This window comes from Bubalus bubalis, chromosome 9, assembly GCF_019923935.1.
Source record: "Bubalus bubalis isolate 160015118507 breed Murrah chromosome 9, NDDB_SH_1, whole genome shotgun sequence".
Classification (NCBI taxonomy): domain Eukaryota; kingdom Metazoa; phylum Chordata; class Mammalia; order Artiodactyla; family Bovidae; genus Bubalus; species Bubalus bubalis.
The window spans coordinates 96,804,700-96,924,950 of NC_059165.1; the positions used below are offsets into that span (position 1 = coordinate 96,804,700).

The following is a 120,251-nucleotide window of genomic DNA, read 5'->3' on the forward strand; positions in this document are numbered from 1 at the left end:
TTTCTTTCTTTTTTTTCCCCCTTGCCAAGTGGCTTGTGGGATCTTAGTTCCCCCACCAGGGATTCAACCTGGGCCCTTGGCAGTAAAAGCCTGGAGTCCTAGCCACTGGATTGCCAGGGCATTCCCCTCCTTGTTTTCGCTTTATAAACTTGGACAATCGACTTGCAAAACTGTTCTGAAACTTGATTATCCACAATAGTCACGGGAGATTACTAAGCTTCCCCTGGGTGGCAAGGTCCACAGGCCTCTTTTCTAATTGTGAGAGAGACAGGGCCTCCCCGGCCTTTTAGGAAACCTGCCTGAAGGCAGGTGGGCGGGCTTGCCTTTGCTTCATTCAGGGTCGTGTGAAGCAGTGTCCAGGCTTGGGTGGAGTGGAATCTAGGCTTGGCCTGTTTCTCACAGCATCTCCCTTGTCCTCTAGCTGTGCCTGCTCAGGATCCCACCTGTCACCAGGAGGGGAACGTGGAGGAGGAAGCAATGGCTGCAGAGCTGCCAACAGCCTGGTCAGAGGTAACTGGAAATCCCCTTCCATCCAACATGGCATCTCCCTTCCTTGAGGGTGGGTGGCCTGGCGCCTCAAACCCCACCAGGACTTGTCCCTACTCTTCCTCTAAGGGTGGTGAAGGAGCTTCCCAGAGAATGCTGGCATTGCCTCAGTATTTATGAACTTTTCTCAGTATAGTCACTTCTGGGCTGTGACAGAAAACCAAGAAAATCTATGAGACCACTTTGTCTCAGGAACTCTTGGGAACATCACTCATCATTTATCTAAATTAAAAACAAATTAAAATTTGTCACCATTTGTTTATTTAAAAATAATTTATATTGGAGTATAGTTGCTTTAACGCATTCATTTACCAAGTATTCTTCCAGGACCTTGGGGAGCTCAGGGCTGGGTGTTACCTGACTGAGGGGACCCAGGCAGGATGGGTTCACAGACTAGCTGGAGAGGAGTTCAAGTGTGTGTTGAAGAATTAACATATCGATGGGGCTACATGGGGCTGCTGAGGTCAAGTTCACCTTTCTGTCTGAACTTCCCAAGCCTCAGTCATCTGGCTCCATCTTCCTGATGCCCTGGCCTCATGGGACACTGATGGAGATGAGCCTGTGATGTTTCAGGACCCAGTAACCTTCGAGGAAGTGTCAGTGGACTTCTCCCAGGAGGAGTGGGCCCAGCTGGCCCCCGCTCAAAAAATCCTGTACCAAGACGTGATGCTGGAGAACTACAGGAACCTGACTTCTGTGGGTGAGTGTGGTTGGCCACCTCTCTTCGTTAGTAGATTTTGTTTGTTTTTGTTTGTTAGAGCCATCAGTGGTAGCCCTCACGTCTGGGAGTTCACACGTCTGAAGCAAGGTCCTGGAGCAGCACCCCACCATATGTACACAATGGGCAGGATGTTATAGTTTTTTTTTTTTAAGCAGATTTATTATTTTTAAAAATTATTTATTTTATTTTTTTGGCTGCACTGGGTCTTTGTTGCCACGTGTGGGTTTTCTCTAGTTTCAGCGAGCGGGGGCTACTCTTCATTGCAGTTCACAGGCTTCTCATTGTGGTGGCGTCTCTTGTTGCAGAGCACAGGCTCCAGGGTGCAAGGACTCAGTAGTTGTAGCGCACAGGCTTAGTTGCCCCTCAGCATGTAGAATCTTCCTGGAGCAGGGATCAAACCCATGTCCCATGTGTTGGCAGGTGGCTTCTTATCCACTGTACCACCAGGGAAGTGCCATTCATAGGTTTTTGCTGCAAACCTTTCTCAAGCACCTGCTGTGTTGCAGGAACTATTCTTGCTCTTGGGAGGAGCATGTGGTCCATCCTTAAGAAGTGATATTGTAGGGACTTCACTGGCAGTCCAGTGATTAGGGCTCCACACTTCCCCTCTGGAAGGGGAAAAGGTTTGATCCTTGGTTGGGGAACTAAGCTCCTGCAAGCTTTGCAGCATAGCCAAAAAAAAAAAAAAAAAAAATTTTGATTGTGTAGAATGGGGGTGAGCACTCTTTTTGTTAAGCGGCCAGGGAGTAAATATTTTCAGCTCAGTGGACCCTGGGTCTCTGTTGCGACTGCTGAATGCTGTCACTATGGTGCCGACGCCACCGCAGATAGCATATAAACAAATAGTCAGGGCTGTGTTCCAATACAACTTGACTTACAGAAGCAGGTGGCTAGTGCCTGGGCTGCAGTCACTAGCCCCCAGTCTCCTGTCTTCCTTTTGAGAGTGAAGATTTATTCATTATATCAACCTGATTTTCTTCATGATCGGAAGCTTTCATGCCCCTTATGTGTGTCTCCGAGCCTGGGTCTGAGGATCCCTGATCCCTGGAGGGCATGATGTGAGACAGAGTTTTGGGTCTTGGGTTATTATGTTGGGCTTCCCAGGTGCCTCAGTGGTGAAGAATCTGCCTGCCAGTGCAGGAGATGCAGGTTTGATCCTGGTCTGGGAAGATCCCCGGAGAAGGAAATGGCAACCCACTCCACTATTCCTGCCTGGGAAATCCCATGGACAGAGAAGCCTGATGGGCAACAGTCCATGGGGTCACAAGGAGTGGGACATGATTGAGTGACTGAACAACAACCATCATTATGTTACTGCTCATGGGGCCACACATGCTGAAACTGTTGGGCCTACTCTGGGCGGAGTTTCCGTGCTGACCCTGCACACCCCCCACCTCATGTGTCTTTCCCCACGTGCCAGGGTATCATCTCCGCAAGCCCCGCCTGCTCACCCAGGAGGAGCTGAGAACACGGAAGAGGAGACTTCTCCAAGACAGCTGTGCAGGTGAGCCCTGGGGAAAAGGAGCCCCTTTACAGAGTTTCTCAAAGGTCATTTTTGTCTGAGAAATTGTGTCCAGCCACTTGGGGTGAATTTCCTCTAGAAACTTCTGCTTTCCTTCCTCTCCTTCCCTTCTCTCTCCCACTTTTTTTTTTAAATTGAAGTATAGCTGATTTACAATGTTGGATATATTTCAGATATACAGCAGAATGATTCGGTCATACATACATGTTGTTTTAGTTGCTAAATAATGGCCACCTCTTTGTGACCCATGGACTTAGCCTACCAGCCATATGTGTATTAATATATATGTATACAGGGTGTCCCTGGGGGCTCAGTGGTAGAGTTCTATCCCTGGGTTGGGAAGATCCCCTGGAGAAGGAAATGACAACCCACTCCAGTATTCTTGCCTGGGAAATCCCATGGACAGAGGAGCCTGCTGGGCTACATAGTCCATGGGGTTGCAAAGAGTTGGATATGACTTAGCGACTAAACAACAACAACATTTATGTATATATCTATATTCTTTTTTTTTGTTTGATTCTTTTCCATTGTAGGTTATTATAAGATTTGAACATAATCCTTGCTGTTTCTACCACTTTTGCTCTAAGAATAAGCTCTGTCCTGCTTTCTCTTTTTTTTTGTTTAAATTCATTTTTATTGGAGTATAGTTGATTTACAATGCTGTTAGTTTTAGGTATTCAGCAATACCTAACTAGTTATGCACTAGTTATGCATACACATATATCCATTCTTTCTTAAGTCCTTTTCCCATATAGGCCATTACAGAGTACTGAGTACTGCTTCCTCTTTCCAGAACATTCCCAGGTGTGCTATTTTCCCATTTTCCCACTGTCCTCAAAGTTTACTTGCCCTCTTTTAGACTATTAGCAGTTGTCTCATCCTTACCAGAACTGTTCCCTGGCCCGTCACTTGCCATTTTCACCCTGTTTGCATCCTTGTCAAATTCTATACCTGGCTGAAATCCTAAGTCTGTCTTTAACTGCTGGTGTATTCTTCCCTGTCACATTGACTGAGAAGAGTCAGTATATGAAAGAAAAGCTCCATGGGCCTCTGTTTGTTGTCTTATGTTATCTAACCATTTATTTCTCCATGAACTTAAACCTTTTTTATTCTGATCATTTCAGACCAGAATTCTCAGCTTAAAACCAAAGAGACCACGGCTGAGAGGAATAAAGTTTGGGAAAAACCATTTACTGGCAGGAAAGGGGTAAGGCTCATGAGGGCTCATTGCTGGTTCTCTGCAGGAGGAAATTGCCATGAGACAGACAAACAGCACAACCTGGGGAGACACGAGGGGCCAGTAGCCTTCACCTAAGATAAGTCATGTCTCAGGAGAGAGTCTTGGGGTGCCATGAATTTGGGTAATATCCTAAACTGATTTCAATAGTGATTCATAGAGAGATAGATCCCACAAGTAAGCAGGTCCGTATATATGACTTAGAATTGAATTTTTGTTTTACAAAACTATCAGAAAAAAAAAGTCTGTACATAAGAAGTCTTAGGAATGCAGCCATGATGGAACCTTATGGTAGAGCATTCCCTGTGTTTCCCTGGTGGCTCAGATGGTAAAGAATCTGCCTGCAATGCAGGTGACCCAGGTTCAATCCCTGGGTTGGGAACATCCCCTGGAGAAGGGAATGGCTCCCACTTCAGTATTCGTGCCTGGAGAATTCCATGGACAGAGGAGCCTGGCAGGGCTACAGTCCATGGGGTCACAAAGAGCTGGACCCGACCGTGCGACTAAACACTTTCACTTCATTATGTCTACTCAATTTGAACTCAGACAGGGCAGAAGCAGCGCACGTGCTCTGAAAATGGTAGCAATTTCTAAGGTAGGAATTTGCTTTCTTTACACCACACACTTCCTATGGGGGAGAATTCCCATGAGCGCAATGAAAGTGAGAAAGCCTTTAGTTACTGCTTATCTCTTCATTGACAGGTACCAACTCAACCTAGAAAGAAGTCCCATGAACATAGTCTGTGTGGAAAAGCCATCAGAAGGAATCCTGACCTGACTACTAAGAGGAATTACACAGGTGTGAAACGTGATGAACGTAAATAATGTGGGGAAGCGTTTAGTTATCCTTCCTTCCTTGGGGTCCATGTGCGATCACATGCTGGTGAGAAAACCTACAAATGTTCTCAGTATGGGAAGGCTTTCAGTTGGAACTCCTTTCTCGGGCCACACGCGTGAACTCATCCTGGAGAGGAACTGTGTCTAAGTGTGGCTAGTGTGGACAGATCTTCAGCTCTACCTCGAGCCTTGCTGTACCCAAGAGGATGCACGCTTGGGAGAAGCTGTGTGAATGCAGTGACTGTGGGAAGGCCTCCGTCAGGAGCAGTGACCCGACAGCGCGTAAGAGAGTACACACGGGAGAGGAACGCCGCCAGTGCAGCGGCTGCCGCAAAACCTCTAGCAGAAAGTTCTTTCTGACGGCGCACAGGAGAACCCGTGCTGGGGAGAAGCCCTACCCATTCAGTGACTGCAGAAAAGCCTTCCGTAAGAGCTCTAAGGCAACTGCCCACAAGAGGCTACATGCAAGAGGGAAGATGTAGCAGTGTCGGAAGCTTTCCAGTCATTCATCACGTAGGAAACACGTGAGGATGCACACTGAAGACAAGTCTGGGAGTGGAAGCAGAGAAAGGCTCATCGATCCCACAGGAGAGCAACTGTGAATAGCTTTGGTATGGGGGGAATCCTGCTGGGGCTTAAACTACTGCACAAGGAAATTCAGAGTGGCAGAGAAAACATAGAAACGTGAAGAATGTGGGCTTGCTTTTATTAGGTCCTATCTTGAAGCTGGAAATCTAGCTCATTAATTTTCAGTCTGTGTTTTTGAATTTAAGCAGTTAAGGCCATAGATATCCTGCTAAATACCCCATTTGGCTACATTACACGTGTGCGTGCTCAGTCCTGAAGCTGTGTCTGACTCTTTGCCACCCTAGGACTGTAGCCCTCCAGGCTCCTCTGTTCATGGGGTTTTCCAGGCAAAAACACTGGAGTGGGTTGCTATTTCCTCCTCCAGGGGATCTTCCTGACTCAGGGATCAAACCTGCGTCTCTTGCATTGGCAGGTGGAGTCTTCACCACTGAGCCACCAGTTGAACTTGCACATGGGTTTTGAGCTAAGGTTTTTAAAACTTTGGTTTAGTTCTAAGTGTCATCTGATATATGTTAGACCTGTTTTAACTCACAGTGTCACTTTACTTTTTAAGCCTATCAAAATACTACTTCACCTGAATTTCATCCAAACTCTTTCCTTCCCCCCAATCTTCTAATATCCCTGTGTCTTCCGTGGTTTGGTGGGACACCTGGTGGTTCCTCAGGTATATTGTTTCCTTTGTAACAAGTTGGTAAATCCAACTTTGTTAGACTATAGGTTTTGTCCCTGGTGGTCTTTGGCTGATTTGTGTTGGGACAATAATGTGTAGTCACGAATACACTCTACTAGTAATGAGAATATATTTAGATTCTCATCTTCTAAAATGTTCCTAAAATACCTTTCTAAAATGTCTTCTAAGATGTTTTGCTATCCATTGTTGATTTTTATTTATGGTGTCAGGTTTTGTTGTTCAGTCGCTAGATCAGATCAGATCAGATCAGATCAGTTGCTCAGTCGTGTCCGACTCTTTGCGACCCCATGAATCGCAGCACGCCAGGCCTCCCTGTCCATCACCAACTCCCGGAGTTCACTCAGACTCAACGTCCGTCGAGTCAGTGATGCCATCCAGCCATCTCATCCTCTGTTGTCCTCTTCTCCTCCTGCCCCCAATCCCTCCCAGCATCAGAGTCTTTTCCAATGAGTCAACTCTTCGCATGAGGTGGCCAAAGTACTGGAGTTTCAGCTTTAGCATCATTCAGTCGCTAAGTTGAACATAATTTCTGTTCAAACTTGGGAGATGAACTCCAGGAAATGGAATTTTGTGCTGATAGTTGAACGACAGTTTTTTAAACATCTCTGTTCCCCTATTTCCAAGACCAAGAAAAGAAATCTTTAAATGTATTTTTCATGCAGACAGCTGTTTCTTTGAATCTCTCTCTGGAGAATGATGTTTAATTTTATAATTCTGTCTGAAAACTTACCTTGCATGTAAAATGTACAGGTTGATGAAATTTGACCAGTGTGTAAACCCCTATAATCACCACCTGAATTAGGATATAAAACATTACCATCTTCCCAGAAAGAATAACATTGATTTTGCCCATCATTAACAAAGCTGTAAGCTGTGGAAATGAAAATGCTTTTGTGTTCCATAATAAAAGCAATTTGACAGGGAAAAAAAAATTCCCTGGTGGAAATTTCCAGTGGGTAGGACTCCATGCTTTACTGCAGGAGGTGCATGTTCTATCCCTATTTGGGGAACTTAAAATCCCGCAAGCTGCCTAGCGGCAAAAAACAACAAAAACCCTCAAAAAACAACATGACTTTAAGCCTGGCAGTGTAACCTGAGCAGACAGCCTAGAAGCATGTATGATGTGCCTCATCACACATGCCCGCATCACATGACATGATAGGCCAGTGTCCTTCTCAGTGCCCTAATCAAGAGCTTTGCACACGGCTCTAAACACCTTAAAGCAGTTGCGTTGGGGGTTAATTTGCAGGGCAGATTTACTGTTCTAGCTTAGGCCAGTCTGATGTATTTCTTTCTCAGCCCTTCAAAACAGTAGGGTTTTAAAAAATTGTATATTTAAATTTATTTATTTGGCTGTGCCAAGTCTTCGTTGTGATACGTGTGATCAAGTTCCCCAACCAGGGATCAAACCCAGGCTGCCTGCATAGGGAGCACAGAGTCTTAATCCCTGGACCATCAGGGTAAGTTCCCCTGCACACACACTAGTTTATCTCTTTGTATTTTGTGCATATTTCTAAACCTACACTGTAAGACAGAGGTCTGCAAACTTTTTTGGTAAATGGGGAGCTATTAAATATTTTTGATTTGGTGGGCCAGATGATCTCTGTTACAACTACTCAGCTCTACCATGTGGCACAAAAGTGGTCACAGAAAATACATAAATAAACAGGAGTGGCTGTGCACCATCAAAACTATACAAAAACAGAAGCCAGGCTGGCTTATCCTGATTTTAAGGCAGAGGTTGCATTAAGAAAGAGGAAAAGGAGACTCATGCTTTCAAAAAGCACTGCACCTTATTGACTTATTTATTATAAAAAAAAACACACACACATGCAGAACTTTGAAGTGTGGACACTGGATCCTCAATATGTAAGAAATTGGGAATTTCCTGACGGTCCAGTCGTTAGGAATTGGCGCTTTCACTGCAGTGATTCCGCGTTCAGTCCCTGGTTGGGGAACTAAGATCCCACAAGCTGAGAGGCCTGGCCAAAAGTTAAAAATATTAAAAAAAATTAACTTCGATGGGCAAATGTAATCTTGAGGGAAAAGGGGAACTAGGAAATGCTGCTTCCAAAGTTCAGAGAACACACATTGTTGGTGGGACCCTAAAGTGGTGTTGGTCATAACAGAAAACTACTTGACCCCCAAGAGAAATCAAAAGCTGTCCAAAGACTTGTGCACAAGTGTTCATAACATGTGTCATGATAGCCAGAAAGAGAAAACCCCAAATTACCCTTTGGGTAACTGGAGAATGGATAAATAAAATATAGTTAACTATACAATGAAATATTATTTGGCCATACAAATAAATGAAGTTTTTTTTTTCTTTCAATTTTTTAACTGTGCCATGCAGCACGTGGGATCTTAGTTCCCCAGCTGGGGATAGAACTTGTGCAGTGGAAGCTTGGTGTCTTAACCACTTGACCACCAGGGAAGTCACAGAAAGGAATGAACCTCGCAAAACATGCTCAGTGAATGAAACCAGTCACAAAGGACCACAGACTGTACTATCCTATTTATGTGACATATCCAGATTAGGCAGAGAAGCCATAGAAACATAGAGTAGGTCCATTTTTGCCTGGGCTGGTGGGGAGAACCCAATGAACTGTGCAGGCATGAGGGATCTTACTGGGGTAATGGAAATGTTCTAAAACTGGTTCATGCTGATAGCTGCACAATGTGATGAATGTGAATGTGAAGTCGCTCAGTCATGTCTGACTCTTTGCGACCCCATGGACTGTAGCCTACCAGGCTCCTCTGTCCATGGGATTTTCCAGGCAATTGTACTGGAGTGGATTGCCATTTCCTTCTCCAAGGGATCTTCCCAACCCAGGGATCGAACCCGGGTCTCTCGCATTGTAGACAGACCACTAAAAATCATTTGAGCTGTACATTTCAAATGTGTGAGTTTTATAGTATGTAGGTGATACCCCACTAAAGTTGTTTTAAAAGGTTCTTCCAATGTGCATTCATTTTGGTAAACATAGCTACCGTCTTCATCATGGCAGGATAGACCCATAATACTGTTTTGAAGTCATCTTGTAATTGCGGCATTCCTTGGAGAGGACAGTCACCGTCTGTTTTCTCAAATGCTGGCATTCAATTGTTAATGAATCTTTTTTAGACTGAATGAATGATCTAAAGAGTGCAACACTCTTTAACTCATTTATTGGGGTTCAGTTGGGGGTATTTATCTTGGCAGTGTCATCTTTTCTTTCAGGGTCTTCTTCCTTTTAACCCATAGTTTCCATGCTACACTTTTAATTTTATTCTTTTCCTTGTGTTATTTAGAAGTCTTTTTGGACTTTTTGTGAGAAATGGCATGGTTTTCTTTCCTAGAATACTTCACAGTGTATTTCTGGAGAAGACCTAGAGGTGTATGTATCTTGCTGGTCCTCAGAGTTCTCTTTTGTTGAGTCTATTCATAGCAAATTTGATATACTCCTTCCTGTCTAATAACTGATGGGTAGATCGTTGGGGGGATTTCTACAGATAATCATATCTATATATACAGACAGATTTCATTTGCTCCTTTTAAATTCTTACCCCTTTCTTATGCTCTTGCTGCTCTTATGCTCTCTGGCAGGGGCTTTTGAATCATATTGATTAGAAGGGGCCTTCTGCACCCTGGTCGTCTTCCTGATCTTAAAGGGCATTGTGTTCCTATTGTATCAAAGTGTTATCTGCTGTTACATTTTGGTGGATGACTTTTTCAGGATGAGAAAGTTGCCTTCTCTTCCTAGGGCATTAGTGTTCTTTCTTATGAACAGGCATTGCATTTTTTTTTTTTACAAAATCAAATGTCTGTTCTGCATCTCATGAGATGATAGTATTTGTTCATTGATGTATTTCAAAACCCCTGGAACAAGGGTAGAACTCATAGCAGGCACTCAATAAGTATTTGTTGAATGAATGAATGAATACAGGTAGCTTTTTCTTTTTTTTTTTTTTAACATGTCTGTGTGGTAAATGACTTGAATTGACTCTTCTACTGTGCTATTAACCTTGCATTCCTGGGTAACTCTGCCCTCTCATATCTACTACACAGCACTGTTCCTAGTTTGCTAGCTAGGATTTTTGTATCTTTGAGTGACACCAAATTGCATATTTTCCTTTGTCATGCTGTTCTTTTGTTGGGATATGCCAGCCTCATAAAGTTAGTTGGGGAAAGTCCCTCAAAGTCCATGCCTTCACTCACCAATTATCAACTTTTTTTTGGACAACTGTTTTGTTTTCCTTCCTTACGTATGTCTGACTTATTGTGACCCTATGGGTTGTATAGCCTGTCAGGCTCCTCTGTCTGTGGGATTTTCAGGCAAGAATACTGGAGTGGGTAGCCATTCCCTTCTCCAGGGGATCTTCCCCACCCAGGGATTGAACCCGGGTCTCGTGTGTTACAGGTAGATTCTTTACCATCTGAGCCACCAGGGAACCCCCCTTTGTTTTTTTAATGGGTGAGCCATTACAAACATAAGACTTCTTTAGCATTCATCCTAAGAACCAGGATATTGTCAAAAAATGAAAAGATCTTCCCTACTTCCAGGCTGATGGTTAGCCTGCCACAGTTTCATGGATGTTGGCCAGAGACACCAGATTTCTGGGTCAGAGACCAAGGGCTTCATTAACAGTGCAGGAGGCAACAGATGCTTCACGTTCCTGTTGATTCTCCTGGACTCCCAAGTTGCACAGGGATGATGTAAAATGGCCCACGTGGATGCTACTCATGGAGTCAGTTTGTGTCACAGCTCAGGAACCCCAGCTCATTTTCTAATGAGCTGTAAACAAATCTGCCCCGTCTTTGCCCGGGAGGGACTTTAACTTTATGACATTGGACTGCAAACATAACCTGCCCTCTGCTCCGAGGATGTCTGGTCTATAAACATCCTCAAGGACACAGTGCAGAACAGAGCAAGACATGTGGAAATGTGAGATAGCCCATGGAGAACTATCTCCCAATGGACATTTCCTCTATAATCAAAATATAATGAATGCACATGTGAAGTTTAACAGGGATAAAATGTTAGCGCACACAACCTCTAATCAAATTTCTCCCCACAAATATCCTTTTTTGAGGATTCAAAATATAATTTAATTTTTAAGTTATTTTTTAAAAAAAACCTTGGGAATTCGTTGGTGGTCCCCCATTTAGGGCTCTGCACTCTGCCAAGGGGCCTGCTGGGTTCAATCCCTGGTCTGGGAACTAAGATTCCACAAGCTGCAAGATGCTGCCGAAAAAAAGCAAAAAACTTACATAACAAGTCCTGGGAAAATAGACACTTAAATATAGCCTTCTGACAAAAGTGACTGTATTCAACCCAGAAGAGTCGGGTAGGACAGGAACTGGATGCCCTACAGAAAACTGTTATTTATTTTTTTTCCCCATAGAAGTTGTGAAAGCCCTCGTGAGCACCCTTCCTTCTATGTCACACGGAAGGACAAATAGAGAACGGTTGTGTTAGTATAACGACTATATATGGGCCTTCAGATGGGACCTTCACTGTTATTCACAAGAGAACTCATTTTGAGAGAGGGGCTCTGTCAATGTTATGAATGTGGGTTTGACTTTATGCTACATTCTTTTTTTAAAAAATTATTGAAGTAAAGATAATTTACAATGTTATGTTAGTTTCAGGTGTACAGCAAAGTGATTCAGTTATATGTGTCTGTATATATTGTTTCCAGATTCTTTTCCCTTCTAGACACAGTTCCCAATGCTGCATTTTTTACGTGGACCCCGAGTTCATTAGCTTCTTGGCTTTTCCTTGCATAATATAAATACGCAAGGCCACATATATCACTCTAAATGCCCTCCAAGTTATTCAACAAGTTGTGATAGGTGATCTTTTTACTTATTGTGTCTCAGTTCTAAATACTGTCTTATTTCCATTTTAACTGCCTCTGAGACACACGGATTATTCAGGAATATGTCTTCTAGATGCAGTGCTGGGGTTTCTTGGTCGCCTTGTTTTTCATTTCCATTCTAGTTGTTTGTGATTGGAGTCAGTGGCCTGTAGGATGTGGAACCTTTGGCATCTGTTGGGACTTTATGGGCCCAGTGTAGCACACATTGCTCTGTGTCCACTCTTGCCACTCCCTACTATCACAACCTGGATTTTGCTCAACTTGTTAAATGTTAGTAAAACAAAGAACAGAAAACCTAGCTTGCTCTCTCCGTCTTTCTTTCTTTTTTAAAATTATTTATCACTGGATATGCTAGGTCTTTGTTGCTGCATACAGGATTTCGGTAGCTGGGGTGAGCAGGGGCTGCTTTCTCTTATGATGCGCAGGCCTCTCATTGTGCTGGCTTCTCTTGTTGTGGAGCACAGGCTCTAGGTGCATGGGCTTCAGTTGTTGTGGTGCAGAGGCCCAGTTGCTCTGCAGCATATGGGATCTTCCTGGGCTAGGGATCGAACCCATGTCTCCTGCATTGGCAGGTAGATTCTTATCCGCTGAGCCACCAGGAAAGTCCCTCCCCATCTTTCTTGAAGGAATGCCTCACAGCCCTGGCACATGGCAGAGAGGCAGAGCCACTGGTGTGATTTCTAGGAAAGCCGTTGAAAAGGGGACAATCCCATGTTTGTTATCTTACTCTCTTTCTCCTTGGTCCTTCCTCCCTCTTTCTGCCTGGAAAGTAAATACAATGCCAGGGGTTGGAAGAAGGTAACCAGTAGGCAGAAGCCACAGGCAAAGATGGTGCTGCCAGAACACAAGGCTTCCTTGCTTCTCAGCAATTTCTCTGAGTAGCTGTACTTACACTGAACTGCTTATCTCTAGACTCATGGTACATGAGAAAAAGAAATATATATATTTTTAAAGTCTCCACTGTAGTTTCATGATGGGAGAGCTATCAAGAATTTTTTCTTTATTTCTCATAGGAGTTTAACTTTTTTTTTGGACTGCATTGGGTCTTAGTTGCAGCACACAGGATCTTTGTTTCGTCATGTGGGGTCTTTTGTTACGGCACACAGCCTTTTCTCTACTTGTGGCTCACAGGCTTAATTGCGTCACAGCATGTGGGATCTTAGTTCCCCAACCAGGGATTGAACCTGCATTCCCCTGTGGTGCAACATGGATTCTAACCACTGGATCACCAGGGAAGTCCTCCCTTTCAGAAATGTTTATTACTCCCAGCTGAGTATAGTGTCTGCTGGTATGGTAGCCATGAGAACCTGCATCTTGGGTATCCACCTAGTGGGCTTAGTTTACGAGTGGCCCTGGTTGCTGCCCTGCCCAGAACCTACCTCTGGGGTTGTGCTAAGACTGCTCCTGGCAGTGACTAAGCCTGGCAGGAGTAATAGTACCAGCCCATCCGTGTGGGTCATAGGGCTCTTCCACTGATGGCCACGGTTCAAGAACCCCCTACTGGTCTGGCCCAAACTTGGCTAGACTGTTCCTCTGTCTGGGACTGCCCTGACCCAGCCTTCCTCCACCCTCTCTGTTCTGACTGGACTTGACAATAGAGAACAGAATATAATTGGGAGTCGTTGATAAACTTGTCAAAGCTGATTCTGTGACCTGCTGTCACAAAAGCCTGATTGAAATGGGTACAGAAGAAACTAGGAGAAAAATTGGAGACAGCAAGGAGAAAGATTTTTTTAGGTCTATTTTGTTCAGTATTATTAATAAAGCCATGCCAGTTTTCTGTCAGATGGTTCTCCCTCCTTCTCATTTAAGCCTTCTGTGTACTTTAGATGTGTCTCTTGTAAAAAGGATGTAGCTGGATCCCAACTCCCACGTCAGTCCACTCTGAAAGTATCTTTCAATCTGTTCAGTTCAGTTCCGTCGCTCAGTCGTGTCCGACTCTTTGCGACCCCATGAATCGCAGCACACGAGGCCTTCCTGTCCATCACCAACTCCCAGAGTTCACTGAGACTCATGTCCATCGGGTCGGTGATGCCGTCCAGCCATCTCATCCTCTGTCATCCCCTTCTCCTCCTGGCCCCAATCCCTCCCAGCATCAGAGTCTTTTCCAATGAGTCAACTTTTCGCATGAGGTGGCCAAAGTACTGGAGTTTCAGCTTTAGCATCATTCCTTCCAAAGAACACCCAGAGCTGATCTCCTTTAGAATGGACTGGTTGGATCTCCTTGCAGTCCAAGGGACTCCCAAGAGTCTTCTCCAACACCACAGTTCAAAAGCGTCAAATCTTCGGCGCTCAGCTTTCTTCACAGTCTAACTCTCACATCCATACATGACCACTGGAAAAACCATAGCCTTGAGTAGACAGACCTTTGTTGGCAAAGTAATGTCTCTGCTTTTGAATATGCTATCTAGGTTGGTCATAACTTTCCTTCCAAGGAGTAAGCGTCTTTTAATTTCATTGCTGCAATCACCATCTGCAGTGATTTTGGAGCCCCCCAAAATAAAGTCTGACACCGTTTTCACTGTTTCCCCATCTATTTCCCATGAAGTGATGGGACCAGATGTCGTGATCTTAGTTTTCTGAATGTTGAGCTTTAAGCCAACTTTTTCACTCTCCTCTTTCACTTTCATCAAGAGGCTCTTTAGTTCCTCTTCACTTTCTGCCATAAGGGTGGTGTCATCTGCATATCTGAGGTTATTGATATTTCTCTCGGCAGTCTTGATCCCAGCTTGTGCTTCTTCCAGCCCAGCGTTTCTCATGATGTACTCTGTATAGAAGTTAAATAAGCAGGGTGACAATATACAGCCTTGACGTACTCCTTTTCCTGTTTGTAAACCCATCTAGTTTTTTATTGTGATTTCTAATATATTAGATTAACCTCTACCACCTCATAGTTATGATTTCTATCCAGATTTCTTTTAAAAAATGGCAATAGAGAAGATGTGATGAAAATGTATAGGTACAGTTAAAAAAAAAAACAATAAACTTGTGGTGGTTTAGTCACTAAGTCATGTCTGACTCTTGCGACCGCATGGACTTCCAGGCTCCTCTGTCCATAGGACTCTCCAGGCAAGAATGCTGGAGTGGGTTGCCATTTTCTTCCCCAGGGTAATATGTATCCCCCGCCAAAAGAAGGAAAAAGAATGCAAGTAAACAAAGGTGAAATACAGATGTCTGTACCTGAGTTAATCATATTGTGGCAATGTCAGTATTCTTATCTCAATAATGAATTACAGTTATGTAAGACATTGTCATTAGGAGATGCTGGACAAAGAGTCCATGGGACCTCAGTACTATTTTTGTAACTTCTTGTAATTCTTAAATTATTAAAAATAAAACATGACTAAAAATTGAGAAAGGAACAACACTACCTAAATGAATAGCATGTTAATACATTCTTACTTTTGCTCACTCGTTTTTGAGATTTAAGTCGCATGAAAGTATAATTTATTTAATTGCTGTATAGGGATCTTTTGTATGAATGTACACAACTTACTTATCCAGTCTGCAGTGGATGGGCCTCTCTGGGTAGTTTGTAGCTTTTATCCATTATTAATAAAGTTGCCATAAACATTCTTGTACATCTCCCATGAACTCACTGGGTGGAGAATATTTATGTTCAGATTTCTTTTGTATTTTATGTAAAATGTATCTCATTGCTGATTAGTAATGAGAATGGGCATCTTTTTATATTTATTGGCTCTTGTGAATTTCCCTTTGGAAATTACCTTTACATGTTTTTGCTAATTTCTCTCTGTATGTATCTTTGTCATTTCTCTATGATGTTTAGGAGTGTGATATTTCTGATACCAATTCTCTTTTCATTGTAAATGTCCCTCTTTATGGTGTCTTGAACAGTGATTCTGAACTTTAATGTGTTAGTTTTTGTGTCTCATTTAAGAAATCCTTTCCCAAACTCAATTCTAAATATGTTCAACTTCATTGTTTTCTTCAGCTATTCATGTGTGGTTTCACATTTAAATTCTCAATCAACCTGAAATTGACTTTTGTTTGTGACAGTGTATGACAAGTTTCTTGATAATGGTTTCAGATTCCACAGTGCAACTAATCTTTAATAAACAAATGACCATTTGTTAATACTGGTACTGTATCAAAGAAGACTTTTCAATTATCTTAAGAGGCTATAGAAATACTCCCTCTCTTTCCATCTGTATGTATCTGTATGTAGCTGAATTTCTTCACCTACTTCAATCAAAACAATGTATCACAGCAGAATGATTGTAAAAGCGAGTATGAGAATACAACTGTTCCTGTTAAGTGGACATTAAAGAGATAATGCAAAAATGTAAAATAATGCTACTCTTAATTTTTTGTTTTGAAAAATATACTTAAAAAATAAAGTACTATTTATGTTTACATGTAATGACTTATTTTTAACAGATGAGTAATAATATTTTTTGAGTAATATTTTTTAAAAACCCAGCTTTAACATCATTCTTGAAATTTGACATTGTTTAAGAAGATTTTAGCAGAGCCTTACAATCTTTTATAGAAATGAGAGAAACTTATTTCAAAAGAATAGGTAAAGAGATCAAAATAAGATTGTATGTCTAAGAATCAATTGATAAATATTACAATTCACAAATAAAATATGTAGAAGAATATTATATAAAAATGCAAAATGCTTTTTTATTACCTAACATTATCTCTTTCTTCTTTCTTCCTATCAATCTTTTAATCAGTCAATCATATTAGTTAAGGTAATGCTGGCTCAGTTGAAACAGATAAGTCCTGAAGTCCAATGTAGCATTAAAGATGTATTTTGTATATTCTTTATATGTGCTGAATGTAGAACTGACAAGATTTTGTGGTAGATTACATAAGTACTACTCTATACTAGTTCATGTTGACAGAAAACAAAATTCTCTAAAGCAATTATTCTTCAATTAAAAAATTAATTAAAAAAGAAAAAGAATAAAAGGTGACTTCAAGGATTTTGGCTTGAGCAACTGCTCAATAATGGAACTGTCATTTACTGAAATGGGGTAAGACTGAGCAGGAACAGATGTTGGGGAAAATCATGCATTAGTTTTGGGCATCTTAAAATTAACATGACCATCACACCCAGGAGTGGAGATGTCAAGCGGGCATCTCCTCAGGCACACTTCAAGAATTAAACAGTACCCCAAATTAATCAACATAGAATTTAGAAAAACCTTTTATTTTGAAATAATTTTAGACTCAGTGGTGTTAATGACATTTCATCCAGCTGCCGCTTGCCAGGGTCACTACAAAGATATGTTATGACATGCTAGTTTCTTTGGAAAAAATGTCACTTGATAATTTAGAATTTATCATAGCATGAAATGTCTTTTTGACCAAAAGTAGATTCCCCTTTTGCCCCCTCTATCAACTTTTTTTTTTTTCTTCTCTCCACTCTGTGTTGCTTGGGGGATCCTAGTTCCCCAGCCTAGTTCAATCATGAGATTGAACCCGTGCCCTCAGCAATAAAAGTGTAGAGTCCTAACCACCAGACCACCAAGGAATTCCCTTAACAACCTTTTTTTTCTTTAAACTTTTTATTTTGTATTGGGGTATAGCCAATTAGCAATGTTGTGATAGTTTCAGGTGATCAACTTCTTATTTTTAAATATTTCAAACTTGCCATGAAGTTGAAAGAATATACTGGTGAGCACATGGAGAAATTGAAACTCTTGTACACTGCTGGTGGGAATATGAAATGATGCAACTGCTGTGGAAATCAGTTTTGAAGTTCCTCAAATAATGAAACAATTATGTTTCACTTTGGGTATAAATCCAAAAGAACTGGGAAAGAAAAGTGAAAGTGAAGTCACTCAGTCATGTCCAACTATTTGCGACCCCGTGGACTGTAGCCTATTAGGCTCCTCCATCCATGGGATTTTTGGTTTTGGGTATTTTTCTGGGCTCCAAAATCACTGCAGATGGTGACTGCAGCCATGAAATTAAAAGATGCTTATTCCTTGGAAGGAAAGTTATGACCAAACTAGATAGCATATTCAAAAGCAGAGACATTACTTTGCCAACAAAGGTCGGTCTAGTCAAGGCTATGGTTTTTCCTGTGGTCATGTATGGATGTGAGAGTTGGACTGTGAAGAAAGCTGAGCACCAAAGAATTGATGCTTTTGAACTGTGGTGTTGGAGAAGACTCTTGAGAGTCCCTTGGACTGCAAGGAGATGCAACCAGTCCATTCTGAAGGAGATCAGCCCTGGGGTTTCTTTGGAAGGAATGATGCTAAAGCTGAAACTCCAGTACTTTGGTCACCTCATGCGAAGAGTTGACTCATTGGAAAAGACTCTGATGCTTGGAGGGATTGGGGGCAAGAGGAGAAGGGGACGACAGAGGATGAGATGGCTGGATGGCATCACTGACTCGATGGACGTGAGTCTCAGTGAACTCCGGGAGTTGGTGATGGACAGGGAGGCCTGGCGTGCTGCGATTCATGGGGTCGCAAAGAGTCGGACACGACTGAGCGACTGATCTGACCTGATAAATCCAAAAGAACTGGGAGCATGGACTCAAATATTTGCACAACAATATTCACAGCAGCATTATTCATAGTAGCCTACTGATGCCAAACTCAAGAATTTACAAATTCAGTTGTGTTTTTTTTTTTTTTGGAAGTTGTATTTTTTTTATCTTTCCTTACATAAGTTAAACAATTTTTTAAAAAATTAAAAACAATTTTTTTTTAAACCTTGCTGTGTGGCCTGCAGGATCTTAGTTCTCCAACCAGGGATCAACCTGTGATCCCTGAAATGGAAGAACAGAGTGTTAACCACTGGACCACCAGGGAAGTCCTAATTATTTTTTTTAATTTTTATTTTATATTGGAATATAGTTGATCAACAATATTGTGTTAGTTTCAGGTGTACAGAGAAGTGATTCAGTTATGCATACATAAATTCATTGCTTTAAACATAGCCCAAACAAAGAGATGGAGATTTTCAGTCATTTAGATCACAGCTGCTTAGCATACCCCAGAAATAAAATCTGCCCACCATGAGAAGATAAATCCTGGGGCTATAAAGAGCCCAAACTGCTGTTGCTCTTCAGAGCTTTCTGACCCAGAGACTCCCCACGAGGCTTCTGAACATCACCTAGATACATAAACCACCTCTGCAACTGCCTTTTCCTCCTGGAATAGAAGTTTGGCTACTCCCCCCTTCAGAGTAGTAACCCTGATGCTATAACTTTGGTATTTCCTGGTTCTTTTCTCATATGCAAACCTGTCAACTGTATGCTCAGTTGTGTGCGACTCTTTGTGATCCCATGGACTGTAGCCCACCAGGCTCCTCTGTTCATGGGGATTCTCCAGGCAGGAATACTGGAGTGGCTTGCCATGCCTCCTTCTAGGGTATCTTCCCAATCCAGGAATCGAACCCAGATTTCCCACATTGCAGGTGGATTCTTTACCATCTGAGCCAATCAATCCTTCCCCAGGGGAACTTTCTGATGCAGGAATTGAACCGGGGTCTCCTGCATTGCAGGTGGATTCTTTACCAGCTGAGCTACCAGGAAGACCAAGAAACGTGTCAAAGTTCTACCCAAATAAGGTGTCTGTACTGCCACCTCATGGTCATATCTTTTTCCTTAATTAGTCCAGAAATCACTTGAATACTTACGTGTATGGCTTCCCAGCTTCCCCAAAACACACATTTAGATAATTGATCCATTTGGAGTTTTATTTTTGTGAGTGGTGTGAGGTACATATGTAATTTTATCTTTTCTCAGATGGCTAACTAGTTAGTTGTCTTTGCACTTTTCATTAAAACTCCATGTTTGTCTCAGTGATCTGAAACACCACCTTGACAAACTAAAATTCCATATGTTCTTGGGCCTATTTTGAGATATTCCACTTTATTCCATTTGATTCCTATTTATGTGACAATACTATAGTTTTATAGTGGCTTTGTGCCATGTTTTAACATCAGGGCATCATCGCTTGTTTTTCAGTGCTTTCTTGGGTATCATCAGATGTTTGTTCGTCCATATAAACTTTAGCATCAGTTTGCCTAATAAAAAAAGATTGTTGGCATTCGTATTAGGATTATGTTATGAAAGTGAAAGTCGCTCACTTGAGTCCGACTCTTTGCGACCCCATGGACTGTAGCCCATGGAATTCTCCAGGCCAGAATACTGGAGTGGGTAGCCTTTCCCTTCTCTATGGGATCTTCCCAACGGAGGGATCAAACCCAGGTCTCCTGCATTGCAGGTGGATTCTTTACCAGCTGAGCCACAAGGGCAGCCCAGGATTATGTTATACTTCTGAATTAATCCTGGGAAATTTATATCTTTATTATGTTAAGCCATTTTATTGAAGAACAAAGGATGTTTTTCCTTTTGTTCAAATCTATTTTGTGTCTTACAGGAGTATTTTAAGGTTCTTCATTTGGGTTTTATCCATATCTTGTTAAGTTTGAGCCAAAGTTTCTTTTTTTTTGCTATTGTAATTGAGTTTTTCTTTACCATTGTATCACCTTATTAGTTACTGGCTTAGTAGATGGAGGCTTTTGACTTCTAAATGGCAATTCCATATCTTGCAAAGATACTGAATTCTTCAATTGCTTACTTTTTTTTTTTTTTTTTTTGCCGTGCAGCATGTGAGACCTTCCCTGGTGGCTCAGCTGGTAAAGAATCTATCTGCAATGCAGGAGACCTGGGTTCAGTCTCTGGGTTGGGAAGATCCCCTGGAGAAGGGAAAGGCTATCCACTCTAGTAGTCTGGCCTGGAGAATTCCCTGGACTGTATAGTCCATGGGGTTGCAAAGAGTTGGACATGACTGACTTTCAGATGAAACCTGGTTAGCTCCCCAACCAAGAGGTCAAACCTGTGCCCCTAGCAGTGGAAGCTCAGAGTCCTAACCACTGGACCACCAGAAACTTCCCTGCTTATATTAATTTTATAATTGATACTGTAGACCTTTCCATGTGTAATAACATATCATCTGCAAAAAGAGGTGGTCTTACTTCTCTTGCAATTATTTTCTCTTATCTAATTGCATTAGCTAATGTCACCAGTACACAGACACACAACATAGCTATAGATATAATCAACCAACAAAGTATTCGCCAATTTTTATTTTCTTGAGTGTTTATATAAATAATGGCTATTGAATTTTGTCAAAGGCTTCTTCAACATCAATGTAGATAATCATATAATTTATCTTCTTAGATGTCCTATAGGATGTGTTATTTAATGGATTTCCTAATAACTGAACAAACCTTCACTTCCTAGAGTAAATCCACTTGGTCAAGGCTTATTATTTTCTTAATGTGGCTTTATATTCTACTTGCTAATACTTACCATAGCTCATTTGAATTAATATTCAAAAGTGATATGGCTGTAATTTTCCTTTTGGTATTCTACTAGGTTTTACACTAATGTTATCTTGCTTCATAAAAGGTGATAGGAAAATTTTCTTTATTCTCATTGCTCTTCAACAACTTACGGACTATGAAAAGATCTGAACTTTGAAGATTTGGTGTAATTCCCCTACCAAAACATCTGAGCTCACACTTATGGTCTACTGATGCTTGACAAGGGGGGCCAAAAGCCAATTCAATAAGAAAACAAATAGTCTTTTCAACAAATGGTGCTGAGACAACTGGATATCTACATGCAAAAGAATGAAGTTTGATGCCTATTTCATACCATATACAAAAAATTAATTCAAAATGGATCAAAGAACTAAATGTAAGAGCTAAAAATATAGAACTCTTAGAAGAAAACACAGTGGTAAATCTTTAGTGATCTTGGATTTAACAAATTTTTCTTAAATTTGACACCAAAAGCATAAGCAACCAAAAAAAAAAAGACAAGTTAAACTTCATCAAAATTGAAATTTGTTATACTTTGGAAGATACCATAAAGAATTGGATAAAACAACCTACAGAATGGGAGAAAATGTTTGGAAACTATATACCTAATAAGGGACTGGCATCTAGAATACATAAAGAACCCTTAGAATGGAATAATAAAATGATAAATAACACAAAACATAAAGGATCTGAATAGACAGTTTTCCAAATAATATATAAAATCACTGAAAAGCACATACAAAGATGCTCAATAGACACTAGTCATTGGGGAAATTAAAAACCACAATGATAGACCCTTCCTCCACTATGGACAGTGTGGCATCTGCCACTCTCAAGACTTCTCTCCCAAGGCAGAATGAACTGATCCTGCTGTAGCCTTTAAAAAAAAAGCCTATAATGAAATACCACATCATACCAAATAGGATGGTTATCATAACGATTCTTTAAAAAGACAGTACAGAGATTGGTAAGGATGAAGAGAAACTGGAATCCCCAAATGCTGCAGGTGACACACAGGTTAAACATAGTGTTAGAATATGACTCAGCAATTCCACTCCTAGGCATATACCCAAAAGAAATGAAAATACATTTCCACACAAAAATTTGTATAACAATATTTCACAGTATTATTTACCATGGCTAAAGAGTGGAAACAACCCAAATGTCCATCAACTAACAGAAATACTACTCATCATCTAAAAAAATAAAATACTAATAAATGTTACAGCATAGATGTTTATGCTATGTGAAAGAAATGTTGCAAGAAGTCATATAGTATTTTAATTTTTTTATTTAAAAAATATCTATTTGGCTGTGCTGGGTCTTAGTTGCGGCATGTGGGATCTAGTTCCCAGACAACAGATCAAACCAGGGCCTGCTGCATTGGGAGTTCAGAGTCGTAGCCACCAGACCACCAGGGAAGTCCCCCATATGGTATTTTTTTTACAAAACTGATATGAAATTGTCAGAATAGGCAAATCTGTAGAGATAATCAATAGATTAGTAGGTGCTTAGGGTTGTGGATGGGATGGTGTATTTGGGGTGATGAAATCATTCTAAAATTGATTATAGTAATGTTTTCAGAATTTGTGAAAAACCATTGAATGTACACATTAAGTGGGTGAATTCTATGTGAATAATGTCTCAATAAAGTTGTTACCAAAATCCCATCCTCCAAGTCCAAAACCAATTCCTCTGAACTTGCGGCTCTTTTGTAATATAAGCTCCTATACAATCGATCTTGGTTTTCTGCCTTTTTTTTTTTTTTTCAAGCAGCATCTTGCATGGCTTGCAGGATTTCAGGATTCTCCTCCTATTCAGCAACACAAGGGACCAGATGGTCAATACTGAAATCAGATTGATTATATTCTTTGCAACCAAAGATGGAGAAGCTGTATACAATCAGCAAAAATAAGACTGGGAGCTGACTGTGGCTCAGATCATGAACTCCTTATTGCCAAATTCAGACTTAAATTGAAGAATGTAGGGAAAACCACTAGACCATTCAGGTATGACCTAAATCAAATCCCTTACGATTATGTAGTGGAAGTGACAAACAGATTCAAAGGATTAGATCTGATAGACAGAGTGCCTGAAGAACTATGGACGAAGGTTTGTGACATTGTACAGGAGGCCGTGATCAAGACCATCCCCAACAAAAAGAAACGCAAAAAGGCAAAATGGTTGTCTGAGGAGGCCTTACAAATAGCTGAGAAAAGAGAAGCAAAAGGCAAAGGAGAAAAGGAAAGATATACTCATGTGAATGCAGAGTTCCAACGAAGAGCAAGGAGAAATAAGCCTTCCTTGGTGATCAATGCAAAGAAATAGAGGAAAACAATAGAATGGGAAAGACTAGAGATCTCTTATAAGAAAATTAGAGATACCAAGGGAACATTTCATGCAAAGATGAGCACAATAAAGGACAGAAATGGTATGAACCCAATAGAAGCAGAAGATATTAAGAGGTGGCAAGAATACACAGAAGAACGATATAAAAAAGATCTTCATGACTCAGATAACCATGATGGTGTGACCACTCACCTAGAGCCAGATATCCTGGAAAGTGAAGTCAAGTGGGCCTTAGGAAGCATCACTACGAACAAAGCTAGTAGAGGTGATGGAATTCCAGTTGAGCTATTTCAAATCCTGAAAGATGATGCTGTGAGAGTGCTGCACTCAATATGCCAGCAAATTTGGAAAACTCAGCAGTGGCCACAGGACTGGAAAAGGTCAGTTTTCATTCTAATACCAAAGAAAGCAATGCCAAAGAATGCTCAAACTACAGCACAACTGCACTCATCTCACACGCTAGCAAAGTAATGCTCAAAATTCTTCATGCAAGGCTTCTATAGTACGTGAACCATGAATGTTCAAGCTGGACTTAGTAAAGGCAGAGCAACCAGAGATCAAATGGCTAACATCCGTTGAATCATAGAAAAAGCAAGAGAGTTCCAAAAAAACATCTACTTCTGCTTTATTGACTACGCAAAAGCATTTGCCTATGTGGATCACAAAAAACTGAGGAAAATTCTTCAAGAGATGGGAATACCAGATCACCTAACCTGCATGCTAAGAAATCTGTATGCAGGTCAGGAAGCAACAGTTAGAACTGGACATGGAACAACAGACTGGTTCCAAATTGGGGAAGAAGTACGTCAAGGCTGTATATTGTCACTCTGCTTATTTAACTTACATGCACAGTACATCGTGACTACATCAGTAGTCACGTACAGATGTGAGAGTTGGACCATAACGAATGCTGAATGCCAAAGAATGAATAGTTTCGAATTGTGGTGCTGGAGAAGACTCTTGGGAGTCCCTTGGACTGCAAGGAGATCAAATCAGTCAATCCTTAAGAAAATCAACCCTGAATATTCACCGGAAAGACTGATGCTAAAGCTGAAGCTCCAATACTTTGGCCACCTGATGCAAAGAGCTGACTCACTAGAAAAAGACCCTGATGCTGGGAAAGATCGAAGGAAAGGAGAAGAAGGTGGCAGAGAATGAGGTGGTTAGATAGCATCACCAACTCAATGGGCATGAATCTGAGCTAACCCTGGGAGAGAGTGGAGGACAGAGGAGCCTGGCATGCTGCAGTCCATGGGGTCACAGAGTTGGACATGGCTTAGTGACTAAACAAATCAGTACAGGGAACACAGTCACGTAGACTGAGTGCATGATTGCCCCACTGTGGACATTACAGTATTGATGATGGGAACAGGTGTGACTGTTCACCAGCTTTGTCTGGGTCATGAAGGATTCATGTTGGTCTTTTCTAACCCTTTCTATTCTGGACCTGGCTGTCTCCAGCAGCCTCCAGTGGGGCCATCCATTGAGTTTATCCATTGGCTTTATCCCCTAGGCTTTCTGGGATCCTGCAGTCAATGTAGCTGGTCCTTTCTTTACTCTTCACCTAGAGCTGCCACTCTCACAGGCAGCTGTCTTCCTCCTGGCTGCTCAGGCACTTGTCACATAAAGAACGGCTTGTGATCTGGGGGATTGGGACATTCCTGTTTTTGAGAGGCTGAGGCAGCTGAACTTGTGAGCCTACTAACGTCCCTATTTAGGAAACCTGCAGGACTGACCCTACATGTGGGTGTTTTAAAATTCCATTTTCTGTTAGATGTTTTATTCAGGTGTTGTTTTGTTTGGTTTTCCCTTTCTGTGAAATACTGTCTGAGCAAGTTGCTTTATTCTTTTCATTTTTTAACTCAATATATCTCTCAGTTCAGGGTCTGGTTTTAGTAGCAATTTTAAAATCTAGCCCTTTAAAAATCTGATTTTTTATTGGTTAGTTGCTTTAAAATGACTGTTCTAAACACATGCGTCAGATATATAAATTAATGAAACCTCAAGCACGTCAGAGCCTTCTATATTGGATGGGTATTTTGTTGACCTGGGACTCTATGAGAGGTACTGTCAGCCAAGCCTATTTAGAATTTCTTTTTCCCTGGAAATGGTATTTTACAAGATTCCTATAAATAATACATATAATCGCCTTCCACAATTTTTTACTATGATAAAATATACATCACATATTATTTACACTCAACCATTTAAACTGTGTAGTTTAGGACTTTCATGGTGGATCAGGGGTTAAGAATCTGCTTGACATGGGTTCAATCCCTGGTCCAGGAAAATTCCACATGCCTAAGGACAACTTAAGCCTGTACATCACAACTACTGAAGCCTGACTGCCCTAGAGCCCGTGCTCCATAACAAGAGAAGCCACTGCAATGAGAGAAGCTCATGAACAGCAACTACAGAGTAGTCCCTCTCCCCACAACTAGAGAAAGCCTGCATGTAGCAACTGAAGACCCAGCATCAGTTCAGTTCAGCTCAGTCGCTCAGTCGTGTCCGACTCTTTGCGATCCCATGAATTGCAGCATGCCAGGCTTCCCTGTCCAGCACCAACTCCCGGAGTTCACTCAAACTCATGTCAATTTAGTCGGTGATGCCATCCAGCCATCTCATCCTCTGTCGTCCCCTTCTCCTCCTGCCCCAAATCCCTCCCAGCATCAGGGTCTTTTCCAGCGAGTTAACTCTTTGCATGAGGTGGCCAAAGGACTGGAGTTTCAGCTTTAGCATCATTCCTTCCAAAGAACACCCAGGACTAACTTCCTTTAAAATGGACCAGTTGGATCTCCTTGCAGTCCATAGGACTCTCAAGAGTTTTCTCCAACACCACAGTTCAAAATCATCAATTCTTTGGCGCTCAGCTTTATTCACAGTCCAACTCTCACATCCATACATGACCACTGGAAAAACTATAGCCTTGACTAGACGGACCTTTGTTGGCCAAGTAATGTCTCTGCTTTTGAGTATGCTATCTAGGTTGGTCATAACTTTCCTTCCAAGGTGTAAGTATCTTTTAATTTCATTGCTGTAATCACCATCTGCAGTGGTTTTGGAGCCCCCCAAAATAAAGTCTGACATGGTTTCCACTGTTTCCCCATCTATTTCCTGTGAAGTGATGGGACCGGATGCCATGATCTTCGTTTTCTGAATGTTGAGCTTTAAGTCAACTTTTTCACTCTCCTCTTTCACCTTCATCAAGAAGCTCTTTAGTTCCTCTTCACTTTCTGCCATAAGGGTGGTGTCATCTGCATATCTGAGGTTATTGATATTTCTCTTGGCAATCTTGATTCCAGCTTGTGCTTCTTCCAGCCCAGGGTTTCTCTGATGCACTCTGCATATAAGTTAAATAAGCAGGGTGACAATATACAGCCTTGACGTACTCCTTTTCCTACTTGGAACCAGTCTGTTGTTCCATGTCCAGTTCTAACTGTTGCTTCCTGACCTGCGAATAGGTTTCTCAAGAGGCAGGTCAGGTGGTCTGGTATTCCCATCTCTTTCAGAATTTTCCACAGTTTATTGTGATGCATACAGTCAAAGGCTTGGGCATAGTCAATAAAGCAGAAATAGATGTTTTTCTGGAAATCTCTTGCTTTTTCCATGATCAGCGGAGTTTGGCAATTTGATGTCTGGTTCCTCTGCCTTTTCTAAAACCAGCTTGAACATCTGGAAGTTCACATTTCACCTATTGCTGAAGCCTGGCTTGGAGAATTTTGAGCATTACTTTACTAGTGTGTGAGATGAGTGCAACTGTGTGGTAGTTTGAGCATTCTTTGGGATTGGAATGAAAACTGACCTTTTCCAGTCTTGTGGCCACTGCTGAGTTTTCCAAATTTGCTGGCATATTGAGTGCAGCACTTTCACAGCATCATCTTTCAGGATGTGGTCCACTGGAGAAGAGAATGGCAAACCACTTCAGTATTCTTGCCTTGAGAACCCCATGAACAGTATGAAAAGGCAAAATGATAGGATACTGAAAGAGGAACTTCCCAGGTCGGTAGGTGCCCAATATGCTACTGGAAATCAGTGGAGAAATAACTCCAGAAGGAATGAAGGGATGGAGCCAAAGCAAAAACAATACCCAGTTGTGGATGTGACTGGTGAAAGAAGCAAGGTCTGATGCTGTAAAGAGCAATATTGCATAGGAACCTGGAATGTTAGGTCCATGAATCAAGGAAATTGGAAGTGGTCAAAGAGGAGATGGCAAGAGTGAACATTGCCATTCTAGGAATCAGTGAACTAAAATGGACTGGAATGGGTGAATTTAACTCAGATGACCATTATATCTACTACTGCGGGCAGGAACCCCTTAGAAGAAATGGAGTAGCCATCATGGTCAACAAAAGAGTCAGAAATGCAGTACTTGGATGCACTCTCAAAAACGACAGAATGATCTCTGTTCGTTTCCAAGGCACACCATTCAGTATCACAATAATCCAAGCCTATCCCCCAACCAGTAATGCTGAAGAAGCTGAAGTTGAACGGTTCTATGAAGACCTACAAGACCTTTTAGAACTAACACGCTAAAAAGATGTCCTTTTCATTATAGGGGACTGGGATGCAAAAGTAGGAAGTCAAGAAACACGTGGGGTAACAGGCAAATTTGGCCTTGGGATATGGAATGAAGCAGGGCAAAGGCTAATAGAATTTTGCCAAGAAAACGCACTGGTCATAGCAAACACCCTCTTCCAACAACACAAGAGAAGACTCTACACATGGACATCACCAGATGGTCAACACCAAAATCAGATTGATTATATTCTTTGCAGCCAAAGATGGAGAAGCTCTATACAGTCAGCAAAAACAAGACCAGGAGCTGACTGTGGCTCAGATCACGAACTCCTTATTGCCAAATCCAGACTTAAATTGAAGAAAGTAGGGAAAACCACTAGACCATTCAGGTATGACCTAAATCAAATCCCTTATGATTATACATTGGAAGTGAGAAATAGATTTAAGGGACTAGATATGATAGAGTGCCTGATGAACTATGGATGGAGGTTCGTGACATTGTACAGGAGACAGGGATCAAGACCATCCCCATGGAAAAGAAATGCAAAAAAGCAAAATGGCTGTCTGGGGAGGCCTTACAAATAGCTGTGAAAAGAAGAGAAGCAAAAAGCAAAGGAGAAAAGGAAAGATATAAGCATCTGAATGCAGAGTTCCAAAGAATAGCAAGAAGAGATAAGAAAGGCTTCCTCAGCGATCAATGCAAAGAAATAGAGGAAAACAACAGAATGGAAAGACTAGAGATCTCTGCCGAGGTCCAGCCCCGGATGATCCAAGGAATTCGAAGGGGAGATGGCTTCGGCGAGTTCACTGGATACAATGCTTCTGCTATTGCTGCTAAGTCACTTCAGTCATGTCTGACTCTGTGCGACCCCATAGATGGCAGACCACCAGGCTCCCCCATCCCTGGGATTCTCCAGGCAAGAACACTGGAGTGGGTTGCCATTTCCTTCTCCAACCGGATACAATAGCTTTATTTAAATATTCATTAAAGATATAAAGAGTAATAGAATGAGGATAGCTCAGTAGGAAAAATCAGTGAAGAAAAGAGGCTGAGTAGCTTGGTTTACGTGGAAAATCAATATAACCTGTGACATCAGATTAGCTCTCACCACGGAGGCCGCAGGTGCCCTCTCAAATAGCAGAAGGTGCCCCACCTTAGGCTCCTTCTCGAGTGGGTCTTAGAAGCCCAGGCAAATAAATGGTCGCAGAGGACCTCCGCGCTCCAGATGGAGACTCAGCCAAAAACTGAGAAAAAGAATGACATGGGGAGACCAAGCTTCAGTGAGCAAGGCTCGTAGCTTTATTTTCAGCAGGGGCTTTTATACCCTAAGTTGCACATAGAGGATAATAGGGGATGTGAAATCATGCAAGGTCAGCAGTCTTTGATCCTTATCGAAACCAGGGTTTCTTTCCTGCAAATTTATCATATACAAATGGTTTAGGTGATTTACATCATCTTCTGGCCAGATGGCCTATTAACATTTTATGACTCTTGACAAAGGTTTGTCAACCATATGACTTATTTTCTCTAAGAGTAATTATTTTAAGGTTTGGCGCCATCCTCCGAAGGTGTTAGATAAAGTTGCATTCCTATAGGGCAGAGGTGCAGTGGGTTTACAACAAAGGAAATAATTTATTACCTTAAGGGTCTAAAGTTGCTAACACCAAGGCCACTACTTATTTTTTCCACATACCAACTATATTAATTAATACACATTCAAGGATACAATACAGGGGATGTGGAAACTTGGCAGCAAGCATTGGCTCATCAATGAAATCTTTTACTAGTTTTATCCTGACAGTTTCTAACTCTCTGAGAGGCTCTAAGCTATTTGAGTATCTTAAGCTTCCCGTGCCTCTCACGGCTGGGAGACTGTAAACAATCGTATGCATAGCTGCAGGAGTCCGGGTAAACTTGTCAGGCGAGTTAGAGAGCTATCTGAGGGGTTTGGATTTAAACACTCCTAATGCCCAGGAACTTTATTAACTGGAGCTGTAAGTTAACTCTTTATCAGAGAGAGTGAGATGGTGGTGGGGAACAGCCCCCAGTAAAGTCAGAGGTGAGAGCACAAAGCAGTAAAGTAGGCAGACTCTGGTTTTTGGGGGTAGATGCTCGAGAATATCCAGGGGGACTCCTGAGGCTCGATCCCGCCTTTGCGTATTCTGAGCCTCCTTCCTCATGACCTTTGCCACAGGCGGAGCTCCTCACACAGGCTCCCAGCAGATCTCTTCAAGAAAATTAGAGATACCAAAGGGAGCATTTCATGCAAAGATGGGTTCGATAAGGGACAGAAATGGTATGGACCTAACAGAAGCAGAAGATATTAAGAAGAGGTGGCAAGAATACACAGAAGAACTGTACAAAAAAGATCTTCACGACCCAGATAATCACGATGGTGTGATCACTCATCTAGAGCCAGACATCCTGGAATGTGAAGTCAAGTGGGCCTTAGAAAGCATCACTATGAACAAAGCTAGTGGAGGTGATGGAATTCCAGTTGAGCTGTTTCAAATCCTGAAAGACCCAGCATAGCCAAATATAAAAACAAATCTTAAAAAAAGCATTACGTATATTCAGTAGCATTAAGTATATTCTTATTGTTATGTAACCATCATTACCATCTATCTCCAGAAATTTTTTACCATCTCAAATTGATACTTGGTACTTAAACACTAACTCCCCAATGCCCTTTTCCCTAGTCTTGACATCTATTCTACTTTCTGTCTCTGCCTATGACATAGATTCCTCCAGTTAACTTATGTAAGCTGAATAATACAGCTTATAGCTTTTATTTATTTTTTTGTATCTGGCCTATTTCACATAGCTGAATGTCTTCAGGATTCATCTACTATATCTTGGCAGGTGTGTTTTTCATAGGCATATTGAGAAAAAGCAGAAAATTGGGAGCTTTTGATATATACAAAAAATCTCTACTTTGGGTATCAAGATGTAGCAACTGTTACACCAGAGCACTTTTTGTTTTGTCTCTACATGGACAAATTTAATTATATCCTCTGGAGGACTGTGTGTGTCACATCAAGCAATAAGATCCAGTTGTCATTATATCAAGGTACTTTCAACAGTCTTGTGAAGGATCTCAGTTGTCTGTTAGTCAGAAATCACTGGGTGTGAATTCTCTAGCGGTCCGTTGATTAGGACTCTGTACCTTCACTGATGAGGGCCCAGGTTTAATCCCTGTCAGAGAAATAAGATCCTAAAGGCCATGTGGCATGACAAAAAAAAAAAAAAAAAAAAAAAAAAAGAAAGAAGAACACTGGTGCCTTTACTCTTTGCTGAGCAAGGCTCTATGTCATTGGTAACCAGATGAAACATACTACTGCCCACAATATGCAAAAACCCTCAAAAAGAAAACAGAAGCAGACCCTACTGTCAGTCTGTGTAAACTTTAATGCATTTCTACAGATGGAGTTAATTATATATAAAATTCTGATTCTTCATAATATAAAAAGTTGAGATGTGCATTAAGAGCCACTTAGTAATATATTTGTAAAATATATAAAGCAATGCTTGACAGAAATACAAGGCAAAAAAGCCCACAATTTCACTGGGAGATTTGATCACCTCTCCCATGTTTCTTCAAACAGTAGAGAAAAATTAGGTAGGATACAATGTGAAAATGATGAGCAAACTGCCTAATATATGTATGCAGTATACAGTGTCAAGTAACTGTTAGAAACTAGAAAGTGTTTGCAGGTAATGGTGAGGGAATGGACTAAAATGTGCAAAGGTCTTTTGTGGAAGATTAATATTTTCTATATCTTGTGTAGGCTGGTGATTACATAAGTACACTCAATTTTCAAAAATCATTCGTGGAATACTTAAATGTATATTTCACTGAACACTAACAGTATCTCAATGCAAAAAAAAAAAAAAAAAAAAGTGAATATGGTGCAGTCACCATGAAACTAAACTCTTCCGTGGACCTGTTGAGCACAAGGTTTCCTACTTTGAGGACTCTGGTATTAAGTACAATCTCTACTAGGCAGGAGATAGCTGGTTTTTACCTATGACCCTATAAAACTTCAGGGTAACAAAGAAATATTAGAAAATAGAAAACACAAAATGCTTCCCACAGCACACAAAATCTGTAAGAAGGCAGATCCTAATGTCAGATAATGCAGACTATTCCAGGATTTCAGGTTTCAGGCTTCTCATCCTGAGCAGGGTGAATTTGTTTCATGCATAAAGACCAGTAGAACTTTCCAAGTCTGTCACCATTAGGATACCATTTTTGGGATTACTAGTTAGGCTGAAAGGGTAAGACTAGAGATCTCTTCAAGAAAATTGGAAATATCAAAGGAACATTTTGCCCAAATACGGGGCACAATAAAGGACAGAAACGGTAAAGACCTAACAGAAGCAGAAGAGATCAAGAAGAGATGGAAAGAACACACAAAAGAACTGTACAAAAAAGGTCTTAATGACCTGGATAACCACCATGGCGTAGTCTCTCACTCAGAGCTAGATATTCTGGAATGTGAAGTCAGGTGGGCCTTAGGAAGCACTGCTGCCAATAAGGCTAGTGGAGATGATGGAATTTCAGTAGAATTATTTAAAATCCTAAAAGACGATGGTATTAAAGTGCTGCACTCAATATGTTAGCAAATTTGGAAATCCAAACAGTGGCCATAGGACTGGAAAAGATCAACCCTCATCCCAATTCCCAAGAAGGGCAGTACTAAAGAATGTTCAAGCCACCAGACAATTGCATTCATCTCCCATGGTAGTAAGGTTATGCTGAAAATCCTCCAAGCTAGGCTTCAGGATTATGTGAACCGAGAACTTCCAGATGTTCAAGCTGGGTTTAGAAAAGGCAGATGAACCAGAGATCAAATTGCCAACATTTGGTGGATTATAGAGAAAGCAAGGGAATTCAGAAAATATCTACCTTTGTTTCATTGACTATGTTAAGGGCTTTGACTGTATGGGTCAAAACAAACTGTGGAAAACTCTTAAAGAGATGGGAATCTTACCTGTCTCCTAAGAAACCTGTATGTGGATCAAGAAGCAACAGCTAGAACCCATATGGAACAACTGATTGATTCAGAATGGGGAAAGGGGTACGACAAGGCTGTTTATTGTCACTCTGTTTATTTAACTTATACACAGAGAACATCATGGGAAATGCCGGGCTGGATGAGTTACAAGCTGGAGTCAAGACTGCCGACAGAAATGTCAACAACCTCAGACATGCGGATGATACCATTCTAATGGCAGAATGTGAAAAGGAACTAAAGAGCCTCTTGATGAGGGTGAAGGAGGAGAGTGACAAGGCCAGCTTAAAACTCAATATTAAAAGAAATAAGATAATGGCATCTGGTCCCATCACTTCATGGCAAACATAAGGGGAAACAGAAGAGGCTTCCTGGGTGGTACAAATGGTAAAGAACCTGCCTGCCAATGCAGGAGACATAAGAGACGCAAGTTCAATCCCTGGGAAGATTGGGAAGATTCCCTAGAGAAGGGAATGGCAACCCACTCCAGTATTCTTGCCTGGAAGATCCCATGGACAGAGGAGCCCGGTGGGCTACAGTCCACAGTGTCACAAAGAGTCGGACATGACTGAAGCAACTTAGCAGCATGCATAAGGGGAAAAGGTGGAAACGGTGACAAATTTCCTCTTCTTGGACTATAAAGTCACTGCAGATGGTGACTGCAGCCATGAAATTCGAAGACAGTTGCTTCTTGGCAGGAAAGCTGTGACAAACCTAGACAGTGTGTTAAAAACCAAAGACATCACTTTGCTAATAAAGGTCCGCATAGTCAAGGCTATGGTCTTTCCAGTATTCACGTACAGATGTGAGAGCCAGATAATAAAGAAAGCAGAGCACTGAACTGATGCTTTCAAACTATGGTGCTGGAGAAGACTGTTGCGAGTTCCTTGAAAAGCAAGGAGATCAGCGTGTATCTTAAAGGAAATCAACCCTGAATACATCTTCAAGGACTGATGTTAAAGCACCAATACTTTGGCCACCTGAAGCGAACACCTGACTCACTGGAAAAACCCTGATGCTGGGAAAGATTGAAGGCAGGAGGAGAAGGGGATGACAAAGAATGAGATGGCTGGATGGCATCACCAATTCAATGGACATGAACTTGGGTGAATTCCAGGAAATGGTGAGGGAAGCCTAGTGTGCTGCAGTCTGTGGGGTCTCAAAGAATTGACCGACTTGGCAACTGAACAACAATAAATTAGGCTGGTGTTATAATTTTGGTTTATTAAAGATTGCAGTCTATTTTAAACCAAAAGAGTTGACCTTACACCATGTAAGACTGAAGTACACCAAATACATGAACATGAAGGAAATCTAAGGAACAGATTAATAGAAGTAAGAACAGAAGAAAAACTGAGTATTTGGAAATGCATGAATTATACAGTACAAAAATTATATTTCAATAAAGCTGTTTTCTCAAAACAAAAAATTGTGACAGTACCTACATCACTGAGTAGTTATGTTTTAAAACATTAATGTATGAGGCATCTAGAAGAGTAACATGAAAAAACATTAGCTAGTGCCTGATGAACTATGGAATGAGGTCCGTGACATTGTACAGGAGACAGGGATCAAGACCATCCTCATGGAATAGAAATGCAAAAAAGCAAAATGGCTGTCTGGAGAGGCCTTACAAATAGCTGTGAAAAGAAGAGAGAGCGAAAAGCAAAGGAGAAAAGGAAAGATATAAGCATCTGAATGCAGAGTTCCAAAGAATAGCAAGAAGAGATAAAAAAGCCTTCCTCAGCGATCAATGCAAAGAAATAGAGGAAAACAACAGACTGGGAAAGACTAGGGATCTCTTCAAGAAAATTAGAGATACCAAGGGGACATTTCATACAAAGATAGGCTCGATAAAGGACAGAAATGGTATGGACCTAACAGAAGCAGAAGATATTAAGAAGAGATGGCAAGAATACACAGAAGAACTGCACAAAAAAGATCTCTACAACCCAGATAATCACGATGGTGTGATCACTCATCTAGAGCCAGACATCCTGGAATGTGAAGTCAAGTGGGCCTTAGAAAGCATCACTATGAACAAAGCTAGTGGAGGTGATGGATTTCCAGTTGAGCTATTTCAAATCCTGAATGATGATGCTGTGAAAGTGCTGCACTCAATATGTCAGCAAATTTGGAAAACTCAGCAGTGGCCACAGGACTGGAAAAGGTCAGTTTTCATTCCAATCCCAAAGAAAGGCAATGCCAAAGAATGCTCAAACTACCACACAATTGCACTTATCTCACATGCTAGTAAAGTAATGCTCAAAAATCTCCAAGCCAGGCTTCAGCAACATGTGAACTGTGAACTTCCTGATGTTCAAGCTGGTTTTAGAAAAGGCAGAGGAACCAGAGATCAAATTGCCAACATCCGCTGGATCATGGAAAAAGCAACAAAGTTCCAGAAAAACATCTATTTCTGCTTTCTTGACTATGCCAAAGCCTTTGATTGTGTGGATCACAATAAACTGTGGAAAATTCTGAAAGAGTCAGACCACCTGACCTGCCTCTTGAGAAATCTGTATGCAGGTCAGTAAGCAACAGTTAGAACTGGACATGGAACAGACTGGTTCCAAATAGGAAAAGGAGTACGTCAAGGCTGTGTATTATCACCCTGCTTATTTAATTTATATACAGAGTACATCATGAGAAACGCTGGACTGGAAGAAACACAAGTTGGAATCAAGATTGCCGGGAGAAATATCAATAACCTCAGATATGCAGATAACACCACCCTTATGGCAGAAAGTGAAGAGGAACTAAGTGATGAAAGTGAAAGTGGAGAGTGAAAAAGTTGGCTTAAAGCTCAACATTCAGAAAACGAAGATCATGGCATCCGGTCCCATCACTTCATGGGAAACAGATGGGGAAACAGTGGAAACAGTGTCAGACTTTATTTTTCTGGGCTCCAAAATCACTCCAGAGGGTGACTGCAGCCATGAAACTGAAAGACGCTTACTCCTTGGAAGGAAAGTTATGACCAACCTAGATAGCATATTCAAAAGCAGAGACATTACTTTGCCAACAAAGGTCAATCTAGTCAAGGCTATGGTTTTTCCTGTGGTCATGTATGGATGTGAGAGTTGGACTGTGAAGAAGGCTGAGCGCCGAAGAATTAATGCTTTTGAACTGTGATGTTGGAGAAGACTCTTGAGAGTCCCTTGGACTGCAAGGAGATCCAACCAGTCCATTCTGAAGGAGATCAGCCCTGGGATTTCTTTGGAAGAAATGATGCTGTAGCTGAAACTCCAGTACTTTGGCCACCTCATGCGAAGAGTTGACTCATTGGAAAAGACTCTGATGCTGGGAGGGATTGGGGGCAGGAGGAGAAGGGGACGACAGAGGATGAGATGGCTGGATGGCATCACTGACTCGATGGACGTGAGTTTGAGTGAACTCCGGGAGTTGGTGATGGACAGGGAGGCCTGGCGTGCTGCGATTCATGGGGTCGTGGAGTTGGACATGACTGAGCGACTGAACCATTATATTTTTACTAGTTTTAAAACCTAAGCTATTGTCATCAAAAGGAAATGTAATGAGACTTCCATGGTCTTCAGTAGTTAAGAATCCACCTTGTAATGCAGGGGACATGGGTTTGATGCCTGGAGCAAGTACGCCCACCAGCAGCAACTGCTGAAGCTTGCTCCCTCACTCTGGAGCCCATGAGCTGCAACCACTGAGCCACAATCACTGAGGCCCTGCGCCACAGCTAGAGAATTTGTGCATCTCAACGAAAGATCCTGCATGATGAAATGAAGATCCTGTGTGCCTCAGCAAAGACCTGAGGCAGCGAAAATAAATAATTTTACAAAGGAAATGTAGTGTTGTTGATGTTAGTAAATATATTACTGGCACGGAATAGTCTAGGACTTGACTCAGGTATATACACAAGAATTTGTTAATAAAGCAGCAACTGCAAATCAGTCAAGGAGTTTTTCAGTAAGCTGTACTACAATTTTTTTCATATTTCTGGAGGAAGGTAAATTGGATCTATGCTAGTCCACATAGCAAAATATATTCCACGAAAACTATATATTCAAATGTTAAAAGCAGTATATTTCAGAAGAAATTTAGAAAATTTATATATAATCAAGAATTTGAGACTTTTTAAAAGCAAAGTGGCTGTACAGGCGCAGGAGGGCCTAAAGGAGCTACTTCACGTTCAAGGTCAGGAGGGGTGGTGGTGAGGAGGTACCCCTCATCCAAGGTAAGGAGCAGTGGCTGTGCTTTGCTGGAGCACGTCCAAGGTAAGAGAAACCCAAGTAAGATGGTAGGTGTTGTGAGAGGGCATCAGAGGGCAGACACACTGAAACCATAATCACAGAAAACTAGTAAATCTAATCACACGGACTGCAGCCTTGTCTAACTCAATGAAACTAAGCCATGCCGTGTGGGGCCACCCAAGACGGGCAGGTCATGGTGGAGAGGTCTGACAGAAAGTGGTCCACTGGAGAAGGGGATGGCAAACCACCTCAGTATTCTTGCCTTGAGAACCCCATGAACAGTATGAAAAGGCAAAATGATAGGATACTGAAAGAGGAACTCCCCATGTCGGTTAAGTGCCCAATATGCTACTGGAGATCAGTGGAGAAATAACTCTAGAAAGAATGAAGGGATGGAGCCAAAGCAAAAACAATACCCAGTTGATCTGACTGGTGATAGAAGCAAGGTCCAATGCTGTAAAGAGCAATATTGCATAGGAACCTGAAATGTTAGGTCCATGAATCAAGGCAAATTGGAAGTGGTCAAAGAGGAGATGGCAAGAGTGAACATTGCCATTCTAGGAATCAGCGAACTAAAATGGACTGGAATGGGTAAATTTAACTCAGATGACCATTATATCTACTACTGCAGGAAGGAACCCCTTAGAAGAAATGGAGTAGCCATCATAGTCATTAAAAGAGTCCAAAATGCAGTACTTGGATGCAATCTCAAAAATGACAGAATGATCTCTGTTCGTTTCCAAGGCAAACCATTCAATATCACAGTAATCCAAGTCTATGCCCCAACCAGTAATGCTGAAGAAGCTGAAGTTGAACGGTTCTATGAAGACCTACAAGACCTTTTAGAACTAACACCCCCAAAAGATGTCCTTTTCATTATAGGGGACTGGGATGCAAAAGTAGGAAGTCAAGAAACACCTGGAGTAACAGGCAAATTTGGCCGTGGAATACGGAATGAAGCAGGGCAAAGGCTAATAGAGTTTTGCCAAGAGAACGCACCAGTCATAGCAAACATCCTCTTCCAACAACACAAGAGAAGACTCTACACATGGACATCACCAGATGGTCAACATCAAAATCACACTGATATTCTTTGCAGCCAAAGATGGAGAAGCTCTATACAGTCAGCAAAAACAAGACGGGAGGTGACTGTGGCTCAGATCATGAACTCCTTATTGCCAAATTCAGACTTAAATTGAAGAAAGTAGGAACAACTACTAGACCATTCAGGTATGACCTAAATCAAATCCCTTATGATTATACAGTGGAAGTAAGAAATAGATTTAAGGGACTAGATCTGATAGAGTGCCTGATGAACTATGGAATGAGGTCCATGACATTGTACAGGAGACAGGGATCAAGACCATCCCCATGGAAAAGAAATGCAAAAAAGCAAAATGGCTGTCTGGGGAGGCCTTACAAACAGCTGTGAAAAGAAGAGAAGCGAAAAGCAAAGGAGAAAAGGAAAGATATAAGCATCTGAATGCAGAGTTCCAAAGAATAGCAAGAAGAGATAAGAAAGGCTTCCTCAGAGATCAATGCAAAGAAATAGAGGAAAACAACAGACTGGGAACGACTAGAGGTCTCTTAAAGAAAATTAGAGATACCAAGGGAACATTTCATGCAAAGATGGGCTCGATAAAGGACAGAAATGGTATGGACCTAACAGAAGCAGAAGATATTAAGAAGAGGTGGCAAGAATACACAGAAGAACTGTACAAAAAAGATCTTCACGACCAAGATAATCACGATGGTGTGATCACTCACCTAGAGCCAGACATCCTGGAATGTGAAGTCAAGTGGGCCTTAGAAAGCATCACTATGAACAAAGCTAATGGAGGTGATGGAATTCCAGTTCAGCTATTTCAAATCCTGAAAGATGATGCCGTGAAAGTGTTGCACTCTATATGCCAGCAAATTTGGAAAACTCAGCAGTGGCCACAGGACTGGAAAAGGTCAGTTTTCATTCCAATCCCAAAGAAAGGCAATGCCAAAGAATGCTCAAACTACCACACAATTGCACTCATCTCACATGCTAGTAAAGTAATGCTCAAAAATCTCCAAGCCAGGCTTCAGCAATATAATGAAGTGTGAACTTCCAGATGTTCAAGCTGGTTTTAGAAAAGGCAGAGGAACCAGAAATCAAATTGCCAACATCGGCTGGATCATGGAAAAAGCAAGAGAGTTCCAGAAAAACATCTATTTCTGCTTTATTGACTATGCCCAAGCCTTTGACTGTATGCATCACAATAAACTGTGGAAAATTCTGAAAGAGATGGGACTACCAGACCACCTGACCTGCCTCCTGAGAAACCTATATGCAGGTCAGGAAGCAACAGTTAGAAGTGGACATGGAACAATAGACTGGTTCCAAATAGGAAAAGGAGTATGTCAAGGCTGTATATTGTCACCCTGCTTATTTAACTTCTATGCAGAGTATATCATGAGAAACACTGGGCTGGAAGAAGCACAAGCTGGAATCAAGATTGCCAAGAGAAATATCAATAACCTCAGATATGCAGATGACACCACCCTTATGGCATAAAGTGAAGAGGAACTAAAAAGCCTCTTGATGAAGGTGAAAGAGGAGAGTGAAAAAGTTGGCTTAAAGCTCAAGATTCAGAAAATGAAGACCATGGCATCTGGTCCCATCACATCATGGGAAATAGATGGGGAAACAGTGGAAACAGTGTCAAACTTTATTTTGGGGGGCTCCAAAATCACTGCAGATGGTGACTGCAGCCATGAAATTAAAAGACGCTTACTCCTTGGAAGGAAAGTTATGACCAACCTAGATAGCATATTCAAAAGCAGAGACATTACTTTGATAACAAGGGTCTGTCTAGTCAAGGCTATGGTTTTTCCAGTGGTCATGTATGGATATGAGAGTTGGACTGTGAAGAAAGCTGAGGGCTGAAGAATTGATGCTTTTGAACTGTGGTGTTGGAGAAGACTCTTGAGACTCCCTTGGACTCTGAGGAGATCCAACCAGTCCATTCTAAAGGAGATCAGTCCTGGGTGTTCTTTGGAAGGAATGATGCTAAAGCTGAAACTCCAGTACTTTGGCTACCTCATGCGAAGAGTTGACTCATTGGAAAAGACTCTGATGCTGGGAGGGACTGGAGGCAGGAGGAGAAGGGGACGACAGAGGATGAGATGGCTGGATGGCATCACTGACTCGATGGACTTGAGTCTGAGTGAACTCTGGGAGTTGGTGATGGACAGGCAGACCTGGTGTGCTGCAATTCATGGCGTCTCAAAGAGTTGGACATGACTGAGCGACTGAACTGAACTGAACTGAAAGCAAAGTAGCAAATCCAGAAATTATTTTTAAAAACAGAATCCTGAGTTATATAAAAAAAAATTACAGCAAAATTTGGAAAATTAACGTAGTAGAATAACCATTAGGTAAATGTTAACACATTTGATAATGTATGTGAACCTTCTGATAAAACATGTTAGTATATGAGGGTTTTAAAAAATTTCAATTCTCAAAGGCCACCCCCAAAACACACAACAAACAAGACTACCAGAGAAATTGTGGTACTGTTTCTGAGCAGACAAAAAATGCCTGATTCAGTGCTATATTAACATAGTAGGGGAAGTCCTAGCCTGTTTTGTTAGATATGAAAAACAAACCCAGAAATACATATTTGAAAACTTTTTTTTTCAAATTTACATATCTCGATTGAAAGAGATATTTCAATTTCTACACTTAAAATTCCAAAGGAACCCAGTGTTATTATTAGACTTTAGCATGGTATCCGTGTAAATAAAAAGCAGTAAGAGGAAACAAAGGCCTAACAATGGATTGACTGAATAGACCACGACTTTGAAGATGAGCAGGCCCATCAGTATGGGGAGAATTCCTACAAAAGCTCTAGGAAACTGGATAAGTGATGGAAAATCTTTTTGATGAATATCCTGCAGGGTGAGCCTTCAACCTGTGTTGCCCTTCCAGCCTCTAAACCCCACGCTAGACCTGGTCCCACCTCCAGTCCCGACCCTGGGTGTGTGCGCCGCCTTCTGCCCAGAGCCCAGGTCATAAACCTGTTTCTAGCCTCAACTTCTTTCCCTTGGTACAATGCTCTCTCCACCTGCCTCTCTGGGCGGAGCCAAAGTCCTACTGCATCCAGTCATGAGGGAACTACTTACAACTTGTGTGAATCTGCCTAATATGGCTGATATCCAAAGCCCCACGTTTCAAGGTGTGGAATGGAAATGATGCAAGAGATTCGTGTTGTCTGTGCCTCTCCCTGTGTGATTAGCTTTGTGGTGGTTAGTTGCATCCCAGCTAGGTGAGGCCCTCAGTGAACCTGAGTGTATCCTGCTGGAAGGAGGGCGTCCAAGGACGAGTTCCTAGTAGGAGGCTTCAACGGGCCTCCTTTGGGCGGCCTGGCTGGCTCTGCTGGTAACTACCCAATCAGTGCAGGTATAATCAAGATTTTTTATTTTGTTTCTTGGGACTACTTTATTGAGACATAATTTGCCTACAATACAATACACCTATTTAATTTATACGACTCAATGTTGTCACAATTTTATAATCTTTTCACTTCAAAAGCAGCTTCTGGCTGTCAAATCACCCACTTCATTTCTCTCAATATCTAAACAACCACAAATATACTTTCTCTATATGTAGATTTGCACTTTCTGGATTTTTCATATAGATAACTATTTTCACTTAAAATGTTTTTCAAGGTTCATCCATGTTGTAGCATACATGGCCCACATCGTCTTGGCTCTGGAGAATTTCCATGTGAATATGCCACTTTGTCACTCACTGAATAACAAAAGCTGGGACCATATTTACTTGATTTATCTTGCTCAGCACTTGACAACACTGTCACCAGGAGGCCAAGCAGAATGAGGTCAATCTGCAGTAGTGATCTCAACATTTCCCACAAGGTCTCAGACTCAGGCAATTGTGAGAAATTCAGTGGGTAGGTCTTTTTAAAAATATTTATTTGGCTGAATTGGATCTGAGTTGCAGCACGTGGGATCTTTCATTGTGGTATATGGACTCTAGTAATGCGCAGGTTTAGTTACTCTGCAGCATGTGGGATCTTAGTTCCCAGTCCCCTGCATTAAGGATAAGGTGATGCTTAACCTCTGGACCACTGGAAAAATCTCTAGGATACACAGGTCTTATTTCAGACAATTAGGCTACATCTAAAGCCAATCTGTAACCCTTAGTCATTGCAAATAATTAAAGGGGGCAACAGATGGGCTAAGTCACAATGTACACACTCCAAATTAAACTACAACATGACATATTCCTCCATACATACAAATGTGTAACACAAAAGTGCACATGCAATTTTCTTCAGGATTTATTGTTAAGGTTGATCTGGATTATTATTATTACAGTGGTTTGATTAAACCTCAATAAAGCATCATCAAGCAGCTGCAGGCATGATAGCCAAACTCAACATAATCCAAGGCTGCTCAAGCATGAGAACTTTGTCAAGGCTAAAACGAGTTTCTGCAGGTGTGTATCTGCACCCAAGACCCACACTCAGGAACTGCCACTGATGGCATCAAGCACAGCAGATGATCAGGACCAGCTCTATTCACACGAGTTTTTGTTTTCACAGCAGATGAGTGGAATAAAAAATACAGAAGCAAGTTATATCATAAGTGACAGCTCTTGTCTGACCAAGAAAAATACAGTTGTTTTGTCAGACTGTGGTGTTGGGTTTAGGGGTGAAAGAGAACATTATTCCCAATTACTTTCTGCACAGCTTGAGATTAAAGATTCTCCCTCAGATGCTGGGGTGTTCACCTACAAAAGTCATGAAATCAGGGTGATTCACATTAGATGTAATCTTCTCCACTCGTGCCATGCCAGGATCAGCAGGGTAAGAACGACACGATAATTTTACAGAATTTATAGACATACCATATCCTTCACCTTGGACAGCATGAAAGAAAGTTAGTTGATCAGTCATGTCCAACTCTTTGTGACCCCATGGACTGTAGACCACCAGGCTCCTCTGTCCATGGAATTCTCCACGCAAGACTACTGGAATGGGTAGCCATTCCCTTCTCCAGGGGATATTCCTGACTCAGGTCTCCTGCACTGCAGGTAGATTCTCTAATGTTTGAGCCACCAGGGAAGTCCTCACCATAAATGAGGTTGGTGAGCACTGTACACATTTAAGCACTCACTGTCTTCACAATGTGAAGACAATGTCAATCCAACAAGAGAATCCAGCAGGTTAGACAAGGACATAGTGTGTATCCTGTAGGTCCACTTTAGACCCAGTTGCAAACTGAAAGTGTGGTCACTATACTGGCCTGGTCTAGCTATGAGAGTGAAGAAAGACACACTGTGTGCAAGAATTTGTTCTTGTTGTTTAGTTCCTCAGTCGTGTCGGACTCTCCCCAAGGTCAGAGCCAAATCACAAATGCTTAAAATAGATATACAGAACCCCCAAAACTCTACACCTCTCAGCAACTCTAAGATTTCAGACTCAGGGTAGTATTTTCCAAATACTCCATATTCAGTTTCTCTTGACTGTGAAATACCTCATTTTATTAAGAATGAAGAACAATCTAATGGAAAATGATGACTCTACCACTAACTTCTTACATTCATAAAGTTTTTCTTCACAGTGAGATTATAAGTGAACATTAAAGTATTTAGCAGAAGTGGAATTTACACAGGAAAAGATACATTGGATGTCTTCAATAAATAACCATTTAAACCTCTAAGAACAAGTTAAAATTACTTTCTTTTTCCTAAAGGTATAAACTGTAAAAAGTAATAAAACTTACCCACACAGCTTAAATCAGTAGGATTTCTGTCTACTGCAAGATTTCCCATATTTAAAAAAATATTAATTTCACTGAGGAAAGAGTAAAGGGCTGTCCATGCATCTTTAATATTATAATATAGCTTCACTGTGAGTTTTTTTTAAGTTTATTTATTTGGCTGCTTTGAGTCTTATTTGTGGCATGTAAGAAGTTTGTTGCCTCATGCCAGATCCTTTGTTGCTGTGGGTGGACTCACTAGTTGCAGTGTGCAGGCTCAGTACTTGCAGCGCACAACCTTAGTTGCTCTGTGGCACATGGGATCTTAGCTCCCCAAGCAGGGATTGAACTCGTGTCCACTGCATTGCAAGGCAGATCCTTAACCACTGGACCACCAGGGAAATCTCCGCTGTGATATCTTACATACCAGTTGTGGGACTGACGTCCTTCCCACATTCTTAACATTTGTAGAGCAGCTCCCAAGTGTTGACCTTTCATGTTGTTGAAGTGAATCAGAAAGACAAAAAGCTTTCCTCTGTACATTTATAGGCTTTCTCTCCACTGTGAATAGCTTTGTGTGTGGTAACGGATGAACTGGTACATGTTTTCCCACATATATTACACTTGAAAGTCTTCTGCCCTGTATGAGCTCTAAAATACTTAGATAATTCCCTGGCAGTCCAGTGGTGGTTACAGCTCCATGCTCTCACTCCCAAGGGCCCGGGTTTAATCCTTGGTTGGGAAACTAATACCCTACAAGCTGCATGGTACAGCCAAAATGAATAAATAACATTTCAAAAATGCTTAGAAGCAGCAAATGCCTCCCCTCATTCCAAACATTTATACGGTATCTCACCAGTGTGAATACACTTGTGAATGGCAAAGGGTGAAGAATTTGCAAATCTTTTCCCACACTTATTACACTCTAAAGGCATCTTTCCATTGTGAGTTCAAAAATATTTAGTAAGGGACTTCCCTGGTGGTCCAGTGGTTAAAACTCTGCCTTCCAATGCAGGAGACTTGGGTTCAATCACTGGGAACTAAGGTCCTACATGCTATGGGTGCAGCCAAAATTTTCAAAAAAATGTTTCATAAGATATGAGAAAGCAGCAAGGGCTTTTCCACACTTGTCACATTTCAATGGCCTCTCTTCAATGTCGTTTTATATGGTAAGAAAGGCTTGAAAAGTGAGAAAAGGTTTTTCCACATTCCTTACATTCATATGGTTTCTCTCCAGTGTGAGTTCGTTTGTGTATGATAAGATATGAAGAAGTGGTAAATGTTTTCCCACACACATTACACTCAAAAGGCTTCTCTCCAGTGTGAGTTCTAAAATGTATAGTAAGATATGAGGAATTAGCAAAGGCCTTCCCACATTTGTCACATTTAATAGTCTTCTGTGCAGTATGAGACTGTAGATGTCTAATGAGGTGGGAAGAAGAAGCAAAGGCTTTCCCACATGTGTCACATTTAAAAGGCTTCTCACCAGTGTGAATTTTCATATGTCGAGTAAGGCCTGAAGATCGAGTGAAGGTTTTTCCACATGTGTCACACTTAAAAGGTTTCTCTCCAGTGTGTGTTTTCATATGTTCAGTAAGGCCTGAGGATCGAGTGAAGGTTTTTCCACATGTGTCACACTTAAAAGGCTTCTCTCCAGTATGAGTTTTCATATGTTCAATAAGGCCTGAGGATCGAGTGAAGGTTTTCCCACACTCCTTACATTTATAGGGTTGCTCTCCAGTGTGAGTTCCCATGTGAATGTTAAAGGGCAGAGAATGTTTGAAGTCTTTCCCACATTCCTCACATTTGTAAGGTTTTATTACTGTGTGAATTTGACTGTGAACACGAAGGTATGAGGATAATCTAAAGGCTTTCCCACAATCCCTGCATTTGTAGGGTTTTATTCCAGTGTGAATTCGACTGTGAACACGAAGGTATGAAGACAATCTAAAGGTTTTCCCACATTCCTTACATTTGTAGGGTTTTATTCCAGTGTGAATTCGACTGTGAACAAGAAGGTATGAGGAAAACCTAAAGGCTTTCCCACATGTGTCACACTGAAAAGGCTTCTCTCCAGTGTGTGTTTTTATATGTTGTCTATGGCTTAGGGATGCAGTGGAGACTTTTCCAGAGTCCTCACATCTGTAGCATTTGTTAGAAGTGTGAGTTGGCACATGTGCATGAAGGCTTGTTGAGTGAACAGAAGCTTTTCCACATTCCTTCCATTTGTAGAGCTTTTCTTTATTGTGAGCTCTCACTTGTGTCCGAAGGTAAGACTGATTAACAAAGGCTTTCCCAACATCTCTGCGTTCTAAGGCTTTTTCTTGTATGTTAGATTTCCAGTGTATAATATCTGGAGTCAGCATGACAGTTTTTCGACACTGATTAAACATGGACCATTTTTCTCCAGTAAAGGATTTGTTGTGCAGAGTAAGGAAGATTTTCCCATACTGATTATCTTCATAAGGGTTCCCTCCATTTTGAGTACTCCTGTGTGTCCTAAGGCATGAGTGGTCACTGAAGTCTTTCCCACATTGCTCACTGTCATAGAGTTCCTGTACATTATGGTCTCTTGCCTGTGGAGAAATGGAAGGATGATGATTCAAAGATTTCTTAGACTCATTAACTCCTCCTACCCATCTCAAAACAGAAACATTATTATAATGAGGATGAATGATTTATACCATCTCCATTACATTCATACTATTCTTGCCCTGTTGATTTATTTCAATTTAAATGATGAAATCCTTCTGTAAGAATGATGTGCCATATACTCTCATCCTAAAAGAGTTCTACAGGGGACTCCCTGGTGGTTCAATGGTTAAGAATCCACCTTCCTATGCAGAGGATGTGGGTTCAATACTTGGTCATGGAACTAAGAACCCATATGCCATGGGGCAACTGAGTCTGTGTGCTGCAACTAGAGAGAAAGCCGACACACTGCAATTAAGACCCACAGTAGTCAAATAAATAAGCAATCAAAATAAAGTAGGGGATTGATTCAAGATGGCAGAATAGAACGATGTGCACTCTTCTCAGGTGAGAGAACTGAAATTGCAACTAGCTGTTGAACAACCATCGACAGAAAGATGCTGGAACCGACCAAAAAAATTATACCCCACGTCCACACACAAAGGAAAAGTAGCAACAAGATGGTGGGAGGAGTGTTATCACGATAAAATCAAATCACATATCCACTGCATGGGTGTCCCACAAGCTAGAAAACAATAATACCAAGTAAGTTCTCACACTGTTGTGAAGGTTCTGAGCCCCATGCAAGGCTTCTCAGCTTCCAGATCCAGCAAAGGGACTATGAATCATCATGGAATCTGACTTTGAAAGCCAGTGGGATTTGACTGCAGGACTTCCACAGGACTGGTAGAAACAGAGACTGTGCTCTTGGAAGTCACAAACAAAATCTTGCATGCACCAGGACCCAGGAGAAAGGAGCAGTGACCCCACAGGAGACTGAACCAAACCTACCTGCTAGTGTTGGAGGGTCTCTATCAGAAGCGTGGACCACCAGTGGCTCACCTTGAGATGGGGGCACTGGCAGCAGCAGTCCTGGGAGGTGCCCCTTGGTGTAAGCCCTCTTGGAGGTCACCATTAACCTTACCATAGAGCCTGTAGACTCTAGGACTGGGCTGCCTCAGGCCAAGCAACTAACAGGGAGGGAGGACAGCCCCCACCCATCAGCTGACAATTTGATTAAAGTTTTACTGAACAAGGCCCTGCCTACCAGAGCAAGACCCAGTTTTTCCAACTGCCAGTCTGTCCCATTAGAAAGCTTACACAAGCCTCAAAGCCTTATCCACCAGAGGGCAGACAGAAGCGGAAAGAAGAACATCAATTCCTCAGCTGTCAGAACAGAAACCACATCACAGTAAGTTATTCAAAATGAAAGGCAAAGGATTATGTCTGAGATGAAGGGACAAGATAAAGCCCTAGGAAAACAACTACATGAAGTAGAGATATGCAACCTTCCAGAAAGAGAATTCAGAATAGTAATAGTGAAGATGGTCCAGGATCTCAGAAGAAGAATGGGGAAAACACAAGAAATGTTTACCAAAGACTTAGAAGAACTAAAGATCAAACAGAGATGAACAATAGACTGGAAGATACCATAGCAGAATAACTAGATAGGATAAGTGACCTGTAAGACAAAATGATAGAAATCACTGGCACAAAACAGAATATAGGAAAAAAAAAATGAAGACCGCCTAAGAGATAACATTAAATGCACCAAAATTCACATGATAGGGGTCCCAGAAGGAGGGATCTGAGAAAACATTTGAAGAGATAATAGCCAAAAACTTCCCTAATGTGGGAAAGGAAATAGTCAACCAAGTCCAGGAAGTGCAGAGAATCTCAGGCAGGATAAACCCACAGAGGAACACACTGACACACACAGTAATCAAACTGACAAAAATTAAAGACAAAGATATTAATAAAATATTAAAAGCAACAAGGGAAAAATGTTGCTTTTATATACAAATAATACACAAGGGAACTCCTATAATGTTATCACCTGATTTCTCGAAAGAAATTCTATAAGCCAGAAAGGAATGATGATATATTAATCTTAAAGTGATGAAAGGGAAAAATGTACAACCAAGTATATTCTACCCAGCAAGACTCTCATTCAGATTTGACAAAGAAAAGTTTTAGACAAGCAAAAGTTAATGAGAATTCAGCACCACTAATGGCACCCCACTCCAGTACTCTTGCCTGGAAAATCCCATGGACGGAGGAGCCTGGTAGGCTGCAGTCCATGGGGTCGCTAAGAGTCGGACACGACTGAGCGACTTCACTTTCACTTTCCACTTTTACACATTGGAGAAGGAAATGGCAACCCACTCCAGTGTTCTTGCCTGGAGAATCCCAGGGACAGGGGAGCCTGGTGGGCTGCCGTCTATGGGGTCGCACAGAGTCGGACACAACTGAAGCGACTTAGCAGCAAACCAGCTTTACAACAAATGCTAACGGAACTTCTCCAGGCAGGAAACACAAGCAAAGGAAAATACCTACAAAAAATAAACCTGAAACAATTAATAAAATGGAAATAGGATCATACATATCAATAATTACCTTAAATGTAAATTGGTTAAATGCACCAACCAAAGCAGATTGGCTGGGTGGATGAAAACATGCACATATGCACTTCCACTTACCATATCACTCTACTTAACCACCTAAATTGTATGTAATTCTTTTATATTGTTAGGTTAATCATGTGTCCATTACAGCTTGCAATTATAATTATCTTTTATTTTTTGTCTGCCTATTGGTTGTGAAAATTGATAAACATCTTTTACTACTGTGATAATGTAACTATTATTCATTTTAACACCACTGTATCATAATTGGTCAACAGAAAATAATAGAATTCTATATTACTAAAATTACCACTTAATAGAAAAACCTGTAACCACTTTTTAAAATCCAGATGACTTATCCATGAATTATCTTGGAATTTTTTTAAAAAATACAAATGCCCAGGTATTTTTTTTTCTCCAAAGCTCCAGATGTGATTCTAATGAGCGGTCATGTTTAAAAATAACTGAATTATATGATGAGCTTTTACTTTTATATAATTTCACCTTTTCTTTTTCATATTCAGTGCTCCCATTTCACTTAGTTTATGTCTTCCAGTTTTTTTTTGTCGTTCTTTCTCAAGCCTTTAGGAAGTAGAAGAAAAGCTTTGTGTATATATATATATATACATAAATAGTATGTATAATATATATTTTAGAAAACTTACAAATTTTTGATTAGCTAAAAAATTTATGACATTTTGGTTCTACATGTTTAAGTATAATACAATGCTAGATTTCTAATTTATATTCACTCAAAACTCTGATATATATCCATTTATTCTAGCATCTAATATTACTGGTAAAAGCCGAGAAAGCTTACTATTTAGTTTTTTTTAAAAAATTGAATGAGGCTTGAAACGTTTAATCCAATTCTCAGAATATAAAGAAATACTATGTTGCTAAAAAAATTAACATGTGATACAATATTATTAATTAAAGTACAGATTTTGTTCAAATTTCACAAAATTTTATGTTAGTGTTCATTATTTGTTATTCAAGATTCCACATTGTATTTAGATGCATTGAGCAACTTCAGCTGCATGCAATAAGTTCTGATAAATTTTCTTTTCATTTTTATTGTTGCTAATATTTTCTAATTTTTCTTCTTATGGCTTCTTAGCTACATCTATCATTTAAAAGTGGACATTTAATTTCCAAATACATGGGGTTTCAAAAGTATCCTTGATATTAATTTCTCATTTAAATGCTTTCTTCTCTGCCATCACCTTCTGTGTTCTTTCAGTCTTTCAACTTTATTGAGGCTTTCAATGGCTAAGTCAAAGATCTCTCTTGGTAAATGTCACATTACACTTGAAAATATGAGGGTTATTTTCAGTTATCTCTTGATATTGATTTCTAACATAATTTCCTACAGTGACAAGAGAACAGACACTATGATATCAATACTGTTAGAGCATGAAATTTCTGTACCTTGTTTTATGTCCTTGATATGTTCTAGTGTCACCTGGTTTATAGTCTATGGGAACCTGAATAGAATTTATATCCTGCAGTTGTGTGAAAATTGTATAAATCTTAATTATGTTGAATTGGTTCATAGTGTCTTTAAGGTCTGCTATACCCTTCTACTTTTCCTCTGTTCATTCTATTAATTTCTGAGAGTTGATATTGAAACTCTACTAAAAACCTTAATTTTTATACCTGAAACAGTAATTGTAGTATATATAGTGTATAAATGTAGTATATATATGTAACTTTGTTCTGTATTTTCCAAGTCTCCTGTAAATGTGTTATCATATTTTCATAATTTAAAACAACAACAACAAAAACCAGAACAAAAAATAAACCTGTTTCTTAAAAAAGAAAAAAAGGCTTCTACACAGCTTCATTGAATTGTTTTGAAAACTCCATGTCTAATTTATATAAGTGGGAATGATTCCTTGTGGGAATTTTGAAGCAACAAGTATCAACCTAGGGATAGGATATCCCCAAGCTAGTCATAATCAGAATTCTTTGAGATACATTGCTATTTCCAGGGTGAATGCCTTTGATCTCAAATATCTATCACTTGTGCTCATATTCTAACAAAAATCCTAAAATCATCTATGTGGAAAATAAGAAATTTTTTTTTGAAACTTAGTGATCTTACCTTTTCTATCCCATTTGACATTTTTTTCCCCAAAATATTCTGCCCAATTCTTGAGTCTCTGGCTTTAAGTTGCATTCCCCACTCTAAAAGAGAATTACAAATTTAAGACTTTGCAAAAAGAAGTGGATGTTAGAGGAAGTAAAAACAATAAGGCTCAGTTGTATGTTTTTCCAAATTAAACATATCTTTTAAAAAGGCAAGATAGATTTGGGGAGTTTGATTATGTCAAAAAATAAGTAGTAATATATGTATATGCAGTCAAAATTCAGCATTTGATTTAAAAGACAAGTCTTTGAAAATTAAATATGAAGGAAAGAGACAGTATTACCAGGGAATGTTCTGGACAAAAAGTATACATCAAAATGTTAAAACTAAAGAAGAAACAAAAGGTTATTTTATGAGATCATTGGAAATTCTGATTAAAAGGAAAGTAAGTACATATGAGGGGCTTCCCAGGCGGTGCTAGTGGTAAAGAACCGGCCTGCCAATATAGGAGACACAAGAGACATGGGTTCGATCCCTGGTCGGGAAGATCCTCTGGAGGAGGCCACTCCAGTATTCTTGCCTGGAGAGTCCCAGGGACAGAGGATCCTGGTGGACTACAATCCAAAGAATCACAACGACTTGGACATTAGTGAAACGACTTAGCACTCACATATAAGTACATATGAGACATTGAGGAAGGTACAGAGCATCAGAAAGCAATGACCTCAGCCTTCTGAGAGAAAAGCACATCTTAACAAGTTGCCTCCTTACAAATTAAAAACACACTGAAATTTTATTAACATGCAAAGTTCTTTACAATCACTCACCTTGGAGGACTCCTCTCTCCACAGTACTCAACTCTTCTTCTTCCAACCAAGAGATCAGAGTGGGTTTGAACACCTGATATCCTGTTCATGAGGAAAGATCTATTAATAGAAACAGCCCTCCAAACAAGACAAATCTTCCCATGAATAAGTTCCAGTATCTAGTCAGGTCATTAGAATGAATGTGGTATTAATAATATTCCAAAAGAGATATAAAGGTGAATAGCTCCTCTTTCTGTGTCTCAGAGTGATCATCTCTCTGGCCCCTGAAATACATGTTCAGACCTATATGTACATTTACAAAGCACTAAGACTTTTATTAAAGTGGGAAATGAAATAAGTGCAAAAAGAAATAGTCATTCTCATGGAGAAGGCACTAAACTAGTGGTTCCCAAATTTTGGTGTCTATGAAAATCATGTCCAGTGCTTGTTAAAACAAAGATGACTGGGCCCAAAACCAGTGTTTCATTTACTATGCCTTAGGTGAACAATTGAGAATGCACATTTCTAAAAGAATGATAGTCACACTGTTATTTCTAAAACCATATTTTTACAGAAACCATACTGGGTTAAAACTCATTCATGTAGAGACGAATGTCTACTAGTTTCCATTGTGTTCAGGTTGACATCACCCATCTCAGAACACAGACGGTACAGCACATATATGTCTGTCTCCTAAGAGGCTAAGGAATGATGGTGGCTGTACCTGCTGTGGTCAGGTTCTTGTAGTTCTCCAGCATCACATCTCTGTAGAGCTTTCTCTGAAAGCGGTTCAGTAAAGTCCACTCTTCCTGGGTGAAGTTCACAGCCACATCAGCAAAGGTCACTGAGTCCTGAACCATCATACATATACTAGCTTCAGTAAAGTAAGATCTTCAACAGTGTTCAGTGGGGAATGAAGTAGGAAGACTCAGTATCAATAGAGGGCTTCAAGTTCTCTCATCATCTCCCCCATGACACAATGGTCTTCTTTCTATCTACACTAATTTCTGATCAATATGGAACCAGTAACACAATTCTAAGCAAATTACAAATATTTTTACAAGCTGATGAATGAATAAATTCACTGAGAAATATACATTATCATTCCTTATCATGTCAGAACAGGCAAAAACAAAACAAAACAAAACAAAACAGGGAGTTGCAATCATGAGACAATATCAGAAGGTAATTATTGAAATATTATGATTATTCAGAGCAATCCCTCAGCAATATGAGAGCTTACACTTTGTGAGGCAATTCAACACGGATTCAGACAGACTTTATTTAAGTACCTCAAATGTGTCTATCTGGTAAATGCACTGGGTCATTTTGTACAAGGATACACTTTCTTCTCACCTGAGAACAATTTCTCAAACACTCAGTTACCATCCTGTTTGCTTCTATCTTTTCCTCAGGAAGGCAGAAAGAGTCCTTAGTAAGAATACCCAGGAGAAGAAAGAAGGCATGAGCACCCAGAATTGATCATAATTCCCACAGTCCTTGCCTGGAAGTCATTCCACTTTAGCTCAAAATTTCCGAATATCCCTGCGCATTCAGAAAATCTCACAGAGAGGAAAGTTGGTGAAGTAGGAGGCCACTGAACTCACATCCCTCTCAGGAACAAATAAAAAGTACATCCACATTGGAGCAAGTCTCACTGAAAACAAACTGGACATCAGCAGAAAGATGCTTCCAAAACCAAGTCTATAAAAAAGGTCCCCACAGAGTCAGGTAGGAAAGGAGGGGAAGTGGTCGGGGGTCCACCCGGAAGGGGACACAGAAGAGGAATATCATGAGCCTGGAGGTCTGACCACAAATTGGACACTGCAAACCTGTGGTCTGACATCAGGAAGACAAGTTCCCTTAGCTGGTTTGAAAACAAGTGGGACTTACAGGAAGGGTGTAAGAATCCAAGACTCCACTCCTGATGAGAGTGCACAGCTTGCTTATTCTCAGGAACAAGGTGGAGGAAGCAGGCTGAACCTGCCTGAAGCTCAGGTCAGTTTCTAACTAGGGAAAAGTGTTTGCTGCCAAGGAAGAGTGTACACTTGGGGGATGTACCAGATTTGGACCCAACACCTCATCTGAATGGGGTGAGGGAGCATACTGCTGGCACTTGCGGAGGTGGTGGATCGCAAGTTGTCTGGATCCTTGACTGGCTTCCTAGACAGTCTCAGTGTGTGTCTGGCACGCAACCAACCTCCTGCTCTAGCTGCTGAGAGAAAAGAGAGTGCACACTTGGAGGGAACAGAACCAACTTAGACTCAACAGTCAAGGCTTCTGCTTCGAGCACATTGGGACCTGCCCCTGCCCCTGCTGACAGGACACTGATAGCCACTGGGCATAGAAAAACCAGCCCACACAGGGTTCTGGCTCTAGCCCTTCTATCTCCAGCCCAACTCCAATTCTATCTCCAGCTATCACCCAACAATGTGACAGCTGCCAAAACACCCAGAAAAAAGACATAACATGTGCTCACTTTGTTTTTTAAAATGTTATTTATTTATGGCCACGCCACACAAGTTGTTGGATCCTAGTTCCCTGACCAGGGACTGAACCCATCCCCCTGCAGTGGAAGCACAGAGTCTCCACTACTGGACCACCAGGGAAGTTGCCCTGTGCTTACTTTAGATCCAGCTGCCAATCAAAGCTATGGGGTACATGAAGAATGCATAAGGGTCGTCCCACAAAATGACACACCTTCAAAGATGGGATAGGCAACTGTTTTACTTAATTTCATAGTGACAGAGAAAGTTAAACAAAAGGATAAGACAAAAGAATTTGTTTCAAATGAAAGGACACACACAAAACCCTGACAAACAACTAATTCAATGAAGATAAATATAACAAGGTGTTAAAGCAGTAGTAATAAGAATGCTAATTGAACTTCGGGAAAGAAAGAAAGAACACAATGAGAATTGTAACTAGAAAATATAAAAAAGAACCAGTTGAAAGTGGAGAATACAATAACTGAAATGAAAAACACACTAGAAAGGATTAACAGTAGATGGGTTGACATAGAAAGTATAAGTGATCTGGAAAATAGAATAACAGAAATCACTCAATCAGAAAAATTGGAAGAAAAAACAAATTAAAAAAATTAGGACAGTTTAGGAATCCCAGGGACAGGGGAGCCTGGTGGGCTGCCATCTATGGGGTTATGGAGTCGGACACGACTGAAGTGACTTAGTAGTAGTAGTACGAATTCCTTGGTGGTCCAGCGATTAGGGCTGAGCGCTTTTACTGCTGTGGGCCTGGGTTTGATTCCTGGTCGAGGAACTAAGTATCTTCAAAGCCACATGGTGGGGCCAAAAACAAAACAAAACAAAACAAAAAACAGTTTAAGGAGCTTCTGGGACAACATGCTGCATTCTAACATTCTTATTGGAAGGGTCCCAGAATGAGTAGAGAGAAAAGGGTCAAAATGTATTTGATGAAATGATGGTTGAAAATTTCCTGAATCTGGAGAAGGAAACAGATATCCGGGTGCAGAAAGTACCGAGTCCCTAACAAGATGAATCCAGAGAGATCCGTACAAAAATATATAATAATAAAATGCAAAAGCTAAAGAGAAAATTCTAAAGGCAGCCAAGAGAAAAACAAAGAATCACATACAAGGGACCCCTTTAAGGCTATCAGCTGTTTTCTGCAGAAACTTTGCAGAACAGAAGGACATAACACATTTAAAGTGCTGCAAGGCAAAAACCTACAACTTAAGATACTCTACCCAACACGGTTATCATTCAAAACTGAAGGAGAGATAAAGAACTTATCAATCAAGCAAAAACTAGAAGAGTTCATCAATACTAAAAGAACCCAAAGAGAAATGTTAAAGGGTCTTCTCTAAGTAGAAACAAAAAGGCTACAACAAGAAGAAAGAACGTATAGGAAAGGATAATCCCACCAGTAAAGGTAAATATATAGTAAAGGCTGTAGACCAAGGGTTTAAGTAAGCTAGCATGAAGATTAAAAGAAACTGTAACTAACTGTAAATAAGTTAAGGGATAAACATAAAACATGACATTGAAAACAAAAAATGTGGAAGAAGGGAGCAAATAATTTAGAATGTGCTTGAAGTTAAATGACTATTAGTTTAAAACAAGTAGATCTAATTACAGGTCAACATATGAACCCCATGGTAACCACAAATTAGTAAAGCTAAAGACATACACAGATTGAAAGTGAAACGATGGAAAAAGATATTACATACAAATGCAAACAAACAAAAATCTGAAGTAGCATTACTCATAGCAGACAAAGAAGACTTTAAAACAAAGTCCAAAAGACAAAGAAAGGCATTTGGTAATGATAAAAGCATCAATACAAGAGGATATAACATTTGTTAACATATATGGCTTAATACAGGAGCACCTAAATAAATAAAGCAATTACTTACAGTCATAAAGGGAGACACTGACCATAATACAATAAAAATAGGAAATTTTAATACCCAACTTATATCAGTGGACACATCATCAAGAAAGAAAATAAGTAAGAAAATAATGGTACTAAAAGACACATTTAGGCCAGTTGGACTTAATAGATAACTACAAGACATTCCATCCCCAAATAGCAAAATAAATATTCTTTTCAAGTACACATGGAATGTTCTCCAAGAGAGATAACATGTAAGCTTGACAAATTTAAAAAGATAGAAATCATATTAAGGATTTTTTTTTCTGACCACAGTGGTATGAAACTAAAAATCAATTACAGAAAGAAAAATGGGAAAAGAATAAGCATGTGGAAACAAAGCAACATGCTACTACAAAACCAATGGGTCAATGATGAAATCAAAGAGGAAACTGGAAAATATGTCAAGACAAGCGAAAATAGAAACAAAACTTCACTAAATTTATGGATGCAGCAAAAGCAGTTAGAAGAGAAAATTTTATGATAGTAGATATTTATCATATTTATCTATCATATCCTATCTCAAGAAATAAGAAAAAACTCAAATAAACAACCTAATTTAATACTGAAAGGAATTAGAAGAAGAACAACCAAAGCCCAAAGTTATCAGAAGGAAAGAAATAAAAAACATCAGAGAGTAAATAATCCAAGAAAAGATCAGTGAACCTAAGAGTAGGTCTTTTGAAAAGATAAACAATGTTGATAAGGCTTTAACCTGTCTCATCAAGAAACAAGAGGAAAGAGGGTACCAAACAAAAGCAATAAAAAATGGGAGAGAAATTACAACTGATATCAGAGATGCAAATAATCATAAAATAATATTATACAAAAAAAAATTCTATGAACAGTTATATACCAAAAAATTGGACAATCTAGAAGAAATATATTTCCAATGTCACACAATCTTCCAAAACTAAATCAGGAATAAATAATCTAAACAGACCAATTACCACTGCTGAAATTGAAATAGTAATCAAAGCCCTTAAAAACCAAATGTTCAGGGCAGACAGTTTCACAGGGGAATCCTACCAAACATAAAAAGAAGGCTTAATACTTATTCTTTTTTGCCATGCCACATAGCATGCAGGATCCCGTTTCCCTGACCAGGGACTGAACCCACACACATTGCACTGGAAGAGCAGAGTCTTAACCACTGGCATGCCAGGGAAGTCCCTTTAATACCTACTCTTATCAAACTATTCTGAAAAACTGAAGAGGTGGGAACACTCCCAAATTCATTTTTTGAGACCATCATTACCCTATGCCCAAATCAGAAAAAGGTAGTATAAAAAATTAAATTACATGCAAATATCTCTCATGAATATAGAGGCAAAAATTCTCAACAAAGTATTAGCAAACTGAATTCAAAAATCTATTAAAAAAATCATTCACAATGATCAAGTGGGATTTACTCCAGGGATTCAAGTATGATTCAACATCTGAAAAATCAAGTAATGTGATACATCGCATTAACAAAAGGACGAATAAAAATCACAAGATCATTCCAATAAATGCAGGAAAAATATTTTACAAAACTCAGTATCTATTCATGATAAAGACTTTCATCAAAGCTGGTATGTAGAGAACATATCTCAACATAACAAAGGCCATTTATACAAGCCCACAGCTAACACCATACTCACTGGAATACAGAAAGCTTTTCATCTAAAATCAGAAGACAAGGATACCCACTGTCCCCACTTGTATTGGAAGTCTTAGCCACAGCTATCAGATGAGAAAAAGAAATAAAAGGCATTCAGATAGGAAAGGCTGCCAAGAGTCACACATGACTGAACAACTAACACTTTCACTTTTTCTTTTCAGATAGGAAAGGAAGAAGTCAAACTGTCACTATTTGCAGATGACATGGTACTATATATAATATAAAACCCTAAAGTCTCCACCAAAAAACTAAAGATCAATGAATTCAGTAATGTAGCAGTATACAAGATTAATATACAGAAATCTGTTGCTTTTCTATACAATAATAACTATCAGAGACAAAAAGCAAGAAAAAAATCCCATTAAAAATGCATTAAAAAGAATTAAATTACTAATTTAGAATTAAAAAACTTAACAAAAAAACCCTATACTCTGAAAACAATAAAACACTGAAGGAAATTGAAGATGATATTACAAAGAAGTGGAAAGATATCCCATGCTCATGGACTGGAAGAATTAATACTGTTAAAATGTCCATACTACCCAAAGCAACTACAGATTTAATGCAATCCCCAGAAAAGTACTCATGACAGTTTTCACAAAACTAGAACAAATAATCTTAAAATTTATATGGAACTAGAAAAGAAGTCCTGGGAGTCTGGGCTAAATACCCAAGGCAATCTTGAGAAAAAAGAACAAAGCTGGAGACACCACATTCCTTGACTTCAGACAATACTACAATGCTGCAGTAATCAAACGGTATAGCACTGATACAAAAAAGACACATAGAACAACAGAATACAGAGCCCAGAAATAAACCCACACACTTACAGTCAATTAATCTACGACAAAATACACAATGGAGGCAAGAATACACAATGGAGAAAAGACAATCTCTTCAATAAATGGTGCTCAGAAAACTGGACAGCTCATGTAAAAGAATGAAACTAGAACATTTTCTCATACTATGTACAAAAAACTCAAAATGGATTAACGATTTAAAAGTAAGACCAGAGCCATAAAACTCCTAGAAGAAAACACAGGCAGAACAGTCTGTGACATAAATCATAATCAATTTATGATTTGGATAAATCATAAATTTGGATGACTTTTGGATCTGTCTCCTAAAGCAAAGAAAACAAAAGGGATTTAATTAAAAGCATTTGTACAGCAAAACAAACCATCAACAAAATGTAAAGACAATTTACTGAATGGGAGAAAAACATCTGCAAATGATATGGCCAATAAGAGGTTAATATACAAAATATATAAACAGCTGTACAACTCAAAATAAAAAAAAACAAACAATTCTATTAAAAAATGAAGGGAAGCCTTGAAAAGACATTTCCCCAAAGAACACATACAGACAGCCAAGAGTTACATGAAAAGATACTAAACATCATTCACCATCAGACAAATGTACATCAAAACCACAATGAAATATTACCACACACCTGTCTGAATGGCTGTCATCAAAAACACCACAAATGACAAATTTGGAGAAGATGTGAAGAAAAGGGAACCCTTGTATTTTGTTGATGTGAATTTAAATTGGTGTAGCCAGTAGGGAAAACAGTATGGAGATCCCTCAAGAAACTACAATATGATCCAGCAATTACACTCCTTTGGATACATATCCAAAGAAAATGAAAACAGTAATTTGAAAAGATACATGCACCCCAATGTTCATAGCAACATTACATACATACAGAAGCCAAGATATAGAAGCAATCTAAGTATCCATCGACATATGAATGGATAAAGAAGTTTCACAAAATATCATTCAGTCATAAAAAAGAATGAAATTTTGCCATTTGCAACAACACTGATAGACCTGGAGGCTATTATGCTTAGTGAAACAAGTCTGATGAGGACAAATACTGCATGTTATCACTTATATGTGAAATCTAAAAAATGAAGGAAACGAATAGAACAAAACACACTCAGAGATACAAAGAACAAACTAGTGGCTACCAGTGGGAGGGCCAGTAAGACTGGAGTAGGGAATTAAGAAGTATGAACTACTATGTATAAAGTAAAAAAGCTACTAGGATATACTGTACAGCACATGGAATGTAGGTGATATTTTATAATAACTTTAAATGGAGTATAACCGATCAAAATACATTCATTGTGTTGCATACCTGAAACCAATACACTACTGTAAGTAAATTATACTTTAACAAAAAGTTAAAAAAATAAAATCGACATTGCAACTCTGAGATAAACACATACTCAAAACCAAAAACTAAAAAACTCACAAGTACACACTACTGCCATGAAGTACCAGGGAAGTCCTGTCCCATCTGGAGCCAGAGAGATAAACGGTGTGCCATGTTACCCACCAGGCAAAGAGTAATCATTTCACAGGCAAGGAAACATAAGTAATGTGACTTTTTACTTATCAAGGCAATAAAATACATGAATAGGACTATGCAGCAACTCTACCTCATGCATACATACTAGGAAGCTGTCTTAGAGAACAGCATTCTCTGGCTCATTTCAGCTCCTCTTAGATAAAAACAAGCAACACAACTGCTCAGAACCACATCAAAGAAATCTGTATTTAAAAAACAGAACCCAAAGCTGAGTCTCTGGGAAAAAAAAAAAGCATTAATGACAAATTACCATGGGGCATATGATAGGCTGCTATGCTGCAAGACTGATAGTGAAATTTGCATACTCTTTCCTGAATCACGATCATTTCAGGGTAGCTTAAGAATGTAAGTGGATAGGGCCATCTCCATCCCTCTGAAGATACGGTTATCTGGAGCTCAGCTTCGTATCAAGCACAAATCAACAAATACTAATTATCAGTCATCAACATGATAAATTAGCTCCTTTTGTGCAGAGGACATATATGAAAGCTACTAAAACTCTATGCTCTACAACAAGAGTATCAGTATCATCAACTGCCATTTATTGACAACCATTATGCACCAACTATCTCACTAGGACCTTTTAAGTCCGTTTTATATTTGGAATAACTTCAGTGTTTGAATTTGCTCTTTCAACTGTATATTGCATATGGTCTAAACACTAATCTGGGCTTCCCTGGTGGCTCAGCTGATAAAGAATCTGCGTGCAATGCTGGAGACCTGGGTTGGGAAGATCCCTTGGAGAAGGGAATGGGCTACCCACTCCAGTATTCTGGCCTGGAGAATTCCATTGACTGTATAGTCCATGGGGTCTCAAAGAGTCCAACATGACTGAGCGACTTTCACTTTAAACACTAATCAAGGGATTTCCCTGCTGGTTGAGTGATTAAAACTCTGCACTTCCACTGCAGGGGTCATGGGTTCAATCCCTGGTTGTGAAAATAAGATCCTAAATGCACACTAATGAAGTACATCTGATAAAAATTTAGGGTGCAGCTAATTTTGGACACTTTAAATGAAATAAGCAACATAAAAAATCTCATTTTAAATAGATTACATGCTTAATACTATAGTATATATTGGGCTTCCTTGGTGGCTCACATGGTATATGCCTGCAATGCAGATCCCTGAGCCAGGAAGATCCTCTGGAGAAGGGAGTGGCTACTCATGCCAGTATTCTTGCTTGGAGAACCCCACGGACAGAGGATCCTGGCAGGCTACAGTCCATGGGAGTCTCAAGAGTCGGATATGACTTGAAATACAATGAAGTGTTCGTTTTAGATGTACTCAAAGAAGATTCCGTTACACATACACACACAAGAGCCTTCTGAGATGCTCTTCCAGGGTTGGAATCCTCAAATCTGGCTCAAATAAAGTGGTCCAACTCTTTCTTAGATTAACTTTTCGTGGAAAATTACCCATACCCTTCCCCCGAATCACATATATACTAACATCCCACCTCATCTCTTCAAAATAATTTCTCAGAGCTATCTCAGAGGCTGACTCCTGGGCAACAGTCCCCAGGTAAAACACTGAATAAACCCAACTCTTTCATTTTCAAGTGAACATCTTCATACTCAAGAGGAATACAGCAGGATCACTAACTTCAAGATAACCAGAAGGTGCAGGGGCCTGAGTAACCTGAATCAAACAGTGGATATTCATGATCTCAAGAACCAAAGTCACAAAGGCTTTCGATTAGGGAAGCACAGTGAATGACAACACCCCGAAAACTCCCCTTACGACCTGGATGAAAGCGGGGCCTTAGGTCCCGAAGGATGTAAGAGAGAGGGGCCAGGCCTGCCCAAGGAGACCTCTCGAAAACTCGGACCAAACCTGTCCTTTAACGCGCTCCTTGTATCCCACAGCCCTTCCTGAACGCGAGCCTCACCAAGGACACGCTGAAACACAGGACGACCAAAACCACTCCCTCCTAGAAGCACGGAGCCGCCGGACGGAAGACCGACACACAGTGACGCCACTTCCGTTTCCTACTTCGGCCGTGGCGGGGTGGAGTTCTGAGATTGGGACTGTCACTCAAATTCAGCCAATGCAGAGAAAATTGCAGTTTCTCCCAACGTTGCGGGTGAGGGGTCTTGCAGTCGATTCAGTGGGTGGGGGGTTGGGGGGCGGGGCTGGAAGCAGAAACACTCCCAGTGGAGGATTCCGAGGCTAAAACTAGGCTCGTGGGCGGAGCTCCGAGTGGAGGGCGGGACGCATGCCCGGAAGTGATGGGGAGGCGAGAAGAGGCGCACTCCCCAGTTTAGGGGTCAGAAGGGCGAGGCATCCAAATGGATGGTACTCGAAAGCTTTTGTACCTGTCTGTTCTCAGCTCCCTGGAGCCCTTAGTCTCCTATATTGATAAACCTGTCAACCCGAGATATGGTCTATCTCCTCTATTCAATCAATCTCATATTTAACGTTTATTTTTGCCTTCTTTGTATAAAGTTAGGACACCGTGCTAAACTTAAATTATTGACTCCTTTGAGTATTCTAAGTAGTGACATTTTCCTGTAACCTTTGTATATATTGTGTTCAAGTATGTATTTCGGTTTTTTATTTTTTCGATCTTACCATACCGTCTAGGGCCTCCTACCCGAGAAACAGCTCTGATAACCAGGACTTCTTCACTCATTCAGAAATAGTTCTGTTTTCTCATTAATCATGTTTAATGTATATTTTAGTGGGTGGCCGCAGAGGAATTTATAAAGGTATTTTGAAATCCTACTTGTTAGCACATTTACGAAAATTGCTTATGTGCCTTATCAAATGTGTTTTATGCGTCTGTTAAACTGATAATTGTTTTGCCATGTTAATGTTTCATCAGTTGCAAATGAGATATTCACTTTTTACATAGCCAGAGGACTCTCTTCTTTAAAAAAACAAACAAACCAAAAAAACACAAAAAAAAAACCCTCTGGGTTTTCTCCTAGCCTTCCTTAAAAATTCTCTTCCAACTCTAGGTTACATACAGATTTTCTAATTTTCTTTTAAAATTTATATTTTTACGGACATTTTAATCGTGAAAGAATGTGTTTTGGCATGTGTTATGGGGTAGTGGTGGAGAAGGAAATGGCAACCCACTCCACTGTTCTTGCCTGGAGAATCCCATGGACAGAGGGACCTGGCAGGCTACAGTCTGTGGGGTTGCAAGAGTCGGACACGGCTTAGTGACTAACTACTACTAAAATTCGCATTGGAGAAGGAAATGGCAACCCACTGCAGTATTCTTGTCTGGAGAATTCCATGGACAGAGGAACCTGGCGGGTTGCAGTCCATGGCGTCACAGAGAGTCAGACACAACTGAGTAACTAACACACACACACACACACACACACACACACACACGGGGTAGTGGATACAATTATGTTTTTTCCTCCAGAGAGCGGATCCTTGACATACTAATTTGAAATTTCACCTTTATTCAATAAATTCCTGTATATACTTAATTCAGGTTTTAGACTCTTCTGTGTCAGTAATATTTACTTATACCTGTATCAGACTCTTTGATAACAACAGATTTATGTTATTTTAAAACCTAGTTGTAAAAATATAATGGAATTTTGGTTCCATTATAAAGTACCCTTTGGTTGTTACACCCCCATATTCCTAGACACTTAACATCCATGCTGCCATGATTCCACCTTCTGTCTCTATCCATTTACCTTTTCTAGACATTTCATGTAAATAAGATCATGAAACCTTTCATTAGTAATTTTTCCACTTAGTATATTTTTCAAGATTCATACGTGTTGTAGCATATATAATTTCTTTGTATTTCAGAATGATATTCCATAGTATGAATATTGGAGAAGGTAATGGCACCCCACTCCAGTACTCTTGCCTGGAAAATCCCATGGATGGAGGAGCCTGGTGGGCTGCAGCCCATGGGGTCGCTAAGAGTTGGCACAACTGAGCGACTTCACTTTCACTTTTCACTTTCATGCATTGGAGAAGGAAATGGCAACCCACTCCAGTGTTCTTGCCTGGAGAATCCCAGGGACAGGGGAGCCTGGTGGGCTGCCGTCTATGGGGTCGCACAGAGTCGGACACGACTGAAGCGACTTAGCAGCAGCAGCAGTGAATATATTGTTTTATTTACTTATAAATTGATGAATATTTGGATTGTTTCCACTTTGTGCATATTATGAATAATGGTGCTATGAAAACCCATATATATTCAAACATATTTTCATTTCTCTTGGGCCTTGTTGTTAGGGTTATCCAGAGAAACAGAACAAATATGTATGTATTTGTTGTATATATCTCCTATTATTATCTACTAGGGAAGGAAGGAAAACCGTATCAATTAAGGAATCAAAATAATAATGACTGCTTTTATTGATGACTGCTACTAAATCCCACCAAACCTTCCTGAGGTACAACATGATATGTGTCCCAGAACTTTCCACTCAATAGATGAAAAGACCTCAGCTCATGCTTTCTATGGGCCAGAGATGGTCCTAGAGAGATTAGCATCTCTTTATGTCTGAGTTGCACACTTCTGAATACAGAGCAGATTCCCTCAAATGTCCCATAATTTGGTATCAGAAGTTTCAGGGCAGAAAGCAGGAGGTGTTTGGCATGTGCGGAGATCAGTCCTGGGTGTTCATTGGTAGGACTGATTTTGAAGCTGAAACTCCGCTACTTTGGCCACCTGATGCGAAGAGCTGACTCATTTGAAAATACCCTGATGATGGGAGGGATTGAGGGCTGGAGGAGAAGGGGATGACAGAGGATGAGATGGTTGGATGGCATCACTGACTTGATGGACATGGGTTTGGGTGGACTCTGGGAGTTGGTGATGGACAGGGTGGCCTGGCGTGCTGCGGTTCATGGAGTCACCAAGAGTCGGACATAATTGAGCAACTGAACTGAACTGACTGGCAAGGTGTGTAGCTGGGGCTGAGCAAAAAAGTTGTCACAACTTCCATTGAAATAATTACAGGAGACATGGCTCAAGTAACAGCTGTAGCAAGAGGATTTTGAAATGGTGCTTGCCTTATCCTAATAATGCTAGACTGGGTGACTTACACAATGGAAATATATTTTCTAACAATCCTAGAGTCTGGAAGTTCAACGTCAAGGTCCCACCAGAGTTGGTTTCCTCTGAGGCCTGTCTCCTTGTGGGGTCCAGCAGCTGACCTCTCAAAAGCCAATAGACAAGTGAGATTGGTGGAAAGGAAAGTTTGCTTTACTTTGGATGCTGGCAACCAGCAGGGTGGCAGGGGGAGGGCAGATGCTTAGCAGAAGGCTGACTTCCTGCACTGACAATCAGTGGGCAAGAGCTTTTATAGACAGAGGGAGGGGCCTACATGCAGATATAGTACAGTCAGCTCTGATAATCTCCTTGAAATTGGTCATGTGGTGTCCTAATCAGATTCATCTTGTTTAAGTAGTTAATCTTCAGTTGCAGGATCGGTTTGTTCCCATTTCCTTGATGGCAGTTCTTGGAACTGTGACAGTTTATATCATGACTACAGTCTGGTCATCAGGTAGTTAACTTCTTCCACCTGATGTGCAGTTCAGTATCTACAAGATACCTCACAGGATACTGCTCAGGGTATCATCTATAATAGCCCTTGAGGAGGAACTAAATGTCCTTGACTCTGCTTAATATGACTATTAACTATTATTACTTGGCCTCCTTTGACAGTTTTCCTTTGTTTCTGCATTTTTTCATTTCTCTGATTAAGCTTATTCTTTGGCTAAAGTTGTTCCACAGACAAAAGGTAGGCTGAGGACATGGGGGGAGCACAGACCATAACGTCCTGCTCCATTTCACTTGGATTGCAGATGGCCACTGTCATGCCGATTCTGAACCTGGTCCTCCCTTCGTGCAGGTTTCCCTGGCCTCTCTGTGTGTTCTGACTTCCACTTCTTATAAGAACACCAGGGCGATTGAATTAAGGTTCACCCTGGTGACTTCATGTTAAAATTAACTACCTTTTGAAAGGCACTTTCTCCAAATACAGTCACATTCTGAGGCCCTGGGAATAAGGATATCAACATAAAATTTTGAGTGAACACAGTTCAGTCCATAATAGTACCCAAATAAGTGTAATATTATTAAATAAGTGTAATATTATTGTTAGTCATATGAAAAACATGCTGAAAAAGAGGAACCTGATGCTATGTTGACTGTGGTGTTTTTCTCTTTATATTTCTTTACACTGTTATTAGATTTGGGATTTTTCCTTAGAGACAAAAATTACCTAACAGCTGCATGTCATTAAAAGATATATGGAAAACAAGACATTCTGAGATTAACAGATGAACTGCAGCCATTAAACAAATTTTTGATAGTTACAAATGTTCAATTTGTGTAGGTGATGTTTCAGTTCAGTTCAGTCGCTCAGTCATGTCCGACTCTTTGTGACCCCATGAACCGCAGCACGCCAGGCCTCCCTGTCCATCACCAACTCCCGGAGTTCACTCAAACTCACGTCCATCAAGTCGGTGATGCCATCCAGCCATCTCATCCTCTGTCATCCCCTTCTCCGATGTTTAGTATCTGGCAAAAACTAGAAAAGAAGAAAATTGGAACATTTCTCTGCTCCCAAGTTCATTTTTTTTTTCTATTTTTTCCTTTTTTTCCCCACAAAAGATGAAACCAGTTTCTTTCTGATGCTAATAATAGCAATGGTTTGATTGACTCATGCCTTTAAACATTTATTAAATATTATCTTCTAGGTACTGGTATAAGACTTGGAACAAAATAAAGGCACAAATTTCATTGAGATTATATTCTACTGGGAGAAAGGAAATAAAATAATACATAAATAAATGGTAAAACCAGATTTTGTGATAAATCCTAATAATTAGGAAAAATATTTTAATATGTTATTACTTAACTATCTAGAACAATTCCATGTGTGGATCTGTTCACGTCATCTATGGTGTTACTCATTCTGATATAACATGTTTGAGGAAAAGGAAGGAAGGAAGAAAAAAAATGTAGGTTTGTTCTTGGAGAGGTTCAGTTGGATGTGCCTGTGAAACACCCCACTAATATCTACTTGGCAGTGGCATGTGTTGGTCTGTTTCTTGGCAGTAGTAGGGAGAGAGAATTGGATTTTTATAGAGAAACAGGCCAAGAAGACAGACATGCTTGGCTGAGCCTTACTTAGGATGCTTCTGTTCTTGGTTTGTCCCTCACTTCCCAAGAAAAGTCATTTCCAACTCCTGACCCCCATTAATCACAAATAAGCTCTCCAGGAACACTGTCCATGTTGTTGAAGATCGCACTCCAAATGGCTAATAGGATTCATTGTAGCGAATCCTGTGCTGTGTTGCCCATTTCTCCCTTCAGAATTAAAGTCTTATTTTTCCAAGCATAGAGATCAAGAGCCCTGAGCCTTCTCTATGATAACTGCCCTCAACTAAAGAAAGCAGCCTCACCTGAGATTACACCACTCAGATCTCTTGCCGTGGGAGCATAAGTGACGACCATCTGTATCCACCACTGTGTTTGCCCTGAGGTTGCTCCTGCTCCCAGCCACTGACTGAGGAAATGGCAACCTACTCCAATATTTTTGCCTGGAGAAGCCCATGGACAGTGGACAGAGGAGCCTTGTGGGCTGCAGTCCATGGGGTCGTAAAGAGTCAGACATAACTGAATGACCAATAGTTTCACTTTTCAGCACAGCTTGAAGTTCAGTGGCAGGAATTCCCTGGTGGTCCAGAGGTTAGGACTTGGCACTTTCATTGCCACGGGCCCATATTCAGTCCTTGGTGGTGAACTCAGACCCTGCAATCCAGGCAGCATGACAAAAAAAAAAAAAAAAAAAGTTCAATGGGACTTTTGTCATGTCTCTAGAACTGTTACATTTTTGGTGTCCAGGCATCCAAAGCTGCAAAGGCCATACGTATGTAGAGCTGGAGCACAGACTCCTCACATGTCTTACCAGGAGTGATATTACAAGGGTTCACTTCAGCTTCCCATCCTTGATTTCTGCATCCATATCCTATAAGCTGGAGATAGAGCACATTATGCTATCTGTTGGTTTAGAAGTGTATGGTGCATCCTGTGAAGTATGTATGTACCCAGACATGCCTGTGTATTTAAAGGCTTGCACTACATACCATCATTCTTCTTGAACTTAAATGTATTCCCATAACTTCCCTTAAATTTTAGTTTTAACCCTCCCATTTTAGATACTCCGTTTATTCTATGTTTTATCTCTGCCCTCCCCTTTCTTGATAAACTTTACAGATGATTTGTTTGTCACATTGTATCTCCTCAATACTCTCTTCAGCTGAATCTACCTGGTTAATTGTGGCCCCTGCCCCTCAGCATGTGCTGTGCTCAGTCATGTTTGACTCTGCAACCCCATGGATGGTAGCCCGACAGGCTCCTCTGTCCATGGAATTTTCCAGGCAAGAATACTGGAGCAAGTTGCCATTTCCTACTCCAGGGGATCTTCCAGACCCAGGGATAGAACCTGCATCTCTTATGTCTCTTGCGCTGGCAGGCGGGTTCTTAACCAGTAGCACCACCACCTGGAGCCCTCCCTAATATCAATAAAGGACTCCATGTTTTAGTTCTTGTAGGAATTAAACATTCTTTAGGGGATACCTGGTCACTTTGAAGTCAAGTCAAAGAATTTCTCCTTGGAGAACATACCTTTTTCTCCCACTGCTGCCTACACACACAACTTTGGTAATGAGGAGAATATAGCCCTTGAGATAACAATATGTACTGTTGCCCCTTTGCTATAGTTCTGTGACCCCAGCCTTGGTGAAAACCCAAATGGGTTTCCGCAGGACTGACTGCAGATAACAAGAAAGCTTCGCTGATAAGCATCAGAGACGGTGTTCCAGTAAAGGCTGGTGGAGTAAGAAGGAAACAAAGCAAGATGGTGGGTATTGGGTTTTACCTCTAGAATAATGAGGCTGGGACAGTCCCATAGTTATTTAGTCTATGAAGGGGAAGTCTATAGTTAGCAGGTACTTTAGTTCTCTATATTGATGTTTCACCTTACCCACCTCACTGTGTCCACACTGTGTCCACTTTGTCCACAATCTACAAACAATGTAATTATTACTGACATTCGGTACTCATTTCATTGGCTCATTTTACCATTCTCTTTAAGTGTTTAAGAGAATATCAAGGAGTAGACTGCCTTGTCCTCTTCATGAATTAAACACAAAGATTTAGTGTTTAATGTAGAATATCCAGTTGGCTGTAGTCTTAAAATGTATATTCTTTACTGACTTAAGAAATGATCCTTAGCTTCCTTATCTAGTGAGAGGCTCTGTCCTGGCTGCTAACCACAGTAATGGCTCTTACATTCCCTCAAACGCATTTTAGACTGTAATTATGGTTATGATTGCTCTCCACTGACCTATTTTTGAGATAAATTATGATAGCAAACATCCCAGTAATAAGCAGAATTACATTTTTAGAGTAAGAGTTACTTGTTCACGATATATTATTCTTTTAAAATATATGTGTGAGTGTACTCTAATTTTACTATTCTATGTCTATATTCAGGCATATAGTGGGCTTGGAGGGTCCTTTGTGTGTGTTACAGTTGATACTTAATGGTCTCAGTCTTTATTACATATCTAACACTTGCCTGTGTTGAGCACCTAATATGTGCTAGCACCATGTAGGTCACTGGAAACACAATAATGAGTAAAAATGGTCACGACCTCTGACCCACAAATAAATATAAAATTACCGACATGAGAGTCACATCAAGAATAGTACAGGATACTTGACTTGTGGGCCTCACGCTCTGTCCTCCTCACCCTCACCCTGTTCTCATCTCACTGGATGCTCATATCCCTTCCATTACCAAGCTCACCAACCCCAGGGCAACTGTGAATTCTGTTCTCTCAGGCCAAAATGCTTGCCCTTCCCTTATTTCCTCTGATTAGCAATTACCTGTCCCTCTTCTCAGAGCTCAGTATTCTTATTTCAGAGAGGTCTTTTCTATCCACCTCTCCAGACTAAATTTGCTCTCAATGATTTTTTTTTCTCTTAATTGTATTCTCGGCAGCTGTTCACATGACCCTGTCCACTCTTCCTTCTGAGTATACTATTGTTTAGTAAATTCTCAATTTATTTAAAAAAATGTTACTTGCATTCTCTAGGTATAATAGTACTGAGCATTTTTTCTGTCATGGAGACTGTAAACATTTATAATCATCCTAAATTTGTCTTATTTTTTCAGGATGACTTAGAGAGCTAAAGCTTAGGCAGTTACCCTCAAGGAGAAGGAAGAGGAGAGCATTCTTTTAAAATTCTTTCGCCTTAGTCATAAGGGACATGGCTCCCTTAAGCTTTGTGTTAATAGTGCAGTAATGTATCTCACCTTTCTTTAGATCATAAGCTCATAAGTATGCTTTTCTTAGGTTCTATGTTAATAATTTTAACAATCTATTTTGCCTGGGAACCTGCTTCTCAAGCAACACCATATCTCATCCGGAACCTGTTCCTTCTGGCTCATCTCACTGTACTAATGTTATCTCAGGATGCATGCCTTGGGAAAGGGTCTGGTAGAAATTTTACAAACTTGAGGTAGTCTTTATATCTATTCTCAGCAGCCAGCTGAAAGGTATATAAAACCCTGCTAAAATTCATGATGTGGGCACTCTTCTGTCCTTTGCAGTGTCTTTGCTGGAAGCTTTCTCTATCACTGTTACTTTAATAAACTTTGCTACACGAAGCCCTGAGTGACTGAGCCTATGTCTTTTGGTCCCAGAATGAAATCTCCTTTGGAGGCCACGAATCTGTTTGACACCAATCACCATGCTAGGTCATCATCTTGTTTGACTTTTTTATAGAAGCTTGGAACATTTTACATTAAAATTTTCTAAATAGTGATATATATTATGTATATTATATATATAATGTGTGTGTATATATATATATATCTGAACTGGTGATTAGCTGTGGCATTTGGGATCTTTAGTTGGGACATTCCAATTCTAAATTGTGGCATATGGGATCTAGCTCCCCTGCCAAGTTTCCATCTTGGTAACCCTCTGCACTGAAAGTGTGAAATCTCAACTACCAGGGAAGTCCCCAGAATGATCTTTGATGGCTGCCCCTGTTTAAGGGGAATAATGATCAGTGATACTCATGCAAGACATATTGTTAGACACTGACATTTATCAAATGCCTGCTATTTGTCACAAGAACCATGCTAGGAAAATTACATGCATCATCTCATTTAATTAACTCATCAGTCTTACAATGTAGGGGATATTTATTATTCCTGTTGTAGGGGTGAGGTATTTACAGCTAAGACAGGTTAAGAAACTTTGTCAAGGTCACACAGACCTTAAGTTGGTGAAGCAAAATTCTATTCAAGGAACTTGCACTCAAGATCCCATTATCTGAATGACATCTCTATAATTTGAAAAGTTATGTATCAAAAATATTAATAACTGTCACAAAAGTAATAGTAATAATAGCAGCCATCACTTCCTGGGATCCTCCTCTGCCACAAGGGTCTTTTTAATTCTCACAAAGAAGGTAGTAACGATTTTTTTTTTTTTTTTTGGTTGAACTGGACCTTGTGGCTTCCCGTAGTGCTTTCTCTAGTTGTGGTGAGCAGGGACTACTCTTTTTTGTGGTGCATAGGCTTCTCATTCTGGTGGCTTCTCTCATTGCAGAGCACAGGCTCTAGGTGCATGGGTTTCAGTAGTTACGGCACACAGACTCAGTAGTTGTGGCACATGGGCTTAGTTGCCTCATGGCATCAGAATCTTCTGGACCAGGGATTGAACCCATGTCCACTGTATTGGCAGATAGATTCTATCCACTGTACTAGCAGGAAGTCCCGAGTAACCATACCTTTATAAATTAAAAAAAAAAAGGGAATTTAAATTAAGCATTAACTGTCACAATAACAGGGAGGATCAAGTCATAGAATTAATTTTGTCTGAGTTGGGATACTATGTCCTAAAAACTATTATTAAACTATTTGAATGAAAGAGCTATAGAGTTTTAAAAAGATTATCATGTAGCAATATTAAATGTCTTTAATCATTTGCAACTGTCATACTATAAAAATCAGTTCATGTCTATAGCTTCATATAGAATTAGAACCAGTGAATAAACAAGTTCCTGCTGTACAGCACAGGAAACTAAAATTAATATCCTGAGATAAATCACTTAAATCACAATGGAAAAGAATATGAAAAAGAATATATAATTCACTTATTCACTTTGCTATACAGCAGATATTAACATATTATAAATCAACTATACTTTAATAAAAACAACAACAAAAGAATTAGAACTTGTGATAGGAGATAAAAAAGTTTTCAGCTAAATATTTTAGCTGAAAAAATATTTTAAATGCAAATGGTCCTACCATTTGACTGGGTGAATCACTATCACAAGAAGGACTAATAGAGTGTAAAGGATATCAACCAGAAGGTGGAATCATAACTGATAACTAGCTGAGTTGGCACTTGGCTGTTAGGTGAAACTTCCATTTGTCTTGTTCCCCAGCAGACACACAGCTACATGGGAGCAGGAAACCATATGGGAGAATGTTTCTCCTCCTGGACCTCTCAGGTCATCCTAAACTGCAGCCCCTCCTCTTTGGAGTGTTACTGTCCATGTACCTGGTCACCATGCTTGGGAACCTGCTCATCATCCTGGCCATCAGCTCTGACTCCCACCTCCACACCCTCATGTACTTCTTCCTCTCCCACCAGTCCTTTGTTGATATTTGCTATGTCTCCACCACTGTCCCCAAGATGCTTGTGACATTCAGTCACAGAACAAAGACATCCCCTACACAGGATGTTTCACTCGGGTTTATTTTTTAAAATGATTTTTGCAGGAATGGATGGTCTTCTCCTGACCGGAATGGCCTATGGTTGGTTTGTGGCCATCTGCCAACCCCTGCACTACATGGTCATCATGAACCCATGTGTGTGTTGCCTCCTGGTTCTTCTGACGTGTTGGTTCATCATTTTCTGGTTGCTCTGATTCATATTCTGTTTAGGCAACTGACATTCTGTACTGACACTGAAATTCCACATTTCTTCTGTGAACGGGCTCAGATTATCAAGGTGGCTTGCTCTGACACTTTCATCAATAACATCTGCTTATATGTGGTCACTGCCCTGCTGGGTGTGTTTCCCCTAACTGGAATCCTCTTACTCCCAAATTGTCTCCTCTTTAATGAGAATGTCCTCTGCAGCAGGAAAACATAAAGCTTTTTCCACCCGTGGGTCTCACCTCTCTATGGTCACCTTGTACTATGGGACAAGCCTTGGGGTCTATTTCAGTTCTGATATGACCCATTCTTCCCAGAGAAGCTCTATTGCTTTTGTGATGTACACTGTGGTCACCCTTATGGTGAATCCCTTCATCTACAGTGTGAGGAACAGGGATGTGAAGGGGTATCTGGGAAGGCCCCTCAGCAGAGCTCCTTGTCTATGATGGGTCACTGGCCTCAGAACTAAATGGACATCATGAGGCTCAAAGACACATTGTGAAGTTAAACATCTTCATCCTTTTTTGACCCTAAAAGACATGCTTCGTTTCTTCTATTCTCAAAGCTCCTGACATTTATTTGTTGTTGTATCAGTTTCTCCTTAACACCCTCATCAGTAATTCCTTCTTTTCTTTCCTATTTGCAGACCACACATTTCTATCCTGGGCCAGCTTTCTTAGAGCCATTCCAGTGATTTCCAACATTAGATTTGAAGCACTTATATAAAAGGTGGCATTGTTTTCCCCACAATTATCCTCTCAAATGTTGATATTTGTCTCCTTAATTTGTTGTTTTTCTATAAAAGAATAGGAATGAAAATCACACAATACTGATAATTAGCTTCACACACCAAGACTGTTCTTATTTTTTTATGTTCAGTCATGTCCAATTATTTGTGATCCCATGGACTGTAGCACACCAGTCTTCCCTGTCCTTCACTATCTCCCAGAGTTTGCTCAAACTCATGTTTATTGAGTTGATGATGCTATTTAACTGTCTCATCCTGTTGCTCCCTTCTCCTCTTCCCAGCATCAGAGTCTCTTCTCATCAGATTGTCAAAGTATTGGAGCTTCATTATCAGTCCTTCCAATGAACATTCAGGGTTGATTTCCTTTAGGATTGACTGGTTTGATCTTGCTGTCCAAGGGACTCTTAAGAGTTTTCTCCAGGACCACAGTTCAAAAGCATCAATTCTTTGGGGCTCAGCCTTTTTTATGGCCCAACTCACATCCACACAACTACTAGAAAAACCACAGCTTTGACTAGATGGACCTTGGTCAGCAAAGTGATGTCTCTGCCTTTTAATATGCTGTCTAGTTTTGTCATAGCTTTTCTACCAAGGAGCAAGCAATTTTAATTTCATGGATGCAGTGATCATTTGCAGTGATTTTGGAGCCCAAGAAAATAAAGTCTGTCACTGTTTCCATTTTCCCCCTATCTATTTGCAATACACAGTAATAACCATAATAATATTGCTCTGTAATAAGGTATGCTGAATACAAAGGTAACACTTTTCAATTCACCTGGAGACAGTCCAGAAAAATTTTTTTAAAGTATATTTAACAGGTTTATTGAAGGATCATTTATATATCATGAAATTCAGCCACTGAAAGCATAAAATCAATGGTTTTGGTAAATTTATAGTTATACAACCTTTAATACAATCTAGTTTTAGAACACTTCTATTACCCTAGAAAGCTCCCTTGTGCCCATAGAAAAAACTTGGTGTGGTGTACACTGGAACTTTCTGTATTGTTTATTTTCTTGGGAAAATCTGAACTGTTTCAAAAATTAGAAGTTTATTTAAATTAAAAAAGTGACACTATAACATTCCATCAATGTTATCACCAAAGACATAAAATTCATTCTGTCCTATTAGATGTTGGGAAAGTTCTAACTCTGGGAGGTGAGTGTGTGAAAGGGTACAGAAGGGGACAATGGGGGTGGTAGTAACATTCTTTGTTTTGGTCAGTGTGCTGGTCACATGAGGCTGTTCCACAGTGAAAATGTATGGAGGTAAACACTCATATGTACTTTCTGTATGTGGTATTTTATTTCAATAAAAAATTAAAAGCAAAAAAAAAAATATATATATATACAAAGTCCAAATGATCTATTAGGAATATAGGAGGTAGCTAATAAACTAATGATAAATATAACAGTTCAAAAGTGTTATGGGAAAAGTGAAGCAGGCAAGAAAAAAAGAGAATGTACTACAGACACGTGCACAATGGCAAAGTAGTCTGGGGCAAATAACAGCAGAAAAGGAAAATAAATATACCTTTTTACCAAAAAATATTAGAAAAACAATGTTATGATCCCCCATCTCCACCCAAAACCTTTTGAATACATTTTAACTACTGGGCAACTTCAAGAATGTTTTGGTTGAGAACATACAATTGAAATAGGTCTGCCCTCTCCCACTCACCTTTGTAGATGGGAAGTGGCAAGTCAGACTTGTTCCAAAATCTGTGTATTGTATGGGTCTCCATAGATGTGTGTCTTCTCAGAGAACCACCACTAGGAATTCAGTCTTCAACAAAATAAAAAACCAAAGAGCAGTCTAAAATGGTCATCTCCAATGGTATTAGAATGACAAAGGTGGAAAGTTCCACAGTTCTTATGTGTGAACCAAACCCACCATCATGATAACACCATGGATGAGAAGTATAAAACCTGAAACCACATACATCAAGTTTGTGAGTCTGGCATTAGGATCTGGCATTCTTTTGGAAAGATTTTATATGTCATTTGTTAACTGTGAAGTCACACACAGACACACACAAACAGCTATTTCCCAGTAGAGATTCTGTTTAATATCACATTCCTCAAACTGGGAAACCTTGTACTGAACAAGGTCAGACATCTGTTTATTTTCCTGCTGACTGCATAGGATTTTTACTTTTTGTTGTTGAGATATATTTCATGTACAATGAAATGCTCATTTAAGAATTCAGGCAACGAGTTTTGAAAACTGAACATACTTGAGTAAACACCAGCTACAAAAAGATACAGAACATAATCTTCCCCTGAAACCAACTGTCTGTTCTAGTCCATCCCCTCACCTCTATCCCCAGACAAGCACTTTCTAAGTTACTAGAGACAGTATTCAGTACACATGTATTAAACCCTTACTCATTGTCATGAATGTCCTGATTATCCCCTATTGCTTGGAGAAACATTATGGGGAGAAGGATGATTAAGTCCCCCTATGGAACAATGTACTATCTCTTTTATTTCTGTCAAACATTCCTTTATATGGTTTATAGAAATATTAAGTGGAGACACATCTAACCTTTCCTATTTTGAAGGACTAGAATGTTTTATCCAATTAATCCTGTATGTAGAAATGCTTTAAAGTCTACATTGTCTCATTAGGATCTCCTTTTGAGAGTTTCTGCACATCATGGGCATTTTCTGTATCTTTTGATTACCAATGGCATAGAACCTTGCACAGAGGAACCCAGTGACTTGTGACTAACACATACTGCATTTCTTCTCACGAATATTTTTTTTAATTTATTTTTTAATCGAAGGATAATTGCTTTACAGAATTTTGCTGTTTTCTGTCAAACCTCAACATGAATCAGCCATAGGTGTATATCCCCTCCCTTGTGAACCTCTCTCCCATCTCCCTCATCCCACCCCTCTAGGATGATACAGAGACCTTGTTTGAGTTTCCTGAGACATATAGCAAATTCCCATTGGATATCTTCTCATGGTTATTAAAGGATACCTAGATATTGCAAAATCACTCTTAACATTGTTTGATGTAATTACACAGTCCCCTGTGGCATGTAATAAACACACATGTACAGGCCAACACAGAAAACAGAAACATAAATTTAAAATGCTCTAGTGCTATAGAGAGCTTCCCTGGTGGCTTTATATCCAACTGAAGGAATCTCCATAGGTCAAAACTCCAATTTGTACTTATCCCCAAGTCCCTATGAATATCAACCCTGTGCATTTCCAATTCATGGTGTTCAAAAGGGCCAAGTCTAATATATAGTTCCAACTCCATAACTTAACTAGAGGAATTTATTTCATAAAGACCAAGATAGAAAGTATAACAGTGGTTACCAGAAATAGACTAAGGGACAAGAAGAAGTTATTATTTAGTAAGTACCAAGTAGCAATTTGGGATGACAAAAAACACGAGATGGATAGTGGCAATTGTTGCATAACAATAAGAATATACTTGGGAATTCCCTGGTAGTCCAGTGGTAAGTACTCTGTGTTCTCATTCCCAGGGCCCAGGTTTAATCCCTAGTTGGGAAGCCAACATTCCACTAGCCTCATAGCTGCCACACCTACCCAAAAATGTATACTTAATGCAACTCGACATAACTGCATACTTGGAATACCAGACCATCTGACCTGCCTCTTGAGAAACCTATATGCAGGTCAGGAAGCAACAGTTAGGAGTGGACATGGAACAACAGACTGGTTCCAAATAGGAAAAGGAGTACATCAAGGCTGTATATTGTCACCCTGCTTATTTAACGTCTATGCAGACTACATCATGAGAAACGCTGGGCTGGAAGAAGCACGAGCTGGAATCAAGATTGCCGGGAGAAATATCAATAACCTCAGATATGCAGATGACACCACCCTTATGGCAGAAAGTGAAGAGGAACTAAAAAGCCTGTTGATGAAAGTGAAAGAGGAGACTGAAAAAGTTGGCTTAAAGCTCAACATTCAGAAAACTAGTATCATGGCATCTGGTCCCATCACTTCATGGGAAATAGGGAAACAGTGGAAAGTGTCAGACTTTATTTTGGGGGGCTCCAAAATCACTGCAGAGGGTGATTGCAGCCATGAAATTAAAAGACGCTTACACCTTGGAAGGAAAGTTATGACCAATTAGGTAGCATATTCAAAAGCAAAGACATTACCTTGCCAACAAAGGTCCGTCTAGTCAAGGCTATGATTTTTCCAGTGGTCATGTATGGATGTGAGAGTTGGACTGTGAAGAAAGCTGAGCGCCAAAGAATTGATGTTTTTGAACTGTGGTGTTGGAGCAGACTCATGAGAGTCCCTTGGAATGCAAGGAGATCCAACCAGTCCATTCTAAAGATCAGTCCTGGGTGCTCTTTGGAAGGACTGATGCTAAAGCTGAAACTCCAGTACTTTGGCCACCTCATGCAAAGAGTTGACTCATTGGAAAAGACTGTGCTGCTGGGAGGGATTGGGGGCAGGAGAAGGGGACGAGAGAGGATGAGATGGCTGGATGGCAGCGAGTTTGGGTAAACTCCAGGAGCTGGTGATGGACAGGGAGGCCTGGCGTGCTGCAATTCATGTCGGACATGACTCAGCGACTGAACTGAACTGAACTGAACAATAGTTAACACAGTAAATTTTACATAATGTACGTCTTACAATAGTAGAAAATTGTGAGTAGAGAATTACTAACAGTAGTATTTAATGGATCCTCCAGAAATAACACATCTGGGGAAAAAAGTTTTAAAACCAGCTTGATTGGCAGTGCCTCTCTTAGAGACTCAGCTGTATAAAATATCTGTGCAGAGGACCCTAAAGTGCTAGAGGTTTTTTTCAGTTCAGTTCAGTCACTCAGTCGTGTCCGACTCTTTGTGACCCCATGAATCGCAGCATGCCAGGCTTCCTTGACCATCACCAACTCCTGGAGTTTATGTAAACTCATGTCCATCGAGTCGGTGATGCCATCCAGCCATCTCATCCTCTGTCGTCCCCTTCTCCTCCTGCCCCCAATCCCTCCCAGCATCAGGGTTTTTTCAAATGAGTCAGCTCTTTGCATGAGGTGGCCAAAGCATTGGAGTTTCAGCTTCAACATCAGTCCTTCCAATGAACACCCAGGACTGATCTTTAGAATGGACTGGTTGGATCTCCTTGCAGTCCAAGGGACTCTCAAGAATCTTCTCCAACACCACAGTTCAAAAGCATCGATTCTTTGGCGTTCAGCTTTCTTTACAGTCCAACTCTCACATCCATACATGACCAAAGGAAAAACCATAGCCTTGACTAGACGGACCTTTGTTGGCAAAATATCTCTGCTTTTCAATATGCTATCTAGGTTGGTCATAACTTTCCTTCCATGGAGTAAGTGTCTTTTAATTTCATGGCTGCAATCACCATCTTCAGTGATTTTGGAGCCCCCCAAAATAAAGTCTGACACTTTCCACTGTTTCCCTGTCTATTTCCCATGAAGTGATGGGACCAGATGCCATGATACTAGTTTTCTGAATGTTGAGCTTTAAGCCAACTTTTTCAGTCTCCTCTTTCACTTTCATCAACAGGCTTTTTAGTTCCTCTTCACTTTCTGCCATAAGGGTGGTGTCATCTGCATATCTGAGGTTATTGATATTTCTCCCGGCAATCTTGATTCCAGCTCGTGCTTCTTCCAGCCCAGCGTTTCTCATGATGTAGTCTGCATAGACGTTAAATAAGCAGGGTGACAATTTACAGCCTTGATGTACTCCTTTTCCTATTTGGAACCAGTCTGTTGTTCCATGTCCACTCCTAACTGTTGCTTCCTGACCTGCATATAGGTTTCTCAGGAGGCAAGTCAGGTGGTCTGGTATTCCCATCTCTTTCAGAATTTTCCACAGTTTATTGTGATCCACACAGTCAAAGGCTTTGGCATAGTCAATAAAGCAGAAATAGAATGTTTTTTCTGGAACTCTCTTGCTTTTTCCATGATCCAGCGGATGTTGGCAATTTGATCTTTGGTTCCTCTGCCTTTTCTAAAACCAGCTTGAACATCTGGAAGTTCACAGTTCACATATTGCTGAAGCCTGGCTTGGAGAATTTTGAGCATTACTTTGCTAGTGTGGGAAATGAGTGCAATTGTGAGGTAGTTTGAGCATTCTTTGACATTTTCTTTCTTTGGGATTGGAATGAAAACTGACCTTTAGCTGTTTATTTAAAATGGGTATTTTAAATGAATTAGTAAACCAAAACTCAGATTCTTAGAAAAGGTTAGTTTTTTAAAAAACTACTAAAGTCAGATTGTAAATGGAGAAATGTAGCATATGAAAAAGGAGAATATAAAGAAACTGGTTAGCTGGTTATTTCAAGACTTAATGCACTGAACAAAACATCTCACACAAAACATTATTCTTTGTGTATGATGCACTGGGACTTCAAGGTTGTAAGGGGCTTTTCTCCATTTGTGGTGCAATAGCTTAGTTGCCCCACTGCATGTGAGATGCTTGTTTCCCACCCAGAGAATAGATCTGTGTCTCCTGAATCTCCTGCATTGCAAGCTGGATTCTTAACCACTGGACCACCAGGAAGTCCCACAAAACAGCATTTTAAAATACCCACATGCAGGGTCACTTCTGTAGGCAGCCTGCTGGGGGCGGTCAGTAGTCTCACAAGTACAGCTGCCTCAGTCATACAAAAACAGGAATTCCCTGTTCACAGGCAGGTACCAGAGAGTGGGTCAAATCCAATGGGTCATGCAAGGACAGTAATGGGCAGACATCAGTGACAGTCAGTGCTGGTGGGGAAAGGTGAACTTTATTTAAAAAATGTTTTTTAAATTGGAGAGTAATTGCTTTACAATATTGTGTTGGTCTCTGCCATACAACATGAATCAGCCATAAGAATACCTATGTACCCTTCTTCTTGAACCTCCCTCCCAACACACACACCATCCTACCCCTCAGAACCAGGTTGAGCTCCTTGTGTTGTACAGCAACTTCCCATTAGCTATCTATTGTACACATGGTAGTGTATATGTCAATGAGTGAGTTGCTCAGTAGTGTCTGACTAAGTGATTTTCCAAGTTGATCAGTTGTGTCCAACTCTTTGGGACCCCATGGACTGTAACCCACCAGGCTCTTCTGGCCCTGGAATTCTCTGGGCAAGGATATTGGAGTGGGTAGTTGTTCCCTTCTCCAGGGGATTTTCCCAACTCAGGGATCAAACCTAGGTCTCCCGTGTTACAAGCAGATTCAAATACCGTTCTCTTAATTTGCCCCACCTCCTCCCTTTCAGCCTCGGTCCAAAAGTCTGTTCTCCAGGTCTGCATTTCTATGGCTTCCCTGTAAATAGGTTGACAAATATAAGTTTTTAGGTTCCATATGTATGTGTTTGGAGAAGGAAATGGCAACCCATCCCAGTATTCCTGCATGGAAAATCCTATGGACAGAGACCCAGGCAGGCTACAGTCCATGGGGTCACAAGAGTTGGACATGACTTAGCAACTAAATCACATACATAAGTATTAGTCTGCAATCTTTGTTTTTCTCTTTTTGAGTTACTTCACTCTGTGTAACAGGCTCTAGGTTCATCCACTTCACCAGAACTGACTTGAGTACGTTGCTTGTATTGGTGAGTAATATTCAGTTGTATATATGTACCACAACTTCTTTATTCATTCATCTGTCAATGAACATAAAGCTTGCTTCTCTGTCCTATCCATTGCAAACTGTGCTGCAATGAACACTGGGGTACATGTGTTGTTTTCAATTATGGTTTTCTCATGGTATATGCCCAGCAGTGGGATGCTGGGTCACATTAGTTTTAGTCCTAGTTTTTGAAGAAATCTCCATACTGTTCTTCATAGTGGATGTATCAACTTACATTCCCACCAACAATATAAGAAGGTTCCCTTTTCTCCACATCTTCTCCAACATTTACTGTTTTAGATCTTTTGATGACGGGCATTCTGACCAATGTGAGATGATACCTCATTGTAGATTTAATTTGTATTTCACTCATAATGAGTGATGTGGAACATCTTTTCATGTGTTTGGGGGCCACCTCTATGTATTATTTAGAGAAATGTCTGTGTAGGTCTTCTGCTGATTTTTTGACTGGATTGTTCTTTGGTATTTGATTTGCCTAAGCTGCTTATATATTCTGTAGATTAATCCTTTTTCAGTTGTTTCACTGCAATTATTTTCTCCCATTCTGAGGGTTGTCTTTTCATCTTGTTTATAGCTTCCTTTCATGTGCTAGAACATTTAATTAGGTCCCATTTATTTTTGTTTTTATTTTTATTACACTAGGAGGTAGGTCAAAGAGAGAATGCTGTCATTTATGTCAAAGAGTGTTCTGCCTATATTTTCCTCTAAGAATATTATAATTTCTGGCCTTACATTTAGGTTTTTAATCCATTTTAAATTTATTTTGTGTATGGTGTTAGGAAGTGTTCTAATTTCATTCTTTTACATGAGGCTGTCCAGTTTTTCCAGTACCACTTTTAAAAGAGGCTGTCTTAAGTCCATTGTATATTCTTGCCTCCGTTGTCCAAGAAAAGGTGCCCACAGGTGTGTGGGTTTACCTCTGGGCTTTATATCTTTTATCATTGGTCTATGTTTCTGTGCCAGGACCATACTGTCTTAATGACTGTAGCTTTGTAGTATAGTCTGAAGTCATGAAGGTTGATTGCTCCACCTCCACTCTCTTTCTCAAGACTGCTTTGGCTATTTGGGGTCTTGAATTTCCAGACAAACTAAAAAAATTTTTTTCTCTAGTTCTGTGAAAAATGCCATCAGTATTGCACTGAATCTGTAGATATCACTGGATAGTACAGTCATTTTCAGAATATTGATTCTTCTAATAACAACATGATACATGTCTCCAACTGTTTGTGTTACTTTTGATTTTTTTCATCAGTATCTTAAAATTTTCTGTACAGAGATCTTTTGTCTGCTTAGGTAGGTTTATTCCTTGGTATTTTATTCTTTGTGTTGTGATGGTGATGGAATTGTTTCCTTAGTATCTCTTATTTTTCAATGTTAATGTACAAGAATGCAAAGGATTTCCATGTATTAATTTTATTTCTTCCAACTTTGCTAAATTAATTGATTAGCTCTAATGATTTTCTGGAGGCATCTTTAGAGTTTTATACATATAGGATTATGTCATCTACAAAAAGAAGGGTGAGTCTTGACACACATCAGCCTGCAAGAAGTATTTCAAGGAAGAAGCCCCCACAAGACAGTGCTCTGTATTCCCAGCTCAGGGGAGCCCAGTAGCTCCTGGAACTGCGCGTGTAGGTATCTGGGCTCCAATCTACCTGGCTGGTGCAAAGGCATCACCTCATCTTTCATGCCACTGCAGGGACCTGGTGTGCAGGAGTCACCATCGGTTGAACTGTGTGTGTGTATTGTGATCAAGAACTCTAGGCTTTGCTCTAGAGACAAGACATGATAGATTCAGGCAGAAGGAAATCCTTAGCTAGTCTCCTTACTTTTTTCCATTACTACTGAGATATGAATGATAAAACGGATCCCCATATTCCTGAAATTTACAGTGTTTTTCCAGTGTGCATACAGTAGTGAATGGTAAAGGGTGAAGAATTGGTGAATCAATCCTTTCCCATGTTTATTACCTTCAAAAGGATTCTCTCCTGTGTTGATTTTGAAAATGTTTAGTAGGGGACCTCCTTGGTTCTACAGTGGTTAAGGCTCTACCTTCCAATACAGGGGGCACACGTTAGATCTCCAGTTGGAGAACTAAGGTTTCATATGCTGCACAGTGCAGTCAAATATTAAAAACAAAATGTTAAGACAGGAGTAATCAGCAAGGGCTTTCCCACATATCATGTTCCAATGGCTTTTCTCCCAATGTCATTGTACATAGGAAGTAAGTATTGAGGAACATAAAAAGGTTTACCCACGTTCCTTACAAGAATATGGTTTCTCTCCAGTGTGCCTTCACTTGTGCATGGTAACAGACAAAGAAGTGGTAAATGTTTTCCCACATGTATTGCACTCAAAAGGCTTCTCTCCAGTGTGAGTTCTAAAATGTTTGGTAAGACGAGAGGAAACAGCAAAGGACTTCCCACACTTGTCACACTTAAAAGGCTTCTCTCCAGTGTGTGTTCTAAAGTGTTTAGTAAGACACGAGGAGTCAACAAAGGCCTTCCCACATTTGTCACACTTATAAGGCTTCTCTCCAGTGTGTGTTTTCATATGTTGAGTAAGGCCTGAGGCTCGAGTGAAGGTTTTCCCACATTTTTCACATTTAGCAGTCTTCTCACCAGTATGAGACTGTAAATGTCTACGAAGAATAGAAGAAAACCCAAAGCCTTTCCCACATGTGTCACACTTATAAGGCTTCTCTCCAGTGTGTGTTCTCATATGCCGAGAAAGGTATGAGGATTGACTGAAGGTTTTCCCACATATGTCACATTTAAAAGGCTTTTCTCCAGTGTGAGTTTTCTTATGTTGAGAAAGGCCTGAGGATTGAACGAAGGTTTTCCCACATGTGTCACACTTAAAAGGCTTCTCTCCAGTGTGAGTTCTGAAATGGTTACTAAGATATGAGTAAGCAGCAAAGGCCTTTCCACATTTGTCACACTTAAACGGCTTCTCTCCAGTGTGTGTTCTCATATGCTGAGTAAGGTATGAAGTTTGAGTAAAAGTTGTCCCACATATGTCACACTTAAGAGGCTTTTCTCCAGTGTGTATTTTCATATGTTTAGTAAGGCATGAGGATTGAGTGAAGGTTTTCCCACACGTGTCACACTTAAAAGGCTTCTCTCCAGTGTGAGTGTTCATGTGTTCAATAAGGCGAGAGGAACCAGTGAAGGTTTTCCCACATTCTTGACATTTGTATATTTTTATTCCAGTGTGAATTTGACTGTGAACACAAAGGTGTGAGGATGACCCAAAGGCTTTCCCACATTCCTTACATTTATACAGTTGCTCTCCAGTGTGAGTTTTCGTATGTCCAGTGAGGTCTGAGGATCGATGGAAGTCTTTCCCACATACCTTACACTTATAGGGCTGGTCTCTAGTGTGAGTTTTCATATGTCCAGTGAGGTTTGAGGATTGAGAGAAGTCTTTCCCACATTCCTTACATTTGTAGGGTTTTATTCCAGCATGAATTCGACTGTGAACTTGAAAGTATGAGGAGGATACAAATGCTTTCCCACATCTCTTACATTTGTAGGGTTTTATTCCAGTGTGAATTCGTATGTGAATGCGTAGGTATGAGGATGATCCAAAGGCTTTCCCACATGTGTCACACTGAAAAGGCTTCTCTACAGTGCGTGTTTTTATATGTCGTCTATGGCTTAGGGTTGCATCGGAGACTTTTCCAGAATCCCCATATATGTAATGTTTGTTAGCTGTGTGAGTTGGTACATGTGCCTGGAGGCTTGTTGACTGAATGGAAGCTCTCCCACATTCATTCCAATTGTCATGTCTTTTTTTCTTCTGAGCTCTCACTTGTGCCTGAAGAAAAGACCCATTAGCAAAGGACTGCCCACAATCTCTGTGTTCTAAGGCTTTCTCTTGTATGCTAGATTGACAGTACACAGTATCTGGAGTCAGCCTGATGGCTTTTCCATACTGATTAAACATGGAACATTTTTCTCCAGTAAAGGATTCATTGTGTAGAATAAGGAAGCTTTTTCCATAATGATTATATTCATGAGAATTGCCTCCATTTTCAGTTCTCCTTTGTGTACTATGGTACAAGTAGTCACTGTCACTGAAGTCTTTCCAGCTGTGCTCACAGTCATACAGTTCCTGTCCATTATGGCTTTGTGTCTGTGGAGAAATGGATGGATGATGATTCAAAGATCTCTCAGATTCATTAACGGATCCTACCCATCTCAAAACAGAAACATCATTACAGAGAGGATGATGATTTTTACCATCTCTGTTATATTCATACACTTCCTGCCCTGTTGATTTCTTTAAAGTTAAATGATGAAATCTTTTGACACAATGAGGTGCCATATACTGTAATCATAAAACAGTTCACTACAATTTCATTGAATTGTTCTCAAAGTTCGTTGTCTAATTATATACATGGGAATGATTCCTTGTAGGAAGTCTGCAGCAACTATTTTGAACCTTGGGTTAGGATATTCCCAAGTTGATCATAATCAGAATTTGTTGATAGACACTGCTATCTGGGGTGAATGCCACTCAAATATCTATCACTAATGTTCATGCTGTATGGAAATCCCAATATTAACTAAAAGGAAAATAAGTATTTTTTATGAATGAAACTTACTGATCTTACCATTTGTACCCTATTTGATGTTTTTTCTGGCAAAATATCCTGCTGAATTCCCAAGTCATTGGATATAAGTTGCATTTCCCATTCTAAAGGAAAAGAGAATAATAAATTTAAGACTTTGCACAAAGAAGTGGATGTTAAAGGGGTTAAAAACAATAAGGCTCATCTGTATAAGTTTCCAATTTAACATATCTTTTAAAAAGGCAAGACACACGTGAGGAATTTGACAATGACAAAAATTAAGCAAGAATATATATATGTATTGAGTACTTGATTTAAAAGATGAGTCTATGGAGAGTAAAAAGGAAGAAAAGAGAATATTATTAGGGAAAGTTCTGGACAAAGAATATACATCTACATGATAAAACTAAGGGACTTCACTGGTGGTCCAGTGATTAAGAATCTGCCTACCAATGCAGGGGACACATGTGAGATCTCTGGTCCTGAAACTAATATGGCATGTGCTGTGGAAGAGCCAAGGCTGTGTGCTACAACTGAGCCTGCACTGTAGAGCCCAAGTGATACAACTAGTAAGTCTGGAGGCCCTAGAGCTCATTGTCTGCAACAAGAGAAACTACCCAATGAGAAGCCTGCACACCAAAAGTAGAGTAGCCCCTGATCGCTACAACTAGAGAAAGCCTGCAAGCAGCAACAAAAAGCCTATATACAGCGCCCCCACCCCTCAAAAAAAAAAAAAAAAAAAATATATATATATATATATTTAACTAATACAGAAAGAAAAGGCTATTTTGTGAGATCACAGGAAAGTCTGATTTAATGTATGTATGTATGAGAAGTTCAAGAAGCCACGGAACATTAGAAACCAATATCCTCAGCCTTCTGAGAGAAAGCACATTTCAATAAGCCTCCTTCTTATAAATTCAAAACACACTGAAATTGAATTGACATGGGAAGTTCTTTATAATTGCTCACCTTGGAGGATTCCTCTCTCCACAGTTTTTAATAAGTCTTGTTCCAACCAAGAGATTAAAGTGGGTTTGATTGCCTGATATCCTGTTCATGAGGAAAGATATATTAATGAAAAAGTCCCTGCCAAGCATGACAAACCTTCCCATGAATCAGGCCCTATATCTAATCAAGTCATTAGAATGAATGTGGTAATAATTTTTAAAGAGATAAAAAGGCAAATAGCTCCTCTTTCTGTGTGTCAAAGAGATTGTATCTGTGGTCAGTGAAAAACATATTCAGACCTATGTGAACATTTACAAAGCACTGAGAATGTTGTTAAATGGGAAATGAAGTAAATGTAAAAGAGATGTTTGGTTTCATGGAGAAGCTGCTAAACTAGTGGTTGCCAAATGCTGGTTTCAAGAATCATGCCCACTGCCTGTTAAAACAGATAACTGAAAAAAAAAAACAAACAAAAAACAAAAACCAAAAAACAGATAACTGGGCCCAAATTTCTAAGTTTCATTCACTATGCCAAAGGTGAACTCTTGAGAATGCATTTTTCAAACAAGAGTCATGATAATGCTGTTAATTCTCAAAGCACATTGTTACAGAAAGTATACTGGAGTAAAACTCATTCCTTAGATACGAGTGTCTAGTAGTTTCCATTGTGTTCAGATTGGCATCACCCATCTTGGAACATAGAAGCTACAGCACATATATGTCCATTCCCTAAGAGTGTAATGGAATGATGGCAGCCTTACCTGCTGTGGTCAGGTTCTTGTAGTTTTCCAGCATCACATTTCTATATAGCTTTCTTTGAAAGGCATTCAGTAAAGTCCACTCTTCCTGGTTGAAGTACACAGCCACATCAGTGAAGGTCACTGAGTCCTAAACCATCACACACAAAGTAGTTTCAGTAAAGTAAGATCTCCAACAATGTACAGTGGAGAATGAGGAAGGGAGCCCCAATATCAACAGAGGGCCTCAAGGTCTCTCATCATCTCTTCCAGGACACAATGGTCTTAGCTCTCCTTTCTAGCTACACCCACTCGTGATTGATATGGAACCAGTAACACAGTCCTAAACAAATTACACATAATTGGGCAAGCTAATAAATAAGGTCACTAAGAAATATATACCCTCATTCTGTACCATGTCAGAATAGTTAAAATAAAACAAATGCAGCAGCAATCATGACACACTATCAGAAGGTAATTACTGAAATACTAAGATTATTCAGAGTAATCCCTCATCAATATGAGACCTTTCACATGGGGAGGAAATTCAAAAGGGACTCAGACTAGCTTTATTTAAGAAGCTGTGTACATAGGTCTAACCAGAAGGAAATGTTTTCATGTGGTGCATGCAGTAGCTCACTCTGTTTATGGATGCCCTGTCTTCTTACCTGAGAACAATCCCTCAAACACTCAGCTACCATCCTGTCTTGCCTCTATCTTTTCCTCACGATCGCATAAAGGGTCCTTAGAAAGAAGACCTATGAGAAAAGAAAGAAGGCATGGGCATTCAGAGATGATCATAATTCCCACAACTGCTGTGTGAAAGTCATTCCATTCTAGTTTGAAATTCCTGAATATCCCTGCACACTCAGAGAATGTCACATTGAGAGGAAAGCAGGTGAAGTAGGACCCTGAGCTCACCTCCCCCTCAGGAACATATCAAAAATACATCTATATGGAGCCCCTTCCCACTGAAAACAAACTGGAGACAGAATGATGTCTAAAACCAAGGCTGTAAAAATGACCCACAGAGTCAGGTAGGAAAGGAGGGGAATTGATCTGGTTTTAGTGTTTGCTGTCAAGTAGAGTGCACACTTGAGGGTATGCAGCAGATCTGGACCCAGTACTGTATCTGAATAAGGTGAGTTAGGCCAGTGCTGGGACTTGTGGAGGTTGTGGATCAGGAGCTGTCTGTATACCTGACTGGCTTCCTAGACAGTCTCAGTGTGTGTCTGGCCCACAAAACCCCTCCTGTTCCAGCGTTGCTTCCTCCAAGGCAAAGGTACAGTTGGTGGGAGCAGAGAGAGTGCAAACATGGAGAGAATAGAACCGACTGAGAGGCAACATTCAGGGCTTCTGCTTCCAGGACCTTGGAACCAGACCTGGCTCCTGCTCCTGATGACAGGGTAGTGATAGCCACTGTGCACAGGAGAAAAACAGCTCACACAGGGCTCTGGCTCTAGCCATTGTATCACCAGCACAACTTCCTAACAAGGACGCCCCGAGGAAAGACATAATCTGTGCTGACCACATTTTATTTTTTGTTTTAAAGATTTATTTACTTATTTTTGGCTATGCTGGGTCTTCTTTGCCATACTCAGTTACAGTGAGCTGGGGCTACTCTGTAGTTGTGCATGGGCTTTTCATTGGGTTGGCTTCTCTTGTTCTGGAGCACAGGCTCTAGGGTGAATGGACTTATTAGTAGTTGCAGCATGTGGGTTCAGTAATGCAGTACCCAGGCTCTAGAGCACAGGCTCAATAGTTGTGGCACACAGTCTTAGTTGCTCTGTGGCATGTGGGATCTTCCTGGACCAGAGATCAAACCCATACCCACTGCATTGGCAGGTGGACTCTTCACCACTGAGCCACCAAGGAAGCCCCTTTATTTTAATTTTTAAAGTTTTATTTCTTAAATTTTGCCCATGCCACACAGCTTGTGGGATCCGAGCTCCACTACCAGGGATCAAGCACTGTAGTGGAACGTGGAGCCTCACTCAAGGGACTGCCAAGGAAGATTCTTCTCTGCTTAAATCCAGCTCTCCCACCAAAGCTACTGCACACAAAGACTGCATAGGGACCTACAAAAGGGCACACCTTCAAAGATGAGATAGGTAAATGTTTCACTTAATTTCACAGAGAAAATGAAATAAAATGAGAAGATAAAGGAATTTGTTTCAAACAAAAGAACAAGGATAAAACATAGATGAAACAACTAATTTAACACAGATAAATAATATACGAAATAATCAGTTTAAAGCATTAGTAAAAGAATTCCAGGGCTTCACCAGATGAAGCAAATGAAGATGAAATAGGCAGTCTACCTGAAAAAGAATTCAGTGTAATGATATTAAAGATGATACAAGACCTCAGAAATAGTATGTGGGCACGGATAAAGAACAGAGGCACAGATTGAGAATGTTAAAGAAACATTTAACAAGGACCTGTAAGAGACAGCAATGGCACCCCACTCCAATACTCTTGCTTGGAAAATCCCATGGACGGAGGAGCCTGTTAGGTTGCAATCCATGGGGTTGCGAAGAGTCAGACACGACTGAAGTGACTTAGCATATAAGAGACAAAGAACAGACGATCAACAATGAAAAACATAAGAACTGAAATAAAAATACACTGGAGGGAACCAATAGCAGAATAACTGAGGCAGAAGAATGGATAAATGAGTTGGAAGATAGAATGGTGGAAATAACCAAAGCAGAGAAGAATAGAGAAAAAAGAAGGAAAAAGAAATGAGAACAGTCTTAAAGACTCTGGGACAAAATTAAATGCTCCAATATTCAAATGACAGGGGTTTCAGAAGAAGAAGAGGAAAAGGGTATGAGAAAATATTTGAGATTACAGTTGGAAACTTCCTTAGGGTGAGGGGAAAGGAAATAGTCACCCAAGTCCAGGAAGCCCAGAGTCTCTCCTAAAGAAAAACCTCAAAAGAACGACACCAACATACATATTATTCAAACTAACAAAAATTAAACACAAAGAAAAATGATTAAAAGCAGCAAGGGAATGCTGGTGGAAAAGGAAACTGATACAGCCAGATGGAAAACAATATGTAGATTCCTTTAAAAATTAAGAATAAATCTACCATATGACTCAGAAATCTCACTACTAAATTATAGTATTTATTGCAGCAATATTTACAATAGCTAGGAAATGGAAGCAATCTAGATGTCCAGTGACAGATGAATGGATACAGCAATTATGGTACAGTAATACAGTGGATTTTACCCAGCTATAAACAGGAACAAGTCTGAGTGGATGAACCTAGACCATCTTATACAGAGTGAAGTCAGAAAGAGAAAAAAAACAAGAATCATATATTAACGCATATACATGGAATATAGCTAAATGGTACTTATGAACCTGGCAGAGAAGAAACTGTGGACACAGAAGGGGAAGGTGAGGTTGGGCTGTATTCAGAAAGCAGCACTGACATATATACACTATCATGTGTAAAATACTAGTGGGAAGTTGCTTAATAACAAAGGGAGTCCAGTCTGGTACTCTGTGATGACCAAGAGGGGTGGGATGTGGGAAGAAGAGGGAGACTCAGGAGGGAAGTGATACATACATACATACATATTATGTAAACTTGTGACTGATTCTCAGTTATATGGCAGAAACCAACACAAAATGTAAAGCACAAGAATGCTACGGCTTTCCAGGTCATTCAGTGGTAAAGAACCCATCTGCCAATGCAGGAGACATGGGTTCGATCCCTTGATCAGGAATATTCCTTGGAAAAGGAAATGCCAACCCACTCCAGGATTCTTGCCTGGGAAATGTCATGGACAGAAGACCCTGTTAGTCCAAAGGGTTGCAAAGAGTTGGACGTGACTTGGTGACTAAAGAAGAGCAACAAATAAGAATGATAACTGGAGAAAAGAATGAATGAACATAGTTAAAGTTGTAACAAGGAACATAAACAATAAAAAAGAACCAGTCAGATGTGAAGAATAAAATGACTGAAATAAAAAACATGCTGCTGCTGCTGCTAAGTTGCTTCAGTCATGTCCAACTCTGCAACCCCATAGACAGCAGCCCACCAGGCTCCGCCGCCCCTGGGATTCTCCAGGCAAGAACACTGGAGTGGGTTGCCATTTCCTTCTCCAATGCATGGGAGTGAAAAGTGAAAGTGAAGTCGCTCAGTCGTGTCTGACTTAAATGGCCTGCTTAAATGAAAAAACAAAACAAAACAAAACAAACAAACAAACAAAAAACAAAGTTAATAGAGGAAAACAACAGAATGGGAAAGACTAGACATATCTTCAAGAAAATTGGACATATGAAGGATGTTCATGCAAGCATGGGCATGATAAAAGACAGAAACGGTATCATCAAACAGAACCAGGGAAGATTAAGAAAAGGTGGCAAAAATACACAGAAGACCTATTAAAAAAAAAGTATTAATGACACGGATAACCATGATGGTGTGCTCACTCACCTAGAGACAGACATCCTGGAGTGTGAAATCAAGTAGGCCTTAGGATGCATTACTACAAACAGAGATAGTGGAGGTGATGGAATTCCAGCTGAGCCATTTAAAATCCTAAAAGATGATGATGTTCAAGTGCTGCACTCAATACGTCTGCAAATTTGGAAAACCCAGCAGTGGCCACAGGCCTGAAAAAGGACAGTTTTCATTCCAATCCCAAAGAAGGCCAATGCCCCAAAATGTTCAAACTTCCATACAATTGCACCCTTTTCATATATGCTGGAGAAGAAAATGGCAACCCACTCCAGTATTCTTGCCTAGACAATCCTGTGGACGGAGGAGCCTGGTGGGCTGCTGTCCACGGGGTCACACAGAGTCGCACATGACTGCAGTGACTTAGCAGCAGCAGCAACAGCACATATGCTAGTAAGGCTATGCTCAAAAATCTTTCAAGCTAGGCTTCAACAATACATGAACCGAGAACTTCCTGATGTACAACCTGGGTTTAGAAAATGCAGAGGAAACAGAGATCAAATTGCCAACACTTATGGACCATAGGAAGGCAAGGGAGTTTCAGAAATTCATCTACTTCTGCTTCATTAAGTATGCTATAGCCTTTGACTGGGTGGATCACAACAAACTGTGGAAAATTCTAATGAGTGAGAATACCAGACCACCTTAACTGTTCCTTGACAAACGTGTATGTGGATCAAAAAGCAAGTGAAGCAGACAAGGAAGGGTGACTGGTTCAAAGTTGAGAAAGGAGTACAAGAAGGCTGTATATTGTCACCTTGCTTATTCAATATCAATGCTGTTGCTAAGTCACTTCAGTCGTGTCCGACTCTGTGTGACCCCATAGACGGCAGCCCACCAGGCTCCCCCCGTCCCTGGGATTCTCCAGGCAAGAACACTGGAATGGGTTGCCATTTCCTTCTCCAATGCATGAAAGTGAAAAGTAAAAGTGAAGTCGCTCAGTCGTGTCTGACTCCCAGCAACCCCATGGACTGCAGCCTACCAGGCTCCTCCATCCATGGGATTTTCCAGGCAGGAGTACTGGAGTGGGGTGCCATTGCCTTCAGCAAGACGGGATGAATCACAAGTAGGAATCAAGACTGCTAGGAGACATCATCAACAACCTCGGAAATGCAGATGATACCACTCTAATGACAGAACGTGAAGAGGAACTAAGGAGCTTCCTTAGATGAGGGTGAAAGAGGAGAGTAAAAAGGCTGGCTTAAAACTCAACGTTAAAAACCCTAAGTCAATCATGGTATCTGTTCCCATCACTTCATGGCAAAGAGAAGGGGCAGAAAAGTAGAAGCAGAAACCATATTTTCATTATCTCCAAAATCACTGTGGATGGTGACTGCAGCCATGAAGTTAAAAGACGTTTGGTCTTTGGAAAAAAAACCTATGACAAACCTAGACAGTGTATTAAATAGAAGAGACATCACTTGCCAACAAAGGTCTGTTTATTCAAAGTTGTTTTTCCAGTAGTCATGTATGGATGTGCGAGTTGGATCATAAAGAAGACTCAGTGCCAAAGTATTCATGCTTTTGAATTGTGGTTCTGGAGAAGATTTTTGAGAGTCCCTTGGGATACAAGGAGATCAAACCAGTGGATCCTAAAGGAATCAACTCTGAATACTCATTGGAAGGACTGATGCTGAAGCTGAAATTCCAATACCTTGGCCACTTGATGCAAAGAGCTGACTCACTAGAAAAAACCATGATGCTGGGAAAGACTGAAGGCAAAAGGAGAAGTGGGTGGCAGAGATAAGATGGTTAGATAGCATCACTGACTCAAAGACATGAATTTCCCAGAGAAAACTCTGGGAGATACTTAAAGACAGTGAAGACTGACGTGCTGCAGTCCACAGATCACAAAGTCAGACACATCTTAGCAACTGAACAACAACAACAAGAATGACTGAAAATTTCCCCAAATGGAAGAATGAAACAGATATCCAGCTACAGAAAGCACAGAGTCTCAATCAAGATGAACCCAGAGACACACACAAAAATATATCATAATTAAAATTCAAAAGGTAAACAGAGACTTCTAAAGGCAGTAAGAAAAAACAAGGAGTCATATACAAGGGACCCACTTAAGGCTATCAACTGATTTTTCTGCAGAAACCTTGCAGGACAGAGGGGCATATACTTTGAAAGTGCTAAAAGGGAAAAACCTACAAATTAAAGATACTCTACCCAGCAAGGTTATCTTTCAAAATCGAAGGTGAGACAAAGAACTTTCAGGTAAGCAAAAACTAGAGGAGTTCATCAAATCTAAAACAACTCTAAGAGAAATAGTAAAGGGTCTTCTCTTAAGTGGAAAAGAAAAGGCTATGAGCAGAAGAATGTATAGGAAAGAAAAGTCCCATTAGTAAAGTAAATATATAGTAAAGCCTGTGTAACAACCATTTAAGTAAGGAAGTACAAAGATTAAGTAAGGAAGTACAAAGGAAGTACAGATAAACTATAACTACAACAATCAATTAAGTGTTAAACAAGAATATGACATTAAAGACAAAAAACGTGTAACAAGGGAGAAATAACATAGATTTTTTTAGAATGTTCTTGAAATTAAATCACTATTAATTTAAAACAAGCAGATCTAGTTACAGGTCAACATATGAATCCCAGGATAATCACAAATTAGTAAAGCTAAAGACACACATACAGATTGAAAGTGAAAGGATAGGAAAAAGATAGTCCATATAAAGGCAAACGAACAAGAATTTGGAGTAGCAATACTCAGAGTAGACAAAGTAGACTTTAAGACAAAGTCTAAATAAAAGACAAAGGACATTATGTAATGATAAAGGCATTAACACAACAGAATGTAACAGCTGTTAACAAATGTGTATCTAATACAGGAGAAGCTAAATAAATAAAGTATTTACAGACATAAAGAGACATTGAGAGAAATACAATAATAATAGGGAATTTTAACATCCAACTAGCATCAGTGGCAGAGAAGGCAATGGCAACCCACTCCAGTACTCCTGCCTGGAAAATCCCATGGATGGAGGAGCCTGGTAGGCTGCAGTCCATGGGGTTGCTGGGAGTCAGACACGACTGAGCGACTTCACTTTCACTTTTCACTTTCATGCACTGGAGAAGGAAATGGCAACCCACTCCAGTGTTCTTGCCTGGAAAATTCCAGGGACGGGGGAGCCTGGTGGGCTGCCATCTATGGGGTCACACAGAGTCAGACACGACTGAAGTGACTTAGCAGCAGCATCACTGGACAGATCGTCCAGACAGAAAATCCAGAATAAAACAGTAGTCTTAAGACGCATTTGGCCATTTGGACTTAATAGATACCCTACAGGACATTCCAACCCAAAACAGAGACATAAACATTCTTCACAAGTGCACATGGAATGTTCTCCAAGACAGATGACATGTCTGCTCAACAAATTTAATGGACCGAAATAATATCAAATATTTTTTCTGACCACAATGCTGTGAAATAAAGAAATCAATTACAGAAAGAAAAATGGGAAAAGAACAAATATGTGGAGACCAAACAACATGTTACTACAAAATGAATGGGTCAACAAAGAAATTGGAAAATACCTCAAGACACATGAGAATAGAAACAAAGCGTCCCCAAACTGATGGGATGCAGCAGAAGTAGTCATGATGGGGGATTTTATAATGATACAGGCCTATCTCAAGATGTAAGAAAAATCTCAAGTAAACAACCTAATTTACCATCCAAAGGAATTAGAAAAAGAAGAACAAAGCCTTAAGTTAGCAGAAGGAAAGAAGTAATAAACATCAGAGAGAAAATAAGAGAACCCCACGTCCCCTACATTAGAAAAGATCAGTGAACCCAAATGCAGGTCTGTTGAAAAGATAATTAGTGTTGATAAGGCTTTAGCCTGTCTGATTAAGGAAAAAAGAAGACCCAAATAAGCAAAATAAATAATGAAAGAGGAGAAATTATAACTGATTCCACACACACAGAAGTAATCAAAAGGGAATACTATGAGAAAAAAGAAAGTATACTATAAACAGTTATATGTCAATAAATTGAACTAGGAGAAATATGTATCTAGAATTACAAAACCTTTGAAAACTGAATAGGAATCCATGGATAATCTAAGTAGACTGATTACTAATGTTGAAACTGAATCAGCAATCAAAATTCCCCCCAAATTAAAAGTCCAGGCAAGGCAGCTGCACAGGAGAATTCTATCCCACATATAAAGAAGGCTGAATACATATGCTTGTGCCACACAGCATATGGGATCCCAGTTCTCTGACCACCAGGGATTGAATCAGTGCCCCCTGCATTGAAATAGTCTTAAACACTGGACCACCAGGGAAGTCCCTTAATGTCTACTCTCAAAATGAGAAGAGGTGGAAATACTCCCAAATTCTTTCTATGAGACCACGATTACCCTGATGCTAAAACCTGAAAGAGGCAGTATAAAAAAAAATTATATTACAGGCCAATAATCCTTATGTATAGAGATACAAAAATTCTCTGCAAAATATTAGCAAATAGAATTCAACAGTCTATAAAATGGATTATTCACAATGATCAAGTGAGATTTATTCCAGGGATGAAAAAATGGTTCAAAATCTGATCATCAAGCAATGTCATATACTACATTAATAAAAGGGTACTAAAAATCACAGATAATTTCAATTAATGCAGGAAAAACACTGAATAAATTCACCATCTATTCACGATAATGACTCTCATCAAAGTTGGTATGGAGGGAACACATCTCAACATAATGAAGGCCATTTATGACAAGCCCCAGCTAACATCATACTCAATGGAATACAGAAAGCTTTTCATTTAAAATCAGAAGTAAGACAAGAATGCCCACTCTCATAACTTCTCTTTAATGCAGTATTGGATGTCCCAGTCACAGCTATCAGATGAGAGAAAGAAACAAAAGGCATCCAGATTGGAAAGGATAAGTACAATTGCCACTCTTCACAGATTACATGGTACTATATATAAAAAAACCCTAAAGTAACCATCAAAAAACCATTAGAACTAATAAATGAATTCAGTGAAGTGGAAAGTATACAGGATTAATATAAAAAAATGTTTATTTTCTATACCATAATAATGAATTACCAGAAAAAGAAAGCAGAAAAAAAAAGTTCCTTTGAAAAACAAATAAAAAAGAATTCAATTACTAGAAATAAACTTAACCAAATAAAGACCTATACTCTGAAAACCATATAACAGTGTAGGAAATTGAAGATGATATTACAGAGAAGTGGAAAGATATCCTGTGCTCATGGACTGAAAGAATCAATACAGTTAAAATTCCATACTACCCAAAGCAATCAGAAATTTAACCCCTAGGAAAGTACTCATGATATTTTTCACAGAACTAGAACAAATAATTCTTCTGAAGAGCCAAGGCAGTATAAACAAAGGACAAAGCTAGGGGTATCACAGTCGTTGACTTCGAACTACACTACGTGTGTGTGTGTGTGCTCAGTTGTGTTCAACTCTGTGACCCCATGGGCTCCTCTGTCCATGGGATATCCCAGGCAAGAATATTGGAGTGGGTTGCCATTTCCTTTTCCAGGGGATCTTCCCGACCCAGGGAGCGAACCTGTGTCTTTGGTGTCTCCCTCACTGGCAGGCAGGTTCTACACTACACTACAAAGCTACAGCAATGAAAACCGTATAAAACTGATACAAAAACAGACTCATAGATGAATGGAATAGTATAAAGAACCAAAAAATAAACCCACACACTTAGAGTCAACTAATCTACAATGCAGTCAAAAATATACAATGTAGAAAAGACAGTATGGCCAATAAATGGTGCTGAAAACACTGGACAGCTCATGTAAAAGAATAAAATTGGAATATTTTTACATATCATGTATGAAAAAAAGCTCAAAACGGATTAAAGACCTAAATACAAGACTAGAAACTTGGGCTTCTCTTGTAGCTCAGTCAGTAAAGAATCTGCCTGCAAGGCAGGAGACCTGGGTTTGATTCCTGCGTTGGGAAGATACACTGGATAAGGAAATGGCAACCCACTCCAGTATTCTTGCCTGGAGAATTCCATGGACAGAGGAGCCTGGCAGGCTACAGTTTACGGAGTCGCAAGAGTCGGACACGACATAGTGACTAAAACACCATCAGAAACCATAAAACTCCTAGAAGAAAACATACACAGAACGCTCTTTGACATACATATTAGCAGAATGCTTTTGGCTCTGTCTCCTAAGGCAAAGAAAACAGAGGCAAAGATAAACAAATGGGATTGAAGTAAATGTAAAAGCTTTTGTAAAGCAAAATAAACAATCAAAAAATGTAAAGACAAAAAAAAAAAAAAAAAAAGTAAAGACCATCTACTGAATGGCAGAAAATATCTGCAAATGATATGACCAACAATAGATTAAAGTACAAAATATATAAATAGCTCATACAACTTAAGATTAAAAAAAAACTCAAATAATCCTATTAAAAAAATGAACAGAAGACTTGAAAAGACATTTTCCCAAGGAACACACACAGATGGCCAACAGATTCATGAGAAGATTCTCCAGGTACTTATCGTTAGAGAAATGCAAATCAAAACTACAGTGAGCTATTGCTTCACGCCAAATGGTCATCAAAAAGGTCACAAATAACAAATTTGGCCAGACTGTAAAGAAAAGGGAACACTGGTATTCTGCTGGTGGGAATGTAAATTGGTGCAGCCACTATGGAAAATAGTATGGAGACTCCTCAAGAAACGACACCATGGAATTGCTAATTCCATTCCTTTGGGTGTATATATCCAAAGAAAATGAAAACAGTAATTTGAAAAGATACATGCACCCCAATGTTCATAGCAACCTTATTTACAGCAGGCAAGTTACGGAAGCAACCTGTGTCCATCAACACATGAATGGAAGAAAAAAATTCAAAAATGAAATATTATTCAGACTCACTGGAAAAGATTCTGATGCTGGGAAAGACTGAGGGCAAGAGGAGAAGGGGGCAACAGCGGATGAGATGGTTGGATGGTATAAATGCCTCAGTGGATGCAAGTCTGAGCAAACTCAAGCAGATAGGGAAGCACAGGGAAGCTTCCACTGCAGAGGTCAGGGGTTCAATTCCTGTTGGGGTAATAAGATCGTGCATGCCTCTGGGAGATAATATCCCACATACACCATGGTGGGGCCAAAAATATACATAAATAAATGATGGTGGTGGTTTAGTGGCTAAGTCATGTCTGACACCTGCAGTGCCATGGACTGTAGCCCACCAGGCTCCTCTGTCCATGGGATTCTCCAGGCAAGAGTCCTGGAATGAGTTGCCAATTCCTTTTCCAGGGGATCTTCCTGACCCAGGGATTGAACCCAGTTTCCTACCTTGGAGGATTCTTTACTACTCAGTTACCAGAGATCAGATCAGATCAGATCAGTCACTCAGTCGTGTCCGACTCTTTGCGACCCCATGAATCGCAGCACGCTAGGCCTCCCTGTCCATCACCAACTCCCGGAGTTCACTGAGACTCACGTCCATCGAGTCAGCGATGACATCCAGCCATCTCATCCTCTGTCATCTCTCCCCCCCCAAATAAATAAATAAACACACAAATACACACTAAACAAGGGCTTTCTGTGATGTTCTTCCAGGGCTAATCCTCTAATATGGCTCAAATACAATTCCAAAAATTTCTTAGATTAATGTTTCATGGACAGTTCAGTTCAGTTGCTCAGTCCTGTCCAACTGTTTGTGACCTCATGGATTGCAGCATGCCAGGCCTCCCTGTCCAGCACCAACTCTTGGAGCTTACTCAAACTCATGTCCATTGAGTCAGTGATGCCATCCGACCATCTCATCCTCTGTCAAACCCTTATCCTCTTGCCTTCAATCTTTCCCAGCATCAGGGTCTTTTCCACTAAGTCACTTCTTTGCATCAGGTGGCCAAAATATGGGAGCTTCAGCATCAGTCCTTCCAATGAATATTCAGTGTTGATTTCCTTTAGGGTTAACTGGTTTGATCTCCTTGCTGTCCAAGGGACTCTCAAGAGTTTTCACCAACACCACAGTTCAAAAGCATCAGTTCTTCAGTGCTCAGCTTTCTTTATGGTCCAGCTCTCATATCCATCCATACATGACTACTGGAAAAACCACAGCTTTGACGACACGGACTTTTGTCAGTAAAGTCTTTGCTTTTTAATATGCTGTCTGGGTTGGTCATAGCTTTTCTTCCAAGGAGCAAGTGTCTTTTAATTTCATGGCTGCAGTCACCATCTACAGTGATTTTGGAGTCCAAGAAAATAAAGTCTGTCACTGTTTCCCCATCTATTTGCCATGAAATGAGAGGACCGGATGCCATGATCTTTGTTTTCTGAACGTTGAGTTTTAAGCAAGCTTCTTCACACTCCTCTTCCACTTTCATTAACAGGCTCTTTAGTTTCTCTTCACTATCTGCCATAAGGGTAGTGTCATCTGCATATCTGAGACTATTGATATTTCTCCCAGCAATCTTGATTCCAGCTTTTGCTTCATCCAGTCCAGCATCTCACATGAGGTACTCTGCATATCGGAGAAGGCAATGGCACCCCACTCCAGTACTCTTGCCTGGAAAATCCCATGGACGGAGGAGCCTGGTGGGCTGCAGTCCATGGGGTCGCTAAGAGTCCGACACGACTGAGTGACTTCCCTTTCATTTTTCACTTTCATGCATTGGAGAAGGAAATGGCAACCCACTCCAGTGTTCTTGCCGGAGAATCCCAGGGACGGGGGAGCTTGGTGGGCTGCCGTCTATGGGGTCGCACAGAGTCGGACACGACTGAAGCGACTTAGCAGCAGCAACTCTGCATATAAGTTAAATAAGCAAGGTGACAATATACAGCCTTTTCCCAATTTGGAACCAGTCCATTGTTCCACGTCTGGTTCTAACTGTTGCTTCTTGACCTGCATACAGATATCTCAAGAGGCAGGTAAGGTGGTCTGGTATTCCCATCTCTTTAAGAATTTTTCACAGTTTGTTGTGATCCACACAGCCAAACGCTTTCACGTAGTCAATAAAGCAGAGGTAGATGTTTTTCTTGAATTCCCCTGCTTTTTCTATGATCCAACGGATGTTGGCAACTTGACCTCTGGTTCCTCTGCCTTTTCTAAACCAGCTTGAACATCTGGAAGTTCTCAGTTCACATACTGTTGAAGCCTCGCTTGGAGAATTTTGAGCATTACTTTACTAGCGTGTGAGATGAGTGCAACTGTGCTGTAGTTTGAACATTCTCTGCATTGCCTTTTTTTGAGATTGGAATGAAAACTGACCTTTTCCAGTCCTGTGGCCACAGCTGAGTTTTCTAAATTTGCTGGTATATTGAGTGTAGCATCATCATCTTTAATAGCATCATCTTTTAGGATTTTAAACAGCTCAGCTGGAATTTCATCACCTCCACTAGCTTTGTTTGTAGTAATGCTTCCTAAGACCCACTTGACCTCACATTCCAGGATATCTTGCTCTAGATGAGTGACCACACCATCGTGGTTATCTGGGTCGTTAAGACTTTTTTTGTATATAGTTCTTCTTTGTATTCTTGCCCAGAGATAGACACACCCACCTTTGGTTACCTAATCTGTGACAAAGGGAAGAATATCTGATGGAAACAAACAAACAAACAAAAAAACCAGACTCTTCAATAAGTGGTGCTGAGAAATCTGGACAGATACATATAAAAGAATGAAATTAGAACACTTTCTAACGCCCTACACAAAAATAAACTCAAAATGGATTAAAGACCTAAACATAAGCCGAGACACTATAAAATTCTTAAGAGGAAAACATAGGAGAAACACTCTTTGACATAAGTCACAATTAGATCTTTTTTGACCTACCTAGTAAATTACTGAAAATTTAAGAAATTGAACGGGACCTAATTAAACTTAAAAGACTTCTCAAAGCAAAGGAAACTATAGAGAAGATAAAAAGGCAACACTCCAATTGGGAACAAAAATTTTTCTAAGAAAGCAATACAGAAGGGTTAGACTCCAAAATATACAGACAGCTTATGGAGCTCACTATCAAAAAAGAAAAACAAACAACCCAATCAACAAATGTGGCTTTCCCACATTTCTCACATTTGTAGGGTTTTAATCCAGAGTGAATATTTTTGTGACACTGAAGTCATAAGGAACATTTAAAGTATTTTCCACATTGCTTAGATAAAAAAGGACTCTCTCCAACATGAGATTTTTGATGTGTCCTAATCTCAGATCTAACAAAAAAGTCACCACAGTGTTCACATGAAAACTTTCTATCATGGGTTTCCATATGTAAAGTAAGTAAAGAAGACAAGATGAAGGCTTTACCACATTCCTCATATTTATATGGTTTTATTCCAGTGTGAATTTGATTGTGACTCTTAAGATAAAAAAACTTTTAAAGACTTTCCCACATTTGTCACATGGAAACGGCCTCTCTTCACTATGAGATTTCATATCTTCTTTAAGTCTCTAGGAACTATGGAAGGGTTTCCCACACTACTTAAATTTATGCACTTTTATTTCACTATGTAATTTTGCATAAAGGACCTTTATCAGGATGACATTTTACATGGATCCTAAGACTTAGCCAAATAAATTAAAAACACCAACCAACAAAAAACCCCAAAACCTCCACATGCTGCAGGGTTCGGGCAAAAAAAGAAAAAAAAGATATCTCTTATTGATCCTGATAGATAAATACTGAAAATTAAATTCTTCCCTGAGCAATTTTCCCAATCAAATAAATTGTCTCATCAAATCTGGGGGTAAGCCTTCATGCGTTTCACTGTCCCACCCTAGAAATGGAATCAACAAAACATGCTAATTTTTCCCATCCTCCTACTCCCATCAATTCCCATATGGCAAATTTGAATGCTTTGTCTTTTCATGATTTCAGTGTCAACTCTCTCTTCTTTCCTTCACCTACTACCATATAAAGATAAAGAATACTATCTTCTATTTAGCTCCAGAGCTCTATTCAATTAGTCACAATACACGGTTGCCTTCCCCAAAGCTCCTTAAGATAGCCCTGGATTTGATTTTTTTCACTGAGTGCTAATCAAGCATTTTTTAAGTAGGGCATGTCATCTAGTAAGTGGAAATAGGTAATTACTGGATTCCCTCATTTTTATCTTCTATAAAACTGTCAAATCATTTACTTTATTTTCTATAATAACCATGACACCGCTATAAACATGAATGTCTTTTAAAACTTAATCAGCATAAGATTCTAGCTTGACTCAATGCCTTCGGGCTTATCTTCCCTGAAGTCTTTTTCCAAAGTAGCAGTTAGTCAGTTATACTTAAGAGGTACATAGACTCAATGTTTCTAAAATTGACATGGACTTAAGAATATGCCCAGAGCACCTCCTTCCTGGGTCCTGTCCTTTTTTTCCACTTTAAATCTCATTACTATCTGTTCTGCTTCTGCAAACTCTTTCTTCAGTAAAACATACACTGTGCTTTCAACTACACTGTATGTTACTCATGAAGTTCTCGTCATCTGACAATTTTTACCCACTCTATGAATCCTTACTATTGCTCAGTGACCTAAATAGATACTGCTAACATCCACTGGATCAAAGATAAAGCATGAGAATTTCAGAAAAACATCTACTACTGCTTCATTGACTACACTAAAGCTTTTGACTGTTTGTATCAAAACAAACTGTGGAAAATTCTTAAAGATATGGGAATACCAGACCACCTTACCTGTCTCCTGAGAAACCTGTATATAGGTCAAAAGCAACAGTTAGAACTGGACATAGAACAAAGGACGATTTCAAAATTGGGAAAGGAGTACGTCAAAGCTGTATATTGTAACCCTGTTTATTTAACTTATGTGCAGAGTACATCATGTGAAACGTCAGGATGGATGAAGCACAAGCTGGAATCAAGACTGCTGGGAGAAATATCAATAACCTCAGATATGCAGATGATTCCACCCTTATGGCAGAAAGCGAAGAGAAACTAAAAAGCCTCTTGTTGAAAGTGAAAGAGAGTGAAAAAGCTGGCTTAAAACTCAACACTCAGAAAACAAAAATCATGGCATCTGGTCCTATTACTTTATTGCAAACTGATGAGGGAACAATTGAAACAGTGACAGATTTTATTTTCTTGGGTTCCAAAATCACTGCAGATGGTGACTGCAGCCATGAAATTAAAAGAGCTTGCTGCTTGGAAAAAAAAGCTATAACAAACCTAGACAGCATATTAAAAAGCAGAGACATTACTTTGCCAACAAAGGTCTGTATAGTCAAAGGTATGGTTTTTCCAGTAGCCAGGTATGGATGTGAGAGTTGGACCATAAAGATGCTTTTGAACTGTGGTGTTGAAGAAGACTCTTAGAGAGTCCCTTGAACTGCAAGGAGGTCAAACCAGTCCATCATAAAGGAAATCAACACTGAATATTCACTGCAAGCTCTAATGATGCTAATGCTGAAGCTCCAATACCCTGGTCACCTGTTGCGAAGAGCTGATTCATTAGAAAAGACCCCGATGCTGGGAAAGACTGAAGTCAGGAGGATAAGGAGAAAATGGTTGTATGGCATTACCAACTCAAAGGACATGAGTTTGAGCAAGCTCCAGGAGATGGTGAAGGACAGGGAAGCCTGACATGTTGCAGTCAATGAGATCTCAAAAAGTTAGGCACGACTGAGGGGCTAAACAACAACAACCCATGTTTTGCTTCATAAGTTAAATATCAACCCCTTCCAATATATATTATCATCTCATAGTAAGACACTCTTTGTCCATGTCACAAAATGCCTGGTTTTCATTTAAAAAATGAATTCCCAGATAAGACAATTGCTATATGACTTTTTTTTTGTTGTTTTGTCTTAAATTTCTTATTTTTTATTTTTAATTGGCCACAGGACTGCAAAGATCAGTTTTCATTTCAACCCCAAAGAAGGGCAATGCCAAAGAATATTCAAATTGCCACACAATTGCACTCATTTCACATGCCAGCATGATAATGGTCAAAATCCTTCAAGCTAGACTTCAACAGTATGTGAACTGAGAACTTCCATATGTACAAGTTGGATTTAGAAAAGGCAGAGGAATCAGAAATAAAATTGTCAACATCCACTGGATCATAGAAAAAGCAAGGGAATTCCAGAAGAACACCTACTTCTATTTTACTGACTACACTAAAGCCTTTGACTTTGTAGATCACAACAAACTGGAAAATTCTTAAAAAGATTAAAAAAACCAGACCACCTTACCTGCCTCCTGAGAAACTTGTATGCAGGTCAAAAAGCAACAGTGAGGACTGGACATGGAAAATCAGATTGGTTCAAAATTGGGAAAGGAGTACATCAAGGCTGTATATTGTCACCTGCTTATTTCACTTATATGCAGAGTACATGATGTGAAATGCTGGGCTGGATGAAGCACAAGCTGGAATCAAGACTGCTGGGAGAAATGTCAATAACCTCATATATGCAGATGATACCACCCTTAGGGCAGAAAGCAAAGAAGTACTTAAGAGCCTCTTGATGAAGGTGAAAGAGGAGAGTGAAAAAGCTGGCTTAAAACTCAATATTCAAAAACTGAAGATCATGGTATCTGGTCCCATCACTTCACAGCAAATAGATGGGGAAACAATGCAAACAGTGGCACATTAATTGTCTTGGGCTCCAAAATCACTGCACATGGTGACTGCACCCACAAGGTAAGTCTTGGTAATTGGAAGAAAAGCTATGAGAAACTTAGACACCATATTAAAAAGCAGAGACATTACTGACAAAAGTTTGTATAGTCAAAGCTATGGTTTTTCCAGTAGCCATGTATGGATGTGAGAGTTGGACCATAGAGAAGACTGAGCGCCAAAGAATTTGTTTTACAACTGTGTGCTGGAGAAGGACTCTTGAGAGTCCCCTGGACTGAAAGATCAAACCAGTCAATCCTAAAAGAAATCAGTCCCGAATATTCACTGGAAGGACTGATGCTGAAGCTGAAGCCGCAATACTTTCGCCACCTGATGTGAACAGCCAACTCATTGAAAAAGACCGTGATGCTGGGAAAGATAGAAGGCAGGAGGAGAAGCAGATAACAGAGGACGAGATGGCTGGATGGCATTACTGACTCAAGGGACATGAGTTTGAACAAGCTCCAGGAGATGGTGAAGGACAGGGCAGCCTAGCATGCTGTAGTCCATGGGGTTGCAAAGAGTTGGACATGACTGAGCAACTGAACAACAACAGACTTATTATTTTTTTATTTTTAATTGGTGGATAATTGCTTTACAATATTGTGTTAGTTTCTACCATGCATCAACATGAATCAGCCACAGGTATACATACCACCATTGTTTCTCTGTCCCTGGCACAGAGCCTAACTCATTAAAGTTATTCCACAATCACTTGTGGACTGCCAGACAATTTGCCACTTTTCACAAAATGTTCTAGTACAGTACACACAATTGAGGGAATATAAAAAACAGGACTGCAACATAAAAATAAAGTAAGACTCACATGAAATGTCCTGGAACAAAAATATATAAATCAAAATGCTATAGTTCTGAAAAAACTATGTATTTTTCATTGAAGATGAAAAAATTCTTTTGGCACATTCTTCTTGAAAACAAGTGTCCTGATGTCAAAACTAAAATCTGTTCCTTGCATTTCTCCATAATCAGTTTTAGACATGCCTTTTAAAAGTTGATCAGAAACTACAAAATGGCACAAGATCTAAGTAAGAGAATTTAATATCCACTGAAGTAAATATATATTTGTTTGATGACCTAGAAAAACAATCTAGAAGCTGACCCTCAAAGTATACCCCCAAAAGACGAAACAATATACAGAGAAGTTTATTCACACAATAACAGATGCTAAAAGAAATTATAGGAAGGTGCTGGGAAACAAGTTATTCTGAGGATCAGAATATCACCACACATAGGACTTTATAGGAAAGTCTACCTTTAAAATAGAAAACTCTGATGATTCCTAGCTTAAGCAAATAGTCCTACTTAGCAACACAACCAAGGGATGTCCTAAATTTACATTTCCTGATGGAATCCAACTTCATGTACACAACATCACCTTCAAAATATGCGTAAGAAATAACCAGTAGAATATACCAGGAGTTGGCACATTTTGGTCATAGGGTTTGTTTTTGTATATAAAGTTCTTTGGATCACAGATATGCCCATTTGTTTCCCTAAGTCGACAGTATTATTCTACTACTAAGGCAGAGTTGAGTAATTCTATACCTTATTGCTCGTGACACATCAAGCACTAACTATCTGGACCTTTTCAGACAATAAGTTTGCCAACCGTGGCTCTCAACCAATTACCAACTGACAGAAACTACACGACATGAAGGAAAACTTAAACATACTGTGAATATAAAAGCACAAATGTAAAACTGTGACTTTTTAAACAATGTGTGACTCCTTAAAGTGTCAATATAATGAACTCAATAGACAAACAACAGTAAGTGATCTCGGTTAAAAAAAGACAAAAAGGCATTAACAGTTGTCACATATAAGCCCTGATTGGGTTCTAGATCCCCAAAGTACCAAAAACACATTTTGGAACCACGTGGAGACGCCAGCTTATTATAGTAGATACTTCAAAATATTATTATTTTTATCTTTCTTATGTGAAATAATGGAATTCAGATATTTAGTAGGATAATGCCCATATCTTTAGAAGAAGTATTACCAAGTATTTAAAAGGCAAGTCATCATGTATGCGATTTATTTTCAACTTATTGTCAAACAGCTCACAACGGTGTATTTGTAAATCGAGGAGAGAACAAACATGGAAAATCCTAAAACTAAATGAATCTACGACAATGAACATTCACTGTACTGGAAGGTCACATTTTATTGAGGTTCTAGGCGTTACACAATCACATAAAGTGGGGAAATACATATCTAATCCAAACAAGTTATTTATGGTTTCTCATTCTTGAACTTGTATCAAAAAGCCTCCACCGTATCTCCTGGAGACCCATGTTTGACTGTGGGATCTTACGACCCTAGGTATTTCAGATGAGTTAACTGCTCTCGGGGGGTGTGTGTGTGTGTGTGTGTGTGTGTGTGTTTAACCCATGTTTGACTGTGGGATCTTACGACCCTAGGTATTTCAGATGAGTTAACTGCTCTCGGGGGTGTGTGTGTGTGTGTGTGTGTGTGTGTGTTTAAAACAAGTTCTGTAATCTACATACATATAAACAGAGTAATATGCGCAGCCTCGATATCCGAGGAATCTGTACCTCTATGTAATATTGAAAAACAACGTGCAAAGAGAAAGCCAAATTGTTTGGTGAAACGTTATTTTTCATACAAAAGAAGCAGGCATTTAAACCAACTCTCCCCAATACTCTGAGCAACAGGACAGGGTAGCCAGGTTCGTAACACCCGGAGGACGTGGGGGACGGAGCAATGCACACTGGAACAGCGGAAATTCTTTTCCTCGTGGACGAAAGTCATAAAGAACTCACTGGAGGCTTTCGAATAGGAAAGCACAGTGAATGTCTACACCCCGCAGACACGCCCTCACAGCACTTACCACCCGACGGTGACTCTGATCCCACGGACGCGAAAGGAGGGGCCAGGCCTCTCTCAGGAGTCCCCTCGGAAGCCAGGCCCAACGTGCTGTATAACGACCTCGGTGCATCCCAGAACCCTGCCTCCACGCAAGACTCACCCACAACAATGTGAAACACAGGACGACTAACCTACCTCTTTCCACCAGGCGTAGACCAGCCTAACCAAAATGCTGTCGCGAACCTGTGACGCCACTTCCGCTTAGTGCCGCGGCTGCAGAGGGGCGGGGTTCCAGGACGCTGGCTGCCATTCAAGTTCGATTGATTGGCAAGTTCCTTTAGCGATACGGTAGTTTTCGTCGCGTTGGGGCGAGACCCCTAGGTCAGCTCAGAACGCGGACTGAAGGCAGGAACAGGCCCAGCGGAAGCGGCTGAGGCCAGAACTAAGTCTATGGGCGGAGCTGCGAGCAGAAGCCGGGGCCCCTAACAGGATATAGTTTTGGAGGCGAGTTTTGGGACGAGTAATAGTTCTGGGTTTGGAGGGCAGAAGGGAGAGGCTGGCGATGGTTATCCACCCAAGACGATGCTACTCAAAAACTTTTCTGCCTGCCTGTTCTCAGATTCCGGGAGCGCTTAAAATTAGATTCTCCCATATTGACAAACCTGGCAATCCTTGAGATGGCCAGATTCGGCCAGACACCACTTTCTGATCTAATTCGTTGTTGTCAGGGGGTAGGGCCACAGAGCAAAGTAAGTGCACCACAAACACATATGGAGCTGCTTGACTACTACAGAAATTTTGGAAAAAGCAGAATTATCCAAGAGGCAAAACTCCACCCCAAAGAAGGAAGAACATTCGAGCCATTGACATGCTACACCCGAAATAGGCTGAAGCTGAGCTGGACCCCACAAAAGTTGATGGTCTTGAAGGCAGTCACTCATTTGTGAAAAAGTTAGAAGAAAGGAAGAAATTTTCCCTAAAATAATATCTGTACAAGATAATGGTGTTTATCATGCTCTCAGGGAAGGAATATTAGATTGTTAGTCAAAATGTGTGTGGTTTTTTCCTCGTTTTTCTGATTGTTCAGTCACTCAGTCGTGTCTCCTTGCAACCTCATGGACGTCAGCACACCTGGCTTCCCTAGCCTTCACTATCTCCCAGAATTTGCTCAAACTCATGTCCATTTTTCTGGGGTGTTCATTAATAGGATAGTTTCTTTATATTTGGGGACTCCTGTTTGTTTGAATTAGCTTTGCTTTGTCAGTTACCTGGCACAGTGATCAGCTACATGGATGCAGAAAACCACAAAGTTGTTTCAAAATTCCTCTTCTCAGGAATCTCAGGACTCTCAGGACTCTCAGAAGATCCAGACCAGCAGCCCCTCCTCTTCAGGCTTTTCCTGTCCATGTACCTGGTCCTGGTGCTCGGGAACCTCATCATCCTCACTGTCAGCTCTGACCCCCACCTCCACCCCCAATGTACTTTTTCATCTCCCACCTGTCTCTTTCTGATATTTGTTTCAATTCCACTGTAGTTCCAAAAATGCTAGCAAATATCCAGACACAGAGCAAAGTTATCACCTATGAAGGTTGTATCATCCAGATGTATTTTTTCTTGGTATTGGGGTATTCGGACAACTTCCTCCTGACTGTGATGGCCGATGACCACTATGTGGCCATATGCCACCCCTTGCACTACACAGTCACCATGAGTCCCCACCTGTGTGCCCTGCTGGCTCTAGTCTCTAGGTCTCTCAGTGTCCTAGTCAGCCTCTTGCACAGTCTGATGGTATTGCATCTCTTGTTCTCCACACACATGGAAATTCTGAACTTCTTCTGTGAATTTGCTGTGGTGCTCAAGTCTGCCTGTTTGGATGCTCTCAGCAATTACATCATGCTGTATTCTGTGATTGGATTGCTGGGAATTCCTCCACTTTCTGGGATCCTTTTCTCTTACACTAAGATTATTTCCTCCATATTGAACATCTCTTTGGTGGAGGGGAAGTACAAAGCTTTCTGTGTACTGTGGGTCTCACCTAACAGTCATTTCCTTATTCCATGGGACAGGATTAGGAGTGTATCTCAGTTCTGCCTTCTCCCCCTCCTCCTCAAAGCAGGCAATTGTCTCAGTGAGGTACATCGTGGTCATCCCTATGCTTAACCCCTTCATCTACAGCTTGAGGGACAGGGATATGAATGGGGCCCTGAGGAAACTTGCCAGCAGGTTTTTCTTGTCCTCGTGAGGAGACGTGGATGTTGGGATGGGAGAATCACTGTAATAACCTATATAAATACACTGGCAATCAGAAATACCTAATCTTCAACTTCATTGAGTGTATGCTTTGTCCCTCTTTTTCTGAAATACCATAGCTTGAGCTTCTTCTAAGTTTTCACTTCCTAAAGCAACTGATTCTTGGACTTCTCTGATGGCTTAGTGGATAAGAATCCACCTGCCAACGCAGGGAATGTGTGTTTGATCCCTGGTCCAAGAAGATTCCACATACTGAAGAGCTTGAGCACCACAACTACTGAGGCCATGATTTAGAGCTCATGAGCCGCAGTGACGGAGGCCCTGTGCTACAACCAATGACGTCAGTGCACCTCGAGTCTGTGCTCCATAACAAAAGAAGCCATTGAAATGGGAAGCCATCCAATGACAGCTGGAAAGCAGCCCCTGCCAGCTACAACTAGAGAAAGCCAGCCTGTAACAATGAATACCCAGTATAATTAAAAATAAGATAAAAAATAAGTAATAAAAAATAAAACAAAAGTAACTGATTCTCAAGAACTTCCTTTAGTGAAATTTATTTAATCTTTCCTGTGCAGAAATGTTCATCCTTCAGTTTAGTTCAGTTCAGTTGCTCAGTTGTGTTCAACTCTTTGTGACCCCATGGGCTGCAGCACGCCAGGCCTCCCTGTTCATCACCAACTCCTGGAGTTTACTCAAACTCATGTCCATTGAATCGGTGATGCCATTCAACCATCTCATCCTCTGTCGATCCCTTCTCCCTCCGTCAATCTTTCCCAGCATCAGGGTTTTTTTCCAAATGAGTCAGGTCTTCCCATCCAGTGGCCAAAGTATTGGAGTTTCAGCTTCAGCATCAGTCCTTCCAATGAACATTCAGGACTGATTTCCTTTAGGATGGACTGGTTGGATCTCCTTTCAGTCCAAGGGACTCTCAAGAGTCTTCTCCAACACCACAGTTCAAAACCATCAATTCATCAGCTCTCAGCTTTCTTTATAGTCCAGCTCTCACGTCCATACATGACTACTGGAAAAACCATAACCTTGTCTAGACAAACCTTTGTCGACAAAGTAATGTCTGTGCTTTTTAATATGCTATCTAGGTTGGTCATAACTTTTCTTCCAAGGAGTAAGCGTCTTTTAATTTCATGGCTGCAGTCACCATCTTCAGTGATTTTTGAGCCCAAGAAAATAAAGTCTGTCACTGTTTCCACTGTTTCCCCATCTATTTCCCATGAAGTGATGGGACCAGATGCCATCATCTTCGTTTTCTGAATGTTGAACTTTAAGCCAACTTTTTCACTCTCCTCTTTCACTTTCATCAGAGGCTCTTTAGTTCTTCTTCACTTTCTGACATAAGGATGGTGTCATCTGCATATCTGAGGTTATTGATATTTCTCCTGGCAATCTTGATTCCAGCTTGTGCTTCATCCAGCCCAGCGCTTCTCATGATGTGCTCTGCATATAAGTTAAATAAGCACGGTGACAATATACAGCCTTGATGTACCTTTCCCTACTTGGAACCAGTCTGTTGTTCCATGTCTAGTTCTAACTCTTGCTTCCTGACTTGTATACAGATTTCTCAGGAGGCAGGCCAGGTGTTCTGGTATTCCCATCTTTTTAAGAATTTTCCATAGTTTGTGGTGATCCACACAGTCAAAGGCTTTGTTATAGTCAATAAAGAAGAAGTAGATGTTTTTCTGGAACTCTCTTGCTTTTTCTATGATCCAACAGATGTTGGCAAATTGATCTCTGGTTCCTCTGCCTTTTCTAAAACCAGCTTAAACATCTGGAAGTTCACGGTTCCCCACTGTTGAAGCCTGGCTTGGAGAATTTTGAGCATTACTTTGCTAGTGTGTGTGTGAGATGAGTGCCATTGTGCAGTAGTTTGAGCATTCTTTGGCATTGCCTTTGTTTGGGATTATAATGGAAACTGACCTTTTCTAGTCCTGTGGCCACTGCTGAGTTTTCCAAATTTGCTGGCATATTGAGTGCGGCACTTTCATGGCATCATCTTTTAGGATTTGAAATAGCTCAGCTGGAATTCCATCACCTCCACTAATTTTGTTCATAGTGATGCTTCCTAAGGCTCACTTGACTTCGCATTCCAGGATGTCAGGCTCTAGGTGAGTGATTATACCATCGTGATTATCTGGGTGAGGAAGATATTTTTTTTGTGTAGTTTTTGTATAGTTTCAGACTTAAATTGAAGAAGTTAGGGAAAACCACTAGACCATTCAGGTATGACCTAAATCAAATCCCTTAGGATTATACAGTGGAAGTGAGAAATAGATTTAAGGGCCTAGATCTGATAGATAGAGTGCCTGATGAACTATGGATGGAGGTTCATGACATTGTACAGGAGACAGGGAGCAAGATGGTCCCCAAGAAAAAGAAATGCAAAAAAGCAAAATGGCTGTCTGAGGAGGCATTTCCTGAAAAGGAAAGATATACCCATTTGAATGCAGAGTTCCAAAGAATAGCAAGGAGAGATAACAAAGCCTTCCTCAGTGATCAGTGCAAAGAAATAGAGGAAAACAATAGAATGGGAAAGACTAGAGATCTCTTCAAGAAAATTAGAGATACCAAGGGAACATTTCATGCAAAGATGTTCATCCTTGGTCTCTTTCATATACCATTAGGCATATCAAGATAATCACTGGGACTTCCCTAGTTGTGCAGTGGTTAAGACTCTTTATTTCCACTGCAGGGGCCTTGGATTGGATTCCTGGTTGAGGAAATGAGATCCCGCCTGGCACACTATGTGTGCCTCTCCCTCCTGCAAAAAAATCATCAATTCACCCACCAGAATGGCTAAAGTTCAAAAGATTAAAAATACCATGGGCTGGCAAAGACATGAAGCAATGGGGACTTTCATATACTACTAGTGTACTAGGATATTTATACTGGAGCATAAATGGATTCAGTTACTTTGGAAACTGGCACATGCACTAAATCTAATTATACTCCTACTCTACCTCATAGCCCTCCTGCTCTTAGGTATATACCTGACTGAAATGAGTGCTTATATTCACAGAACATGTCTGAAAATGTTTACAGCAGCAATTTGAAAGATAGCACCACAATGGAAATAACTCAAATGCCCATCAGTGCTAGAATGGATAAACAAAATATGGCACACCAAAATACAGAAAATTCCACATTAATATGAAAAGAACAAATACTCCTATGCACAACAACATTGACAAACCTCAGACATAAGTTAGATTGTCATGAAAGTGTATACATTATATGATGCCATTTTTATGAAATCTAGGAGCTGTCAAACTCATTGATGGACATAGGAATCAGTATAGTGGGTACTTTGAATGTGGGAAATGTTGACTGAGAAAGGTCACAAAGACACATTTTGGGTGATGGAAGTGTTTTATATCTTCATCAGGTGAGTAGCTATGAAGATATATATTAGTAAAAGCTTTTCATGTGTTTAAGATTTTTGCATCTTATTATGTTATTATATTATGCCTCAATTAAAAATAAAAAAGAGATAGGACTTCCCTGGTGGTCCAGTGGTTAAGAATCTACCTTCCAATGCAGGGGACATGGGTTCAATCCCTGGTCAAGGAACTAGATCCCACATGCCGTGGAACAACTAAGGCACAACTAGGGAGAAGCCCACAGGTCACAATGAAAGATCCTGTTAGTCACAGCTATGACCTGATGCAGTCAAATAAATAAACAAATACATATTTTTTTAATTTAAGAAAATAAAAATGAGATAATGCCAATTATATAAAGCAGTGACATTGTGTTCACTGAAAACTGTCTCTTCAAAATTAATATATGTCATTCAACATTTAAGTTTTATTTACTATATGAAATTTAGAATTGATAGCTTAGCATTGAGACCAGTGTCAAACAGGTTCGAAGCCCCAGAAGAGATGATTTCAGTCCAGGACCAAAAGACACAGTCCCAGTCACTCAGAGCTTTGTGCAGTAAAGTTTATTAAAGTAACAGTGATAGAGAAAGCTTCTGATAAAATCACTGGAAGGGGCACAAGAGTGCCTGCATCACTAGTTTAAGTGGGGCATTATATAATTTTCAACTGGCTACTGGGAATAAATAAAAATGATACCTCAAGGTGGAAAGAATTCCATCGGACCTTTTCCCAAGGCATACATCCTGAGATAACTTCGGCACAAGATTAGCCAGAGACAGCAGGTTCTGGGCAACCTCTCTGAGCAAGATATACTGTTGCTGTGTAATCTGGGCTACAAGTCTTGAGACACAGGTTCCCAGGCAAGATTTGTTACAATTATAACAATTACCATAGAGCCTATTGCTAAGTCACCTCAGTCGTGTCTGACTCTGTGTGACCCCATAGACAGCAGCCCACCAGGCTTCCCCATCCCTGGGATTCTCCAGGCAAGAACACTGGAGTGGGTTGCCATTTCCTTCTCCAATGCATGAAAGTGGAAAGTGAAAAGTGAAAGTGAAGTTGCTCAGTCGTGTTCGACCCTCAGCGACCCCATGGACTGCAGCCTTCCAGTCTCCTCCATCCATGGGATTTTCCAGGCAAGAGTACTGGAGTGGGATGCCATTGAGAAAAGCATTTCCATGAGTAAGACATTATGCTGTGTAATCATTAGCTCCTAAAGAAAGGCCAGATCTCAGGCAAAACACATTGTTGCACAAGGCTTAAGGAAAGCAAGACTGAAAATGTTCACCTCCTCCTTAAAGGGGCCTGGACTGCATAAACTAAAACCCTCAGAATCAAAGGAAGTGTATATAGTCTGCAGGGATGAAATAAAATTAACCTAATTTGCCTAAATACCTTTGATTATATTGATAAATTATCTCAAGCCTCCTGTTTATGTTTCTTCTAGGCCTGCTTCTCCCTGACTCACTCTCTTCCCTACTCTTTTCTCAAGTCAAGACTATATGCTCCCTGGGAGTCAAGATATATATTTGGCCAACTTTGTCTTGCATAGCAAGTCTATACCACAGTGAGCCTCTCAAATATTGTTAAGTGAATGAAACCATATTTGAGGTACATTTTGGAACTAAGTTTGGACTAACAGGTTTAATCAACAAACCTTAGAGCCAGAAAAGTCCTTTGTGTCTTTCATGTAGCTTAATTTGTTGTTCTTTTTTTTTTTTTTTTTTAAATGAGAGTATAGATTTCCTTGAGGAAGAATGACTTTCCAGGAATGGACCACTGATGTCAGAGACTTTTTTGGGGAAGACAGATGAATCTATTCTGTGAGCAACTTATTATATATTGTATTATTTACATAATATCTTACAGAAAAACACAAATGATATTTTTGGCCAGTCCAGTAGTTCTCTCTGCAAACACATGGTCTATTGGTATATGTAGCAATGCTTCACACCCTCGATAGAAGCTCTCATTTCTATCGAGGATGAAGCCTTTACGACGTGATTCTTACCCTTGCTAATCACGAGAGAGCTCGCTTTTTCTTTCTGGCCTCTGCCCTGTGAGGACTCAATGAGAAGGAAACAATCTGCAAACCAGAAGATACTTTGATGATCCTGGTGAAAGAGATGAAACAGGAGAGTCATACAGATAGTTGTTGAAATCCTAGTTCAGTTCAGTTCAGTTCATTTCAGTCGCTCAGTCATGTCCGACTCTTTGCAACCCCGTGAAACGCAGCACGCCAGGCCTCCCTGTCCATCACCAACTCCTGGAGTTCACTGAGACTCACGTACATTGAGTCAGTGATGCCATCCAGCCATCTCATCCTCTGTCATTCCCTTCTCCTCCTGCCCCCAATCCCTCCCAGCATCAGAGTCTTTTTCAATGAGTCAACTCTTCGCATGAGGTGGCCAAAGTACTGGAGTTTCAGCTTTAGCATCAGTCCTTCCAAAGAAATCCCAGGGCTGATCTCCTTCAGAATGGACTGGTTGGATCTCCTTGCAGTCCAAGGGACTCTCAAGAGTCTTCTCCAACACTGCAGTTCAAAAGCATCGATTCTTCGATGCTCAGCCTTCTTCACAGTCCAACTCTCACATCCATACATGCCACAGGAAAAACCATAGCCTTGACTAGACGAACCTTTGTTGGCAAAGTAATGTCTCTGCTTTTGAATATGCTATCTAGGTTGGTCATAACTTTCCTTCCAAGGAGTAAGCGTCTTTTAATTTCATGGCTGCAGTCACCATCTGCAGTGATTTTGGAGCCCCCCAAAATAAAGTCTGACACTGTTTCCACTGTTTCCCCATCTATTTCCCATGAAGTGATGGGACCGGATGCCATGATCTTCGTTTTCTGAATGTTGAGCCTTAAGCCAACTTTTTCACTCTCCACTTTCACTTTCATCAAGAGGCTTTTTAGTTCCTCTTCACTTTCTGCCATAAGGGTGGTGTCATCTGCATATCTGACGTTATTCATATTTCTCCTGGTAATCTTGATTCCAGCTTGTGTTTCTTTCAGTCCAGTGTTACTCATGATGTACTCTGCATATAAGTTAAATAAGCAGGGTGACAATATACAGCCTTGATGTATGCCTTTTCCTATTTGGAACCAGTCTGTTGTTCCATGTCCAGTTCTAACTGTTGCTTCCTGACCTGCATACAGGTTTCTCAAGAGGCAGGTCAGGTGGTCTGGTATTCCCATCTCTTTCAGAATTTTCCACAGTTTATTGTGATCCACACAGCCAAAGGCTTTGGCATAGTCAATAAAACAGAAATAAATGTTTTTCTGGAATTCTCTTGCTTTTTCCATGATCCAGCAGATGTTGGCAATTTGATCTCTGGTTCCTCTGCCCTTTCTAAAACCAGCTTGGACATCAGAAAGTTCATGGTTCACGTATTGCTGAAGCCTGGCTTGAAGAATTTTGAGCATTATTTTACTAGCATGTGAGATGAATTCAATTGTGTGGTAATTTGAGCATTCTTTCGCATTGGCTTTCTTTGGGATTGGGATTAAAACTGACCTTTTCCAGTCCTGTGGCCACTGCTGAGTTTTCCAAATTTGCTTGCATATTGAGTGCAGCACTTTCACAGCATCAGCTTTCAGGATTTGAAAGAGCTCAACTGGAATTCCATCACCTCCACTAGGTTTGTTTGTAGTGATGCTTTCTAAGGCCCACTTGACTTCACATTCCAGGATGTCTGGCTCTAGATGAGTGATCACACCATCGTGATTATCTGGGTCATGAAGATCTTTTTTGTACAGTTCTTCTGTGTATTCTTGCCACCTCTTCTTAATATCTTCTGCTTCTGTTAGGTCCATACCATTTCTGTCCTTTATCGAGCCCATCTTTGCATGAAGTATTCCCTTGGTATCTCTAACTTTCTTGAAGAGATCTCTAGTCTTTCCCATTCTGTTGTTTTTCTCTATTTCTTTGCATTGATCGCTGAGGAAGGCTTTCTTATCTCTTCTTGCTATTCTTTGGAACTCTGCATTCAGATGCTTATATCTTTCCTTTTTTCCTTTGCTTTTAGCTTCTCTTCTTTTCACAGCTATTTGTAAGGCCTCCTCAGACAGCCATTTTGCTTTTTTGCATTTCTTTTCCATGGGGATGGTCTTGATCCCTGTCTTCTGTACAATGTCACAAACCTCAATCCATAGTTCATCAGGCACTCTATCTATCAGACCTAGGCCCTTAAATCTATTTCTCACTTCCACTGTATAATCATAAGGGATTTGATTTAGCTCATACCTGAATGGTCTAGTGGTGTTCTCTACTTTCTTCAATTTAAGTCTGAATTTGGCAATAAGGAGTTCATGGTCTAAGCCACAGTCAGCTCCTGGTCTTGTTTTTGTTGACTGTATAGAGCTTCTCCATCTTTGGCTGCAAAGAATATAATCAATCTGATTTTGGTGTTGACCATCTGGTGATGTCCATGTGTAGTCTTCTCTTGTGTTGTTGGAAGAGGGTGTTTGCCATGACCAGTGAATTTTCTTGGCAAAACTCTATTAGTCTTTCCCCTGCTTCATTCCGTATCCCAAGGTCAAATTTGCTTGTTACTCCAGGTGTTTCTTGACTTCCTACTTTTGCATTCCAGTCCCCTATAATGAAAAGGACATCTTTTTTGGGTGTTAGTTCTATAAGGTCTTGTAGGTCTTCTTAGAACCATTCAACTTCAGCTTCTTCAGCGTTACTGGTTGGGGCATAGACTTCGATTACTGTGATATTGAATGGTTTGCCTTGGAAATGAACAGAGATCATTCTGTCGTTTTTGAGATTGCATCCAAGTACTGCATTTCAGACTCCTGTTGACCATGATGGCTACTCCATTTCTTCTGAGGGATTCCTGCCTGCAGTAGTAGATATAATGGTCATCTGAGTTAAATTCACCCATTCCAGTCCATTTTAGTTTGCTGATTCCTAGAATGTCGATATTCACTCTTGCCATCTCGTTTGACCACTTCAAATTTGCCTTGATTCATGGACCTGACATTCCAAGTTCCAATGCAATATTGCTCTTTACAGCATTGGACCTTGCTTCTATCACCAGTCACATCCACAGCTGGGTATTGTTTTTGCTTAGTGCGGGCGGCTGCGACTGGTGCATTAAGTGTGGCAGAAAGGAGCTACCCCACGTCCGAGGTGAGGGGCGGAAGCTGGGAGGACCCCATGCCCGAAGGGTGGCGGCCAAGAGGAGTTACCCCATGTCCGAGTTCAGGAGCAGCGGCTGAGATTGCCAGGCTGCGATGGCGCAGGAACAGCTGAGAGGAGCTACCCAAGTCCGAGGTCAGGGGTGATGGCCGGGAGGAGCTATCTCACGTCTGAGGTTGGGGCGGCGGCTGGGAGGACCAACCCCATGTCCAAGGAGCAGTGGCTGCACGGGCGCAGGAGGGCCTATTGGAGCTATCCCACCTTGAAGGTCAGGAAGGGCAGCGATGAGCAGATACC

General features: G+C 40.3%; 2 protein-coding genes, 2 long non-coding RNA genes and 1 pseudogene across 22 annotated transcripts in view; 3 read left to right on the forward strand and 2 right to left on the reverse strand.

The window, feature by feature from the left end:
• Nucleotides 1-6,452, forward strand: part of LOC102404027 (zinc finger protein 177) — a 14,792-nt gene extending 8,340 nt beyond the window's left edge. For 4 of the 7 annotated variants that reach the window (XM_025293592.3, XM_044948661.2, XM_044948663.2 and 1 more), the window contains 5 exons: nucleotides 422-510; nucleotides 1,120-1,246; nucleotides 2,688-2,771; nucleotides 3,914-3,996; nucleotides 4,729-6,452. In XM_025293592.3, coding sequence (XP_025149377.1) covers nucleotides 478-510; nucleotides 1,120-1,246; nucleotides 2,688-2,771; nucleotides 3,914-3,996; nucleotides 4,729-4,851 — 450 coding nt within the window. In that variant the 5' untranslated portion in view covers nucleotides 422-477 and the 3' untranslated portion in view covers nucleotides 4,852-6,452. Of the gene's footprint in view, nucleotides 1-421; nucleotides 511-1,042; nucleotides 1,247-2,687; nucleotides 2,772-3,913; nucleotides 3,997-4,728 lie in introns of all 7 variants that reach the window. The other 3 variants (XM_025293598.3, XM_025293597.3, XM_044948665.2) reach the window with 1 other exon arrangement.
• A 36,288-nt stretch (nucleotides 6,453-42,740) lies between these two features.
• On the reverse strand, nucleotides 42,741-109,596 carry LOC102403487 (zinc finger protein 266). 13 transcript variants are annotated; one of them, XM_044948655.2, is made up of 7 exons: nucleotides 62,526-62,698; nucleotides 54,075-54,396; nucleotides 53,538-53,626; nucleotides 52,906-53,032; nucleotides 52,203-52,283; nucleotides 51,391-51,473; nucleotides 44,668-46,763 (listed from the first exon to the last, which is right to left on the reverse strand). In XM_044948655.2, exons 3-7 carry the CDS (start codon nucleotides 53,568-53,570, stop codon nucleotides 45,339-45,341), a joined length of 1,749 nt encoding a protein of 582 aa, XP_044804590.2. In that variant the 5' UTR covers nucleotides 53,571-53,626; nucleotides 54,075-54,396; nucleotides 62,526-62,698; the 3' UTR covers nucleotides 44,668-45,338. The 13 variants fall into 13 exon arrangements, with proteins under 13 accessions (XP_045017804.1, XP_044804590.2, XP_025149359.2 ...); XM_025293574.3 differs by having other exon boundaries at nucleotides 52,906-52,990; nucleotides 54,075-54,393; nucleotides 62,526-62,655; XM_025293569.3 differs by having other exon boundaries at nucleotides 54,075-54,393; nucleotides 62,526-62,651.
• Nucleotides 62,632-71,307, forward strand: LOC102404871. The gene is made up of 2 exons (XR_006553619.2): nucleotides 62,632-62,720; nucleotides 69,356-71,307. It is a non-coding gene; the product is annotated as an uncharacterized LOC102404871 (long non-coding RNA).
• Nucleotides 71,803-78,057, reverse strand: LOC123464568. The gene is made up of 2 exons (XR_006639602.1): nucleotides 76,031-78,057; nucleotides 71,803-72,443 (listed from the first exon to the last, which is right to left on the reverse strand). It is a non-coding gene; the product is annotated as an uncharacterized LOC123464568 (long non-coding RNA).
• A 778-nt stretch (nucleotides 109,597-110,374) lies between the features above and the next one.
• Nucleotides 110,375-111,405, forward strand: LOC123464579 (annotated as a pseudogene).
• The last annotated feature ends 8,846 nt before the right edge of the window (nucleotides 111,406-120,251 follow it).

Coding starts and splice junctions, on each gene's coding strand:
- LOC102403487 (XM_006044416.4), bottom strand. CDS start 88,924: ATGGTAGCTGAGTGTTTGAGGGATTGTTCTCAG. Junction 86,661..87,507: donor GGAGAGAGGAATCCTCCAAG/GTGAGCAATTAT, acceptor CTTTTCCTTTAG/AATGGGAAATGCAACTTATA. Junction 86,097..86,577: donor CATCAAATAGGGTACAAATG/GTAAGATCAGTA, acceptor ATTTCTCCACAG/ACACAAAGCCATAATGGACA.